The sequence below is a fragment of the Carassius auratus genome, chromosome 2 (assembly GCF_003368295.1).
Source record: "Carassius auratus strain Wakin chromosome 2, ASM336829v1, whole genome shotgun sequence".
Classification (NCBI taxonomy): Eukaryota; Metazoa; Chordata; class Actinopteri; order Cypriniformes; family Cyprinidae; genus Carassius; species Carassius auratus.
The window spans coordinates 25,942,968-26,064,863 of record NC_039244.1 but is presented as its reverse complement, the minus strand read 5'-3'; the positions used below and the strand labels follow the sequence as shown (position 1 = coordinate 26,064,863).

The window sequence follows — 121,896 nt, the reverse complement described above, 5'->3', positions numbered from 1 at the left end:
GTGGAAAAGCGCTATTACTAAACCATATCCACAGAAGTAAACTAATAATAAAAGTAAATAATATAGATGTTTGTACTAGGCCAAGCTATTGTCTAAGCTGATATATTAAATTGAATACATTTTTATTTTTTCAATTTGTACTTTATCATGATTGAAGCAATTAATAGTTTCTCTTTGAGATCATCCTTTCTAAAGCACACTCAATGTTGTGCTGTTCAGGTCACTGTTTAGGTTCAGCTTAGATGATTCAGACATGGCAGCGCTCGCTGAGTTTGCTGCATGATTGGAGACCCAACTCATGTGGAATGAATGACCAGATCCAAGAAAAGCACCTGGTCAGGTGAGCTTGGAAATAACTAGAAGCTCAATGGTTCTAGTTTTCTATCTAAAAAAATATCCAAAATGGTATCATATCTGAACGTAATTATGTATGGGATATTAGCAGGTTTTTGGAGTTGTTGTTTTAACTGAAATGTTCAGCTTCATAATTACTTCACAGGTATTTGGTTTCAAATTAACAACAGAAGACGTGGACTGAAAGTGAATTCAAAATTATCCACCACTTGTCACACGAAAACTTAAACTTAAACCTTATTAAGTCATGTTGAATGACTGTTATTTGTGGAATGGTCTAAATATTAATAGTAACCATGGATAGATTTCAGTCACGTGACTGACTGGAAGACCTGGAAGGTAAAACATCCATAGAACTGCAGCACAAATCTATAAATTTCCCATCCATTTCACAGCCGCAAATATTTAGGTCACCTCTCAAAAGAATATAACAAATGAACGAGAACAAAATGCAAGTTTTGTCCATTTGCAATCCATAATAAGCACCCGCTGCAATATTTCAATCATTAAACAGTGGGACGAACATTATAAAAACACTTAAACTGCCTATGTTTTAATATAATATAAATATATTAAAAACAGTTATTTTAAAAGATCAAATTTAGTAATCACTATATTAATGATGCATAGTTTACAAAGGCAAGCAGATGAGGTTCTGGGTTCATATGCTTGCCTGTACAAAATATACATAATAAGGTGTTTCCTGTATTTCACATATATTTGCATTTTACCACATTAATAAATGCAAACTGCGTAAAAATAACTGGCAGTCACTCTGCCCCCCAGGTGGGTGTTCCTCACATGATGGTGGGTGACATCACATGAAAACTATCAATTAGTAGGGAGAGCAAAGGGACAAAGTTTTGTGTATATATTAACTGCTAGTCAGAGCACTTCTTGTCCTTAAACACTAAGGACAAGGGACAAGTACACTAGTAACAAAACCACAGGTAAACAATCAAGTTGACACTGAAAGGTTCTATCAGTTATGTCATGTTCTCGTTTCCCATACTGATTTGTCTATTATGCCGAAATGTGTCAAATTGTTGGTGCTGTTCTTTAGCAACGTTTATATCTCACACACTCATGTAATGCTCTGGATTTGAGGTTCTCAGAAACCGCACTGTTGGGACTGAAATAAATCTTAAAACACACATCTTTAAAGCAGTGTTACCAATATTGTTTATTCCATCCGTCTCATTTCGAATCATTGTTTACACAAGTTACATTTTCTTTTCAATATCACAGGTTTCTGTTAAATTAGAATTTTTTTTATTAATCTTGCCCTCTAACATTCCGTTTCACCTTCCTCTCTCATTTTAAACAAACAAAAAAAGCAGATTGTATTATACAAAAATGCAAACCAATTTTCACACAGTGAATTCTTTTACAAAGTCATAAAATGGCGTAATAATGGCTACATCCACATTGGAGTAAGATGGTTCTAAACATTCCTTAATGGAGTATAATATATATTTATATATAAAACCTTTCCTTGTTGAAATTGAGCCTGTACCTTAATTTAAGAGATTTTACAAGACAACTTGGAAGTAATCATAAAAAAGCTATTACATTTCCCAAAAAGTTAGGAATAAAAAAAAAAAAAAAGTTAATGACGTTCAAAATGAGTTAATTTGCATTTCATTTAAATGAATTCAACAGGTCTGCTCAAAACAGACACAATCCATTCAGAGCTATGAATATCATCCATTAGAAACAGAGAAAATCACATTATTCTGCAATTTCTCACTCGAGGAAAAATAACCTCGTGCACAAAACTGTAAATGAGCCTTACTGAGTTGTTTCCCATAAGTCGCTATGTGTGGATGGCTGACACTAATTTGTAAAACAAACGAAAAATATCCACGCAGAAGTAATTAGCTCAGTGAGATCACTGATCATTACAGAAAAAAAAAAGTTCTACTGCACCCAAGCAAATGCCAAATATTAAATACAAGCACATTCCCATACAACCCAAAGATTCAAATAAAAGCAGCATCCCTTAAGAATGCTTACATTAGTACAGCTTTGAGCACTGTGTGAAAGCCAAAAAAAAAAAACCTCAGCACACCGAGCGCTGGCTAAACGTTTGCCTGTTCAAGCACCGATTAGCATTGCAAAACAGAACGCTCGTCATGCTAGCCCTTGCGCCTAACAAGAGCAAAATAATCTGATGTTAGCGATGGTGGCGGAGTATGTTAACTCATGATAAATCTTTTTCAGACTCCCAACAGAAATCATATAAAAAGCCTTATGCTTAGCCACGTTCACGTGCCTCGATCGATGAGACGTCAAGATAAGCCGCTGGATTTAAACGTATCCTGCTCAATTTAAACCAGTCTGCAATCGTTTTCTTTTCCCGTTTGAATATAAAAGGGAATTCACTGAGCACATTATAGCCTCCTGGTGTGACGCTCCTCAACTAAGAAATATGTTGAACTAATTTTGATACTTGATCATTGAGCATAATTGCTAATTGGATGGGCGAGGTGGCATAGAACTGAGAAATATCTAGAAACATCATGCCCAGGTCATATAATTATTTTGGGAGGAAATAATGGAATTTCCATAAAAATGTCATAGTAGTATTTAAATTGCATTGACTTTTCTTGAAAAATGTTCCTTTTTTGTCTGTGTAAATGAATACAAAAAAAGTCTAGCAGTTGGTATATATTATTTATACAGATTTAACTAAAAATGTGTCACTTTTTTGTGTAAAGCATACAATATAATATATTGAAGTTATGATAATGAGATAGGCATTCATGAACATTTGGGGCAGAAAGATTTTGGTGCTATAGATTTTTTTCCTTTATATTCCTTGCTGACCTGGACATGATTTTATGAATTTCACTTTAATTCTTGGGCTACAAAGCAGTCTTAAACAACGTGAGAATATGAGAAGCTCTGAATCCAGGAAGAGGCCAGATTCACCAGAAGGTAAGCGAGAAGCTCAGCAAAATCATGAGCTACGCAGCACATCACATATTAGGCAAAGCCTTAACTCCTTCACGAGATCTTCATCAACAGCATGAAATAAAAACACTACGAGAATTCAATTTCCATGTGGAGGAGGAGGAGTGTGATGGACATCATGATAGTAAGGTTGACGTCATCTCTGCGTGTCGGCACAGCTTGTTTTCAATCTCAGCGACATCTCGAAAAGGCTGCGTTCACTCTTTGACAAGCAAGAACATCAGATAATGACCGTGACTACAAGTCATTGTAATAAGAGAAATCACCTATATCACCACGGCTATAACACAAAAACAACAAAAGATTACACGTTAAGACTGAGGTTGCACCCAAAATTGGAGCTGTATATCATAGTTGGTCTCAAGAGACTAGAACAAAATGTCACACGTGAAGAATGTCATCACTATAGGAAGACTTCAGACTTCAAATAATCTTGTTCTCTTCATTTATGGGGCATCGAGTATGTTGTGTAAAAACACTTAAGTCATAGTAGGCTGATGGAGGATAAACTCAACAGGCCTTGATTCGTGAGTCGCGTTTCTGCAGAAATTCATAATCATCTCTGAAGAATTGGTTCCAAACTAATTTCGAGTTTATAAAGAAGACACCCAAGACATTAAATAGCTCATCTATAATGAACATCTGTCTGGATTTTTTTTTTTTTCCCCAGTCAAATCTGTAATGTGTTCTTTTAGCGCTCTGGGGCCTGGCGTTGTCCAAACTACTTGCCTGGTGTACTTCTACGCAGCGGTTTAGTGGCGAGACTCGAATATGCAAACTCGACCAGGAGAGACAAATATGCAACTTCACAGAAGTTAGGGAAAACTGATGAAATTATTTCCTAATAGGCTGTAATCTTACGAAATGACTGTGGCGCTGGGAGAAACAAAACTCATCCCGACCACAGAGCTCTGAAGAACACAAGGGGAAGAAGTGTTGCACCTCTTCTACTAAAAACACACACTCATGGAAAACATGGAAAAAAGTGCTCATTTTTCAAGACATCGTTTGCATTCTATAAAACAGAATGCAGGTGTCACCACACATTTACAAATTCCTTAACAGTTATAGAGCCAAACCAGAAATTAAACAAAACTTGACTGATTATATATATAGATCTTCCCCTTGTGTCATCCAGAGCCCAATCGAAATGCTTCACAGCGATACACTGCCACCATCGTGTGTCATGTGGGGAGACCTGTGTTAACAGTCCATAAAAATGGATTCATAAAAGGTTCTCCATGCTACTTTATACCTGGTGAGTCAGATCATATTCAAGGCCGCAGAGATCCAGGGAGTTGAATATTTCAATTAGCAACTAGCCCCGATGCTAGAAATAATGCGTTCGATTCTCGTTTTGATTCCATCGGTTTGCGATATCTTGTCTATGCTAGCTTTGGGTTGACTGTTCTTTCTTGATATAGAGGGAAAACAACAAAGTAAGCATTATTCAGATGCCCTGGTTTCCAGGCGATGAGAAGTCATTAAAACAAAAAGCTCATTCACAGAACAAAAAGAAAGAAAATTTATATCACGGCAGATACTGCTCATTTTTCTAAATAAAACAGAAGTTTGTGTCGGTGCATACATGTAGCAGCATGCAGGTCTGTGTGTGTGTGTGTTCCTCATATCAGATCAGTCTGAATATTAAAAACACATCTTGTGTCTCTTGAAACTGGTTTGAATTAGTCAAGAGATTAATTTCAAAGCCCTCTGAGAAGGAATATTGACCTCTGGAGAGGTTGTCTCTCTGTGTGGGTGTGTGTGTGTGTGTGTGTGTGTGTACTCTTAAGAGCAAGAGTGAACAACACCATTCTTCTGAAGGTCTGGGCTACTCGATACTTGATCAGCGGAGCAGAGGGTCAGAGAAGATGTCTTATTGGTGAGCGAGAGCATAGATCCACCCATACTACTGGCTGGCTTCATGCCACTGGATCCATTAGACACCTCACTGATGGAGAGAAACGAGAACATTCAGAGACAGGAGTGTATTTGGTGGAAACATTATTCAAACAGAGCACCATGAAAACTGTTTTAGGTCTTTGCTGATGGTAGTCACAGTGTAATAGTGAACAGATGTAGAACAGAGATCTAGGCTCAATCTAGGGCTGCATTTTGATTACTTCATCAAATGTTCTCAATTTTGAGAAACATTTTAGGTTTACATAATTACTACATTATAAGTTTACTTGTAATTAACTTTAAAATGTAAATGTTATTTTAAGTATACAGACTAATAACGAATATTAACCATTATTAGAAAGACTATTTGGGAGATAAATTTAATTAAAATCAGGCTTCAGTTCAGTGAAACTAAATTGAACTATTTTTTTATTTAGTTTTTATTCAGATAATTTAGCTAACTAAAAGTGAATTAATCAACAGCTCTTAAGAATTCAATTGACATTTAAGTTTACATGAATGTACTTAAGTTTATTTTACTTTCAGAGTCTGCGTTTATGTAGACCTGTAGAACTTTTGCTTATAAAAATGTGAGAGGGGAGTGAAATAATAAAATAAATAATTTAACTGGCATTTTTTTTCTGTCTTTTCGAACCTTCTATCTCATTATATTTGAGTTGGCGTGTGTGTTTTGTGTTTCCTGTGATGTCATTTCTGGTAAGGGAGCATAGTAAGTATTTCTGCGCCATAGTTTTTGCAGTGCATTGTAGGATTTTTCATGGAGTATACATTCCAGTTAACTGGAAGGATTTCATGAATGAGAGCCCTTAAATTGGCCGACTCCCTGATCAATGCACTCTCTGTTTCTAGTCAGTCTGAAGGCCTAGGAAGGCTGGTTCAGGTGTGTTTAACCAGGGTTGGAACTAAAGTCAGCAGAACAGTGGCCCTCCAGGAGCAGGTTTGGACACCCCTGGACTAGTGCATGTTTATAGAGAACAACTATGGAAAAGTAGCTTAATAAAATGCAAATCCGTGTTGTGCACTTTCCCCACTTACCCCAATGCTAGAGAAAGTTCTTCCAGCTGGGCTTTATGGTCACTCTGCCCATTCTCAGCGGCCTTCAGCTTGTATTCATGGGCCACCTGGTTCTCCTTCAACCATAGGAACATGTTCAATTAGTCATATGAGAATGTGTGAACACTTGTACAGAAAAATATCCTCACACAGAAAATAAATGGCTATTGGTGACAGTTTGACTCACCATGGCGATTTCACGGGTTCTCTTTTTGATCTCCAGCTCTACGTGATCAAGCTCCAGGCTGAGCTGCTCACTAGACACAGCATCACCTGAAGACCACTTCACTCCAGCCACAGGCTGAGATGCCAGCGCACACACCTGTGTGTGCACGCGAGAGGTTTGTTAATACTACTATAGTATAAGACTATATGAATAAGAATACATGAATATTAGGGCTGTGAATCTTTGGCAAGGCAGCGATTCGATTCGATTACGATTCATAGGTTTTCGATTCGATTCAAGAACGATTTTTGCAAATTTAGAACAATTCAATTCAATTCAATTCACAATTAAATTCGATTCGATTCGATTATAACGATTCGATTCTGCAATCTTTAAGTGCATAGTCAGGGGGCAAATTACAGTAGCATTTATGGTTAGAGTACCATAGGTAAAAAAAAAAAAAAAAAAAAACTTGTGTCCATTGTTAAATGCTAGTTTAATGATGCGACAAGGCATATGTAAAAATGTATGTAAGCCAAGTTAGGGTTAAGAGCTTAAAGAGTATTATGTATAAGCTAACATTTTGTCACACCAGGGGCGTAGCCATAATTTCAGAAGTGAAAGAAATGTCAAATACAATCATTTTATGTATGTAGCCTATATAATAATAATAATAATAATAATTATTATTATTATTTTTTTTACAAGGAATTATCTTCTTTTTTAATTACTTTTAATTAGCTGTAATGAATCAAATACACTGCTGGACAATAATCAATCATTTGTAATCGATATTTTTTTCCTAATGGCAATTTTATGATTGTTTTATATACTAGGCTACATTTACTTAGCAATTATTTAAATTTTCTGCACAGAATAAGGTAGAAAATATACTTTATAGTTTCTGTACTGTAATAAATGTCAATTAGCACTGCATCATTCATAAATTGTTTGTGGTTTTTTTTTTTAGTTTCATCAGTTCATTCTGCTTTTATTCAGTTTAGCTGCAGATATAGCCTGGCACGTCTATGAGAGCGAGATCGCTTCTCTTTCAGTGTGAAAATGTCAGCGAATGATTCTGAGAGAAAACGTGCCAGATGTCTGTTTGCTAATGAAACAAGCGCTACTTTCATGCATCTGATTATCAGATAAATCTCGCGCTCTTATTTCAAGGTCGTTGTTAATGCTGTGGTTCATTTTAAAAGTTTCCTTCGTATATTCGGTTCATCCGTATTGTTTAAAAACATTTTTCATTCAATGGATCTGTGCGTATGATTTAGACACTTACATTTCTGCTCCTTCCATGCAATAAATACAGCTGTCGACAGCTCCGGTAACTCCGTCGGTAAGATGCAGAGAGCCATTGACAGAAAAGTAAAACTGCTTCACGTTAGCATTACTGGCCACGAGTCCTATAGATCACACGTCAGCTGCGTCAGAGACGAACGGAGCGCGAGCGCAATCTGACAGTCGGTAAACAGTGGAGGGCGTGAAGGACAGATAAGAGGCACGATTCATGAACACTCTTCAAGGTCTCCATTAATTTGTGCGTGTAGTAATTTAATGTTTATACATTTTGAAAGTATTGAATCGCTATAGAAATCGCGATTCATTCGATTCTTAGCATTTCGAATCGATTACGGTCCAATATCGGCGATTCACGATTCAAAAATCATGTTTCAAGAATGATGCATATGAATCGACAGGGTTTGTAATCGATGCATCGAGAAAATGAATGAATCATTAAACCCTTAATGAATATAAGGCTGTACGTTGTGAGTCATGAATTTGGATGGAGATTTCATACACACCTCCATGCTGCGGGTCTGCTGACTGATCTGCTGGTTGACTTGCTGGAGCTCAATCTTGAGCTGCTCGCGTTCATGGGCAGACACTGGCAGACTGGCAGAAACACAGAAACAACAAAAAGTTTTGTTTTCTCAAAAATTAAACGATAAAATAAATAAAATAAACTATTATGGGGTATTTTAATTAAATTATATTATTATTGAAAATATCTAGTATTGCCATGATGCATCTTTTCTTGTTCTTCTCTGCAAATGTAAAAGGCAAAGTTCAGTACCGCTCGCTGAAGTGTCCCTGAGAGTTGATGCTCTGGTGCTGAGGGTACGACGCTCCTCCCCATCCACTGTGGTTTCCATATGGATAGTCTGCTGGAGGAGAAAATGATGTTTCCATAACTTTTGAACAATGAAAGTCTACAAGTACGGTTATAGTAGTGAAATATCTGCAAAATTCTGTGGGCAAAATTTTGATTTTTGCATTTCAGATTCTACGTGTGACAATCTTTGGCTTTTGGCCTAAACAAATGGATTTCTTCTGAAGTAACTAGATTTTGCCCATGACATTTGCAGAACACATGTAAATATGACTGCACCTTAAACCAATAGCGCACAATTTAATTAAATCTTCAAAAACTCTTTAAGTGAACCTGAATTAAATCATGATCTCTACTGATCATTCTTGAAGACTGGCATAACACTCCTGCTTTACAGATAGGGTTGGGAAATGATAAGTATTTTTTGTATAAAAATGTGTGTTATGGAGAGACCTTGAAATTGTCTACCATCATGGTTTTCCCTGTTGATGGTGGTGCAAAGTTTTTTTTTTTTTTTTTCTCTTTTTCATTTTATTAATTGTATTTATTTAAACTGTTGTTTCTAAATGATGCATATAATAAGAGTATAAAAGGCAATAGTATTTTTATTTATTTTTTTAATTAGGGGAGAGCGGGAATAGAAGAGATTTAAGATGGCCGCCACTAGAAGTTGGGGGTGGACGGATAAAGAGCTTGGACAAGATTGTAGTACTGTGTAGCATGTGAAACTCCAGCCTAGATGTTGTAGAGGGGAGTTGGTACTGTTCTTAGTAATTGCAGTTCTAGTTTTAGGCTGTTTTATTACAATCTTTGTTTTAAGCTCTTATACCTATTTATTTGCACATTTTGCATACCTGCTCAAAATAAACAGCCCTTTGGACCCCAACTTTGCTATTTATTCTCCTTGTGACTGCTTGGGTCATTATCACACAAATTACCTTTTATTTTTATCTTTGTTTAAATATATTGTGCTCTTTTTCTGTTGACAGTGCTTGAACAAGCGTTATGTTAGCATTATAGTACACTATTATACTTTTTGTTAATGTTTTGAATTAGATTTTATTTGAATGTCCAATTAAAAAGCTAAAGTTTTAGAATTAGTTTTAAGATGTTTATTTAATATTCATAATTTTTTATTTATTAATTTCAGTCATTCCAGTATTCATGAGTTTTTGTTTATTAGTTTGACTTCATTTAGTTTTAGTTATTTCAGTCATTTAGTTTACTTCAACTTATGAGAACCATTGCCTTTGGCAGATAAAATATGGTTGTAGTTTTATTTATGGCTTTTGGTTAAGGATAATATCCCTGGTTTGGCTTTTGCACTTTTACCCAGGGGGGCAGGGTTTCATATTTTATTGAAGCACCCCTGGGCGCCGCCATTGGCTAGTGGACCCCCACCTGCTGTTAGCATTCCATTGACTCCCATTCATTTTGGCGTCACTTTGACAGCAAATAACTCTACATCTGAGGCGTTTAAAGATTCCATTTGTCCATTCATTATTTCTAAAGAAACACGAAAATGTATAAAAGGCCCCATTACCTTGTATCTTATGTTGTGGCCGTGTAGAAGCAGTTTTTGTAAAAATAGCCTAACGATTGCATCATAACCTGCGACTCTCTGTCGCACAGTAGAGAAATTACCGTTTGGACAGGAGAAGCTCGCAGGCAATCTTTTACTGTCTATGAGGCTATCGGGGGGACGTGGAGGCATGAAGTCAAGGGAAAAGCCCATAGATCCAATTGGGTCGCTGTGTCCATTTCTTTTATTGTCTATGCTTTTACCGAGTCAGGCTATACTCAAATACTCAAATAGAATTTCATCAACAAATTGTGAGGAGATTGTTAAATGAATCACTTAAAACAAATCACAAAAGTACTAAAGGTACTAAGAATTGTTAATGGACCCTTTCAGGCAAGCTCCTATCCCTATGTACGACTAAGTATTAGGTATTATAAAGATGTCCAGTCACCTGTCGTGGTCATGTGTTTGGAGCCCGAGGCCTGTGAGGATGCTATGGCCTGTACAGGCCCAGTGGTCTGGTAACCCGTTTTAGAGGTACGTGAAATGGCCCCAAAAGGAGACACTGTGGGCAGAGGACCAAAGGGAATGATGGGATCGTCGTCTTTGGCTTCTGTAGAGCGCCGCTGGGTGTCCAGTGGTGGTTCACGGAGAACTTTCCCCTCTGCATTCTGTTGTAGGACAGTAAAGGAAGGAAACAACAAATAAAACCCCTATTATTGATAGTCTTATTTGATGAATGGAAACACAAAGCATGAGGTAGATCACTTGCCATCATCTCCACAGCACTACTGACATCTTTTGGTTTAGCATCCTTGGAGCCAATGTATGATCCTATGGTGTCACATGACCAGGGGGAATACTGCCCAGTGTAGTCCGGCTCTCGACTTCCAAAGGGTTTAGAGCCATCCTCCAAATACTGCATGCAGTCATTCAGAATTCAAAAATGGAAAAGAGCAATGTTAAGCACTATATTCATGATCCATGAAGGACAGCAGGATGTTGTTCAGGACTCACCTCCCGAGGGTAGTCGTTGGGGAACGGGTGTGTGGGGAGAGTCGGAGATGCAGCGAAGGGGGGAGGAGAGATGACTTTTCTCTCCTCTAGCTGGACAAGCAGCTCTTTGCGTCTGCGATGCAAGTCATCCAGACTGGGCTGAGAGCGGCTGTACGGGTCCTGCTGGGGGAGAACATATTAATCAGATTGGGAGATTTAAACTGATTAACTGACTTGAACTGGTTGAGCTACAAAGTAAAATGGTCTAAATTTACAGCATGTTTCAATATGTTAACATTAGTAAAAATTAACTAACAATGGAAAATAATTCTAAAGTAGGGCTGCTGTATAGATTATTTTGATAATCGATTAAATGGCAGATTTTTTTTTCTTGATTAAATTGTGTAAAAAGCCTTTTTTTTATTTATTTTTTTACAAAACACACTATTCCACATCCTGCCCAATGCTGTCCTTCAAATAAAAGTAACCGAAGTAACTGAATGCTATGTAAACATATTGTATGGTGACTATATCTCCATGCTATACATTATGTTTAAATATACAGTTGAATTCCCTATATTAAAAATGGAAATAATAATGAAGACTGCAAAGAAAAACACAAATTCAGTGTTAACAGATAAGAGAAATGTTCTGCTGGAACACACACACATTACCTCTGAACACAGTAACCTGTTACTCGGTATGCTCAATAAATATCACCCGATATTTAATGTGCATCTTGCACAGATTTACACAAATCTCTAGATGTGTGATTCCACTAGGAGCACCATTTACTACACAAATCCATTGTTTACTGCTGCGCCGAACCACAATCATATTTTGCACAGCATTTATCGTGCATCCCTACCGGTTACAGTCATTTCTTTATTCTGTAAATGTAGGAAATGTTTTTTTTTTCTTCTAAATGTAACATTCAATAACAAATTTACGCTAAATTTACATTATTCACTGAATATTTATGTTCTCTATCTTTACTGTGTTCTGCGTGTGCACGCATCGGCGCTCGTTCAGTGAAGTCTGAAGTTTAACTTTCATGCCAAATAGAAACATTCACCTGAATATGTAACATTTAAAGAAGAGGAGTTTACCATAAAATGCAGTTTATGCACTGAGGTAACATATCTCAAACATTGAACAGCACATGCATCGGTCAAAGCGCCTGACAGGACAAGCAGTATTAAACATTAAAACAATGCATTAGCTTGTTTAAAATATAGCAGTCATGTTTCGGGCAGCTTGGATCATTCATCTTTCCCGCAGCAGCTCATTCGGATTCATCCACTATTTTAAGATGCATTCGTCCATAGAAATGCGTTATTCACTGCTGTCCTTTGGCGTGACTGGTAGAAGTTTTTTATGCACAGTGGGTAGACACGACTAATCGATTATGACATTCGTTGTCTTATTTTCATTATTGTTGTTGCAGCCTGATTTTAAAGCATTTATCAATCCTAGTAATTTCATTAGATGTTAATGTCAGCATTCACTAATCCATCACTAGAATTAAAATGTAAATCTGCTAACATTATTCAAAGCACCTGAGCGCTCAAACACATCCATACATCATATAATAATACGTTACTATATTGTTTTCTTTGAAGCTAAAATAAAAGCTATTAAGAACAAGAATATTAAAATCATGTTCATTAAATAAAACAAAAACATTAAATATAGGCATGCATATCAAGCAAGGGGAACTACTGTGTAGCATGCAAAAACCTCAAGAAGGACAGAACTCACTCCTATGTGGGACCTCATATGGCTGGGGTGCGGTCCAGGAGCATAGTACCCCTCCGGTGGGTATCGGTCTCTGGATGATGCTTCCTGGTGGTGGTACAGAGAACCTGCAGCCCCTGCTGGAGGTGGAGGCATAGCGGCTGGTGGAACATCCAGAGGAACCGGGCTCATCCTGACCAAGTCGTCTCTGGGTGGGGCAAACTGAGGTGGGGGTACGGGATAGTGTCCATGTCTGCGACTATAATGGGATGCTGGTGCATATGTGTGGGCTGAGAAAGGGGGACCAGAGTGGTGGCTTGGATATTGGCGATCTGGGACGTAACCTTGGTAGGGCTCTGGGTAAGGTTGCACTGCAGACTCGCCGGGGGGAGGCGGATTACGGATATAGCGAGGAGGGACATACTGTGGAGGTTGGTATGGGTAGGGGTTGCCTATAAGAACAATGATTATTAGCATTATGACAATAAAACTAATTAAGCAAATCTCTAAATGAATATCCATTATTCATTATGTACATTTTAACGCTGTGATGCCTGAATTCCCTTTTCAGTTTTTAGCATTTTATTGTTTTATCTGTTATACAATTAATAAATCTGCAATTAAACTGAAAACAAATCAAATAGAACAAATTCCCTCAACAAAAATCTACAGCTATTCAGTAACACCAAGCTAAGACAAACATCAACTGATATATTGAAGTTAATTATTTAGTATACACACTTATATCTTCAAGTTTACAAATAAGACTAGCTCATTTTAATTGGTTGGTGGGCAATACCCAGCATTCATCTTTTACTCCCAGTTAGGACACAGTATTAGATGGCATTAAAGAGCTCTGAGAGCAGAAGACTTTCATAACCAGAAACCATCCATATGAGCAAATCCAATCACCTGTTGGGTACTGAGCATCATACTGAGATCCTGAGGGAGGAGGTCTGCCGGGCTCTGGATAGAAAAGCTCTGGCTGCTGTTGTGAATACATCTGTGGCGCACCTCTGGTCATGATTGGCACCTGCTTGGACATGGGTAAGTGCTCCGCCCTGGGGTGAGGCACAAGGTGGGGAGTCAGGGCCAAGCTAGATTTATCCAAACTTAAGAGAGACAAGAGGCAGAAATGAGTCTGTTAAAGCCAAACCTTTTAAGCACTCATCACTCTTGCTGTTCCTCTAGCAGTCAAACCAAATCAGATACTGTAGTTGTAACAGAAAAGCAGGGAACTAGAAGTCAAACTGAGAAACAAAGGCTTACGTGTCGGGTGGTGACCCAGGAGCACTCAGGCTAGTGGCATCCATCTTGGGCTTGAGTAAGAGGTCATATGTGGAGGGGTCTGTGCCTCTGGAGATGAGCTGGGAAAGAGGGGCCCCGTTGGTAAGTGTAGAGGCCTTTCGCCCAGGCTCCAGCGGGACCACCTCCTCAGGCAGCAGGCCAGGGGTGCAGGGCAATCGTGCAGCAAGGCGTTTGTTCATTTTACGGTACCTGCAGAAGCAAACAGGAAATGAGATTCTGAATAGCAAGTTTTTGGTTTAACACTAACAAGATATGCAAGATGTTCCAAGGGAACTCACTTTTCCAGCTCCTCCTGAGAATGGGCGAAGGTGCAGCTAGCTCCTCTGGGACAGCCTCCTTTCTGTTTCATGTCCCTGCACATGTATGTCTTGTATTTGCTGTGCTGTGGAGTTTGCTGTGTGTCGGCACCCTTTTTGCTGTGGTTCTGGATGAAGTCCACTAGTCCATGCACCACCGTCTTTACCGCCACAAGCCCATTCTCCAGCTGCTCCCAGGTAGGAGGAGGAGCATCTGAATAAAGATGTACCGAACAGGTACAGATGTTACGAATACACTCTAGGGGTGGGTGGTATGACCTTAAACCAAAATTTACAGTAGTAGTAATTTCATACAAATGTATTTATTTTCACAGTATATATCAGACACCCTAAAAACATCACAGATATATCCTACATTTTCATATTAGTGTTATTGTTTTATTAGTTAAGAAATTTAATGTTTTCGAAAGATGTCTCATGCTCACCAAAGCTGAATTCGATATAATTCTATATACAGTAAAAACACTAATATTGTGTTATATTGTCATAAAACTCTGCCGCCTTCTGTAAAATGTTTTGACAATTTTACTGTAAAATAGGGGCAGTAGTGGCCTAATGGTTAGAGTCCGACTTGTAACCCAAAGGTCACGGGTTCGAGTCTCAGTGCTGGCAGGAACTGTAGGTGGGAACTGTCCATGTTCAATACCCATGACTGAGGTGCCCTTGAGAAAGGCACCAGAACCCCCAATTGCTCCCCGGGTACCACAGCGAATGGCTGCCCACTGCTAACAACTGGGTAAGTGTTCACGATGGGTGTGTTCACCTCTCACTTGGATGGGTAAAATACAGAGAACAAATTCGGAGTATGGGTTACCTTACTTGTTCATCACGGCACTCACTTTTTACTTTTCAATAAATGTCATTTAATCCTCTGATTGCAAAGCTGAATTTTCAACAGCAATTTCTCCAAATTATTATGTAGAAATCATGAAATTAATGAATTATTTTTTTTTTTATTTAAACATAAATTGTGACCCGTGCTGGCAAAATGAGTCACAATTAGGGCTGGGTGATATATGAAAAAAATATATGTATCTCGATATTGTAATTTGTTTACGTTATTCGATATATATTTCAAAATGTTTGCATTTAAATAATACAAATAAATAATGGGGAGCTATTTGCTGTAGCAAATATATAAATATATATATATAGTGCTGTGTTCAAAAATATCAACACGACGATGTATTGTCACAGAGATTTGACAATACAAATAGAGGTCTGCATTCCCGCGGGAACCGACCACATATTTTGCGCCGCGGGTTTAAATTTCCGACTAAAACATGGTAGCGGTCGGTAACTATGGTGTAATTTGAACAGGAGTGGTCGGTCAGTCAATATCACAATCCTGACGTCCTTTCAGAACAGCATATATTCGCTTTACTTAATCTTAATCTTAAGATTCGACCACCCGGTATAGGTTACAGACTGCCCTGTACTCAGGACCGTTATGCACACATGGACAAGTTTTTTCTGCGTCATGCATTGTATTTGAGGGGTCTGTTTGCACAGCATGTGCATAATGGTCCTCAGGGCAGAATGTACCGGTGGTAAATATACGGCCCTCAAAAAGAACGGCAAAGTGTAGATGCACTGTCCTTGAAGGACGTTCAACTGTGTTGACAGCAAAATACCACGTATTTTGACAATACGAATAAAAATAACAAAAAGGCTTCCATTTTTGTACATTATTTATTTTTTCTCTGCAACATTTTTTCCCCTTCTGTGTTGGCAGCAATATATATATATATGTAGGGAACAGGTGGCGGGAGCGGGACTTAAAAAACAGTCCCGCGCAGACCTCTAAATACTAATATCAATACAGCTGCATGTGCGCAGCAGTGGACAGTGCTTAAATTGAATACAAGAACACAGTTTAAAATTTAGTAGAAAAGTGCAAAGTTTTTAAATGAATAGAGCTTAATATATGGGCAAAAACAAGGTTTAATATGATGGCAAAGGTACAAAATCAGGGTTGCCTTATATAAAGAGATGTTATCCCTTAAACAATGCGCAATACGGAAATTTCTGTTTAGTGTGTTACTTATCTTTGTCAATCTGGCAACCCTGTGTACGCGCTCTCTTTCCAATATAAACACGCTTGCTTTCTGAAAACACCTGTTAGCTTGCAGTTTAGTGTCTATTCTCAGAACATTGTAATTCATCAAGTGTTTATTTACATGAGAGATAGAGAGAGAAAGAAAGAGGCTGTGCACGTGAAGGAGCTCAGTTTTGTTGCATTTCTTTATTAAGAGTGAAGCTGTGGCTTTCAAACAATGATGTTACCAGCTCCTTGTTGAGAAAGATAAAGTAGCTCTTGAGCGATTAAGCTATTTATGGTTTATAAAAATATGCGGGGGCAGTGCTAAAAAGTTTGTTCCTGAATGTCTTATTGCACACAAAGCGTGATCTGTGTGAGTGACTGAGTGCGTAAGATACAGAAGACAGTGCATTAGTTTAGAACTCTTCTTTTTATTTTATTTGTAAAAAGTAGAGAGTGCCTTAATTTGTGCAATGACAACCTACCATCAATGTTAAGATGATTTTTTAACATATATTAATAGGAGTACATTACAATATAAATTTGAATAAATTATAAAAAATATTAATGGGCTTAAAAACAAAATGTTTCAAAAAAAGATGTTTTACTAAATTCTACTGAGGTAAAATTCAGTGCGGCCCTGTATCGTGTCCTCTGTATCATGATACGTATCGCATTGTGACTTTGCTGGTGATACACAGCCCTTTTATATATATCCATCCATCCATCATCTTCCGCTTATCCGGGGCAGGGTCACGGTGGCAACAGTCTAAGCAGAGACGCCCAGACTTCCCTCTCCCTAGACACTTCTTCCAGCTCTTCCGGGAGGACCCCAAAGCGTTCCCAGGCCAGCCGGGAGACATAGTCCCTCCAGCGTGTCCTAGGTCTTCCCCGGGGCCTTCTCTCGGTGAGACGTGCCTGGAACACCTCCCTGGGAAGGCGTCCAGGAGGCATCCGAAATAGATGCCCGAGCCACCTCAGCTGGCTCCTCTCGATGTGGAGGAGCAACGGCTCTACTCTGAGCTCCTCCCGAGTGACCGAGCTTCTCACCCTATCTCTAAGGGAGTGCCCAGCCACCCGACGGAGAAAACTCATTTCGATATATATATATATATATATATATATATATATATATATATATATATATATATATATATATATAGTATAGACCAAAAGTTTGGACACCTCATTCAAAGAGTTTTCTTTATTTTCATGAATATGAAAATTGTAGATTCACGCTGAAGGCATCAAAACTATGAATTAACACATGTGGAATTATATACATAACAAAAGAGGGTGAAACAACTGAAAATATGTCATATTGTAGGTTCTTCAAAGTAGCCACCTTTTGCTTTGATTACTGCTTTGCACACTCTTGGCATTCTCTTGATGAGCTTCAAGAGCTAGTCACCTGAAATGGTCTTCCAACAGTCTTGAAGGAGTTCCCTGAGAGATGCTTAGCACTTGTTGGTCCTTTTGTCTTCTGTCTGCGGTCCAGCTCACCCCTAAACCATCTGGATTGGGTTCAGGTCCGGTGACTGTGGAGGCCAGGTCATCTGGCGCAGCACCCCATTACTCTCCTTATTGGTCAAATAGCCCTTGATGCCTTCAGTGTGACTCAACAATTTTCATAGTCATGAAAATAAAGAAAACTCTTTGAATGAGAAGGTGTGTCCAAACTTTTGGTCTGTACTATATATTTATTTTTTACAGTTTTCATAATATAGACAAAGACATATACACTCTCTCTGTCTATATTATAAAAACTGTTAAAACACAACAGCAATTTAGTTCATTTTAGCATTTAGTGCACATATCACCCAGTCCTATTCACAATGAGCACATTTTCAAAATTAGTTATTGCTATTTACATCAAAATGTAAATAACGTAAAAAAAAAAAAACGCATCGTTTGTTGGAATCAGAAAAAAATAAATGACAGCGCAACAACTGTTTAATATTGATAGAGACAGCAAAATCAATTTTGAGAAAAGGTCTGAAGGTTCCAAAACAATTTCACCATACCATACATTCTCTGGGAATACCTCCAAATTCGGCACACACCAATCTATGGAAAAATATATGTACAACTATTTTTTCCCCTCCAAGATACCTCAATTCACCACACGGGGTGTTTTAACCAATCATCGACACTCGTTATTGCGACTACAGGTGTGAATCTTCACTAGCCTCAGAATTTGATTACGATTCAGAAGGTAATGACTCTATAAACAATTCATTTTACAATATTTTACATCTAAACAGAATCACTCAAGTAAGAAAAACAAATAATCAAATGTAAAATTCACTGCATAGTCTTCAGTGTATTCATTGCAAATAAAGTAGTACAATCAAGAGCACTAGTGTAAAAATATAGATCTAATATAACGTTGCACATCAGATGATTTGAACCAAAAGTTCACTTAAGAATCGTTTGTTTACATGGATATTTGCCAAGACTAATACTGTAATTCTGTGTGTATGTGTATGTCAAGATTTAACGCTGTCATTTTTCACTTGTTTTGCCTGTAGCTCGTAATTAGCCTGTGTGCATTACGAGTCATTTTGTCAGCACTGTCACAAATGTTTTTACTGTCATTACATATTCCGTCATATCACTAAACTTTAATTCGGTTTCTCATATGTTCAGTCATCATCTTAGGTTTGTCTGTCTTAGCAAACCTGGACTGGGGTCGATGTTAGCCAGTAACTCGAGGTGAGGTCTCAGCCGGTTGAGATTGGCAGGGTCACCCGTCCTCTGCAGTGCGATGGTCAGCTCCTGCACACTCTGAGCAAACGATGCTGGGGTCTGCAGCTAAAAAGACAAATAGTATTCCATTTATCCATTATTCTGAGACACAATACCATTTATGCCATTTGAAAGAGTGCATGAAATTCTCCTGCTGCGCAAACAGATGCCAGTTTTACCTTGTCAATGATGGACTGCATGTGAGACTTATGAGACTGGTCTCCATACAGCAGAGAAGACCACTGATCGGGCGCGATGCGGAGCCCTCCCTCCATTGCGATTTGAACAATCTGAGAGTCGTGTTCCCGCCGAAGTGCCTCATACGTGCGGAATTCCTCTTTCAACTGCATTAGCGATGAATCCTCATCTCGCTTAGTAACCTACAACAGAAAAGAGATTCAACTCAAACCTCAGAGCTACAGCTGATAATGTTATTGCGAATAAGCGGTTGAGGTGATGAAAAAGTTAATTTGCACATTAAAAGAATTAATCCCAACAGATCTGAATATGAATTAGAAAACATTTATTATTAAAAAAACTCTCGTAAGATGCCTGTGAAAAGCTCAGATGAGATCAAGTGCATAATAAAGGGAACCTACCTTAAAGCAGGAGGCACGATAGAGGAGCTGAACTACATGTCCAATACTGGTTTTGGAGGCCTGAGGAAATCTTGGTTCCAGTCTCTGGACCACAAAGAGGACCAGAACCTTCCTGGAAAGAGCAGATCCGTCTTCCAAAGCCAACAGCACCAGCTTTAGTGCCTCCTCCTGCATGGCTGTAGATGAAAAAAGCCAACATATAAGACACTAGAACTTCCGCAAGACGATGATCTTTCATGTTGGTGTGAACAGGCTAAGTGTTATCTTACCAGGCCCCAGGAACTGGCAGCCTCTGGCTCTGACCGCAGCCCATAGGTTGGAAGAGAGCTGCTGGGGGTTTTGGTGTTGCAGAATGAGCTCAGTAACAGTTCTTTCACCCAGAGAACGGGCCGCCCGCATTGCCCTGACCCGTCCTTCCTCTTCCACCAGCTGACAGTGCACCAGAGTCACCAGCTTCCTCTGCATGGGGCGGCTCAGCATGCTCTGAGCAGCATTACTCAACCCCACTCCTAGATAAAGCCAAAAATATGCAATCACTTGCACATACCCATCATACTGGCTTAAAGTTGGCATGAGAAGAAAATTCACCCTATTTTTTAATGTATCTATTTAAAATTACAGTGAACAATTAAATCAAAGAAGGTAATTAAAATAAATATATATAAAAAAAGATTGTGAGCCAATTTTATTATTTTTTTAATTGGCATGACCCAATCTTCTAGTGAAATCACAGACTTCTCTCTGGTGACATGTTGTATTTCTTCAATCATTTAGTCCACTGAAACGCCGCCACTTTCTTCCTATTCACCGAAGGATAGAACAAAATCACATCCCTACCTTTTTTTTCTCTCCATTTTGGATAACCTGTGTCACTTAGATGTGCATCACAATATGGAAGAAAAATTCTGTCACAAACTTTCATTACATCACAACTATGTAGAGATCAACGGATAATCAGTTTACCAGTTTTTTCCGATATACAAGTATTGTTCCATTATCGGATATCGATTTTGTAATATAGGATTTACGATATCTTGTGGGCACTTTGAGAATTGCACGCAAGACTGACATAATGGCATTACGGCATTGCATCTTAAAGAGAAACGAGTCAACACGGCGTTTACACAGTTAAAGTAACTTGATTTGTTATAACTGATATGCTTTATTTACCATATCAGTCAATAATGCACAAATAAGCATGATTGATATGCCGTTTAAGCTTGCCATTGAGAAACAAAATGTAAAGAGTTAAATAAGACAGACTTAAATAAGTGCGTGATAAAAACTATGTAACCAGGCATTTCATAATCTAGACAGAGAAAAAATTACTATATCTCTGATAACATGCCAGTTGAGATCAAAAAAAAAAAAAGTTATATAGACCTCACTGTGGTTTATTTACATTTGGTTTAAGACATCCAATTTATTTTTAGATTATATAAAGGAATGACCATAAAAGTTTTTTTTTCTTTTAAAATATAAAATCATTGATGTGTCTGTTGATTCCCCTCTCCGGTTTCGTTTGTTAAAATTGATTTTGTTTTGTTGAATTATATACAGACATGTCAGTTACCTCGTGCACTGCTGAGGGGTTTGAGGTAGAGGGCCAGCTCCTCAACACACTGTCGTGCCTCATCATAATGCTTGGTGTCCTCTGGACACGTAATGAACACCACAGTTTGCTGTTTGGGCACCTGAGAGAAAAAGATATCTTAAATGAAGCACACAGTGATTTGAAAACTGTGGTTATGCTTAGGGCTGTGCTGGTGAGTGCAACAACCGCACCACCACAGTGGCAGGATACCACTGGTGATGGTATGAAATAAATAACTTGTGAGCAACCGCTATAATTATTTAAGTACAAAGCTTTGTTCACAAAATAAATAACAGTTTAGCAACTTGATATCGCGAATATAGAAACATTTGGATTTGTGCTGACTGAAGGGTACATTTGGATTAAGCCATGTCATCTTTGTATTCTGTCTTTCGATTTAGTGACCGGACTTCAAACAAATGGGAAATCACACTACGGTAGACATGGAATCACCCGTTCCTCTTCCTAAACAGTCGCTCACATCTCACTCTTCTTTTTTCCAGGCAATTTTTCATGGCAAAGCAACATTAAACATAAATGTCTCAATTGAGTGGAAGATCGCGCTTTCAAATTTTTGTCAGTTGCTTTGGAATATCGGGAAAAATATGAAGACACCAAAGACTAGAGAGAGGACTGCTTGTTTTTCCCAGCAAATCCAACACAACAAATCCAGACCAAGTATATACAACCTTTTTGGAGAAATGAAATCAAATCTGGCTAAGTATGGTTAAAACTTGAACGATATTTGGAGTTATTCATATTATGTTCTTTGTTCACGGATGACATTGTTTACATTTTTTAGCACTTTGCACAAATAATACTTTAAGTGAAAATCCACAGATGTGCTTTACACAATGGACAATGTACAGGCAAAAAAACACCCAATGTTATTTTGGCAATGGTCTTTAGAGCTAGCATTCTGCATGCTATATATCAGATAAGGAGATGAAGTAGTGTGGAAGAACTACCGTATTTTCCGTACTATATTCATAGTTTATCTGGTCCTGCGAACATTTGAATGTGTTTGCGATTTTGGATTCTTTGATAAATCCAACGAAATAAAGTTTTGTTTTTTTTGCAAGGAATTAATTTTGCAGGAGGAATTTTGTAAAAGTGGGTTTGTTCCAAGAGTGATCCAAAAATCCATTTAATTATGTAGCCAGCGGATGGGGGATGTATCAGATATTAAACTGATAAGAACAGACAAAATATATGTTCAAACATACTGATAAACTAACTTTAAATATAAAAACACTGTATCTAAAACAGCTAGTTCATATATAGTCAGATGCAACTGTCATATCACGCATCCTGTGACAAATTTGTCGCATCTGCGCACAGAAGTTATCAGATTAAATGTTCTGCAATATCAGTCAACGGTGAAAAGCAATAGTAGCTTTCATTTAAAGTCCTTCACTTTAACACTAATATTGGACATAAACGAACACATTAAATATAAAGTATTCAAAACAGGTAAGTTCATATATTTAGAATAAAGTTCAATGAACTGATGCATCAGTCAAACAGCGCTCGGGACCACGCGCCTCATGACGAGCCCAACACACTGCCACAGAAACCAGAATGAGATGCATTCTAACATAACTTTGGCATTAAACTCAGTTAGTGAGGGCTCATTTAAAATATTGCACGGATATAGGCCTTTCGGATTATACTTGTTAAAGTGCAATGAAATACCTTGTATTTGTGGACGATGTACATCTGTTTGTGGACGGAGACTCATTCACCAGCTACAGGCTCTAATCCTTATTGGCGCACGCAGTGTGTGTGTGTGTGCGCATTAGCATGTATGAAATGCAATGTTTAAGTGAAAAAGCTGGGCAGTTTGATAGCAGAATTATAATAGGCCGCCGAATTATAATAAAATGTAAAATGTAATAGCTAGGGGTGTGCACGGATAGTCGAACATTCGAATATTCGTTCTGCTCGAATTATTAGATAAATAAAAATTATATTCGAATTTCGCAAAAAAAAAAAAAAAAAAAAAGTTCACAATAAAACTTAATTTGATCACTTTCTGTGATTCTCCACGGCATATTGGAAGATGTATGCAAGCAAAAATAATTAATGAATGAATAAGGGGCCGATCACATATCACGCCTAAAAACGGGTGGAAAATGTTTAGTCTTTTAGCACACCGTTATTGTGAGTCCCGACAACGTCTGTGCCGTCAGAGCGCGTTTTCTCTGCCTTATTGTTAACAGACTAAGGAGCCGACTTTCCCCCGATCATGTTTACATGCCCGTATTTCTTAACAAGAACATGTAAAACAATAGAAAGAAAAGCAAAAAAGATTTGCACACAGTTTAAAAGTTTCACAGTTAAGTGTAGGCTACGTTCTACAATAGCCTAATTGCTGCTGTCTCATTAAACTTAATTTAAATAAATAAATATTCGAATGAGATATTTGCGTAAAACGCCCATCCCTAGTAATAGCCTACATTAATAGGAGAATGAGCCTAATATCTTCTTGACTATAGACAGAGACATCTGCTATCGTTGATATCTCTGACTTTTGTCAATACACAATACTATCGTCTATTGGCACAACCCTAGAATGGTGATCACACTGACAGAACCCAACCCAAAACAGACAACGGTTGGCCCTTTACCACTAGGTGGTAATGAACTGCCACCATCACAGCCCTAGTAATGCAAGTCTGCTCCTCACCTGACCCCCAACCAGCTGTAGCAGGGCAGAGTTGACAGGCAGCTGCTCGATGTCAGTGTTGATGGCCGTCTGGTCAAAGGGACAAGCTTTGCGGTGTAGCTTGTTGAGGCACATCTTGCAAACGGTGTGGCCACAACCCAAACTGATGGGCCGACGCACCGTTTCCTCGAACGTCTGGGTGCATATGGGGCACAGTAAAAACTCTGTCCATTGTGGAGCTTGTACAGGCATCGTAGCAAAGTTGTTCTACATGTAAACGAGGGTAGGGGGGTTTCTCTTGGGTGTGTGTGCAGGTGTATGTGTGATAGGGTGGGTCATTTAACAAAAAGGGAATAATAGATGAAATAAAAAGAAAGATAGATTCCACTGGAATCAAAACATCTTCTGAACACAGGAGTTCTTATTTAAGTTCACACGTCCCGGTTGATCATCACATGGTGTGAAACCTGAAACCTGGAACAAAAGAGATGCAGTTGAGGATTAATCTGACAAATATGCAAATTAGGAAACTAACTATCTAGCCTATCTTTGGTGGTGGGTTCACATGATGCACATTATTAACACAATTGCACAGTAAAATACAGGAGCCAACTGGCGTAGATCAAGCACGTCTGGTAGCTGTTGCTACCCAAACAAACAAACAAACAGAAAACTAACAAAAACAGTACAGTTGAAACATTTATTATAAGAATAAATGGTTTAAACCCCACTGAGGCAGGGGCATTACTCAATTTCTGAAAAGCATCGAGTTAAGCTGAGCTGATCAGCAAGGAAAGACACTACAGGCAAAACTTTTTGGAGATTAAGGGCTATAAAAACTATTTTTTGTTTTGTTTTTCTGGCTTTTGACAGCATTTTTTGATTTATAGAGTGATACAATTATTCAAAATCCTTTCTTCAAAATCTGTAAACAAAGGGAAACAATAATTTTGAACTATGCTTTATCCAATGGTAATATATAACAATTAGTATATATTTAATTAAATAATAACTAATTAGCATATTTGAACACTTGGGAAAGCTTGTAAAATAAAACATCTGTCTGTGGTGGAAAAATATGGTGGTATTTATTAGTTAATCTTTACTCTAGGTAACGTTACCTGTGGTGTTTTGCCTAACGTAAACTGGCTAATGTGTCGTTCCCCAGCTTATTACTCGTCTGTCAATAAACTCAACTTCATATAGTTCAAGCCATTCTGAATGTATAAGCATTGCATAACCTCATGTGTACATGTTTGATAGCAACATGTTAAAATTAACACTATTTACCCGACGAAAATAATCCAAACTGGTAAAGATTTACACTCTTGTTCTCCACAGTCCATCTCCTTTAGCTATCGAGCTAACACAATGCTGACTGGCTCCTGTCTCCATCTAGACTGAATACACTTATTGCATACATACATTCTATATTTCTTATAATGATTGTAAGTGAAGACAATAAGTTAAACAGTCAATGTTGCACATTTTCTAATGTGTGACATTTAATGAACGCAATGCACAGTATATAGGGCGAAATATCAATTTTGCGGGATCCCGCGATTAGGTTAACGGCGACATCTGAATTGGACCGTAACACTCGATTGTTATCACTGTCAAACCAATGTAGCGGAAACATGACATGTGGGAAAATTAGATGCAAATCCAGAATCACGTAGATTACTGTAAATAGCTGTTTACGCGAAGGCCCGTGTAAACACAGCTTTCAATTCAGCTAACGTTACCTCAGCTGATAAACTACACTGGCTAATTTACCCAATTGCTATTTATTTCAATCGAATTACACGGCTGAAATCCAAATTACTGACAAAGACAACACCAAAAACTGCACATGGCACGAACTACCCACCAATTAAACCCGAAACCTGACGGTTGACGCGAAAAATAGCAGAAGCCAAAGCTACACAAAGCTAGCCGGGCGGCTAGATTAGCCGTTAGCAGCAGTGTGCAGTCCACACCCAGAAACGAACAGATAATGCACGCAAAAACGCGCTATTCTGCAAGCCACACGCGCACAATAACAAATGTACACTCATACACGCATTCTTACTGTGTCTCGGCTATCTTCATCTCTTCTTAAGAAAATGCATGATTATTTCCTCGGTCGCCATGTCGACCGTTATAACGGGTTGCCGAAGTAGTTCGGGAGTTCAACCAGCAGCGGCGACGCTCGAGCTAGAGAAGAAGCGGTATGAGTACCGTGCGCCTCCTCCGGTGCAGGAGCGTTACATCCGTGCTAATGGAGATGCAGAAATGGAAACCTATTTCTGCCACAAATGAAAACGTTTTGGTAAATCATTATTATGACGTAAAGCCAAAATTTTGACATACAAAGACAAAAAATTATGATATGCTCATGTCTCGCATTGAGGGGGGTGGAGCGGGGGATTGGCATCCCTCTGGTGGAAAAAAAAAAAATACAAAGAGCACCCCCCTCCAACCATCGCCTTTTGATTAATAATTTTGTGGTTTATTATGTAAACTTATCGTGCAAATTATGTTAAAATCATACGATAATTCACACAAATTATATAACGGAGATTGCCCGATCAGAACTCTGTAATTTACTGTAACAAGCTGCGCACAAGCTGAAGCAAGTTTCCGTTATTTTTCACGCAAAATGGTTCAAGCCCAACTTTTGATGTCATTTTTAAAAGAAGACAACAGAAAGTATGATTATTTCCTTGAATAGAATTTAAAGACATTCACTGACATAATGTCATTGTGCTGTATGTGTGTGATGGACTGAGAAACAGCTGACTTTTATGATTATTGAGTTGGTCACCGACTCAAAAACACGTCTTGTGAGTCCAAAAGCATTCACTGCGCGATGAAGCACATTAGAATGCAGTTAAAATGCACTTATAATTCAAGCAATGAAAGAAAAAAATCCCCATGTAAGTTTTTATGTTCATTGCACAGCTACTTTTCTAAATAGCAGCACATGTGCGCGCTGCGAGCGTAAATATGCTCATCATTTTATACAACAGTTAGTGTAGAGCAACACAGTGTTTGATTCCTTGAATGAGTGTGTTTTTAAAGAATCAAGTGAGCCAGTGATTCAACGGTCCATTCACGTGTCTCGTCTCTAATTGAATCAGCCGTTTTGAACGAATCATTTTATTTGAATGATTCAATAAATCATTATTTAAACAGGGACTTACTGTCACCTACTGATGGTGTTATTGTCACCTTTATTTCTCAATGACAGTTCTAAACCAGCCAAGATGCAAGCACAAAAATACATTCAGCAAAATATTTAATATTGACAAAAATTCCCCCATTTCCTATTATTAAAAAACAAGCTTATAAATAATAGTTTGATAAGGCTAATTTTTCATTAAATACAATCCTTTTTAGACAAATTTTGTAATCGTTGTGTAAAATTATCTACACTAAAAAGCCATAATTAGAACATAAAAGTTAAATATAACATGAAAGTCAGAATTTTAAAAATAATTGTGACATAAAACGTAATTATTATTAGAGGGAAAGGGCTTTTTTTTATTTAATAAACCATAATTTTTTTCTTGGGGGAAATGTACAGTGGGGGAAATATTTCTTTAACCCCCTGCTGATTTTGTATGTTTGCCCACTTACAAATAAATAAAGAGTCTGTAATTTACATGGTAGGTTTATTTTGATGGATGGAGAGAGAATACCAACCAAAAAATCAAAAAAAAAAAAAAAGAATAAATATAAATAAAATTACGAATAAAAATAAAATTCACATTATATAAAGGTTAGAAATGAATTAGCATTTCAGTGAGTAAAATATTTAATCCCCAAGCAAAACATGACTAAGTATTTGGTGTAGAAACCCTAGTTGGCAAGCACAGAGGAAATCATTTTTTGTTGTTGTTGGTCATCAGGTTTGCACACATCTCAGGAGGGTTTTGATCCACTCCTCTTTACAGATCCTCATTAAATCCTTAAGATTTATTGACTGTCGTTTGGCAACTCTAAGTTTTAGCTCCCTCCACAGATTTTCTATAGGATTGAGGTCTGGAGACTGGCTAGGCCTCTCCATGACCTTAATGTGCTGCTTTTTGAGCCACTTGCTCTGGTGCCTTGGTGGTATGTTTCAGGTCATGACCCATCTTCAATGTTCTGGCTGAAGGAATGAGGTTCTCATCCAAGATTTTACACTACATTTGGCCTTCAATGCAGTGAAGTCATCCTGTACCCTTAGCAGAAAAACAGACCCGGTACAGCTAGGCTCGGTTTGTCGAGACTCCTGTAAAACGTTTTCATTCTGCGTCGCCCTGTCAAGCTCTAGCTGGATCAAGTACTTCCTCAATATACAATGAAAAAGCCACTTTTTCCCCATCCTGGCTGCATATTGAGAATGCCTCATGTAAATCATCTTCCCTGGCGGCTCTTTCATGCCTCCCATATACATTGTCCCCAATGAAATATTCAAATAATATAACTGAATAACAAATTAAATAACAAATCTGAACCCATTTTTTGCGACATTTTATTCTTCATAATACCCCCTGTTATCCCCAATACATTCTAACCCATTGTTTTACCCCACTATTTTAGACCGTGCTTACACCTCTTGGAGAGATCTTGGGTTGGTTTCTATTGCTGACCTTTACATCGATGGAGTTTTGCCTCATTTGAACAGTTGACTTCTCAGTTTAATACCCCCCCCCCCCCCCCCCAAAAAAAAAAACATTTTTTTAGATATTTACAAATTCGAGATTTTGTATGAAAAAAAATGGTCAACTTTCCAAATGCACCTCTCCCTTCAGATTTAGACACCATTCTGGGTGTGGATCTTTCTACTAAAGGGTCCATTTGTAAATTAGTGAATACAATTGTTCATTTGCAGTTTTCCTCTGATAATTTACACCTTGTCTGGTCCCAAGACATCGGTACTGAGATTAACAAGGAGACAGGGGGCAGTCCTGGACAGGGTTTACTCCTCATCCCTCTGTGCACGTCACAGACTCATACGGTGCAAGGTGGTTCCCACTGCTCGAAGACCAAGTTAGCATGCATTATCCGTCTACTGACTCTGAGTGTGACATGTGTCAGTCTGGTTCAGCCACTTTAATTCACATGTTCTGGTCCTGCCCTGTCCAGTCACAGCTTTATTTGGGGTTCTCCTGCCTGGCCATTCTTTGCCTTCTCACTTTTCAGATTTCGTAGCCTTTCTGACTCTTTTAGATAGGCGTTTAATTCTATTGAATTGGAAAAGCACTCAGCCTCCATCTTACAGTCGCTGGCTAAGAGATGTTCTTTATTTTATTAAACTGGAGAAAATTAGGTACTCTCTTCACCGACCTAGCACCATTTTCATCAAGCTTTGGCAACCCCTTTGTGAACATATCAAAACTCTCCAGCTTGACCCTGCTCTTTGTGTGGGATCCCCTTATCTCTCCCCACATCTATCACCAGTCTAGATGTTGATACTAATTTTGTATTGCCTGGCCAGTACACTGCTATGTTTACTGTTACTGTATGTGATTGTAATGTAGCTACTCTAATAATTCTCAGTGCATCTTCATTCTGTAATGTTTTGTGTAATTTCATGGAAATGTGGAAAACACCCCAAAAGTGAACAGTATACTATGCCGTTTCATGCTGTACCATGCAGTGGAAAAGCACCAATAATAAGCATTTCTTTCCCCTCCAAACATGGCGAGTCGAGTTTATGCAAAAGAGCTCAATTTTGGTCACATCTGGTCCACATCACTTTCTGAAAAAAGCCTTATCTGAATCATTTAGATGTTCTTTGGCAAACTATAAACGGGCCTGTAAATGTGCCTTCTGAAGCAGGGGGACCTTGCTGGCTCAGGATTTCAGAAGTCTATTGCAGCATACTGTGTTCCCAGTGTTTTGCTTGGTGACTGTGGTCCCAAATGCCTTAAAATCAATAACAAGCTCCTCCCGTGTAGTTTGGGGCTGATCCCTCACCTTTCTCATGATCATCCTTACCTTATGAAGTGTCTTATACACCTAAAGTGGCAGGATCTGTGTTCCATGTTACACATAACCAATCTGTGAGAGCCAGAATTCTTGCTGGTTGGTAGGGGATCTAATACTTATTTCACTCGCTGAAATACAAATCAATTTCTAACCTTTATATAATTTTATTTTTCTGGATTTTTTATTTTTATTTTTTGGTTGGTATTCTGTCCCTATCCATTAAAAGTTGAAAGTTAACTAATCCTTTAATATTGGATTTGTAAATATTTGTAAAATAATTGTACATATAATGTGACAAGTAATATCTTTATTTTTCACTTTTATGTTCAATTTACATTACAAATCACATAATCAAAATTCTGATCTTTAACAAACTGTCTCAAATGTTCTGTGCTTTTAAGCATTTAAACAGTAAAGTTGAGCATATATGATTTGATAGTACAATCCGTTAGAATAATCGTCACTTTGTTGACATCTTGAGTGGGGAGTAGGGGTCATCAGGTGGGCCCCCTTCTTCCTTGGTGTTTCGGTGATAGGCCCATGACACCTCCAAAGGACTAAGTTGGCCATGAAAAAAAGAACACGTATTCAAGACATAATAAAAGAGATTTCAAATTTAACTCAGTCACCTACCCACCCATCAAATAGTGATGATTTAGAAAATTTACAGAAAGAATTAGACTCTATTTATCAAGAAAAAGCCAGAGGCGCCTTTGTAAGATCTAGAAGGAAATGGATGGAAGAAGGTGAAAGAAACAGCAAATACTTTTTTAGTCTTGAGAAAAGGAATGCAGAAATAAACTTAATAAAAAAATTAAAAATTAACAGTACTGTTACTGAGGACCAAGGCATGATTTCTGAATTTGTCTCGAAATATTACACAGATATTTATTCTTTAGGAGAGGATCAAGACAATGCAATTCTTTTTAAAACAATTATAAGTCCAAAAACATTGTCTTTAGAAAGTAAAACCGAGTGTTCTCAAGACCTTTCTCTAAATGAAATAGAATTTTGTATAAAAGCTCTTAAAAACAACAAATCCCCTGGAAACGATGGGCTTACATCAGAATTTTATAAAGTTTTTATAAATGATATATCTAAATTCCTGTTAGCAGTATATGAAGAGGCCATCGACAAGGAATCCTTACCTACATCACTTAAACAAGGTGTTATCACCTTGATCCCCAAGCATCAAAAAGATATCCTTTTATTAGAAAATTGGCGTCCTATCTCATTATTAAATAATGATTATAAGATAATGGCATCCATTTTTGCAAAACGTATGAAAAATGCATTAAATGAGATTATTGATGAAACTCAGTGTGGATTCATGAAAGGTCGTCACATTTCCTCTAATATTCGTTTAGTTATTGATTTAGTGCAGTATAGTAATTTATTAAATGGAGACCCTTTAATACTTTTTCTCGATTTTAGAAAAGCTTTTGATACTGTAAGCCATACATTTATTTTTGATTCGTTAAAATTCTTTGGTTTTGGACAATATTTCATAAAAAGTGTAAGAACTATGTACTGTGGTAGCAATAGTTCTATTAAACTTGCCAATGGAACATCTCCTAGATTTGAAATAAACCGAGGTATCCGACAGGGTTGTCCAATTTCTGCATTCCTTTTCTTGGTTGTAGCTCAAGTTTTAAGTAATATGATAAATCAACATTCCTTCAAAGGTATTACAGTTAATGAAAGACAAGTCAAAATATCGCAACTTGCTGATGACACAACAGTTTTTCTTAGTGATAGTTCTGAGGTACCTCTGGCTTTGAATATCATTGATAATTTTTCAAAATTCTCTGGATTGAATTTAAATCTATCTAAATGTGAGATCCTACAGCTCAAAAATAACAACTTATCCACTGTATGTAATATTCCTGTTAAGAGCATGGTAAACTATTTGGGTATCAAAATCTCTAAAAATACTGATGCAATGGTCAACTCAAACTTTATACCCGTTATCGAAAAAATGCAAAAGAGGTATAATTCATGGTTGGCAAGAGATCTTTCTATTCAGGGAAGAATTTTATTAAGTAAAGCAGAAGGTCTTTCGAGAGCTGCATACCTCCTGTCTTCACTTAATGCCCCTAAGGTTATATGCTCACAAATGGATAAAATTCTCTTTAATTTCATCTGGAGAAACAAGCCTCATAAAGTTAAAAAAAGTGTTCTTATTAATAAACTATCTGATGGTGGGTTAAATGTTCTTAATTTTACAATTTTCAACCAAATTTTAAAAATCAACTGGCTTAAAAACTTTTTAAAAAATCAGACAAGTATTTTCAACATTGTCCCATATTATTTATTTGAAAAACTTGGGGGTTTAAATTTTTTGCTGCAGTGCCCTTATATAACTGGTAAACTCCCCATTGCCTTGGCCAATTATCACAAACAAGCATTGCTTTACTGGTCACTTTTGTACAAACATAATTTTTCTCCTAGTAGGTGTTTTATTTGGAACAATGGTAATATCACTCATAGTAACAAGTCATTATATATGGAGAATTGGGTTCGGCATAACATATTAATTGTAAACCAGCTTATTGACAATAATGGGCACTTCTACACTTATCCTAATTTTATTACAAGATATGGCTTTTTTGTTAGTGAAAAAGAATTTAACAAAGTAATCAAGGCTATTCCTAATGGCATACTAATTTTAACCAAATCCTCTGATGTAAATATCAATAATACAAGCCAACAAAATCTCCAACTTTTTGTAAATGGTCTCTCTATTTTTGACAAGCGTTTTAATAATAGTTTTATAAGAAACTCCCTTAATGTTGGATCCAGTCCTCCATGTAAATCCAAATGGCTTAAACCTCACTGTATATCTTGGCGCAACATTTGGATGCTGCCATATAAATATGTAATTTCTAATAAAGTAAAAGAAGTACTTTACAAAATTATTCACAGATGTTATCCTGTAAATGCAGTTGTTAGCAGATACATTCATAGTGTTTGTGATAAGTGTACCTTTTGTAATGCATCTGTTGAGGATATTGAACATTTATTCTTCTATTGCCCTTGGTCTATTTCTTTTTGGGTTGACTTTAAAATAGACATAACAAAAAAAAATAAACAAAGTCCTTAATTTAGAACCTCATGATATTTTACTTTGTTATCAAAACCCATCTATTTCTGATAAACATATGTATATTATTAATCTATTAATTATCTTAGCAAAGTATTATATTCATAAGTCAAAAGTATTTCAAAAGAAACCATCATATATTACATTTTGTAACACTGATCTTAAAATATATTTTGAAACCCTTTCTAATATAAGATCACAAAACAAGAAGCTTTTAAAAACAATACAAATTCTAAAGCTTTTCAAATTTATGTAATTGCCCTAATGCAGTTTTTATTTTTTATTTATTTAATTTGTATCTTTTTTTTGTATTCTTATTTGTCTGTTTATATGTAAGTTTAAATTTAATTGTAATTGTTTGTTGTTGCCGCAGTTATTTTGCATGCTTTGAGATGTGCAATGTTTTTCTGTTCACGTTAATCATTTGTGTGATGGAACTGAATAAAAAAAAAAAAAAAAGTATATATTCAAAAAAAAAAAAAAAAAAAAAAAAAAAAAAAAAAAAAAAAACCTCCAAAGGACTCAACAGCGACACCTAGCAGCCGAGGTTGCTCTCTGCTTTTTCTGACCAGATAATGGTCATTGGTACAGTACATGGAAGATCTAAAAGGCCATCCATAGAAGAGGATGGGGGATGGATGCAAAAGCATTGGCCAAGTCCAGGAATAAGATATGCAGATCTCTTCCTACCGTTTTTGCAGTCTGGATTTGTTTGCACATCATACTAGTACTGTATGTTCTAAACATCCTGAGAAGCCTGGTGTACCAGCTTTCTGTATCGACATATCAATCAAGTTGTTCTGTTTCAGGTATGTTGTCATCATTTGAGCAATATTGCTAAAGAAGACCTTTCCTTCAACATTCAAGAGATTGATTTGTTGAAACGGCTAATGTTCAATGCATCCTTTTCCTTTGGCATTAGCACTCCCCCTGCTCTTCAGCATGTTCTTGGGATGGTTAGTTTTTTCAAAGCCACTTTCATTTGCCTCTACATTAATTCTAGTATAGCTGGTATGGCGCTCAGTTTGGACAGAGTGCTGACGCTGCCCTTGCCTTTCTCACAGTTTTCTCAACCTCACTTCACCTTGGAGGGCTGTCATCCAATTGATGTTCTGGCTAAGGAATGGGTGGGATGTCTGGTATAAACTGTAGCAGACCCAAATGGGTCATCAGTGAAAGGAAGTAAGATATTGTATAATATTAAATAATAATGTAATGACAGATTAATGTAATAATGTAAAGACAGATTTTACATATATATATATATATATATATATGAGAGATTTATAAGAATTATAATATAGGGAATTATAACATAATATAAGTTATGAGAGAATTGACATTTTTGGGTGAATTACCTTGACCGACTATGCTGACACTAAACTTTACACAGACAGCAAACCGGGTCTGACACAGTGTGATCCGTTTAGCAAATGTAGTATGCAAAGTAAACATTTTACAGATGAAGAAAATATGAATACTGTGGTCAGTTTACACATGATAGAAATATGCAGAGCAGTATCACAATCGATCAGAAGCATCATTTAAAAGATGTCACTCTCTCCATCTGCTGGTCAGTCTTCATAAATACAACTTTTTGAATACACATTGAGCCATTGTCAACCTATATGGGGACAAACTGTAAATTTTTTAAAGCTTTCTTTTCAGGGCTGGCGTAAGCTCAAATGCCGCTCGATCAGAGCACGATCGTGCTGTCCCCACCTCACATTCACAATTAGGGATCCTTAAGATGCATGTAAACAATTTCTTTTTTAATCTATGAAATTACACTAAAATAAAAGGTCTGACTTGAACAATTATTTTGGACATTTACTACCAAAAGTTTGGAGACAATAAGTTTTATATTGTTTTTGAAAGAAGTCTTTTTATAACTATTAAAAACATTTAAAAAATAATGTAATTTATTCCTGTGATGGCAAAGCTAAATTTTCAGTATCATTATTTCCGTTTTCAGTGTTACATGATCCTCTATTCTGATTTGATGCAGTCATCAGTATTCAAAACAGTTATGCTGCTTAATATTTCTGTGGAAACCATGAAACATTTTAGAATTCTCTGATGAATAGAAGGTTCCGAAAATCAGCATTTATTTGAAATAGAAATCATTTGTATCTTTATAAATGTCAAAAAAAAAAAAAAAAAAAAATTGCACAGGGGCACGAAGGCTGGGGATCCAAGTACAGTGTAATGGTTAAAATAAGTATGATGTCAAACACAATAAGCAGTCCAAGCAATGACAGAGTTCAGGGCTGAGGCAAAACAGGAAGAATATCAAGAACCAGGAAAACAAAAGAACCAGGATAAAATTATCAAAACTACAGCTGTGACAGATTGCAAGACTTTGTGAAGAATGAATGAAAACACCAAGCTTATATAAGCAGAGGTAATGAGCAACAGGTGAAAACAATCAGGCATGAAGTTTCCGGGCAATGGGTGATGGGAAATGCAGTCCAGGATAGAGTGGCAAAAGTGTGGGATAAGGGCACTCCAGCTGGTGATCATGACAATAAGACCTTGGGCCTGTACCATGATGTACCAACATGCACCAGGAACAAGTCTGATTTACAGCCGGCAATGCAAAACAAGCTCCTGCTCCAGTCATACAGGAACCGGACAGCCCTTAACAGAGGGCCCTGTACCCCATACTCCCGGAGCACCCCCCAAAGGAGGCCGCAAGGGACACGGTGGAATGCCATCTCCAGATCCATTAAACACATGTGGACTGGTTGGGCAAACTCCCATGAACCCTCCAGCACCCTGGTGAGGGTCAAAGCTATCCTTCAATTAAAGTCAATTCCACCAAACCATTACTGCTTCCAACAGTACATAAGGAATAAAAGTATTCTGATTCATCGGTTTAATCCAAGACTTCAGTAGAGACACAATTGCCTTATTTGATAAACACACTTATAAACACTGATCAATGAACATACATAGTGCACATCAAATGTAAACAGAAGCTCAACCGTACTTGCCTGACAATTTTATTATTATTGTATTCAATGTGCTCTATTTGGAAAAGGTTTGGAAAAATTATGTATATATTTTTTTTATGTCTTTGAAAGGTGGTTATAATGCTTACAGGCTGCATTTATGTATCGCATTAAAAACAGTAATATTGTGACATTTGTAAATTTTAAAAGAACCTCTATTTAATATATAATAATTTTAATGCAAGACTGGTAAGGTACATATGTGTGTTATTCAATGTTTGTTAATCATAAAAAGTGGTCATGTCTCCTCAGAAAACCTGGATTACAACATGTGATGCATTTTCATTGAGATTTTTCATTTAACTAACTCTGGTATTCCTTCTGTAGGGACGAATACATGTCTCATTTTAAAAGGAGAGACTTGAAGACATCCCTATACAAGCCCTTCTGGTCTTTCCCACACACTACACTGGGGAACTCAAGGAAAGAACCATAGATGTAGAGTCAGCCTGGAATTTGTGAATGATAGTAACACAGCTAAGCATCTGTGCCAATTATTAGCACACTAATGTAAGCTGTGAGGAACACTGTACATGTACAAGAAGACCAGATACAATACAAAATACATATGAAAGTGGCGATTTTGTGTCCACATTTTGACCAAGGATGGTAAAATAGATGCTATAGTTAAGTGAAAATACTCTCAAAATGATGGATTTATTGAATGTGCTTCTTTTTTCCTAAGCCAAACTTAACACGGAGAGGAGTTTGTTTACATGCAGTGTGGTTGAAAATCTGGATCAAATGTTGCTGTTATTATAGGAACCAACCACTAAGAAATTCTAAGCAATTTTTTTATTCATAGATTATTTACTTCTTTTAATGTACATATACAATACAGGTGTCTCTCAAATTAGAATGTCATGGAAAAGTTAATTTTAGTAATTCAACTCAAATTTTGAAACTTGTGTATTAAATCAATTCAATGCACACAGACTGAAGTAGTTTAAGTCTTTGGTTCTTTTAATTGTGATGATTTTGGCTCACATTAAAAAAAAAAAATACACAATTCACCATCTCAACAAATTAGAATACTTCAGAAGACCAATAAAAACGTTGAAAAAAAAAAAAAACCTCAATACTTGGTAGGGCCTCCTTTTGCTTTAATTACTGCCTCAAATCGGCATGCCATGGAGGTGATCAGTTTGTGGCACTGCTGAGGTGGTATGGAAGCCCAGGTTTCTTTGACAGTGGCCTTCACCTCGTCTGCATTGTTTGGTCTCTCGTTTCTCATGTTCCTCTTGACAATACCCCAAAGATTCTCTCTTGGGTTCAGGTCTGGTGAGTCTGCTGGCCAGTCAAGCACACCAACACCATGGTCATTTAACCAACTTTTGGTGCTTCTGGCAGTGTGGGCAAGTGCCAAATCCTGCTGGAAAATAAAATCAGCATCTTCAAAAAGCTGGTCAGCAGAAGGAAGCATTAAGTGCTCCAAGATTTCTTGGTAAACGGGTGCAGTGACTTTGGTTTTCAAAATACACAATGGACCAATGCCAGCAGATGACATTGCATCCCAAATCATCACAGACTGTGGAAACTTAACACTGGACTTCAAGCAACTTGGGCTATGAGCTTCTCCACCCTTCCTCCAGACTCTAGGACCTTGGTTTCCAAACGCAATATAAAACTTGCTATCATCTAAAAAGAAGACTTTGGTCCACTGGGCAACAGTCCAGTTCTTCTCCTTAGCCCAAGTAAAATGCCTCTGACGTGGTCTATGGTTCAGCAAATTGACACGTCTGTGTGTGTTGGCTCTTGATGCCTTGGATCCAGCCTCAGTTCATTCCTTGTGAAGTTCACTCAGATTCTTTCATTGTTTTTGCTTGTCATTCCTCGTAAGGCCGCTGTTCTCTCGGTTGGTTGTGCATCTTTTTCTTCCACACTTTTTCCTTCCAACTTTCTGTTAACATGCTTGGATACAGCACTCTGTGAATAGTCAGCTGATTTGGCAAAGAATGTTTGTGGCTTACCCTCCTTGTGATCAGCAGTCTTCCCCATAATTGTGTAGTATAGTGAATCAAACTGAGAGACCATTTTGAAGGTTCGGGAAACCTTTGCAGGTGTTTTGAGTTGATAAGCTGATTGGCATGTCACCATATTCTAATTTGTTGAGATTTTGTTAAATGTGAGCCAAAGTCCTCACAATTAAAAGAACCAAAGACTTAAACTACTTCATGCTATGTGCATTGAGTTTATTTAATACGCGGGTTTCACAATTCGAGTTGAATTAATGAAATAAATTAACTTTTCCAAGACAATCAGATGATGTATTGAGATGCATCTGTATGTGTAAAATGGCAATAACCTAAAGTGTTGTATTAAATTAGAATGTAGAATTTCAATTAATTGGGTCATAAAGACTAAATGTAAATGCATATTAGAAAAATGTTTGAGGAAAAACACGATGTGTCACAAAATGATGTGTGAAATACACAGCTTGATCAAATTTAATGACTTGTTTTGTGTGCAGTATGTACTTGAGATTTAATATGATGACCTAAAGAAAACTATTATTATTATAGTATTCTCCTATAAAATTAATAAACAACCAAACACAAAATAATTCTTAATCCATTTATTTATTTATTTAAAAGCACTGGAAGGTTTTTTGTTGGAGGCAAACAATGAATCAAATCAAATTATTAGTCAAGTCTCATTCAATAAAATAAGTACAAAAAATTTTTTTTAAAGCCCACCAAAACTAAAGCATGTAATAAATAAAATATAAAATTGCAGAATAATGCAAAACATGAGCAAATGAAAAGAATGCTTAACATTAGGTCATACTCATGGACAGAGGTTTTCAGCATTATGTGTTATCACCTGAGGAGATACATGGAAGTTTCTGTAGTTTGACAAAACCCATAGGTTCACTGTTATGAGACATGTCTGTAGACCGAGACCTCAGGAGATCTCAGTAGACATCTTTTAGTGTGATCACTACACAATCAGTGTATAATCATTTTAGTGTGTCAAAACTGATGGATCTAGATTGTACGCCAAGCAACAAAGCAGTTCTCAATATAAAGTCATCACTCTACATATTCTCAATCTAGCATCATGATTAAAAGCAGCCGTGCTCACACACACACACACAATCTTAGTTCACTTGAGTTTGACCCGCAGAGATCAGATGCCTCGAACACAGCAAATGATGCAGCATTTTTCCCAAAGGAACTATAGAATATGCATTTTCTCCACAATACGATTGCTAAGCTATCCTAAACTAACTAGAAAGCTATGTTTTGCATACTATATAGACATCTACAATACGTAAACCAAAACAAAGCATAAGAAACTAGAATTTCCAGTACATCAAACCAAATACAAAAAATTAATAACTGAAAAAGACCACAAAACACACAAACAGTAGTGAGTGGGGGGAAAAAAAGAAGACTTGATCCAGTGGTTTGTGAGAGTACTAGTTGCAAATGTGTCATGTATAATGGGAGAGATATCAAATGCAAAGTTGAATCAGGACTGCTAAAAGAGGGCATTGTGAAGGAAAAAAAGATGGAATCACAAAGGTCGAGAATCACACACAAAGCCCACCGCAGCCCAACACAGTGTCCCACTGATCGCTCAACAGATCCAGAGACGACTCACTACAGGAAGACGACAAAAAATAAGAAAATCCCAGCCAAACATAAAACATTTAATTAGCTACAGAACAAACACAGTCTTATATACTATTCTGGTTCGGTTTATGTGGTTGAGATCTTATAAGTGGTCATCACGCTTTAGGCTACTGCCAGCAGTTACTTAAAGCACTGAATATTGCAGGATTCGAAAATGGTACAATGAACCATTAAAAACAGCTGTAATTTTGATACCAGACAAACTGCGATCAGATATTTCGTATCCGTTGCACTCCAAATGTCAAGCAAAATACAAACAAAAGTGAAAAGTACACAAAAATCAAGTCCATTTTCCTCTGACTGGTTTAAACACTCAGACGAAGGTGCACATTTAGACGAATGTATTGATTTATTGCGATAGGTCTTTATCCCCTTCCACAGTGTTCGTTCAGTTGAGCACTATGCAGTAGCATGTATACAGTGTAACCCATCACACTAGCAGGCGACAAGCATCGTTCACAATATCAGTAAGACAAAAGTGCAATATTGCATGTGTATTTCTTTAGTTGAGAAGAACGACACCTGACGGCATACCTGTAGAACATATCAGACCGTAAACAATGGTGCAAAACAAGTTAAAGGATTTTAAGGCTTTGAGTTTCCTGATGTGTTTTTTTGTTCTCTGAGATAGTTGTAAGAGGTCCGCAGGCGGCACATATGAACGCGATGCGCAAACATTCGCACACAAGCAGCACTATTCTATTCAAGCGTATACTGTCACCCCTAACATAAGGTGTATTATTATCTAGTAGTTCATATTATAACATCTTTACCATTCAAGCTGCAAGCATAGATATTTATCTACACGTATCCACATTACCATTACACACATTGCTACATGTATCAACATGTCAACATTACATGGACAAACAAAAGAGTTCCTCCAAGCAGAAAATAATAAATGCATGGTCTAATAATATTAATTAAGAAAATAACTACTACTAGGTAAATTAAGATGACAATAACTTAATTTCGGTAGGGAAAGCTATGTGGAAACTGGCATTAGAGGCAGTGCTTCTACCTAAGAAAGAACTCGCTGGCCATTTTGATATGATCGTTGTTTGCGTTCAAGAGTTTCAAGAATCATATTCATTTAAGAATGAATTTGACATCACACCTTAAAAGGTTTAGCTAAGCCAACGAGGTTTAAGAACGCATAAAGTCACTGAACGTGACAAATTCATGAGTAACACACAAATACTTTGTGATAGTTATGAAAATGTATCTGGTTATTGCTTTCTACAGCATGTGTGGACAAGCAAACCCAGAGAGGGTTTGCCATTCTGGCTGTACAAAAAAGACATGAAAAAGGTTGTGTGAAGATTGATGGAACGACTGTAAAAAGACAAAGAACGAGTAAACTTTCCCTTAAACTGTGACGCATTCTTTCGTAGATTCTAAAACATGGCTAACAAGTGATACAACAAGATGGCCAATGGAAAACATTGTGCTACCACTGATGGCCATTTTGTTTGCATGCAAAAATCTATTCCACCCAACCGAAGCAATTTAAGACCAATGTTGCGTTCGCTATCACTTGTCGGCCATGTGATAATTTAATCACGCGACTCAGGAATGTGCTTGAGAGTTTGAGTCTCCTTTGCCCGTTTTGGTCGCCACTGGTTGGGCGAAGGGGTTTAGAGGAAGACATGGTGAAGTTGTTCATTTTTGGCCTGTGGAAGTGAAGACTGAGCTTAAAGGGTCCCCAGCATGCACGGCGATCGAGTCAAGCTGTGGTGGATGACAGAGACAGTGGTCCCGGTGAGGGGGCGTCTACATGGCAGTGCTGGCGTACTCTGAGGACGAAGTGGAAGCGGTGGTGGACTGGGTCGAGGTGGATCCCTGAGCCGAACCTTTGCGGTTGATCATGAAGGGGTGGAAGTTGGGGTGCCGGCGGGCATGTTTGATGAGGTGGTCGCTGCGCATGAAACGCTTGTCACAGAGTGGGCACAGGAAGCGTTTCTCGCCAGTGTGGGTACGCAGGTGTCGGGCCAACTCATCAGAACGGGCAAACTTCTTTTCACAGTCGGGCCAGGTGCACGGAAAGGGCCTCTCACCTAGAAAAAAAAACATGAACAATCCGCAACACATTAGAGAAAATTTTTTATGATATACACAAGCGTACTACTAAAGTCGTCAATGGCTTGGCACCTGCACTATCTACCGTTTTAGATATAAAGCATACTAATTGAAGAACCTCAGACAACTTTACTAGTTTTCCGTAGAGTACTTACCACTGTACAAATATTTCATTAGCATAGTAGCTAGCACAGTAGTTATTACACAATTGCTTTGTGAGTTAACTAGCACTAGTGTTTTTCAATGTACTAGAATGTATACCACTTAGTGTTGTCACCAATATATCTGCTCATAGACTTTGCCTTTAAACACTCCAGTGTGTATTTGTGAAAGCGCTCGGTATAGAGCCTGAAGTGACGAACATTGTAGCCAATCACAGACATATCTTTTCAGCGCGTGAACACAATGGCCAATCAGAGGTATTTAAGAATCCGTTCAACAAAGCTCAAAATGCTAGTGGGAATTGCTGTTATTGTCACAATTTTAATATTTCAGTACTGATGTACTTTTGACAACACTAATACCACTGTACTGGTACACGTAGACTTCTCTTTTCGGTCCACACTGTAAAAAAAAACCTGATGAATGGGGGGTGGGGGCTATCAAACTCTTATGTTGGATGAGAAAATTATTTTATACATTTCAGAAACTGGACAGTACATAGTGCTTAGTATATCATTTAGTATAAGCTCTGTTCCAATTGACAAGGCCACTACGAAGTGTTCATGCTCCCTGAGCACTGGATATCTTTTGAAGTCCACTTTACTTGACAAAAAATGTGTATTTAGAAAACATTTCAGTGCCGTCACACACAGGCGAGCATGAGTTCCGCATATAAGACGTGTTTGAGGTATGACAACATGTACTTCCGTAATAAACACAAATTAACGTAAATTAATGTAATAAGTGTAAATGTATTAATTAAATCTAAATAAGTGGTCATAATCAGTGCTGTCAAATGATTTATTGCATACAACAAATGTTTTTGTTTACATGATATATGCGGTGTATATTTATTATGTATATAATTAAATAATATTTAGAAAATATTTACATGTATATACATTTATATTCTTATACTTTATATTATATATAGAAATATATTTAATATATAAACATAAATTTTTTCTTAAAGGGGGTCACCCCCCCTTTAAGAAAAAATGTATGTTTTTTTAATTAATGCTCGTTTTCACTCAATATCCTGTTAATCTTGAGTACCTATAGAGTACTACTGCATCCTTCATAACTCCAAAAAGTCTTTAGTTTTATTATATTAATAAGAGAAAGATAGTCTGTACCGATTTTTCCCAGAAAAACAAGACCGGCTGGAGGCGTGACGTGTGGGCGGAGCTAAAGAATCACGAGCGCGAGTAGGCTTTTGCGTTTAGAGCATGTGGAAACTGTGACATTACCGTGAGGGGAAAAACCATCATCCAAAACAAACCATGGCTAACAGTCAGATTCAGCCGTTTATTTATGATCCAGAATCAGATCCAGAGGCTGAAGCTGAATGAGAGCAGCAGCAGCAACAACTCGCTCCGAGCGGGCTCGAACCCGGGTCTCCGGCATGGGAGGCGGATGCACTAACAAGAAGGCAGAGATATTTGAAGCAGTTTTACTCACCGCCTGCAGTTCCAACACACGATCGTGACCCATTTTCGTTGGGACTGCATTATTCTTAAGAAATAAACGATACGCAAATCCGTCGTCAAACTGGGCCTTGTTTGTAAAACAAGCATCTTCGAAATGCAGGGAACAAATAAAAACACTTGCTCTGTAAAAATAAACTCCATCCACTGGTCCCTTAATGCTGTTTTTCTTTTGGTAATCTGTGCAGGGTTGTCTTGCCCTGGCAACCAAAAACACACTTCTTTTGTGACATTTCGCGACGCTCTCGCTCTGATCAGTGAATGTCTCTGCTCTGCTATACGGGAGCGTGCGCTCTTCCGACAGAAGTGCCCTAGGAACCATATAAGGAAATTCCATTCCATCTAACGTCACACCCATACTCGAAATTTTTTTTCCAAAACTTGTGACAAACTGGAAGGAGTATTTTGGGAACAGAAATACTCCTTCAAACGTACAACTTAATTTTTGAATCTGTGTCCATGTTTAGCATGGGAATCCAACTCTTTAACAGTGTAAAAAACTCAGTGTGCATGAAATAGCATTTCACCCCCCCCCCCCCTTTAAATATCTACATGTGTTTGTATGTTATATATATATATATATACACACATAATAAAATCGTGCAGCCCTAACACACACATATTATGTAAACAAAAACTTATATTTTGGATGCAATTAATCACAATTAATCATTTGACAGCACTGTTCTACAGTCTGTTGCCATGTTTAATATGAAAATTTAGTTGTTAGTCCTCCAAATAAGTGACTTAAACTGCAATTAATCAACTGGCTGCTAGAGGCTGGCTCCAAAAGGGAGTCAATCCCACAGACTCCCCATGTTAAAATACCCAATTTTACAGCAGAAAAAAAAAATATGTTTACAGTATGATACAAAAAGTGGTTTTGGTGTATATAGCTAATTTTTTCATACCTAACCCTTCATGACAACTGTGAAGGCGGTGATTTTTTTTTTTATAACTCATCGGTTTAGATTATATTAAGCCTTAAAGTTCTGCATAATTAAGGGCGTGGCCACTTGAGTGACAGGTGGATTGCCACTGTAGTTTCAGCAACTAGCCCCACCCACCTCCCAGCCCATTTTCAATTATCCGAGAGTGACGCACGGTTGATGCGCTACCAAATTGGCAACGCCGGCTCTGCCCACTTCAAAAATGTTCTTCAGAAACCTACAGGTGACATCACGTACATGTTTTCTTACAGTGGTTGTTTATGGGCCTTACTTTTTTGTCTATTTTCTTTACTTTTTATTTCTAGCTTTGCAATTCCCACCCACAATTTTTTTTGTTATACAAAAAATTATAAGTCATACCCATCATGTTCCATAAATTGGAATTTTTGATCATGAAATTGTACAGTAATTGTTGATTTTATTTAAGGGGTACGGTAAGGGTTGGGCATTGGTTTTATAGCTATAATTACCATGCACTAGGCGTTTGTTTGACTTTATAATTTATTGCATGTTTCATTAACATTCATTGTTCTGTACTTCAGAGAATTCAAAAGCAATAGAATTTGGGCCTTACAAACATTTTACACATAAAACATAAAATGTACTTGAAAAGACTGAAAGACAATTACATCCACGCTTTTTTCTTTGAAGGGAGACATATCTTGTATTAATATGCATAACCTGTAGAGATGTGGCTTGTTATACTGTGAGACGCAGACAGTACCAGTACTCTTCAGACTGGAATCTCACTTAAGATGGCAGAACAAGTCCTCCTCACAGGGCTCTTATGGCTGAATGGAATGCACCTCTAGTGTTTCATTAGTGTACTAGCCTTTAATCTGTACTGTAGATGACTTATTCTGTGAGTGTAAGAACTACTGCACTAATGTTTATCACTTTAGTTGTCAGTATACTAGCATATCATTAGTACACTGTACTAAAGATTTCTTCGCTAGTGTACTACTTATAACTGTACTACAACCCTTACGAAAATAAACCAAGGTTTTACTAAAAAGAAAAAATAAACATGGTTATAGCCGATTCATTGTAACCACAAATGTTGCTACACCAACTATATAGTTTAATAGCATTTGTAGTCAAACTATGGTTTTACTTAGTTTTAATATGCCAAAAAAAAAAAAAGAAAAGAAAAAAGGTTTATTTTCTTAAGGAAATCTTCTGCACCGTGTCCGTTAAATTCTGTCACCTTTTCTCCACATTAAACTTGAATCCATGAACAAAACCAAATAGTAACAGTCCGTTTGTGAACGGCTCATGAAGAGAGGCCAGGTGCATACTTTAATAGCTCTTTTGGCTTTAGCAAAATAACAGAAAGTGCATTTAAATGGGTTCCTGCGCGCACACGAGCTGTTTTCACATGCAAATATGAGACTCGTCACTATACTATCCTATACTCGGTCCTCCCTCACGAGCTCCTTCCTTTGTTCATAAACTTTCTTTGTTGGGAGGCCACAGTTGGGAGTTTTCCCACTCTTTTGTTAAACTAACGAGTATTACTATCCAGGAATTCACTTTTAATATCTCAATTCAGAGGCGCTAATTGGAATTGACAGGAGCCCCTGACAACAGTCAACAAACATACGGCCAATAATTAAAAGTTACTCTCTAACAAACACAGCCGACTGTTAAAATTCTCCATAATATGCTTATGTAGCAAAGTTTTTTTTTTTTTTTTTTACAACCAATTTATGCGACATGCAGTTTATAAAACGATAATTAGTATTTATAAACGCGCATATATAGATGAATTATAGTAGCTTATGTAGAGTATTTATACTCTATTCATATGTAGAGAGTATTTATACTCTATTCTGTATGTACAGTTATATTCGAGTATGAATACAAATGATATCTGAAGCATTGGCGACCATCCCTTCCCCGCGCGTGCGCTTCAGCTCACCTGTGTGGGTCCTGATGTGCGCCTTCAGGTGGGATGATTTGCCGTACACCCGGTCACACCCGTCGAAGGTACAGGGGTGACGTTTGGTGGGGGACCGGGGGGCGCCCCCTCCTCCCCAAATCTGCTGAGGGGTGTTATTGTACTGTCCCGGGACAGGGGTGGCAGAGGGGGTCATGGTCGGCGTTGGGGTGGTTGAGTCAGACAACGTGGTGTAGCCGCTCTCTCCACACGACGAGTTGCTGCTTTCGGAGTAGGCCGACATGGGACGAAACTTGCCGTGTAGATCGGTGAGGATCTCCGCCACCGTCATCATGTTGGCCCCCTCTAACCGGAGCGTCTCCCGTACCTCCCTGTCCTCGCTCGACCCGTCTGGCTCCACGGCAGGAAGGCCCTGAGGAGGGGCCTGAGCCGCAGCAGACACCGGGGTGGGTCGATGGAGGACGGGGCCGCTGGATATCGACACCAGACACTCGGCGGCCAGATAATCCGAGTAGGCGAACGACATTTTATCGCGACTGCGTTTAATGACAAAGCAAAAGTTATGATGGGGAGCCTCGCTTCCTGAGTGCGTTCGGTTCTTCTCCAAAGACTTTCAACTCGTTGTTTTGTTCTCATCAGCAGCGGCCTCTGCTCTCTATCTACAGAGTAAATACAAGCAAAACAAATTAAATCAACTATTTAAAAAAATATCCAAAAAGAAGTAAAAAAAATAAATAAAAATAATACTCTACCGGCGTGTCTGCATTACAAGCCTCAACGTGGTGTCCTACATTGCCCCTCGTTTCATTGTGTCTGTCTGCTGCTAGAACCGGCAAAGCCCACGCCACGCCCCCGGCAGCGAGTTTGGTAATCCTACTACGAAGAAGGCTTGGCTCATTAATATTAATTACGTGACGCGCTGTTCTCCTAATCGCCTTGACGGATTGGCTGAAGGGCAGACGAGGGTAGGCGTAGTAGGCGGTGCTAAGAAGGTGAAAAAAATATAATCACGACGAGCTCATGAATATTAATCAAGACGCGTGACAGGACGGCCCAGGAAGGTTCTGCTATACTTAATTGATATTCACACTCTAAAGTCGCTAGCATGCACCATGTGGTGAACTGACGCGCATCACGGGCGTGGACCAAAGAGAGACCATTTAATAGTATGCCAAATGGATTCGTGGGGGAAAAAATATAATCGGTGTAACGTTACAGTTTCTTTAGAAACCTTTGTGGAGTGAAATATTTGACTGGAATAAAAAAGATAACAACTCAAATTAATTATTATCAGTTGGTGACGTCATAGCATGTATGAAGAAGTGGAAGGCGGTGTCTTCTTCATTTTGATACTTGTTTGTTATGTTCACAGGAACTTAATCTACAAGACAAGCCAGCTCAGATGGATAACCTAATTGTGCTTATTTCGTGGAATTCAATGTTTGGTCTGTTTCATGTTTTTTGTTTATTTCATTTTCTGTTTACGCCAAAGATAGGGACTGGTCACGACACGCCCCGTTTATGCTGCCCCATTTACACTCATTCATCTTTCATGAAGTGTGCGCATTAATCCTAAAATATAAATACTCAAATGTTCTGCAGTTTCCAAACAACACAACACACACACACATAAACTGGTGCGCAATGAACGTCGCAGTAGATTAGACCAAGGTCATCAATACAGGCTTTAAATCGTTCCTCCAAAGACCAGATGAGGTATTTTACAAAGAGCAACAAGCCATGCATAACACAGCAAGCGCACGCAGTATACAGTCACTGGAGATAAAGTAGGGCAACCTAAAAGCTCCAACAACAGACGCTGTGAATCATAAATGATGGCCTCCACCCCTTTTTTTCTGTCCAACATACTTCTTAAAGGTGCAGTGAAAAAAGGTAGTGCTATGGAGAAATGAAAAGAATAATGGAATATATTAGTGGGTCAGGAAATATAAAGTTACTTTATGAGTATGTAAGGTAAGACACCATGAATACCACACACACACACATACACATACACACATGTTGGGTTCACAATATTAAAAACAATTACAAAACAATATAAAATTATAACATCTAAAACTTAAATTTTTATGTTGAAATTATTTTGTTTCAGAAAAAAGATACTAATTAAAAAAATTCCGTTTGCATTAAGTTGTTAGTTTTATGCCTATGCACCCTTAACTGACCCTTAACTGCACAACTAGCCCAGCAGATGGTGCCAGTAAATTGTACTTCAGAGTGCAGACAGGCCTTTCCTTTCCTTTCCTTTCCTCAAATGTCCTCAATGAACGTGTGTCTTATGTATACACACCATTTAAATTTCTTACTATCGGTCAGGAATTTAATACTGTAAAAGCTGACATATGAAATATTAGTTTCATATATATATAATCATATTTTTTAAATGTTGTTCATTTTATCTTTAGATCATACTCAACAAACTCTTCATGGCTCATATATTGTATGACATAGGACAATATGGAGCTCATACTTGAGTAGGACAATTTTATTCAGAGACCCTAAATGAGCAAAAAGTATGATCTTTACAGTAAAACAGACTAAATATACAGAAAAAACCCAGTAATAAGGACTAAAGATATAAATATTAGTTCCCTATCTGTTAGTCACCACAAGTTATGTCGAACGACATATGGGGTCTCACTTGGGAGGCCAATAATCTCTGAGTTTAACCCTCTGGGGTTCTTCATTTAAGAGTCACACTCAGGACCTTCATGGTCAAAAGTGACCGGACCCCTGAAATCAAATATTTTTTGAATTTTGAGATAATTTTATGGTAATAATTAATATTTATGCAATTATTATGATCTATTTTCCCCATTGAAAAAAGTACAATTGTCATATATATATATATATATATATATATATATATATATATATATATATATAATTTTCATTATTTTTCAATTAATGCTGTATTTCAGGTTAAAATAGAGACTAGGCCTTTAAAATCCATTTTTAAGTGAGATTGGTGCCACATGGTGGGAGTAGTGAGCAATAATTTCATGCAATACCATTGATAACCATTAGATATATGTACAGCTCTCTATAGACATGCTTGTAAATTCCCTAGTTGTTTTTGCACATATTTTGTCCTTTTCTTAGGTTTTTGATTTGAATGTTTATTAAGAGATTCTCAAAGACTACTTTTGTTAAGTTTTTGTTTGTTTGTTTGGTTTAAATGATAATTTGAAGTGCCTGTTTTACTTTAGTCAAACCTGCATTGTATTAGAAAGAGAACAAATGGAAAGCATTTTGTTACCCATTGTTTTAATTCTAATTTAATAAAAATGCAATTCATTCATCATAAAAAATTATAAACATTTTACAATAAACATTTTAATGAAATCTGTTTTTGTACTATTCAGTAAACAGTAACTCATCTTCAAAAGACAACAACATTTATGAACAAAAAACTAAAATAACAGTAAAAGTATTTTAATTATAAAACAGTAAATGGAAAATAGAAAAATACAAATAAATAAGTGTTTTAAATATCATCCTAACTATATTTACATATTATCTGCCTATTTACTTACTAACTGTAATTAGTGTTTGTTGCACATGTCACAGATCACAACTGAGTGTCTCTTGCAAATTGGATGATTGCACATTGATGCTTGTTTTCACATCCCTCGTTTGTGTGTGTGTGAGTTTTCAAGAGAGAGACACAGTTCTCAATGTTCTCTTTCACAGTCTTACCAGTCTCACATCTCTCTCTCTCCCTCTCTCTGAGAGAGTGCGCGCGCACATGCCTGTGTGTTCAAGAGAGAAACACAGTGTGAGACTTTTGCATTTTGGATCCAATGTCTTTTTGATTCATTGATTTTATTCCACATATTCCCAATTTTCCCTGTTACAGTCTCACATCTCTCTCTCTCTCTCTCTCTTTCTCTCTCTCTTTGTGTGTGTGTGTCTATTTTGCAATCTTGATGGCTTACAGTCTCATGCTTTCATGCTTTCATTGCTGTGTGCTTTTTTTCTTATTTTTCCCACCGGGCAACGAAAGTCTCGTCGCAGTAGACGATGTCCGCTTTGGTGGTCTAGGAGTGCCATTTCTGGCTTAACTTAGCAGAGATTAAAGAAGTTGACGAAGTTTGCTTTCTTCATGCTCCCATTTCCCAGGCTGGCCTGTTCGTCAACACTGTAGAGGATTTTGCCCAGCAGTTCTTGGCAGTTCAAAAGCAGACTGAGGCCATTTAGCATATCTGGCCCTGGTATAATTCTCCAGCTGCCACCGTTCTGTCGTGGGTCATGCCTTAGGCAGCCGTGGGCGCCATCCTGCGTCCTTCACTCCAGCTCCGCCCCACGCTGAGACCACATCGTTTTTTTTTTTGTCTTTTCTTTTTGTTCCACCACTGGCTGAAAGAGCAGATTCCATTTCCTCTGCATTGCAAGGCCCGTGGGTTGACAGTGAGAGATGCACTGCTTTCTCACTAGCCTCTTATCGCTAGTGGCTGAGAGGTCACAGTTCACAGAGATGCAACTCCTCTCCATGCATCTCTGGCCAGTCTCTCCAGGGACACAGGTAGGGGTGTGACGGCTCGTATATAACCGTGAGACCGGCGGTTATAGTTGAACACCGTCATTAGAACTCTATAACCGCCAAAACCGTGTCATTAAAATATTTTTTACAAACATTTTTTAGATAGGATCATAAGATGCGCAATATATCGGGAGACATGGTTTTTACCACTTAATGAAGTTTTGTAAATCGTCAGACATGATATTTACCACTTCATAAAATTTTGCTTTGTAGAAAACCTTTCTTAAGAACGAATTTCGTTTTGTACAAATTTTGTCTTAATTTTAATAAATGTTTCATCAACCAATTGCATGTATTTTAATAAATAAAAAGCAAATATAGCAGACAATGATAACCGACATGGAAGCACCAGCGCGCCGCGTTCACTTGAACTCAGGGCCGTGCACAGACCTTTTGAGGGGCATGTGCTGAAACTGAAAAAGTTTCCCTTTTTTATATCAAGATTATTTAGTAAGCCTGCATAAAAGGAATAAATGGTCACATCTTCATGACAAATTCAATTATACAAAATAATAGTCTCAAAAGCTTTAGATTTATTCAAAATTAATAACAACCATAATAATAATATTAGATAATTAGATAATATAGATAAACAGGGTTTTAAGGGCTTCTTTAAACCTAATACAACAGCAACCTTCTGTGAGCCATGTATCTGGCAAAAATGTTATACTGTGGTGGACCAGGGATGTTGGTCTCTTGAAGGTCTCTTATTCACTAAACTTTCCCTAAAATAAGCCAGCAATGAAAAAATAAATAAAAATAGTGTGAAAAGTACAGTTGCAGTGAAAAGCATTTCTGAAGGATCACGTGACACTGAAGAGTACTGAACTGGAGTAAAGATGCTGAAAATTCAGCTTTGATCACAAAAATAAAATCACATTTTAAAATATATTCAAATAGAAAACAGTTATTTAAAATTTTAAAAATATTACACAATATTACTGATTTTGCTGTATTTTGGATCAAATAAATGAACCCTTGGAATAAATCATGAATTACATTCTGCATGATAAAATATAAAGATTTCAGTGATCTTCTGTCATTTTTTTTTTTGTTCCTACTACAAACCATGTTTTACAATATTTTATACAGAGAGTATACAGAGAGTATACCATAACATGATTAGCCTAAATGTTAATAAATTAAGTGTATCAGCAATCATAAATCATAGAAGAAATTTCTTAGAAATATGTTATCTAGGTGAAGAGGATCACTTGCGCTTTGTGTAAGTTCCAGTACGAAACAGCGGGGGGCGCACCTATTATGATTTTCCGATGGTAAAAACAAATTATATGTTGTTGTATTACTTATCAATATATCGTTTTTGACCAGCGAATGTGTGCAAATGTGATTTTTTTTTTCTGTCCGTCATTAAAACGGCGACGGCGCCTGCCGCTGCCGGCATCACATTACATTTTCATCTACAGGTTACAAACTAGTTTTTTTTTAGCTATATAGACGGAGCGCTCAGTTTTTCCTGTGGTAAAATGCATTTGGCCAAATTAGCATTTTATAAAAGATGAAATGCAACTGTATGCACAGGCTGTGTTGGCTATGTATTGGCTATGACTAGATGGCAAATGCTAGCCCTCTCTCTCAGGTGACGTCCCACATGTCTCAGTCAGTGAGTCAGTCAGACAGACATCAAATAAATAAAATATGAGCCTTTATAGACAGTGTTTAGTAGTACTTATTCAAACAACAAGATATTTATTTACCCTTCGCAAAACTGTTCAGCTCAGCTGTTGTCTACTGTGCGGCTGCTGTGGAACTTCAGTTGATTCAATGAATATAGAGGGGGCGGAGTTATCAGCTTACTGACAGCTTGAGGATCCAATAAGATTTCCACAAGCTCGTTTTAAGAACTTTCATTTGGTAAAACAGACAGACAGGCGTAAAAGGTGACCAATAGCATTGATAAAAAAAATAAAATAAAAACACCACCAAAAAAAGGGCACTTCAGAGTGTAAGAGCAAAAAGGGCATGTGCTCTGCACAGGTTGAGCCCTACCTGTGCACGTGCCTGCTTGAACTGCACTGTGAACTAGAGCGCATCTCATTGTAAATGAAACTCAGCGTAGGCCTATGCCTCATACTCTAGCATTAAATATTTTTGCTGCATTTTTTTGCGACTCGCATCAGCAAAGCATTGCATGGCCATAGACCGCAAACTAACAGCGGATGGCGGGCGGGTGCGGCTTTGAAATTTGCTCCAAAAACGTTGGCTCGGATGATGAGTTTTGTGACCGATCTCCTTAATAAATGGAGGTCTGAAATCTCTGCCCCTTTACCGATCAGAGCGCGCGCTGACACGGAGTTAACCCGCTATCTCCAAGAACAACCAATTGACTCTACGGTAGATCCACTAACACATCCCCCCCCCCCCCCCCCGACGGTTATGTTATGAACCGTCACATTTGACTCACGTCATAACCGTCATCACCAATTCTGAAACCGGCACACCCCTAGACACAGGGTGTTTTGCTGCAATGACTCGGAATGTGATGCCTTCTAGGCCACCAAGCACAACTTCCCATCGCTGCTATGTCGATTGTACCTTTGGTGCCACTCGTTCAGAGTTCAGGGGCAATCCATCCTGTTGGCTCATTTGGATGGTTCAACTCGGCAACGCAATTCAGTTCACCAGGCGACCTCCCATGTTCAATGCCATTCTCGAGACTACAGTGGCAGTTCCTGTTGGTGAAGGAAAAAGTCGAGCCAGTCCCTCCAGCCAAGATGAGGAAGGGGTTTTACAGCCCTTCCTTTACGTACCCAAGTTAAGCAGTGGCCTTCAACCTATCCTGGATCTGCAAGTCATGGATCGCCCCATAACAAGCTCCTGTTCAAGATGTTGATGCAGAAATGTATTATCAAATGCATTCAAGGCCAGGATTGGTTTTTAGCGATTGACCTGAAGGATGCATACTTTCATGTCTCGATCCTTCCTCACAACAGACTGTTCCCACGGTTTGCATTTGAGGGTCGGGTATGTTAGTACAAGGTCCTCCCCTTCGGGCTCCACCATGTCCCCGTATGGCTTCACGAAGGTCATAGAGGGCACCCTTGTCCCACTATGAAAAGTTGGCATCATGAGCATCTCGATGACTGGCTCATCATGGCCAGGTGGTGAGAGGAAATGTGGGATCACAAGGATGTTGGGCTTCGGGACCTCCGTCAGTTGGGGCTTCAGGTCAACTGAGGGAAGAGCAAGCTCTCCCCTGTGCAGAAAGTCTCTTATCTCGGTATGTGAGTATGACGGCACATCTCACAAACGAACATGCCCAGTCAATGCTGATCTGCATGAGTTCCAGGCAGGACAGTGGTAACACTGAAACATTTTCAGAGGCTCCTGGGGCATATGGCATCTGCAACCACAGTCATGCCACTCAGATTGCTTCATATGAGACCACTTCAGCACTGGTTACATTCCAGAGTCCTGAACTGGGCATGGCACCACGGTACACATCATTTAACCATAACACAGATGTGTCGCCATCTATTAAGCCCTTGGTCGAACCTTGCTTTTCTACAGGTCGGCGTTCCCGTAGAACAAGTGTCCCGGCATGTGGTTGTCATGAAATGCCTCCAACACGGGCTGGGGCGCTATGTGCAATGGGGAGGCAGGTTCAGAGTCCTGGACCTTACTAGCTCACCCGGACCTGGTTTTTGGAACTCATGCTCCTCATGACAGCTCTCCCTGGTGCATCCCCATGAGATACGACCTCCTCTCTCAGGGACTGGCACAATATGGCACCTAATGCAGACCTAAGTGACCTACTGCCACCAGTGGTAGACACTATCACTCAGGGTAGAGCTCCCTTAAGGAGACAGTCCTGCTTTGAAGTGGAGTCTGTTCTTCTCACCAAGAAGACCCCCGGAAATGCCCGGACAGAATGGTGCTTTCTTTCCTGCAAGAAAAGTTGAGCTTAGGCTTTCACCCTCCACCTTAAAAGTGTATGTTGATGCTATAGCAGCACATCACGATGTAGTGGACGGCCGGTCCCTGGCAAGGCAAGACCTGATCGTTAGTTTCCTGAGGGGAGCTAGAAGGTTGAACCCTCTTCTGACACCCCTAATACCCTCCCGGGATCTCTCTGTTGCCCTGGCTGGACTCCAGAGGCCATCCCTTTGTGCCTATGATTCAGTTGAGATGAAGTTCCTGTCACGGCCAGAATTCAGGAAACACGAAGAGAGATCCAAGTGCGTGTATGACATTTATTGAGGGCGATCCAAAGGGGTAAACAGTCCAGGCAGGGTCAAAAGTGAAAGTGAAAGTGAAAGTGACATTCAGCCAAGTATGGTGACCCATACTCAGAATTCGTGCTCTGCATTTACCATTCTAACCGTTAGGCCACGACTTCCCTGTAAAGTGATCCAGTGTTCCCGCCCAGTTTGACCAATATAACTAGAGTATCCAATAAACAAGAAAACAGACAAAACACAAGGCTAGAGCAAGACTAAATATAGACATTAAACAAGGACTCCGTTACACATACTAAGACCGGGTATGAATACACAGGGAGAGACAAACGCTAATGGGGAATTGACTGAGTGCAATGATTGATAACCAGTGACAGCTGGGTGCAATGATTAGGCAGACAATGTGAGGAATGTGGTTCATAAAGTGACAGACACCTTGGAGAATGAGGACATCTAGTGGATATGCAGGGAACACAAACCAGACACTGTGACAATACCCCCCTCTAGAGCGGCTCCCAGATGCTCCAAGACAAGACTACAAAAACCAGAGACCAGGAGGGAGGCAGACCGGTGGAGGCTCAGGGGGAGGGATGGAGGGCCAGAAAAAAACAAAACATGGGGAACAGACACCAGAAGTGCAAACACAAAACAGGGAGACCAGGAGGGAGGAGGACTGGGGGAGGTCCAGGGGGAGGGACAGAGGGCCAGGCTAACAGAGAGGAACAGGGACAGGAGTGAACACAAAAACAAAAAGCAAAAAACAACAACCATAAAACAGGAGATCAGGGTGTTCAGGAACCCAGGATGACACCGACTGGGCAAAACCCCAGGGTGGAGCAGAATACCACCACAGCCGTGTGGTCAGGAAGGAAGACCCCAGGGCGGAGCAGAAGACCACCACAACCGTGTGGTTGGGATGGACGCCCCCCAGGGTGGAGCAGAAGACCACCACATCCATGTGACTGAAACCAACGCCCCCAAGAGCGGATCAGAAGACCACCACAACCATGTGGTCGGGACGGACGCCCCCCCAGGGTGGGGCAGAAGACCACCACAACCATGTGGTCAGGGCTGAAGCCCCCCAGGGTGGAGCAGAAGACCACCACGTCCATGTGGTGGAGACCGGAGTCCCCCAGGCCGGAGCAGAAGACCACCATATCCATGCGGCTGGACCAACAGGAGGAAAAGTCTGGTTGGGCAAGTCTGAAACAAAAAACCTGCACAAGTTAAGAGTAGCCTCCGTGGCCACAACAGGATCAGTCGGATGCTCATAGAGTTCAACTGAGACCTGACGAGGCTCTGAAAGTCCCGTAGAGGCGAGGAAAGATTCTGGTAGATCAGCCGAGACGTGACCAGGCTCTGGAAGTTCCACAGAGGCATGGAGAGATTCCGGTAATCCAGCCGAGATGAGGAGAGGCACTGGTTATCCCATGGTGTTTATACTGGATTCCAGAAGATCAATGCTGACTTGACTCTGCTCCTGAAGATCATTGGTGGTCTGACTCTGCTCATTAAGATCATTGGTGAATTGCACTTGTTCATGGAGATCATTGGTGACTTGCATTTGTTCATGAAGATCATTGGTGAATTGCACTTGTTCATGGAGATCATTGGTGACTTGCATTTGTTCATGAAGATCATTGGTGACTTGCATATGTTCCTGAAGATCAATGGTGACTTGCATTTGTTCATGAAGATCAATGATGACTTGCCTTTGTTCTTGAAGATCACTGGTGACTTGACTCTGTCCTTGAAGATCACCGGTGACTTGACTCTGTCCCTGAAAATCACCAGTGACTTGATTCTTTCCTTGAAGATCACCAGTGACTTGACTTGACTCAGGAAGGTCAATGGTGACTAGTTCTGACTCTGGTGGGTCAACGGTGACTAGCCCTGACTCTGGAAGGTCATCGGGGACTAGCCCTGACTCTGGAAGGTCATCGGTGACTAGCCCTGACTCTGGAGGGTCCATGAGCACCTGACTCGACTCTGGAGGGTCAACCGGAACCTGACTCAACTCTGGAAAGTCAACAGGCCCCTGCCTTGACTTTGGAGGGTCAACGGGAACCTGACTCGACTCTGGAGGGTCAACGGGAACCTGACTTGACTCTGGAGGGTCAACTGGAACCTGACTCGACTCTGGAGGGTCAACTGGAACCTGACTCAACTCTGGAGGGTCAATGGGAACCTGACTCAACTCTGGAGGGTAAATTGGAACCTGACTTGACTCTGGAGGGTCAACCGGAACCTGACTTGACTCTGGAAGGACAATTGGAAACTGACTCAACTCTGGAGGGTCAACGGGAACCTGACTCGACTCTGGAGGGTTCACGGGAACCTGACTCGACTCTGGAAGGTCAGCTGTGGCTGTCATCCTGTGCAGAGGCGCTGGGCAAGCAGCCATCTTGGGCCATGACTCTGGACGGGCGGCCATCTTGGGCATTGGCGCTGGGTTAGGGGCCATCTTGTGTGGTGGTGCTGGGCTGGCGACCACCTTGTGTTGTGGCGCTGGGCTGTCAGCCATCTTGGGCTGTGGCACTGGCTCAGCGGCCGTGACGTGAGCACTCCTGGGGATCTCTAGGATCTTGTTCAGCATGGAGAAGTAATCCAAAAATGTCTCAGCGGCAATCTTGGGCAGTGGCGCTGGGCTGGCAGCCGCCTTGCCTTGTGGCGTGGGGCTGGCGACTACCTTGTGCTGTGGCACTGGGCTGGCGTCCATTTTGCCTTGTGGTGCTGGCTTTGCAGCCGTCATGGGCAGTGGAACCTGACTCGACTCTGGAGGGTCAACTGGACCCTGACTCGACTCTGGAGGGTTAACCGGAACCTGACTTGACTCTGGAAGGACAACTGGAAACTGACTCAACTCTGAAGGGTCAACGGGAACCTGACTCGACTCTGGAAGGTCAGCCGTGGCTGTCATCCTGTGCAGAGGCGCTTGGCAAGCAGCCATCTTGGGCCATGACTCTGGACGGGCGGCCATCTTGGGCCGTGGGTCTGGACCGGTGGCCATCTTGGGCATTGGCGCTGGGTAAGCGGCCATCTTGTGCGGTGGCACTGGACTAGCAGCCATCCTATACTGCGGTGCTGGGCTGGCGTCCATCTTGCATCCTGACGCTGAGCTGGTGGCCATCTTGTGTTGTGGTGCTGGGCTGGCAACCACCTTGTGCTGTGGCGCTGGGCTGGCGGCCCTCTTGGGCCAGGACTCTGGACGGGCGGCCATCTTGGGCCATGGCAATAAACAAGAAAACAGACAAAACACAAGGCTAGAGCAAGACTACGGATAGACATTAAACAAGGACTCCGTGACACATGAGGACTCTGTGACACTAAGACCGGGTATAAATACACAGGAAGAGACAAATCCTAATGGGGAATTGAGTGCAATGATTGATAACCAGTGACAGCTGGGTGCAATAGCCGCATTTCCACTGTCGGGCCAGTGCGAGCCAGGGCTTAAAGCGGGCCGGGCGGGGCTCATAGCCTCGGGCAAGCAGCACCGAAGCCAGAATAGCGCAGGGTTTCCACAATGGAGCTTGAAGCACCGCTGCACGTCACTAAAACACGTCCTTTACACGTCTCTCAGAACAACGTCATGCAACCTCAAAATTTCACCAACAAAGAGAAGTTATCAGAAAACTAAGAAATAAGTCACTGGAACATGTGCGATGTGCACAGTAGCCGTCATATTTAGAATGAATGATAATATCACTATTTTTTTAAAAGCTCCCGAAAAAAACAAACATTATTAGGCTATATTCCTTTATGATAGGCAACGTGAGAAAAACTCTTGAGACGAGGCTTGTGAAAGATAATATAAGTTACTTAATGAATACACGATTGTGATAGAGAATAAGGCGCTGACGTCTGATTTCTTCAAGCGGTCATATTTTACCATGTTTACTATATGTTTAGCGTGCACATCTTTTTCATCGCTTATAAATATTTCAGCCTTGGTGATTCTATAATACGCATTGGATCAAGTTATTTCAAACACTCGTTGCTGACTGAAAGAGAGTTTTGAGCTCGACTTATTTAAAAAAGTGTTTAATGCTGGTGTTAAAGCGGTTATATTTCTGAAATGATCCTCAGCACAGACTCTCTATTTTTGTAAAAGCTCCCAAACAAAAATCATTATTATATTTTGATGATATGCAACGTGGAGCTAAACTCACAAAACGAGACAACAGATAAAATGTTACTTAATAAATACACAATTGTAATAGAGAATAAGAAGCTGACGTCTGATTTATCCAAGCGTTCATATTTACCATGTTTACTATGGTAACGTTAATGTTTAGCGTGCATAGTCTTTTACATCGCTTCTAAATATTTCTGCCTTGTTTAGTGATTATAATCAACATCGGATCAAGTTATTTCAAACACTTGCTGCTAACTAAGAGTTAGTTTTGAGCTCAACTTATTTTAAAACGTCTTTAATGCTGGTGTTAAAGCTGTTATCTTTTTGAAATGATCCGCGCTGACGCTCTCTAGACACGGAGAAACTCTGCCTTTGTTCATAACCCCTCCTCTAGCCCCAGCTGGCCTGCTTTGGCCCAAGGTTTTCGTGGGGCCAAAAAACCCTGGCCGTTGGCCCCGAGGAAGCCCCGGCGAGGCACAATCAAGCCCCGGAAGTGACAGTGGAAACGCGACTGGCCCTGGCACGCACTAGCACGCCCGGTCTCAGCTCGATAGTGGAAACACGGCTAATGATTAGGCAGAGAACGTGAGAAATGTGGTTCATAAAGTGACAGACACTGTGGGGAAGGAGGACATCTATTGGATACCCAGGGAACACAAACCAGACACTGTGACAGTTCCTGTCTCTGAAGACAGTTCTCCTGATTGCGCTCACTTCCAACAAGAGGGTCGGGGACCTCCAAGCATTTTCAGTAAGTGAGGAGTGCCTTGTGTTCGGGCCGGCCTACCTTCATGTTGTCCTGAGACCCTGGCCTGGGTATGTGCTCATGGTTCCTACCACTCCTTTCCGAGATCAGGTGGTGATCCTGCAAGCACTGCCCTTGTAGGAGGCAGATTCAGGATAGTGGATGCCATCGCCTTAGCATTTTCTCTTAAGCTCAGAGATTGATTGGCCTCCCAAGTTTTGTCATTTGACATAACATCTCTGTTCCCTCCATCAGGGAATGAGGGTTATGTACATAACCAAGACATTGCGACTCTATATCTAACAATAATATGTCTTAGTAAGATGATATTTAAATGCTTGTTTTTTATATTATTATTTGTAATGTGGGGGGAAACATATAATGCAATGCAATACAGTGGGTGCTTCTCAATTCTTATTTGTGTATCCTTGTTTCCTTTTCTTGCTTCCTTTCCTCGTGTCTTTGCTCCACCTCTTCAGGATGCAAGAGAAGGATGCAAGAAAAAGACGTGAGGATGAAGGACTTGAATCAAGTGAAATGATTTATCCTCACTCCCTTCAGCGTTACTTCAAAGTATCATCAGCTGTGATTAAAGGGATCTGCCCTTATGTTGTTAAAGTTTGTTAATTAAGACATTCATAATAAACATTAATAAAGCAAGATGCCCTGTTTGAAATATATGACATGCATGGTTTATCTGAAGTAAAAAGGTAAAATATAAATGAAATTTATTGCAACAGATGTGAAGGGGGAGGAGAATTTATACGTGCATCATGTTAAGTCGATAAAAGACTTCCGCATAGGATACACCTGTGTATCCTCCCTCATCGCTCCTCATGAAGCCTTCTCCCTCCTCGATCCTCACCTCCTCGTGGTGCAATAAGAGAATTGAAATGTCCTTCAAGATGGCTGTGCTCCAGGTCGTTGGATGGAGGAGCGAGGAGACGAGGAGGGATATTGAGAAGCACCCAGTGTTCATTGAGAGATATGTTCTTTAAAAACCTGATGTATCATATTTGATACTTCAATCAGTCCAGTAAGTGTTTATCTTCAAATTATATTAATAATATAGAAGTTATTTTTAAAATCAAAGATTTCACTGCAAAAATACCCATGAATCACAACCTGAAGGTGAAACTTTTTACAAAAGGCCTTTTACTTGCTAAAAAAAGTATAAACTTAAAATGGAAGTGAATGACACTTTTTGGAGGATTTAAAAGTACAAATGTGATGCAATGAATATTATGAAACAAATTACATTAACAAAGCCCCTAGAAAAAGTAGTGCAATGAGCATGTTATGAGAAGGCAGAGGCTCAGTTCAAGATGTCCATCGGTATGCTGCAAGATTTTGTTAGCTGGATGGTCCCCTGGTGGGCATCTGTCCTCTGATTGGTGTCTGAGTGTCCAGTAGGTTTTTACAAAGGCTTAACTCAACATCTATCCATTCACTTATGTGCTTATGCTTGGTAATGGTCTCTCCTATGAAGTGCAGGGCATTACTTTAAATGCAACCACTTATGGCTATGTCTCCAGTCTGTCTAGTGCTCCAAGATCTCTGTCTAATAATGTTGCTCATCTTTTTCAGTGGTAAGTGTTTAATCTCATATTATTTAATATCCCCCCTTGATTATTAGGAGAACATATAGATTTCTAAATATTTTATGAGTAAATGTTTGTTTTGCCACAAAGTTTTGTGTGAGTGTTAACACTTGTAGTTAATGACTGTTTTTAACTTGTTAATGTTTTCTTTGACAAGCTGACTGCCACAAACTGCACCAAGATCAACTTTGCGGGTCTACTTGCCCTGGTAAGAGTATATACATGTTATTATTTATTTATTTGCTATTCATCCAATCACCCAAATAGACGTTTTCTCCAATTTAGCTCATTTCTGGACTCAGCACATATAATTACAGTTTATCTGACTTATGTTTGCAGCTGTGCAGAAAGGGCAAAGGCACACATATAGATACAGTACAACCATAAACAGTGCTTGGAAAGGTCCTTCATCAGGAGGCAGCCAGTTAGCTTTGGACTGTGTTGTTGACATTGATGTCAGACCAGGATGTCCAGAAATTATATTAAAGGTATGTTATGTTCTATGAGTCATTCTATATATGTAATAATTTTGTCATCCATATTGATATACCTCTTCTTCCTTTACAATGCAAAAATTTTCATAGCAAACATAATATAATTACACCATTGAGACAAAAAATGAGGCATTTGATTCAATTTCAATAGCCAGTATTTATATTTAAATATAAAAAAATATATTATTGTATTAATATATGTTTCATTTATTCCGTATTTGTTATATTTATTTGCATGTAGCTAAGGAACATACAAATAAAGCATAGCTCAGCGAAAAGAGAGAATTCGGTGCTACGCTTGAAGAACATAAGGTAATTAAAGTTTCTTTTTGATGTGTTACACTCCTCTAGCATTTTCTGTGTTTGCATCCAATTAATATAAACTAACTGCATAGTCATGTAATCTTATGTCTGGTTCAAAGTGTGAAAATTAAACATGTAGGTACAAACATTTTAAATAACATAATGCTTCCGTTGATGCCACATCAATAAAATCACTCTATTGCTGCATTAGAGTTAGTCTGTGATGAGTGTTAAGAGGTTGAAGGTCCATCTGGTGTTTTGATTTCTCAGAGAGTCATTGGAGAAGAACCCCCTGCGGTTCTGGCTTGAGGGGGGAAAGGTCACAAAGCTCTGCCCACAGGAGGCTGAGCAGGTGTGGACCCTCAACATCAAGAGGTCCATTCTGAGCATGTTCCAGACCTCACACTCGGGACGAGCCAGGGAGACAATCAGAGAGGTGAGAGGGACTGTAACTCACTCTGCATGCTTGTTTGTACAGGCCCACTTTTATAAAAAAAAAAAAAATCATGTTCAATTTTAAAATATACTTGAAGCACTGAGTTTGTAAATTTGTAACAAGTTTACATGGTAATTTTCATAAAACAATGCAATAAACGCTACCATTCAAAAGTTAAGGGTCATTTTAAAGTAATTAATTGATGCAGCAAGAATGCATTCAGGTAATCAAAAGTGACATTTATAATGTTACAAAATAATTCTATTTCAAATAAACTTTAATCAAAGAATTCTAAAAATACAAAAATATTCAAATAAAATTCCACAAAAATATTAAGCAGCATAACTATTTTCAAAACTAATAATAATAATGTTTCTTGAGCCCTAAATCTGCATATTAAATTGATTTCTGAAAGAACTGGAGTGCACAGGAATAAATTACATTTTAGAGTATATTACAATAGAAACCGTTCTTTTCAATTGTACAAATATTTTACAGTATTACTACTGTATTTTTGATCAAATAATGTAGCCTTGGTGAGCATAAGAGACTTTTCACAAAAATTAAAAATCAAGCTGACATCGGATAATGATTTCTCTACAGACTGATGTGTATGGGACATGTATGAGCTCTTATGAGCAGAGGGGACCATCGCTGGTGAAGAGCAGAAACCTCCAGCAGTGCCTCAGTGAGAGAATCGATCAGTTTTGGAAACACTCTGTTCCCCTGAAGGATGGCATGGTGGGCCCCATAGTGTACACCCAACATTCACACAACTGACCCAATGTGAATTGTCTTTAGTTTGAGTTGCTTTTTATTTTGATTAGACGGTGAGTGCCGGGCTCACATGCATCCAGCTCAATGATGGAACAATGCTGAAGAAGGTCAACTGTACAGAAACAGTGTCACTGGTTCCCCTGCCAGGCCTCTTAGAAGTAACAGAAACTAAAACCTTTTCAAGCCTAACTCTCCTGAGAACCCTTGAAGTGATTCCATCAGATTTGGGTAAGACTAAGTTTTTGGTGTTGTCGATCCAGTATGATCATGGCACTCTTTTAATGCTATATTTTGAGTGTAAATATTTATGTTGACTACATTTTTTTTTTTTTTTTTTGATTTCTGAAATGATGATTAAGGTGGTGTGTAATATCTGAATAGATTATCTGGTGAATGCATACAGACCCAAATCAAAAGAGTCTAGTCTCTATATGGCTCTATTATTTTATTAAAATAATGAGCAGTATTTTGTTAAAGTAATTTGTTTATTCACCCGCTATGCAAGAATTTTAGATAGCTTTTTGATTCATTTAGATTTATTTACCGTATTTTTCGGACTATAAGTCGCGCCTCAGTATAAGTAGCATCATCCAAAAATATGTCATGATGAGGAAAAAAACATATATAAGTGGCACTGGACTATAAGTCGCATTTATTTAGAACCAAGAGAAAGCATAACCGTCTACAGCCACGAGAGGGCGCTCTATGTTTACAGTGTAGACTACAGGAGCACTGAGCAGCATAGAGCGCCCTCTCGCGGCTGTAGACGGTAATATTTTCTCTTGGTTAATGTCAAATTAATTTTCATAAATAAGTCGCACCTGACTATAAGTTGCAGGACCAGCCAAACTATGAAAAGAAGTGCCACTTATAGTCCGGAAAATATGGTCATTTGGTAGCCTCTCTTTACATTTATTTAGATTAAGTGTGAAAACTGGATACTTTATTTTAAACTACCCTTTTTATAAAATTACACTAGCATTGAAATGTAAAACTATATAAAACTTATATGTAAAGTGTAATCATCTTCTCTGTCATTTCAGTGCAGAACGCTGGTTACTTGACCAGTATTATGTTTGAGGCTGAAAACCAGATCTCAGGCAGGCATGGTGGACCATCAGTTCAAGAGGTTTCCAATACAGTGAGGAGGTTGTGTGCTCACCTCGCAAATCAGCAACAGGTCAGACGCCAGCTCACAGTATTACAGTGATTCTTTCTTTCAAGATGGTAAGTTTCTCTCACTTTTCTTTATCGCTCTTAGCAATCAGAGCTTCTCCTGAATCTGGTGCTCCAGTTGAGAACCTTGTCGGCCCATCAGTTGAGAGACTTGTGGCATGAGGCCTCCTTCAAATGTCGAGACGACTGGTTGGTCCTTCATCACTTAATTGCATACATTGTAAATAGTGTAATCCTGGAAGATGTCTATTGATGATATATGTGTCATATATGTCATGCTGTAATAAATCCAAGTTACATACTGCTAAAAACAAAACAACAGAAAACTAAAAATCATCTCATTTATTTTTGCTTTGTGACTTTTTTACATTGTGAATGTATGCACATTGTAATTTATGCAATACAGTAATACTGTGACCCATTTTATTTTATTCATTTTAAAGAATTAAATCCAACAGGAATTCAGAAGGGAATGCGAAAAATTAATTATTATAAAAGCAAATATAATTTATTATTATTATTTTTTTTTAATAAGATGGGAGGGAAAATTAATATTTAAATGTTTTTTTGCTCACTTGCAATAGTTTTGCAGTCACCTAAGAAACTTTTGTGATGGAAATAATATAAAGGGGGAGGAAAAACATATTCAGTGCATTGTGAGCGAACTCATTGTTTCTTGGCGGACTAAAAATGTTTTGCAAGAGAACACAAAATGTTTCAAGGGAATGCAAAGTTTCTCAAGGAGCGCAAATGTTTTTGAGAGAATGCAATGTTTTGCAGTGGAACGCAATACATTTGTGAGAGAATCATAACAATCGTAATCATTGACTTTTTTATTCAATTCAATTATACAGCAATTACAATTTATTTTATTTTTTCCTGATGGTAATGTTGATTTTGGTGTCATGGCAGGCAGCCCCTTCTAGATACTCTGTCAGTCTGTGGAACTGAGGATTGCATCCTTGTCACTACAGACCTCATAATCAACAAAGAAGTGGACCAGGAACAAATCCTACTTCTCCTCAAAACTATCAGTTTTGCTCCCCACCCTACTTCATCCATGATTAGCAACCTTAGTGTATGTTTTTGATTTGTTCAGTGACTAAATTGAAATTAATTATAATCCAAAATTGAAAGTTGGCGTGTGACCAAGTTAATATGTGGATTTGCTGGTATTTTCTCCTCCAGGCCTTGCTGCAGATACCTCTTATTCGTCCAAAAGCACTGCTGGTTATGTCTTCACTGGTCCACGGTCTTTGTCAACAGCAACAGGGTCCATGTAACGAAATCCCTGATGTCCAACAGTTGGTCCATGTTCTGAATCAGAGTCTTGATGCAGGATGTGAAGTGGATGATCATTTGCAGATCACAGAGGTACAGTCAGTGCTGGGTAGATTATTACAAAATCATAATCTGTTTGTTACTAATTAAAAATTACATTGTAGTCAGTAATGTAATCAAGACTATTTATTTTAGGTAATGCATTCTGGACTACATTTGGATTATATTTTGATTTCTTTTGACAACTTTTATTTGAACATATATATATATATATAAAAGAGAATAAAATGTATGAGCATTAACCAACATTCAAGTGCGTTGTAAAATGATTGAAATAATAATTCTAAACCTCAGAGGGACTCCAAGTATTAAATATTTTGACTGACAAAAAGTTTGAGAATATCTGCATCACATAAGCAAAAAAAAAAACCTTTTATGCCATTTTTAAAATTGTTTTGGGAATCTCCTACGAGAGGTCAAAAAAACCTTCAAATTTTTCCAATTTACATTTGTCACGACTCGTGATGCAAGGAACGAGGAGAGAGGACCAATTGTGGGTATGATGTTTATTCAGGGTAATCCAAATGGGTAAACAAGCCAGGCAGGGTCAAAACCAGAAGATCCAAAACATAACATAAACAAGACACGAACACAAGGCAAGGCAAGGCAAGGCAAGAATGATGGACATGAATTAACTTTAACATTAAACAAGGACTCCGTAACACAGACTCAGACAGACCGGGTATAAATACACAGAAGGATAATGAGGAAACAGGAGACAGGTGGGGAACAATCAATTACACAACAAGGAGGAAAGTGACCAAATAAGGTAACAGGAAGTGATAAGGTGACAGACACTGTGAGAAAGGGGGACATCTAGTGGAACCCCAGGGAACACAACCCAGACACTGTGACAACATTTTCCAGATTACATGTAATCAGTTATTACCCAGCACTGGGTACAGTCGAAAGATGACAATGACCCCTTAAACTCAGAGAGCGGAGGCATCCTGCAACAACTAAATTAACCCAATATTCAAGGCTCAATACTAATTAAAACACTCACTAACCATCCCTCCTCCATTTCAAAAATCAAAGTTATGGTGCAAAACTAACAGTGGGAGTGAATGGGGACCATTTTTTGTGAGTGAAAGTGAACAAACCAAAAATTAAAATCAACATAATGTCACAAATAATTGAGCTTGACTCATACTGAACCTTAAATATGGCATTAAACTGTTGTGTACCTCTTGTGCAGCTGCTGCATGTGTTGAAAGCAGTGGAAAACGCAGGAGCAGCTGCATCAGATCTCCTCCCCAAACTGAGCCGCTGTGTGCAGAATCAGTCTGTGCCTCTGGAGCTTCGGCTGGCAGCTGTACGAGCATTCAGGAGAATCCCATGCCATCATGACGTCAGTATCACTGAAATAACACATTGACATGCATGTATCTGCTGATACGTTTACATTGATGGGATGTCTATAATGGCATGTCCTATGTTCTTGCATTATGTTCTTTCTTATGTTACCAGAGGACAACTCTTGCTCGGGCATTTCAAAGCCAGCAGGAGAACGTGGAGGTCAGAATTGCAGCATATCAGCAGGTCATGCACTGTCCAAACCAGGAGATTTTCACAATTGTGAAAACAGCTTTAAGCATTGAGAAGTCTAGTCAAGGTATTTAGTTATCAAATATTATTGAATATTAAAGGGGGGGGGGGGGTGAAATGCTTGTTTTCACTCAATATCCTGTTAATCTTGAGTACCTATAGAGTAGTACTGCATCCTTCATAGCTCCAAAAAGTCTTTAGTTGTATTACATTCATAAGAGAAAGATAGTCTGTACCGATTTTTCCCGGAAAAACACGACCGGCTGGAGGCGTGACGTGTGGGCGGAGCTAAAGAATTACGAGCGCCAGTAGGCTTTTGTGTTGAGAGCATGTGGAAACTGTGACATTATCGTGAGTGAAAAACCATCTTCCAAAACGAACCATGGCTTACAGTCAGATTCAGCCATTTATTTATGATCCAGAATCAGATCCAGAGGCTGAAACTGAACGAGAGCAGCAGCAGCAATGACTCGCTCCGAGCGGGGCTCGAACCCAGGTCTCCGGCATGGGAGGGGACGCACTAACAAGGAGGCAGAGATATTTTAAGCAGTTTTACTCACCGCCTGCGGTTCCAACACATGATCGTGACCCTTTTTTGTTGGGATTGCATCATCCTTAAGAAATAAACGATACGCAAATCCGTCGTCAAACTGGGTCTTGTGAACAAGCATCTTCGAAATGCAGGGAACAAACACAAACACTTGCACAACTCCGTTGATGCTCTGTAAAAATAAACTCCATCCACTGGTCCCTTAATGCTGTTTTTTTTTTTTTGGTAATTTGTGCAGGGTTGTCTTGCCCTGGCAACCAAAAACACACTTCTTTTGTGACTTCTCGCGACGCTCTTGCTCTGATCAGTGAATCGCTCTGATCAGTGAAATGTCCCTTATATGGGTCCTAGTGCCCTAGGACCCATATAAGGAAATTCCGCTCCATCTAACGTCACACAGAGCCATACTCGAAAAACACTTTATGAAACTTGTGACAAACCGGAAGGAGTATTTTGGGAACGAAAATACTCCTTCAAACGTACAACTTAATTTTTGAAACTTTGTCCATGTTTAGCAAAAAAACTCAGTATGCATGAAATAGCATTTCACCCCCCCTTTAAGAACTCAAATGTGTTACATTATTTCAACACTGTCAGAGAAAGCTTGAAATTCAAATGCTTTTGATATGGATAGATAAATATTCATGGGTAAATTCTGGTAGAATTACTTTTTTTTGGTGTGTCTCCCAATAAATGGCACATTATTATATATATATATTATTATATATAAACAAAAAAACGAAAACCTGTTTAATGCCAAATCTTCAAAATGGGGTTGAGGTTTGAAAGTCATGCAAAAATGTTCATAAAACTATGGCCTTAAAAATAGCTTAATATAAATATAATGACACAAAAATGTACATAAACGCATTAAGTGCCTGCACTAACGGTGAAACCATGATATTTACATTTTAAATAAAATAAAATTTGTCTAGATAACCTATTTATTTTTTAATAAATTAGCAATACAATTATAGCTATATCAGTAGTTAGTCACACATGGTGCACAAATTGCACCATTTCCTGAGAATGAGCCAAATATGTCCTGCATGGAAGAGGTTGCATATTTCTAACACTCTTCAACTGTAAAATGAGGCACATTTTTATACAATCTCTATGATATCTCTTTAGTCGGGTCATTTGTTTGGAGTCACCTTTTCAATATCCAGAAAACAGAAGATCCACTGAAAAAAGAGCTGATGGAGTCACTGCCAGACGATATCATAAGTAAAGACTTTGAAGCGGAACCGTGGAAATATTCCTCACATATGGACTATACAGTGGACACAGGTACTACACATAATGTAGCAGTAATGCTCTACTTGTAGCACTTTGGTTTTCCCTCATTTTTAACGTGTTGATTGTATGTCTGCTTCAGGAGTGGCTGCTGCTAACATCGAGGGAGCTGTAGTTTTCTCCCCTGAATCTTTTGTTCCACGTTATGCTATGGCAAATCTAACAGTTCACGTCCTAGGCAGAGCATTCAATCTTCTGGAGGTGAAAATCCAATTTGTTCAACATCTGTTTGTATTTTCCACAAAACGAATCTAATTTGACACTATTTACTTACTGTTTACTGTACTGTTGCTAGTCTTAATGTTCATCAGTGAAAACTATTCCAATGAAAATATAAGTTTGTCTTCATAATCTTTCATCATGATGTAAAAACTGTTTAATTTTTAATTTTTTATCATTTTCTGAGTACAACGAGGTGAGGGTTTTCAAACTGTAGCCCAGAAACATGCATATTGCCATGAGGGGTCTGCAGAATTTTTTTTTTTTTTTTTTTTTTTTTTTTATAGTGTTAAAAAGGTAAAATAGAAAATAACTTATAATAATTTAAAAGACCAAATATATTTAAAGATCCAAATATTATTTAAAATTACATATTTGCATAATTTAAAGCAATTATATTTTTCACCATATAAATTATGCTTTAAACAAGGAATATACTGTGTGTATGTATGTATGTATGTATGTATAATTTCCTTTCCTTTCTGTATAATAGCCTTTCCCAATATAATGCCAGTAACTAAAAGTTCAAATCTGGCCTTTTCCTTTATTTAATTTTTCTCATTGAATATTAAGTCAAAAATATATACCATTACATAAGTTAAATAAGTAGTCACTTGTCATGTGAAAAATTGGTTAATGTTAGCCAAAAAACAAAACATAAAGCTAATTAGCTATTTTAGTTTTGAAGCAGCATGTATTTTTGTTCAATGATAGTAATAATTTTAATCGGTTATTTAGATTAGCCTAAGAATGGAAAACCTAGAGCCTGTTCTGAAGAAAATCTTTGAGGAGCATCCTCTAGCATCAGCTGAACAGTCCAGATCTAAGGGTCAAACAGACTCTGTGAGGCATGAACAGAAAGGACCAATCAGAGACGAGGATCCAGAAGGCAGTGATGGCTGTCAGGCCACAGGTTTGACTTCCATCAAGACTAAGGTGAGAATCTTTCAGACTCGGGGTTTGTGTCTCTCATCTGGCTCCAGATCAGGCATGACCAATATCTGTGTTTAAGTTCACAGAGCACAGGAAAAGAGATAGTAGGTTCCGATGTTGGATGAATGTGAAGATGTTTGGCCACGACCTCACCTTTATGACCTGTGATGATGTCCATGCGTATCAGAGAAAGCTGTCACTTAGTACAGCTGGTGTTGTTGTCAAGTTGTTAAAGGTAAGAAATTCTTTCTCAAGCTGTTACTTAAAGGAACATGCTGGGTTAAATACTCTGGTCAACATTTAAGATCAAATTATCACTATTATCTATGACTTTTGCCGCAGTAAACTCCTAATTTGCTGCTCAGTAAAGGCCCCGATATATATTTCAAATGAAATTGAAGAATGAACTGATATGACGTCATTTAGAACAAAATCAGGTGTTTCAAACTGCCGAAATAAACTCAAAACAAACTTCATTTCAGCAGTTCGAAACAGCTGACCAAAGCAAACTTTCTGGAGGAGTTTGTTTGGCTCCTAAACACCTTTGTGTTCCCATTGGTCCGTGGTGGTTACGCAATTGGTGGCTGTGTTCTGAAACTCGACTTGCTTTTTTTTCTTCTATTAATTTCTCATTAAACAGAGGTCAGGCAGAGAGAACAATATCACCAGTGTCCTGACATTTTCATCTTACGAGTCCTACCAAGGTTTACTGTGCATGCGCACTTTAATATTGTGTCCTTTTTCTCATGCCTAACAACAATATTGAATGTGTCTGCATTACTATAAGGGTAGGTTTAAGGTTGGGGTAGGTGTAGCTGATTGTACTACCCACTGTATTAATGGGAGGTAGCAAAATCTGACAGTGTAGGATAAATCGACAGAACACCGGCCTAGACACTAGCAACATGAACACACTGAAGAGTCGAATAGATGAGATGCCACAGATATTTCCAAACCTGTACTGTCGCTTGCAGGGAGACTTTAAAGATTCAGTGAAAGCGTTCAATTCCAAGAAAGAAATTGCAATGATGCTTGGTGTCAAAGACCCGAATTATGCAAAAAAACTACGCGGTGTAAGGGAAACAGGTCATTTTAGCTCAAAGGGGATCATTTAAGATTTTAAAGGGAATTTGAACAGAATCACTGTTTCACGGCTGGTCACGGAGACGCCCTGCGATTCAGTGAACTAGCCGTTTAACATCAAATCTGCGCTGGATACTAATATCCAAACTATAGTGAAACACTATCAATTAGCACAGTAACAAGATCGTCAGTTTAAGACATTAACTTGTAAGCACAAAACACAAGATACTTCTCTTTTCAATATGAATAAGGCTTTATTAGATAAATCTAAGACATATAAACTAATCTAACACATAAACGCACGCACACACACATTCACACAAGTTGTAGGAAGGTCGAAAGTTAAGGAAAGATGAGTTTAAGAGAATGGAAATATGGAATCCCAAGTTTACAGCAATACGTTAAATTGCATAGACATGAACAACCATCAATCACGTAATTAGCGCTCGCATTGAGTTCCTCAATGTGACTAAAATTATACTAGATACACCAGCACAACAAATATCTGGGGATACGTTGCCTTAGTTTCCTGTGAAAGGAACTCCCGTTGAAAGGGGTATCCCGGTGTCGCTGATTGGCTGGAAGTTCAGTAGTGAAGTGACGTCTTGGGAAGCCCGTGGTTGTTGGGCGTTGACTGAAAGTGCAGAGTCGTGTGCGCTGGTTGAAGTTGAACGGGCATCCGAGGTCAGGCGTCGGAGACTCGACGTTACAAAACTTAACTCAGAACACGAAACTCAAACTGAAAAGAAAAGAAATAAAGTTTGACGAGACTAGGTTGTGTTCCTTCTCATTGTGGCATAGTGGCAGCAGGCAGGCACGCTGGAACCGTGCTCAAAGAACAATGATGACTAACCGCATGGCTAGATGCTACAAGCTAAAGCTAGGTAGCAAAGCTAAAAGCTAAGAGCAGGCATGACTGATAGCACAAGCAATGCTAGACTAAAAGCCGACATGGCTAATAGCAGCAGCTAGACTAGAACTAAAAGCAAAAATTTAATCGTATCCAAAGTATTTAAACTTTCCTGTTGGCCACCCCTCAAATGTTGCCTTGACCAATCAGATATGTTCTTGGGGTGGGTATCATAAATCATTTGTTTATCTTACCAAGCATGTGGTTCTTGCCTCACAGGGTCTAATTTTGGACATGATTCCTATAACATGATTATGATATATTTTACAAATAAATGATTGTCAGGACAATATCAAGCAAGAAAATGCGATTATTTCAATACTAGACATGACTAGGTATCCTATAGTTATCAAAAGACATACACAATAAGTGATTATACATGATAGTCAAATGTGTGGGTTACACGTAAATGAATATGGAGTTAAGCAATGGAATGATTCATTCATAAGTCTTTTTTGAGTTCATTCTGGTCCATATATAATGTATAAAAAGGGTTTCTTTGCCATTCTCTGGCAAAGGGACTTTTCTGTGAAGACAAAGGTTTAAAGCCCTTCCCCCTTAGGAATTTCAGTCTGGTTTCACTGGCTGGGGGGGGGGGCGAGTCAATGCAAGTATTTAACTTGATCTCCTGGGTTTACATGTGATGTCCAGCGTTGCATTCCAATCACGAACAATAAATTTGACAATCTCTTCTTCGAATTAAAATTGTCAATAATTGTTCTATTGGTGTTAATGTTGAAAGCTGTTGTGTGAACAAGTTGGTTGGTTGGTTATCTTGCTTGGTTCTTGTGGCACTAGAACTGATTTATGACTTCCTGAGGAATTCAGCTCATGTTTCAATGCACACAGCTCTGATAGACTCTTTGATTTGTCTGATTTGACTCATTTCTGCTACAGCGGAGAAAGTTTTCCAAATGACTATGAGACATTCACACTTCCCATAAATGACTGGTTATGGTTCTTTTGTATTGCAAACATGATACTTGACTCTGAACTACTGCTAATCATTATTCTGTTGTCTATAATATTCTGACCATTAGTGCCCGTCTCACACCTAGAATGCCTATACTTCATTACACTTCAACCATCATTTCATCGTTGTTGTGTTTAGGGGATACGCACAAGCGTTGTGAGTCATGTTTACATTAATCTAAACCCTGCTTCCAGAAGAAAACAAACTTCAGTTTGAAGTATACTGGGACCTTAATGGTTAGGAAGATGACAGAGAAAGCTCTGCCACTCTCCCATACCTAAGAAAGTTTAGGGGTTGGGGTTGGATTAAAAGATCTAAAATATAAATAAGGCATTAATATGTGCCTATAAGTACTAATAATCAGCCAATATGCTAGTAATATACATGATAATAAGTGACTAATGTGGAATTGGTCCCAAAAAATGAAGTGTTACCCTTACCTTTTCAATATTATAGCTACAATATGTGAACAGTACGCATGTAAACATGATTTAAGTTTAAAAAAGAAAAGAAAAAAAGAACACTTAATAACCTGTGTAAAAGTACAACCAATTGTATAACTCCAGCGTTATGAAAATATGTTACCTAAAACCCCTAAGTGACAAAAAATGATTTACAACTCATATTCAACACAAGTTTAAACAAAGTAATAAATGTGACCCTGTATTACAAACCCAGTCTTAAGACGCTGGGGTATGTTTTTAGCAAAATCCAAAAAAACATTGTATGGGTAAAAATTATTATTATTATTATTATTTTTTTTTTATGATTTTCTCAGTATTTAGATTTTTTCTTTCTCCCTCAGATTACAGGTTTTCAAATAGTTGTATCTGGGCCAAATATTGTCCAATCCTAATAAACCATACCATCAATGGAAAGCTTATTACTTTCAGAATACGTATAAATCTCAATGTAAGTGCTTTCATAGAATGATAAACTTCACATTTCTGTTTTTATTTAAATTAATAAACCTGGATGTTCATAAGAGATAATGTGGTATGATGTGGTGAATAACATTATGCCTTAAATGATGTTGAATGAGGTTAGCTTGTAATAAATCCTGAATAATATCAGTATGTCTGTAGTATATCTTGTTGTAAATACTGTAATATTTTAAAGTTCCTTCCTTTTCCCAGGGTCAAGAGGTTAAAATCAGTCACAGGCCTATCGTTCTGGCAGAGGAACTGGTTTTGCCATCTCTCTCTGGATTGCCCATGAGGCTAAGCATCAACATGTCCACTCTGTTCTCCGTCCGAATTAAAGGCATTGCTAACTTTAAGAATTGGTCCCATTTCTCACTGGGTGGCTATGTCAAACCAAAGTATGTTTCATGAAGTTTGGAAAATGGCAGTGTGCTGTCAGGTTGAAGTTATGAAGGCCAGTCATCTCCTGTTTGTCCTTTTGCATAGTGCACTGGTTGCTGTCTCCGTGAGGGCTGGAGTGGATGGAGCATTTGGTCGTGTGGGATTAGAATGGGTCACTCAACTCAAAACCTCCACCAGTTTGGATGGAGCTGTATATCTGCACCATGGACAGAGCCTGAAGGTGGTTCTCAATACTCCAGAAGATGTCATGGATGTACTGACCTTCAGGTATGAACATTTAGTACATATTCTTTTGAATATATATATATATATATATATATATATATATATATATATATATATATATATATATATATATATATATATTATTTATATTTTATATATATATATATATATATATATATATATATATATATATATATATATATATATATATATATATATATATATATATATTATTTATATTTTATATATATATATATATATATATATATATATATATATATATATATATATATATATATATATGTATGTATACTAATGCTGTCAACTCATGATTAATCATGATTAATTGATCTGACATGCATATTTCAACAAAACTGATGTTTATTGCAATTTGAAAAACGTTTGTATTCAAACCCTCATGTGGTGTGACTACAACTCAGAAACAGGATATTATATCATAGAGAAGACTCTAACGAATGTTATGGCAAGTTTTTACTTTTTTTATGACAAAACAAGGTTAGTTTGGTTTGTAAAATGTAATTTTGCATTTGGTGCGACTCCCTTAAAACTTGGATCTACTTATGAATTTAAGAACATGAAAAATTTTTGTTTACTTAAAAAAAAAGGATTAAGATGTGGGTTGCACTTTATTTTATAGTACGTGTACTAACATGTACTTATAGTGTACTTACAGTGTATTTATCTAAGAAAGTTCTGGTAATACAAGCTAACTACATAGGGTAGGGTTATGTTTAGGGGTAGGTTCAGGGTTAATACCTAGTTATTACATAGTTATTGTAATTACTATAATAATAATAATAATAATAATAATAATAATGTACATGACGAACAGGACTGTAAAATAAAGTGCTACCAAGATGTGTACAGTTACAGTACATGTATTTAATGTGTAACAACATGTTATTACTTACATGATGGTTGCACCACAGAACATTTTAGTGTGATTAAATTGTATTCTTAAAAGCTTTTCAAAACCACATGAAACCAAATTTAATATATAAAAAAATCATATTCTTAAAGAGTTTTCGTTTTCTTAATTGTAGACACTTTTATTTGTCTCTGACCTATAAACAGTTGTTTTATCGTCTACCCGAAACAGCTCCAGAATGTACCGTGTGAGTGGGGAAAGTAAAGAGGAGCTCATAGCTACAAGAAATCTCAAGGAGACGAACACTTGCACTCCTAAAGCATGTTAGTGTATTTAAAACAACAAAAGTTCTATGTTTCTTAAAATGTTTCTTTGAGGAAAGAAATATTGGTGTATTTTGTGTATAGGCGTATTTGAATGGTTATTTTGCAGGGTCTAAGATGGTTGGATGGCAGTTATGCTCTGATGTCATTTATCCTTTGACACTGATGGGAAAAGGCTTCCCACCGCTAGACCCCATTCTTTTTACTCTCAGACTCCAAAAACTAGACAAAGGTCTCAACCAGTACCTCTTGGAGGCAGCCTATACCTTGGTACCCCAGGTAGGGAAGACATCTGACATCTGTCCATTCAAGTTAAAAAGGTCAAAATAAACTTCTCATTAAATTGTTCTTTCTGTGTTTCTTGTCCATCTTTGACAGCGTAATTCCTGGATGCCACTGGAAGCCACTCTGCTTCTCTTTCTTGGCACACCACAATCCACTATCCCCAGAGATGTGTCCCTGGATGTCAATCTCAGTCCAAAAAGACTGATTCTGAAAATAACACATCCTCTAAAAACCATTCACATTCAAGGTTTCAAAAACACTTCAAAAATGGATTTCCCAATGAATATTTCAAGGCTGTTTTCAAACTAGCACACAAAACAATCAAAATCAAATTGCTTCTTTGAATGTTTAGGATATTTTCCCATATTTTTTTGTCACAGCACAGCTTGAAGAATTAAACAACCAACATTCAGGCAGAATCGAACTACTGATAGACAACATCCACCATTATTTTATCAAGGTAAGTGAGAAGAATGTTTGCTTTTATCAGTTTGAGAGTCTCATTAAAAGCTGTTATGCTGATTTATTCAAGAAACGTGTCTTAATCAAGAACGTGGTTCATTAAATCTTTCACAATTTTGCCCAAGGGACTACTGGAGACAGTGAATCTTGCTTCAGAGACGAGAGCCCACTTTCATCTTGATGCCAAAGTAGTAGCAGATGGGCATCCATTCTCCCTCTCAGTCAACACCACACATGCTCGCAGCAGGAAGTTCATAATACAGGCCTTACTTAAAAATGTCTTCAATAAGGACGCATCGCTCTCAGGCAAGAATTTGCTAATACATTTTAACGGTTCCATAAGTATTTTTTTCATTCACTTTCTCAATTTTTCCAACCTGTCCTCCAACCAATACGCTCGTATAGGTTGTTTGTCCAAATCTTTGAAATACGATCCATCAAAGCGTATACTACAATTGCGCTCCTATCAGCAAAAGGTCATTTTTATACTGATGTTTTGTACTCTTTTTTTTTTTTGCACTCTGATTTGCATTTTGTGTAGCTAAGTTGGTAGATTATTGTGTTATACCTTGATATGTAATCATGCTATCATGGGTTCGATCCCAGGAAATGGACGTGCACGAAAATGTATATGCTCAATAAATCATAACTTAGCATGATTTCTGTGAGGGTTAGGTTTAGTGGTGGGGTTAGGTGTGGTCATTCGAAACGAATAAGCCACCTACTAAAATATGTAGGAAATACTGTGAGATCGGTGTAAAAAACCCACACATTTCATTTAAATGAACGTGCATTTTGATTGGTAATGACGTTATACGTCATTTCATGACGACAGACGCAACGCGATACTATATAATATACATTATTTTTAGGCCCGCTAGCGGGCGCTTAACTTTAAAACATAAATATAGGTCGTAATAAGGTGCTTGCACAAACTACCTATATGGTCGTTTTTTGTTGAAGGACAGGCTCCAGTTTTCATTCATTAGGGATTTCAAATGATTCGTCAGTGTAGTGTTATTAGATGTAAACCAAACCAACTAGCTCTTAGATGATTCACTGCATTACAAACTTTACATTTGAAGGAATAAAGCATATGATCTGAGCTATTCATCCTACAATGCATTGTAAATGACATAATTTAATTTATTCAACAGTTCTTTCTGGTCCTCACATGTGATTGGATGAGAGCTTTTTTCCTTCTGTATGCTATTCTAGGGATAGTAGAACTCCAACCGTTTAATCGTTTGCAGGATTTTTCATAGCAAGTAATTCCACAAAAAAAATTATAAATAATACTGTTTTTGTCTCATGGAATGTAGTTTTAAGAGTTTTTAGGTGAGAATGTAGTTGTTTAAAATTCAAATAGTGGTTTCTTAATAAAGATAACATTTATTGAAAAAGTAAGTTTTCGAAGATGTGAGCTCTAGGCCATCAGCGGCCATTCAGTGCTGCCTTTGTACCTTTGGCTTAAAATGCCTAGCAACTTTTATGATGGCTGTTGTTCATTAAATACTATTATTCGATAAAAATATTTTACATAATTAATAGTAGTAATTATATAGTAATAGTATTTAGGATTGTTAAACTGCGTGTGTGTTTGATAAGGTGGATTTAGTTACATTATTCCACCATTAAAGAAATACTCCACTTTTTTAAATAGGCTCATTTTCCAGCTCCCTAGAGTTAAACAGTTGATTTTTACCTTTACCTTTTTCCATTCAGCAGATCTCCGGGTCTGGCACTAGCAATTTTAGCTTAGCTTAGCATAGATCATTGAATCTAATTAGACCAAGTTTAGTTTGTGTTAAGTTAGTTCTTTTTCATTCTTCATTTGGGGGTAAAACAAAATTTGAAATATTTGAGCAGCAGTATAAAAGTCATAGCATAATGGTTAAAAAAAAGTCGGAATCGCAATCGAAGGGTTGTGAGTTCGAGTCTCGGGCTGGCAGGAATTGTAGATGGGGGGAGTGCACGTGCAGGGCGCTCTCCACCTTCAATACCACGACTTAGGTGCCCTTGAGCAAGGCATCGAACCCCCAACTGCTCCCCAGGCGCCACAGCATAAATGGCTGCCCACTGCTCTGGGTGTGTGTTCACAGTGTGTGTGTGTGTTCACTACTGTGTGTGTGCACCTTGGATGGGTTAAAAGCAGAGCACGAATTCTGAGTATGGGTCACCATACTTGGCTGAATGTCATGTCACTTTCACTTTCATAATGTTAACGAACATCCTGACTCTGGCCACTCTGATGAAAGCATCGTTTAAAATAATATGTAATCTCTCTCTGTAACAAAATAAACACAACAAAAATAGAGAAAACACCGAGCATAAAAAAAAAAAAAAAAAAAAAGCATTTGTTCATAGCGATATGGGTATTGCGCAAGCTCTGCAATTTAGCACACCCGTCACATCTTGTGTATTTACATGGTACTTTATTTGATATATAGCTTAAAAGCAAGCACCAGTATTAAACATGACAACAATGTCAGTGTCTCATTTAATCAAAACCAAAACTTAATTTGCTATTATAAAGCGGCTCTGCATTCATGTTTTTATCCACGGACATCTCACCTCCAAGCACTGCTACTTGTGTGATATTGCTCAGTTGTCCAGTACAACATAAAATTACTGATATTTATTAAGTGATTACACATCCCCGCATCTTGAAAAAAAAATGACATTTGATGATGCTGAGTTAAAATAAAATCTATACTTTCATCACATACAGTACCAAAAAAAAAAAAAAAAAAGTTTTTCAAGATTTGTATTGTGACTATATTTTAGTTGGCTTCAGTTTCACTATTCAACATAATAAAAATTAAAAAAAGAAGTTGAAAGTTTGTTTCCTACAAAAAAATAAAAAAAAAAATAAAAAAAAAATTGCTTGAAAATGGAGGTTCTGGTTGATAACAAGTTTTTCATCTTAAAACTCATTGTCTCTTTAGACAAAGAGAATGGGTTTTTTTATTTCCAGAACTGTAAAGTTGTGCTAATTGTTATTTCTCTGGAATTTAATTTACTGTGATGTGATTTGCGGTCATCTCTTTATGTTCTGTTTCACTTCACAGTGCAGCTTGAGAAAAGTCTGGATGATACCCAGAGACTTTATTCTATAGATGCCGGGTTTCTTTTGCCTAGTGCTGTCAGCATCAGAGCTCTTGGGTTACTGAAGCAAAGGGGCTCAGAGTGGAGCTCTGCTGTCAGGGTCAGGTACGGTGTACAAGGTACGTGATTTCTACAAATAATGCAACACTTTTAAGACAAAAACAGAACAGACTTTTCATTCACGTATTTATTTTCCAGAGGATTCACAGAACATGCAGGACTGTCACATGACACAGAAGCTCCACAGCGAGTCTGACCCAGTCCAGACGTACCGTATAACAGCAGCTCATGAACTCCATTGCTCCCATTTCATCAACCTAAACCACAAGGTCACATTTATTGTCTAGCTAATAGAAATGAACTCTGGTTTCACAGGTTTAAAAAGTTTTCTCCAATTAATTCTAGTACTGATTCCCTTTTGGTTTCTTGCAATGCAATGCATATAATACAGTTCATGATATCAGATATGGCTACCTTCTGATTAGTGGATTGTTTGCACCAATAGATTCACCTTAAACATGAACGGAGCCCAGTCCACATCCAGTCATCTCTTGATGTGAGCTACGGAAAGCAGTGGAACCAGAGCAGCAACAAACACAGGATCCTCTTCAATCAGTCCCTCAGAAACCAGTCTGAACCCGGGCTCACCAGTTATGCTGTGGAGGTTTGGCTTTACTAAATCATTCTGATTGAATCTCGACTGTGTACATCTAATGTGTTCTCACATATTGTCAGATGTTTAGGTTGTGGTCTTGATTATGATTATGTCCCATAATAATGTATATTGCCTCTTCCAGCTCAGTCTGCGACTTCTAGACAGAGGACTGAATTACAGAACTCAGCTTCTGCACTCTTATTTCAAGAAGCACAAATCTGAGAGCAGCACCCACCTGAAAATCAACTACAACAATCAGATGCCTCTAGTAGCTGGCCTCCACTGGAAGGACGTGCCAACAAAGAGCTCCCTTCAAAAGTGGGAAGGTGTCTAAGTATATATTCCCTTGATGGTCACCAACAGGAATCATTCTTCCATTTGTGAAGATTTATCAAGATTTTAGAGATCTAAACACTATAATGGTACCATTACTATTATATGCCAATAGTACAGATTTTTTTATTTATCATATTGGTCGACGTCAGATTTTTAACTGTGCATGTTCATTTCCTATTTTTCTTTTTCTTTTTTACATGTGCAGACATCTAAAGCTCACTCAAAGTTAATCTAGTTCATCTAAATACTAATATTGAATAAAACTTCTCAATGTAGTATTTTGCCAATCTCTAAATTATTATTCTCAACCAGGGGGCTGGGGGGTCCAATAGGGGGCCTCAGCAGGCTTCCAAGGGAAGTATTTTAATTTAATACAATATTATTAATATATGAAAATATAACACAAAATCAACATAAAAACTTAAATAATTATATTTTCCCCCTCTCAATAATATATATCTATAGAAGAAAATACAAACCCAATTCCAAAAAAGTTGGGACACTGTACAAATTGTGAATAAAAACAGAATGCAATGATGTGGAAGTTTCAAATTTCAATATTTTATTCAGAATACAACATAGATGACATATCAAATGTTTAAACTGAGAAAATGTATAATTTTAAGGAAAAATAAGTTGATTTTAAATTTCATGGCATCAACTCATCTCAAAAAAGTTGGGACAAGGCCATGTTTACCACTGTGTGGCATCCCTATCTTCTTTTTATAACAGTTTGCAAATATCTGGGGACTGAGGAGAGAAGTTGCTCAAGTTTAGGAATAGGAATGTTGTCCCATTTAACCCCATACCATCAGAGATGCAGGTGGTTTCTGAACTGAGCGCTGATAACAACTTGGGTTGTCCTTGTCCTCTTTAGTCCGGATGATGTCCCAGTTTTCAACTTCAAATGTTGGTTTGTCTGACCACAGAACAGTTTTCCACTTTGCCACAGTCCATTTTAAATGAGCCTTGGCCCAGAGAAAACACCTGCACTTCTGGATCATGTTTAGATATGGCTTCTTTTTTGACCTATAGAGTTTTAGCCAGCAACGGCGAATGGCACGGTGGATTGTGTTCACTGACAGTGTTTTCTGTAAGTATTCCTGAGCCCATGTTGTGATTTCCATTACAGTAGCATTCATGTATGTGATGCAGTACCGTCTAAGGGCCTGAAGATCACAGGCATCCAGTATGGTTTTCCGGCCTTGACCCTTACGCACAGAGATTGTTCCAGATTCTCTGAATCTTTGGATGATATTATGCACTGTAGATGATGATAACTTCAAACTCTTTGCAATTTTTCTTTCTGATACTGCTACACTATTTTTCACCTCAGCATTGGGGGAATTGGTGATCCTCTGCCCATCTTGACTTCTGAGAGACACTACCACTCCGAGAGGCTCTTTTTATACCCAATCATGTTGCACATTGACCTAATAAGTTGCAAATTTGTCCTTTTTTACTCACAATTTATACAGTGTCCTAACTTTTTTGGAATCGGGTTTGTACATCCTGAAATATGTGGAATTACATTTTGAAAAAAAAAAAAAAAAATCATGGTAAATCAATATAAATTCTCCCAGTTTCTGTTAATACAGTTTTGAAAAAATACATAATTACAAAACACTATTGAATTTAGTGTCTAACATTTATCAGTTCTTAGCTATAATATAATTCCAATTATCTGCTTATTGATGTCCTGAATTTGATAGCGGTGCATCTCTATAGATTTCTTTGGAAATGGAATGCCATGAGTTTATACAGTTAATGTTAATGTTCTAATTCATGTAAAACTTTGCTTGTCATTCATTATGTCAACAGGGTCATTTAACATGGATACCCCCTGGCTCTATGTGTACATCGCTCAAAAACTAACTCAGCCCCAGCGTGGCATCATGCAGTTCAGCTCGGAGGTCACCACACGGAAACTGGTGAACATGAGAAGTGTTACGCTGGAGGGTTTCTACAAGGATAGGGGCAAAGAACGACAAGGCCGGCTGCACCTTTTCACACCGACTGCCAGTTATATTAAGGTGTGTGTACCTTCTATCACCTCTCACTCAGAGCTTTTGACTATTTCTCTCAGAAATTGTCTTTCTGGAGAAACTTCAGGATAAATGCTACTCTTGGTGTTGTTGAAGGTTGGTGGATGGAACATGCTGGGCAAGCGTGGAGTTAAAGCTTCATGCTCCATCAGCACAGCCTGGACACCAGCTTTGCATGGGCAGATATCTGCAGTCAACGGCAAGCAAGTGAAGACTCTGGAAATAAGTGCAGGCTTTGGCAAGCAGGACCTCAATATTTCTGCTGTTCTCAGTACTCTGGATAAGGTACCAGAAAACGAGTACTAGTCAGAATCGTTACATGTTTGTATGAATGTTTGCCATTCTGGTCTGTATTTCTCTCTCTTTCTATCTCTCTCTCTCTCTCTCTCTCTCTGAACAGAAGCTAAAGAAGAGGCTTCTGATGATGACAATGACTCTGTCAGATGTAAAAAACCCTTATGCAGAGCTACAGATGGAGGGTGCCATAGAAGAGATACGGAAGGAAAAGAAAATTTATCAGAAAAGATGGAAGCTAAACTTCAGGTCTGTCTGGAATATGACAGCAGCAGGAACATATCGCTGACTTTCTCCACAGTGCTGTATTACTCTATACCCATAAGTGTATTTAGTTATGTTTGCTTCTTTCAACAGACCACCATTCAAGTTTTTCCCTCAGAGTCTCATCCTCCAGGAGACATTCACAAGTCATCTACATCAGAAGGTTTATACTTTGGAGTCAAAGGTTCTTGTCAATGGAAATAAAAAGGTCATTCATGTCCTTACTCTGGGTTTCCAGCCACAGCAGCCATATGTGAGTCTGAAATTTATCAACACACTGTGTTGTGATTGTATTCATAAGCTATATTACAGTATATAGACTGTAATGGTAGAGTCACCCAAGTCTTTTATCCAAGCATTAAACTTAAGTCAGTTATGTACTTTGTTCATTTACATTTAATGTAAATGTTAGTGCCATATGCACAATTCTTTAATTTATTTTTACCAGTTCAATAAACAGTGTTTTAAGAGTACACATTTACATTTTAGACACAATATTGGCATTTGCTTTGGTCTATATTTTGCTGTAGCAATGAAAATAATTCTGAAACCAAACCAGAATCAACCGTTCTCCTTCTCCAAGCAAAACACAGTAGTAGTGTTCCTTAACAACATGTTTGAATGGTTGAGTGAGTGATTCAATGACTCACTCATAAATACAAGAACGTTTCTCTTCTGAACATACAGTACTGTTTGAATCAATAAGAAAAAATTGTTGTTGTGTAATGTGGTTAATTTGTTAGGTGTGCTCCTCAATAGTCCAGTCTTTCAGCACTGAGAGAATTCCCCAAGACTCAAAGATCTGTGTTACTGTCCAAAACCAGCAGGTAAATCAGCAGAGATATTTTATGTAACGTATTTTCCGGACTATAAGTCACACTTTTTTTCATAGTTTGGCTGGTCCTTCGACTTATAGTCAGGTGCGACTTATTTATAAAAATTAATTTGACATGAACCAAGAGAAAACATTACCGTCTCCAGGCACGAGAGGGCGCTCTATGCTGCTCAGTGCTCCTGTAGCCTACCAAAGAAAATATAGCCCTCTCATGGCTCTCATGGCTGTAGGGTCCGTGTATCTTTTGGTCATTCGATTTTCTATTTAAAAATAAATAAAGATAAATGAGAAACGATTTGATTTTCGTTTTTTCGTTTTGTTCAAGAAACGGAAAACGAAAATTTAGATGGATTTTTCGTATTTTTGTTTGTGGATAAAAAATGAGATTATGCTTTAATATTTGTTTGAATGTGTGGGCGGCGCTGAAACGCCCCTTTCATCCCTTCTGTACTGCACCGACAAGCGGCGACCGCAAGCTCAGTTCATTTTCACCAGGAGAGAAGCGGCAGACGGCAGAGTTTATTAATCCTGCCAATTCTTTGCTAGTGGTGCTTGCAAGATAAAATAATAATAATAATAATAATTAATTAAATTAATAATAAAATAAAAAAATAATATTATATTTTTCCGGCTGCTGCAGTTATTGACAAAGCAGACTTGACAACTTTATTCATAAAACACCATTTGCATTTTACTTTAGCCTGTGATCTACAACGACATGGAATAAAATATAGGCCTAGTACAAATTTTTTGCCTAATTATTTTATTCTAGGCCATTCATAAAAAAAAAAATAATTAAATGGGAAAAATCCAACCCCACATTTATAATAAAATTTATATTAATATAAGTTAAGTTTTCCCCATAATTAGTCTACTTTAAACGTTTTAATTATAGGCTATAGGCTACTTAGAATTATGAACTGAATTCACGAATTCTGTAGATGACTGTATGAATATAGTGACGGTGTGACATCGTTACAGATAATGAGTTCAGACGGGAAACACTGCACCTCTCGTTGGTTTCATTTGAATTACATAGGCCTAAATATACAATTATTATTATTATTATTCTATTTAAATGGCTTATTTTAAAAGTAAACGTGTCCAGCAAGACATGGTTCGTCTGATGCATGAGCCTGGTTCATTTCTGACGTTTCAGAAAGAAGTTACTGTAGACCGTGATGACAGAAAGCAAATCCTGTTGAGTTTTCATGTTATTTAGGGTGTCTTACGACCCAAACTGATGGAGCTGAAGCTCTTTCCTCTTGTTATCGGGATAGAAGCTGTGGATCGGGATCCCCCGATCGGAGAAGTGCAGCAGACTACACTCTACAAGATAAAGCTTCAGTTGCTGTTGTTTGTATAGCAAATGAAAACGTTAGGCTGTGAGGTTTTTCTTAAATAGGCATAGAATAAAATTAGTAGGCAAAAAATCTGCACATATTTGTCATTGTAGATCTTACAGTAAAATTCTAATGTCATTGAATAAATTAATTTATGTTTGGTCAAAAAAAAATAAAAATAAATAAATAATCTATATATATATATATATATATATATATATAAAAAACTCTGCCGTCTGCCGCTTCTCTCCTGGTGAAAATGAACTGAGCTTGCGGTCGCCGCTTGTCGGTGCAGTACAGAAGGGATGAAAGGGGGCGTTTCAGCGCCGCCCACACATTCAAACAAATATTAAAGCATAATCTCATTTTTTACCCACAAACAAAAATACGAAAAATCCAGCTAAATTTTTGTTTTCCGTTTCTTAAACAAAACGAAAAAACGAAAATCAAACTGTTTCTCATTTATCTTTATTTATTTTTAAATAGAAAATCGAATGACCAAAAGATACACGGACCCTGTAGACGGTAATGTTTTCTCTTAGTTCTTGGTTCTAAATGTTTTTTTCCTCGTCATGACGTATTTGTGGACTGATGCGACTTATACTCGGGTGCGATTTATAGTCCGAAAAATACGGTATCTCAGAACAGTGCAACATTACTCTTAACTATTGTACAGCTAGTGTCATTTCACATCTTTTATATTATCATAATTTTAAAATGAGTTCACATTTTGTCTTTGTTCCTGTCAATGTGCTTTCATAACCTGTCTGTGAAGACTGCTTATGAAATTCAGGGCAGGCTGTGGACTGGAAATGATGAAAAACTTGCAGCCTTTGGTCAAGTAAAAATTCATGACCTGACTACATCTCAGCAAGGTATTACAGTGAAAGCCAACCTGTCCCAGCTGTTTCAGGTAAACAATGATGTACTCTTTAATTTTTTATTTTTACTTGCCTCTGATCTTTGTACTCAAGGAAGCAAGTGCCTAGTAGTTGATGGTACTCTGTTCTAGTTTACCTTCATGTGAAATACCCGTTTACAGTTTGCCTTGGCAGTATACAGTAAACTGCTGTGAAAAAGTGTTTGTGAACTTCTGTCTGAACTTCTGCATTCTTGCATACCTTTACACTGAAGGTCATTGGATCTTTAACCAAAGCATGAATCTATAAAATGACCTTTCATGAACAAAAACACAACAAGATGCATCTTTCATGTATTTATTATTCAAATAGAGAAAAGTAAATTTTCAAACCATTGTTGGGTTGTACCTTTACCATTTTTAAGTAGAATTAAATGAAGAGTCTATTTCAGCTGGATTTCCCGACCTCTGTCCGCCTACATCTCGAGGTGCTCAGGAGTCACAGGAACGACAGCGAGTTTGAATATCATTCAGAGGGGGAAGTTGCCATTGACGACAAGAATTACCATGTAAATGCCCTCAAAAGTGACATTTTGCGAATAGTTCATTGCGTATTTCTAAGTTCTAGGTTCTGTTAATGATATTACAAACTGATATTGTTGTTTTATTATTTGTTTTATGACATTCCAGGCTAATGCAGCAATAACCGTATCCCCCTTTGGAAACATTAGCAGTTCTATCAGCCTGAAGGCAAATGAAAAAAATGCAACACTTCACTTCACTCTAGACAACAAGGTGGCGAAGAGCATTAATACTGTGTGCATCCGTGCTGGCTTTCATCAGACCTTATTCCCAGGGGTCACTTCTGACGGTCGTATTCATTTAGCTGCTAATTCTTCTTCAGAAAGGTAAACTGATAACAGCAGTTCTGTCTTAGAGTGGGATAACATATTCACTGTGCTACATCTTTTTTTCAACATCTATCTTTTTCCTTTTTCTCCAGTGTTTTCTTGCAGTGTACCGTTCAAAAGAAAGAGGAGACGTTTAATGCTCACTTGAGTGGACGTCTACCAGATGATCAAGAGCGGCGACTATCTCTCTCAGCAGATATTTTCAATTCTATACAAGATCTCGCTCCTTTACCTAATTCGGCTAGTTTAGTTGGAGTACTAACCCAGTCAAAGGGTCTAACTGAAGGTAAATCCGAGAGCAATGTGCAGTGTGCAAATTCACTTTTCAGTGAAAAAAGTTTCGGAAAGTTCAATATCTTTCTGCGAGGTCGACTTACAAAATTAAAAACATCAAGTTTATTTATTAATTGCATTACAGAATGGGCTAAGTTCACTATGCAAATGCAACATCTAACTGTTGGTGTTGTTAGTGCTTGCTACTTTGATGTTGTTGTGTGTTTGTGGTGCAGGAGAGATTACTGTAGTAGTGGATGATGCTGTGTATGGGCTGGAAGTGACTCGTCAGCGTGACAGCAAGTCTGGAGAAGATCTTAGTGCCTTGCTATGTCTAGTTGCTATGGAAGAGACACTGTGTGTAAACATCAACAGTCATTTAACACATTGTGGGTGCAGACGTCTTCATACGCAGCTGTCTCACTCTTTCCCTTGGCTTCGTTCTGCAGGTATGTGCAGCAGCAGTACCAGACTCTTGTTATAGCTGTGTGGTGGAGTGTAGTATGTTTCTGTCTCTGTCTGTTGGAGCAGGGCTTCCGCTGAACAGCAGCGCAGGTGTGTATGTGAACTGGAACGGCAGCAGTGTGTGTGCCCAACTGATGCTGCATGCAGAGACAGTCACACTGGATCAGAGCTCTCAACACAGCTCACAAACTACTGGATGCTCTCAGGTCAGAGTATCACCGTCATTCAGTAATCGTGAATCGCTGAAAGAGCTCGCATAGTTCTCAAATCTCAAACACACCAGCTAACACACAAGAACAAATGCAGTATTTGTGCAGTTTCTTTTCTTACTTGTTCCTCTTCTATGTCAGTGAATTGGCTTAACTTCCTGGCTGTATGCAAACAAAGAAGTTGCTGTGTATTAATGAATTCGCCAGATTTGAACTGACGAAAATGAATAATGAGCGAATAATGAGTAATGTGTCATATGAACTGCTTTATGGGGCTTTTATGGTCATTTTATTCTTTTTTTGAGCTTGAGATTTTTATTCTTCTTTCATACTCGCTATTCATCCATTAGTATTTATTAATGTAATAATACATTGAATATGACATTTAATCACTCTAATACTTCTGTGAAACACAAAAGAAGATATTTTGAAGAGTGTTGAAGAAGAATAACACACCTGGATATCACTGAGTTCCATTGTATGGACATTTTTCTAAATATCTTCTTTGGGGTTCTACAGAATGTCAATAAGCAAATAGTTTTGGTGACCATTGACTTCCACTGTATAAAACACATTTTGTCATAACTTTATGATCCGCAAAGAAAGTCATGTAGGTTTGGAACAACAAGTGGGTGAGAAAATTATGACAGAAAATTAATTTTCAGGTGAACTATCCCTTTAATATTTCTCTCACACTGAATACATTTTTATATATATATATATATATATATAAAACGATAGCTGCCTTTATATTTCAGGGAAGGGGATTTTACAGTGGAGTAAATGAATATGCTAGTCCTGAAACCTTTCTAACATCTATATAAGTTGAAGTTTTGTGATCACCTGTGATGCCTACCTTAATCACAGTTAATCGTAGAGTGATAATCACTTATTGAAGAATAAGCAGCATCAGTTTAGTATGCAGTATGTGGAGGCCCCAGAAACCCCTTCTACACTCTGGGTCATTTCCCATGTTGATGAAGGGAAATACCTCTGATTCCACACTCCTCTCCCACGAGCAAAGTAAACTGAAGGCCCAGAGACTTGTTTTTACAGGTGAACTGCACAGAGGGGATCGACACGGGCCACCTGCTGGGCGTCTGCTCTGGGCAAGGCCAGGAAGATTCAATGAAGGTACGTGGGTGAGAACATTTAAGAGCGTTTCCTTCTTTTGAAGAATGGTTCAGTGACCGCTGTGGACATTGGATTGTGTTTGTATCATATGGTGAGACACATCTGAACCTATCCTGGTTTATGTGTAGTTTGGAATCAGAGCCAGTCTTTATAACTCCCAGAGGTCAGCTTTCTCATTTGATCTTCAAGCTCACCAGAATATCTCCAGGTACAGTAGTCTTGTAAGAAATAATAATACATTAAAAAAACAGCACATGTATGAGTAGACTATCCAACTAACTGTTGTCTTTTTTAGCATTGGACTAATGGTGAACATTTCCCACAATATATCTGCTTTGCATACATACCTGCCATTTGAGTTTCACTCAAAATCACAGGTATGACAAAATCATTCTTAATGTTTTTTTTAATTACTGTGGTTTATTTTTTTAAAAGGAATAGTACTCTAAACATTTTAAAGTGGCATTCAGTACTTCTCTGGCTAGCATTTGCATCATTACCCTTCATGTATTTTACACACCGATACTACAATGGTGTTAGTAGACGCTGCACTGCCATCTATATGGTATCTGAGTTTTATGTATATTATACTGATATGGGTGAGTCTAGACAGTAATTAATCTCTCCCCTATTCTGCCAGAAAGAAGTCACTTGTGCGTTGCTGTGCAGAATTTTCTGTCATCAAATCTTTACACGTGTTTATTGTCTTTACTTTGTTTTCTGGCTTCAAATTAACTTGTAATATGTAATCTGTAACATTTCCAAAGTAACCTTCCCAACACTGATACTGAGTGGGGTGACCGGCACAATATATAAATAAAACTCTTTGCATAGGAAACAGTACAGATTTCATTTCACTGGAGTGTGCACAGTTTACTTCTTAATATGAAATAAAACTTAACTTAGCACCGAACTACTAAATACATATTTAAGTATGCTAGATTGTTGTCGTATGACCTTATTATCCACATTATCCACATTTCCCAAAGTGGCTATCAGTTAACATCTCAAATAAATGTTTGTTTTGCATTTTATTCCTTTTTATGTAAAAAATGCCTTACATGTTGTTCCCTTACAGCTGAGCCACACACGCTCTTCAGTTAAAGGTTCTGCAGAACTTCTGGTCGGTGTGAGCGCTTTGGCTTTTGAAGCAGAGATCTCGAGTACAAACTCTGGCTTTAAACAAGTGCTGATGTTCAATCACTCAATACCTCAGGTAGTGGAATTGTCTGTCAGCCCTAATATTATATCTCCTCTAAAGGTACAGTCATGTTTGCCGATTTTCAGCTAAATCCAGTCATTTCAAAAGGAATCCAAACATTCTGGAATTTCGAGTCAGGGGGAAAATTTCCACACACAGATTTCATATCGGGTTCAAATTGGTCACTCAAATACATTTTTTCACGACATTATTGACAACAAACAATGGACCTTTTTGACAACAAAATTTTTTACTCATTTGCAGTGCTGGGTTGTAACTGAATAATACAATCTGGATTACATAATCATATTCCAAAAATGAAGTATCAGACTGCAGTTACATTTTTTACCTATTACAATTACATTACCTTACAAACACATTAAAATGTAAAAATTCACATTATTTCCTATTTACATGTAGTGCACTTTTTTTTGACAGCTGAACCTCATTGACCTAATATGTTTACTTAAAATACACACTGAGAATAACTAATTAACATATTTGCATGTTTATTTTAATCTGATATTAGCACCTTAACAATACATGAAACATGATAATTTTTGTTGTGTTACATTAGATTTTGAATATGTTATTTCTGTACCACTAGCTACACTTGTTGCCCAGGAATCTGGCATTGAGGACACGCTACGGTGGAAAGAGAGGGTCACACACTCTCATGCATCGAGCGCAGTGGGAGAATCAGGATTTAACACAGATCGACTCCTCGGAGGGGGTCACACAGTTACATAGTTATCCAGAACTGTCAGGTGGATATGCCACATTGCTATCGAAGATGAAGTTGCTGATCTGTATCATCATGAACTCCGTATTCTGAAATGCTCACATGTCTCTCTTATTACAGGAAAGAATCAGGGTTGGGGTTTGGATCTTAGGATAGAGAATGACATTCAGAGGAAACTAGGTGATCTGAGTGTCGACTGGATTCTGTTTGGACGCCATGATCAGGTAAAGCCAGACAGAGGTTTTGGGGGGTTCTGTTGTGGTTTGGTCTTGTGTTATTACATTGTCCAGATATAAGTCTCTTGTATGTTGTTTTCAGGTCCGAGTTGAAGGCTCTTGGACTTTGGTGAGCAGAAAAACTGATTCATTAGAACAGAAACAACCCTTTATCTCAACACTGACTCACTTTCACGTACATGCCCTGTCTCACGGATCCGGCCACAGGCACGACAACAACAACCAGGTGCACAGCTGCCATTCTCAAACAATCTCTATAATCTCAAATAATCTCCACACTTTCAAAGAAAATGTTTCTGTTTCTCAAGTATTTTCTCTCTATACAAATCTCATTTTCAATGCATCTCTCCATTTTCAAATACTTGCCACACTCTCTAGGCTGCACTTCCTTTCTTATAATTGTTAAAGGGATAGTTCGCCCAAAAATGAAAATTACCCCGTTACTTACTCACCTTCAAGCCATCCTAGGTGTATAAGATTTTCTTCATTCAGTAAATTACAGTCACTTCCAAGCTTTATAATGGCAGTGAAGAAGGGTCAGATTTTGAAGCCCCAAAAACAGTGCATCCATACATAATGAAAAGTACTCCACATGGGTTCTTTATTAACCCCTGGAGCTATGTGGAGTACTTTTTATGATAAATGGATGCACTGTATTTTGCTTCAAAATCTTTATCATTAAAAGCTTGGAAGACGCAGGATATTTTTTTATATAATGCAGATTGTGTTCGTCTGAAAGACGAAAGTCATATGCACCTAGGATGGCTTGAGGTCGAGTAAATCATGGGGTAGTTTTCATTTTCGGGTGAATCATCCCTTTAAAATGGAATATCTATGTTATACAAGTTTTGTGTTTCTATAGGCCCGTCTTTCTTGGGAGCACGGAAAGCCTGTAAATGTTTCTGTAACAGTGAGCGAGCACTGGCATAATGACTTAAGCAGAGGACAGGCCTGTATCTTTCTCTCACCAGGACAGGTACACCACAGCACAGCACTCACAACTTTCATTTTACGATCACTGTTATGTGACTTACTGATGACAGTGACTTAATTTTGCTATCTAATAATTAGGATAATGTACAGTTATTATCACAAAATTAACCCCTCCAGGGGCATAAAAGGTCTGAGCAGGATCCTGTTCACCCTGTCAAGGTTTATTTTGCAATAATGTCCAGTTGACTTACATAGACTACCGTTAAGGTTTGTAAGATAAGATTTTTATCAACAACATTTATTTGAACTATAAATAATTTGTAACATGATCAATGCATGTGACCTGTGATTTAATACATCCTTGTTAAAAAGCATTATGTATTTTTTTAGACTTCAAACTTTTGAACCATAGTATATATATATATATATATATATATATATATAAATCTACTGTATGCTGTGCCCCAGACAGTATATATCTGCTTTGATTTCTGTATATATGTATCTGTCAGATACAGTCGTTGCTCCCCCTAGTGGAGATGGAGGGATGTGTTGCTGTAGCTCAGGAGGGGAAGGCCTACTCCCAAAACACCGAGCTCAAATGGAAGGACAAGAGGATAACTCAAAGCATGAAATACCAGGTGTGGATTATTTAAGGAAAAGAAATCTTGTTTGTTGCAATGCCTTTATTTAGGATGTTGGGATCTGAGATGGTCTTTCTTTTTGTTGTCTGTTGTTTAGGGAGGAGTAAAAGGAATGCACACACTCCTCGTGGAGGTGGGGGCCCAAAACGTCTCACCGTCTCCATGTCCATCTCACTCTCTTCTGACCCAGATACACACCAACCTGAGGGACCGTCTTGAACACCATGTTCAGATCGGCCTCTGTCCTCCACAGCCTGTAAGACCATACACTAGCCATCATTAAATTACAATAAAATGTGCATAGAACAACTTTAAGGGGTTATGAACTCAGAACAAATCAAACCTCCCTTGATCTTTTGACAGATTAGAGGTCATTGCACTATATAAAAAAAAAACATCCTGTAAGTTTCAGCACTTACAACTTTCTTGTTGGTCTAAAAACACCTTATATTGAAGCCAATCTGCCAAAAACGACAGCTTGTGGAATCTTCCACTTTATGATGTAATAGTAAATGTAACACAGAAGATCAATGCCTACATCTACATCACTGCCTGTTTAGCCCCGCCCACATTTGCACATGTAGTGTAAATAACAAGAGAGGAAAACCCAGTTCGACACCGAAATCAAAATATAATGATGCTCCGAAGACAAGAAGATGCGGTGCAGTGCCAAGCTGTGGAAAAACACAGTCTTTGCATTGCCTTCCTTCTGACTGCTTTGTCTGTTATTACAGATAATTTGATATATACCGAGTATTTATGCATTTTTAACCTAAATCACAGCAGTAGTGGAACCAAGTGAAGGCTTTATTCTAAAGAGTGATCAAAACATGCAGGGTCAAACGCCAGTAAACAGGTATAATCCTAGGCAGACAAAAGAGTAATCCACAAAACAAGCGAAGGTCAGGACAGGCAGCAAACAATCAGAAATTAGGTAAACTGCCCAAGGTCAATAGACAAGGCTAGGCAAGAAAGCAAGAAACTGGGAATTACAGAAAAACACAGGAACTAGGGAATGCAACAGGCTAACAGTACTGAGCAATGGTGTGAGACTGATGGAGGTAACAAAACACAGGTGAATACAATCAGTGATCAAGAGTCCTGGCAAAGGATTATGGGGAATGTAGTTAGAGAGGGAATGACAACAGTCCAGGGTGGAATGCTCTCTGGAGAATCTCAAGGGCATTCCTGCTGTTGAAAGTAACAACCCTTTTAACATTCACAGAAATCACTGTAGAGAGACAGAATTCATCCAAATACAAACATTCAGTGTTCTTTTCATAACACAGCATTTTAAAAATGTATTTTTTAGAAGTGACATTAACATCTGTACATAGTAACATTTTTCCCTGATTAAAAAATGTGCACTTAATTGTATTGCACGTGCACTTCTAGTGTATTTCAAACCAATTACAAGTATATCATTAAAAAAGCTGTACTTGCAGATAATAGAATATTAATAATATAGAAGGCCACATACAAGTGTAATCAAAAAATGCAGTTTGTAATTATGTCAAATTAAACGATTTTGCTTTAAAGAACATTTTAAATCATCATATTTAAATAATATTTTGTCATGCTTTTAAAAAGTGCACATATTTTGACCTTATAAAGAACATGTAAAGTACTTGAGTATTTTGAGTAGCACATGTAGAGTACCAGTATTTCAACTGGGTTATTTGAAGTATTGTTTAAGTACTAAACAGGAACTTCATGATTACAAATGTGTAATTACAAATATATTTAAATATAGCAATAAAAGATACATAAAAGTACATAAAGATGTACCGGCACCTAAGTTCTACTCAAAGGTTTAGTTCAACCAATAATCAAAATTATGTAATTAATAACTCTCATGTCGTTCCAAACCCTTGAGACCTCAGTTTATCTTCAGAACAAATTTTAAGATATTTTAGATTTAGTCCAAGAGCTTTCAGTCCCTCCATTGAAGCTGTGTGCACGGTATACTGTCCATGTCCAGAAAGGTAAGAAAAACCCAGGTGAGCCCAGGTAAACCGAAGGCTTGAATGAAGGGCAATCATCACCGATGACGCCATTACGCCGAGCGTGAAAGAATCGGTGAACCATTTTCTTCAACCGGTTTATTGAATCGAACTGTCCGAAAGAACTACTGGTGATCCGAAAACCGATGCAACCGGTTCTTGACACGTGAATGAGTCATTATCTGGCTTGGCTTGGTGTTCATCTTCAGTTCTCTCTTCACAGCAGTTCAGTCAGTGTACTGTTTGAGTAAATGAATTACTCCGGGATATTGGTTTGTTTGAACTCAGAGGGAGAGTCAGCCACATTAAAAAAGTTAACGGCTTAAGTCATTTGTATTGGAGACGCTAACCGTTTAAAACGACTCAGTTCGATTTGGTGAACTGGTGTCATGCTGTCAGTCTCTGTTTTCCTGGGTGTTCCCTAGTGAGCTCACTTCTCCTTAGGCACTTCACCATAGGCACTATAATTCCTCTCTTTACCTGTTGTTTGTATGGAGTCCTTACCCTTTGTGTGATTTGTTCTCATCTGCCGAGACTTACCCCTGCCTTCTCGTTCCTCCGAGTTTTCCGTTCCGTTTCATCCGGTTTCCTCTTTTGTTTTGTTTTGTTTGTCTCCCTGGACTGTTTATTTTGTATTACCCTTTTTGTTATTAAAATCATACTTTGCAATTGGATCTACCCCTCTCCTTGTGTTTTCCTATACACGATCGTCACAACTGGTTCAAAAAGATCCGGTTACATCAAATGATTCATTCACGAATCAGATATCACAAACTGCTTTGATTTGAACTCTCTCTCACAACAGACACGGAAGACAAGACTATTTTTGGACCAAAATGTATTTTCGATGCTTCAAAAAATTCTATCTGACCCTCTGATGTCACATGGACTACTTTGATGATGTTTTTCTTACCTTTCTGGACATGGACAGTATACTGTACACACAGCTTCAATGGAAGGACTTAGAGCTCTCAGACTAAATCTAAAATATCTTAAACTGTGTTCAGAAGATAAATGGAGGCCTCACGGGTTGGGAACGACATGAAGGTGAGTTATTAATGACATAATTTAGATTATTGGGTGAACTAACCCTTTAAGTGGGTCAAACGCTCTTTAGTTCAAATAATTGTGTTTAATATAAATTTAAACTAATAAATTTTTATTTAATTGTAAATTACATGCAGTTAGCCTGAAAATATTACATTTAGTTTGCATAAGTATTATTTTTTTCCAAGTCACAAGTACTGTTTTTTTTAGGATGCAATTTTTTGATGAATTTCCTTTAAGAAAATGTAAAAATGAAAGTGCTACAGTTAATATATGTTTAGGACTAAATTATTAGGATTCAAAATTGTGGTAGACCACTACAATTATATTAATTCAGTTCAGTTGTAACATTTTTTTTTCTCACAGGGTTTAATTTGGTCTGGATCTCACAGAGTGAACTCAGGCAAGGAGCTGTTGTACACTCACACCCGTGTGTCTGTGTCCGGACACCCTCAGCACAACACCTTCACACTGACGCTCAGAAACATCAGCAGCAGCCAGCGCTCCAACTACTCACTGATCACAGAGGTACTCACACTGCTACTGAACATTTTAAAAGACGATGGAAAATACAAAAACAAATATCTGTTGTTAACAGTGGCTGGTAGGAAACTGGAGTGTGGAATTGGCCTGCAGCTCTCTGTCTTCAGGCAGGAACATGGCAGTCCAGGTTCATGCAAAACTAGACCGCAGTGAGATGCTCTGGCTGCAGGGGGTGCTGGGAAAACGCTGCCTTCGAGCTGCTGCTGGATACGACACTGGTGAGGATGCTAGTTAACCCTAAAAAACTCACATTTCTAGGGTCTTGAAATGATTTGCATGATTACAACCTTGCTGTTGTACACTATCTACTACTTGTGTCTTATATGGCTGATAGTTAAATGATATTTAGGAAGTAAAAAGCCTTTTAGGAAAATTGTAAATGCAGAGATTGTTTCAAAATTATTATTGATGTGAAATCTTTTTTGTTTATAAAGTAAATCTAAGAAAAAAATTTATATTGTAAGTAAGATGAACACTTACTGGATTGAAGCAGTATATGTTTACATGATTATCCAGACATTTTGTTTTCTTTTATAAAAATCGTATTAAAATATGATACATCAGGCTTTTGAAGAGCATTTATCACCACTGTGTTCCATTGGATTTTATGGTTTGCATATAATCATAAAACTTATTATCAGTAAGATTTTCCCCCTTGTTTATGAGCACCATATTGCCACTATATGAGCCATAAAAGCATGATGTATCAAGTGTGTTTATTGAACAAAAACTCATATTTAAACTTTTTTATAAAGATTTTAAGACTATTATTTGAGTATTTATTTATGCCTATGATTTAATATATCAAGCTTTACATGGTTAATTCTGCTGTAACAAAATTATAATTTCTCATATATTTTTATGAATGAGATCTGTATGCCTTTCTACTTGCCGTCAGAAATGTCTGATGAAATCAGAGTGGCGTTATGTTCGGAAGGACATCACAAGTTTACCCTGGAGGCTCAGCGAGGCGGTCGAGGCATTGAGAATGAGACCCTTACTCTTATTTCTGTAGGAGCAGCCAATCAGAGTCTGCTATTTCAAGCTAAGGGATGTAGGGAATGCCTGTGGGCTGCGGAGGTGAGGACAGCAAGGATTTATGAAGTTTCTCGCATAATATAAATCTGCCAGGTACCATGTACATAGTTTTCCATGTCTGGATTGATACCGTATCTTTACAGGCACGGCTCCAGCAGCTGGGGTCCCGGATTAGGAGTAAACTCTTGGACAGAGTTCAGAGACTTCAGCATCTACTGTTAACATTCAGACGACAGGTTTGTTATATCACACAGGCTGTCCTGCCGCATATTTGGACTATGTTAAAGGTTTAGACACTTCAATTATTCACCCTCATGTGGTTCCAAACCTGTATGTGTGTCTGTCTTCTGTGGACCATAAAAGGAGATATTTTGAAGAATGTCTCTGTGAGGTTCAGGTACACTATTCATTATTTTTATTTTTTTATGAGTGGATTAGACATGGGTGTTTACATGGTACAAGTTTACATGGGTGATATAAAAAAGTAACAAAAGTGTCCCTCATGGGTCATTTTGACCCAAATAGGAATTAATGGAATTTATAATAAAAAAAGTGAATTTTTCATTACAATTTATTTTTATTTTTTTTAGATATACAAAATCTGAGACAATCCAGTAAAGATGTATACCCCACACACATGCACAAACTCACACATGGTGCAGATACTCCGATAGAACACATTATAATATGTTTTATTGTTCTTGCTTTGATATATCTGTCTTCTAGGCGGGGGACAGCATGTTCCTGCTGGAGCTGAGTGAGGGGCCGCTGTCTCTGACCCAGCGAGCCGAATCTCTGCTGCTTCAGAGAGCAGGAGCACTGTGGAAAGCATGGACCACCGGCCTGCTCCGACACACGCTCACACACAGCCTACCGCACACGCTCCATGTCCTGCATCTCATATCTCAACAGGTCCAACAAGAGCTCAGGAGTGAGTTTGCCTTAAGTTCTCTATATCACTGATAATTCATTCAGGTTACCGCTGATTTTATTTACAATCACATGCACAGTTCCCTTTGAGCCGTACTGGGTGAATCACAGGAAACACATACCTTTATTTTATAAAATACAGAGCACATGTTAAAATGATTTTCTGTGGCAATGTAAGGTCACAGTATCCGTAATTGAGCTTGACAGCGTCCTAGTGGCATCACTGCATAAGCATCTGTAAAACAGTCGCAATTATGCACCAGCACAACTGTGGTTTCATGTCATCACCTTTCATTTGAAAATGCCTGTCAGTGTGTATTAGTGTTATTGTAGTTTTAACTTTTCCCAGAACCCCTGGCTACTCTAGCTGGAGCGTACCACGATGTGACAGGGGTGCGTTTGGACATGGCGTGGCAGCAAGGAATGCAGCTGTGGACCAGAGAACTGACAGAGCGTTTGCCTGCAATACTTCACCATCCTCAACTGAGGGCGCCGTCGCTGACTGCATTGCATGTTGCCATTTTTGCAATGGACATGGCAAGAAGGATGCATTTCTCTTTTTTCCTGTTGTTACAGGGGGTGTTTATGCGACACCATTTTCAACTAAAAACAGAAAGAAATTAATGCACTAATTTACACGACGACAGCATTTTGGGAGCCTGAAAAAGCTAACTTTTGAAACATGCCAAGTGTAAACTACAAAATGCAAATGGACATCATGCGCATGTATATTACCAGACAATGTCTAATATGGCGAGAAGTTTTACTCTCACTACACTTCCGGCTTCTGAACTGGTTGCAGTTCCACTCTGATTCCATATGAGGGCGCTCACAGGACGAGTGCAAAATGAATGCAGGTCAATGGCGGTATACCCCTCAAAATCCACTCAAGAAATAATTTTTTGTCTAGTAATTTGAATGTTGTATTCGAAAGGAGATGCAAAGAAATTACACATTGCTGGGTGTTAGATTTTTTAGAGTCACTTATTTGCTTTAAAAAGTATTTTCAAATGTCAATGACGTCATAAACATTCACATTCATTAGCAGAATTCTAGCGTGTTATGGGCAGCAACAACTCAACCTGTAAGAAATTGAAAGGACATAAGTACTTGTTCATTCAACTTTTGACCTAGAACCTATGTTGAACTTGCAAAACCTACAATCAGATCTGAAATTTCTCAACAGCAATCGGGTGAAAGGGACAAATTTAGCCGTCTAGCCCCATAGACTCAAATTCATTTTGCACTCATGGCGATCGCCCCTAGTGGAACTCCGGTGATACTGCAACCAAAATTTGGTACAATAGGACTTAATAAGGAGTGGGAAGGCTCTCCGTAGACAGGCTCTGATATTACCTGTTCAGGCTTTAGACATGACCAAGTTTCTTTACAAAGTGACATCGCCAACTACTGGCCAGGCATGCATAACACAGCATTCTTAGTAGTTTTCGTTTTCAGTGAATCATAGTCATGTAAATGTACTCCTGGAATGTTGATTGAGCAGGATAGAGTTATTAAGAGTTTGTATGTCATGTTCTTCAGGTGGGCCAGCAGACCTTTCATTGGATGGAGGCCCGATCAGCTGCCATGCTAGTGGGTATCAGAAGGCAGCTTGCAATAATGTATAAGTTCTCCAAAAGGTATGTAGTAAATCTGCCAGAAACATAGCTGATCGCTGCTTGTTGCATCTGAACACAGCACAGGTGCTGTTCACTGAAAGTGGCCAGTGTGTTTGGGGTGCCAGAGTCTGCACTCACTGTATGTCAACCCCTTGGTTTAGAGTATTAGTAGATTGTTAGGTTAGGATAGAATAAACTGACGTACTTGTGAAGTTATGTATAGTCAGGAAGAATGCCTGTTAGGGGACTTTCAAATTAAAGTGTTTAAAAAAAAAAAATCCTCCTTGAGCCCAGTCATTCTCAACCGAAGCCCTGCATTGTTGACAGCAATATTCAAATGACCCATTACTCTTTTAGATGTTTGAAATAAAAAGGATAAAACCCTGGACCACAAATCAGTCATTAGAGTACTTTTTTCAAAATTGAGATTTATACATCATCTGAAAGCCGAATAAATAAACTTTCCATTGATGTGTGGTTTGTTAGGATAGGACAATATTTGGCCGAGATATAACTATTTGAAAATCTGGAATCTGAGTCTGAAAAATCAAGATATTGAGAAAATCACCTTTAAAGTTGTCCAAATAAAGTTCTCAGCAGTGCATATTACTAATAAAAAAATAAGTTTTGATATTCACAGTAGGAAATTTACAAAATATCCTCACGTAACATTATCTTTACTTAATATCCACATGATTTTTGGCATAAAAGAAATATCTATAACTTTGACCCATACAATTTGTTTTTGGCTATTGCTACAAATATACCCCAGCGACTTAAGAGTAGTTTTGTGATCCATTTTAGTTGCCATAACTATAAAAAATGTAAATCCATTCGAAAAATGCCCAACAAGTTTATTAATTTATTATTTTTTTATTAAAGGGAATCCTGGATAAATGTTAACTTTGTTTAACCATTAAACTTTAACTTTGTTTACCACAAAAGAGACTTATCATGTATATATGTATGTATAAAATATTTAGTTGAAAAATACATTTATAGTGCTATTCATAAACATTACTTGCATGCATCTCTTCTAAAATTAGCATGTTTATAATTTCTTATAAGTTTTGTAATTATTATTTTGGAAGCTTTATTAAAAGGATGGCATTTTTAAAAGAGTAAATAATCATAGTCTTTTATTGTTATTTCTTTAGAAAGAAAAAACCCCCGCATGTTTACATACGTAAACTAGACTCCCCAAACACATGATATTTATGAATTAATTTCATGAAATTTTTTGTCACATGATAACAGACCATCAGAAATACACCATCTACTGATCATAACAATCACTGCACTCCAAAATCTTTTTTTTTTCATTTGGTAAATACCACCTGGATGTTGCAAGCACTGAAGCAATGTTCTGTGGGCGAATGAGACAAAGTTTATCTGTTTACTATATATGCACAGTGGGATGTTTGTTTCAAATTGAGCATACCGACACTAAAACCCCCTCCCCAACTGTGAAGCATATGTCTGGAGAGGGATGTGGAGCTGATCTGATGCCTGAGGTCTCGCCTGCTACAGTCATTGAGGGACCAATGAATTTTATATTGTACAGCACATTGTCGAGACTTGATTTAAAACTCATGTTGTTTGACCACAGTCCAAAACACAGAAGTAAATCAACAACAGAATTCTCAAATTGCGTAAAATAGAATCGCCAAAGCCCTGAGCTCAATTTGATTGCTGGAACAGAATGTTCAAGAAACATCTCAAAAAATACACATCAGCTGAAACGATTGAGCCGTACAACACACCTCAGGCACATAAAATGAAAGATTCTGTCATTATTTACTCAACCTTTTGAGATTTTCTTTCATCTGTACTTTTTATGTGCATTTTTCTCAAATGCAAGGAGACGTGAAAGAGGAATCAACTCTGTATGCGCACACTGCCTGAAACATATCTCTGTGCATGTGCGTGCTTTGAGTGGTTCTTCTTCATTTGAATGTATAAATTGGCAAACTAATCTGCGATTCAAATGCGTGCTGAACTGTGGGGCCTGATCCATACGCATCACTTATCAACTGCGATCTGTTTAACCTCTAATATATATTTACTGTATCTGCGTGACAGATCAGAACAATCTTTCATTTACTAATTGAACATTTAATTTACAGGAAATCATCAAATTGCTACTCCAACAATCGCATACAATGAAAATATTGAATAATTAGAAGATCATTTCTGGTTTTGGTCATGGCCTGGTACTGGGTCGTGACCCGGTGGTTGGGGACCACTGAGATTAAATCATACTCTGTTATGTGGCCCTCAGCACACATACAGTACATCACAAAAGATTTCCATATTCCAAAAACTTTGCAATTTTTGAAATATTGCAATTAAAAAAAAAAAAATAAATAAATAAATAAATAAATAAATAAATATATATATATATATATATATATATATATATATATATATATATATATATATATACATTTGGATCATTTTAGACTGTGTTAAAACTGGTTTTAGAAGTGCTTATACTGTTCTCTTTAGTTTATTATTGACACTGTATTATGCTTTTAACTGAGGACTGAATCCAGTGTTTTCTGAGTCAAAAGTGAACCTTTAAGCTTGCCTACACACACACACACACACACACACACACACACACACTCACGCTATTAAAGGAAACAGTATGCATTAAAAGCTGGGGGAAGACTTTTGAGCAGGATGAAGCTGTGTAAATTTTCATTATTTTGCTACAGAACATGTTTCCAAGCAGACAAGATAAATAAAATCGATCCTGATCTTCAAAATCAAAAAGTGTTCACCCCCCATATCTTAGTACAGCATGGTTTCTCCTTGAGCAGCAGCTTTGAACCTTTTGTTATAGTTTAGTCCCTAGAGTCCCTCAGTTGTCGTTTGAAAAGATGGATCCTAAAAGCAGACAGTCACTGCGGGAAAAGGTTTAGATATACACAAAGATTTTTTTTTCTTATGAACAGTGGGCATTTTAACATTTCAGGACTCATGGAGCAACCTTCAAAAAAAAAAAAAAAAGGTATATATATATATATATATATATATATATATATATATATATATATAAATGAGCAATATCACCAGTGTTGAGGACTTTTGTGTTAATTACAGTAGAATGCAGAAGAAATTTCAACACACTTCAGTAATAAAAAAGACACACAAATGTTTGTCTAGAGTAATTTTTGCTCATTAATATGGTTGAACTGAGTACAGTAACAACAGTACAACAGTACATTACAACACTACTCTCAACATAGGGACAGCAGAGCTGTCAATCAATAAATAGAACAAAAAAAAGTATCTTATATTTTTTGAATAAATTAAAAAGTTTGCCTTACTTTACTAGTAAAAAAGATATCTGTTTACATAACTCAAATTACTTGAGTTACCCCAACACTAAATATTTTACAAACAGTGTCTTGTCGCTATCTAATGGCGGAATAATATAACTAAAAACACCATCATGAACACACACACACAAACCGTTTCTCATTTAAATAGTTTTATTAAAGTGCCCCATTATGGATTTTTGAAAATTACATTTCATGCAGTGTATAACACACCTAAGTGAATGAAAACATCCTGCAACGTTTTAAATCTGGAAGTGCAGCGTGTATAAAGTTATTATATCTCAAAAGAAAGAGTCAACTCTGAATCATTTTAAAACGAATCCCAAGCCGTTTCATGTTGACATGAAACATTAGCATATTACCCGCCCACTTCTTGGTCTTTTGGCGCGGTCTGAATTAAATGCAATTTCATTCTTTGCCACTAGACTTTCAAGATGGCGGCGCCCTGTATGGAAGCGGCTACTCCAGCTCCCAGTAATGATGTGCGTTTTATGTTGAATGTGTTGTCTGATTCATCTCAGTCTCGTACGAGAAAAGTCTACAATAGAAGCCTACTACTTGGACTACGAAACTCAAATTTTTTAAACGATCTTTCCGGAGTTAAGTTTGCTCTGGAACACAAAGTACTCAACGAGCTGGGCATTCTATACCAGCAAGACCCAGAGGATTGCAAAGCACCGGACCCCCCCCCCCGACACTGGCCGATGCTGGAGGCGACATAAGCGGATAGAGAATTCTACCATGAGGCGCAAGCGGTGTGCTAGACCCAACAAGCGAGGCAGTCGAGCGGGCATCAGCGCAAGGCTAAAAGCCAAACCAAACAGACCTGCACCTCCTTCGATTCTGCTTTCCAACGTTCGTTCGCTGGAAAACAAAATGGACTACCTCAGATTGGATCTAATTACACAAAGGATGGTGAAAGATTGCAGCGCTATCCTCCTCACCGAGACATTGCTTAACAGTACTCCCTTTGAAGACAGTACTCCCACACTTTCATAAATATGTGCACTTTGCAACCAGGGGAGAAAACATTCTGGACCAGGTCTATTCCAACATCAAACAGGCATACAGAGCTGTTCCACACCCCCATCTGGGAAACTCGGACCATCTTTCTGTTATGCTAATGCCATCTTACAGGCCACTGTTGGTGAGGAACAAACCATCTGTGAAGCGGATTAGAACTTGGCCAGAGGGGGCTACTTCAACGCTCCAAGACTGTTTTGATTGCACAGATTGGACTGTTTTTAGGAAGGCTGCCACTTCCAACCAGCATGTCAATATAACTGAATACACTGAGTCTGTGACGGGATACATATCCAAATGCATGGGAGATGTGACCCTCATAAAACATATCACCACAAGGGCAAACGACAAGCCATGGTTCACCAGGGAGGTATGTGAGCTCCTAAAAGCACGGAATGCGGCTTTCAAGTCTGGAGACAAAGAGGCCCTCAGAACTGCCAGGGCCAAATTGAACCGAGGCCTGAGAGCAGCAAAGTCTGCCTATGGACAAAAAATCCAGTCACACTTCGCTGATATAAAAGACCCTAGACGCCTATGGCAAGGCATCCAGTCAGTAACGGACTACAGGCCCACACTCTTACAGTGCGAGGACAGCACAGACTTCCTAAACTCGCTCAATTCATTCTTCAGCCGTTTTGAGGAAAACAACAACACCACTCCGACAAAAGCTCTACACTGCTTGGACAATGCAACTCTTCAACTTGACCCTGCCGACGTGCGGAGGATTCTTCAAAAGGTGAACCCCAGGAAGGCTGCTGGTCCTGATAATATACCTGGACGTGTGCTTAGAGACTGTGCTAACTCACTTACAGATGTTCTCACAGATATCTTTAACATCTCTCTGAGCCAAATCATCATACCAGAATGCTTCAAAGCCACTACTATCATACCGCTAACAAAGAAATCACCAGCCACAACACTGAACGACTACCGGCCTATAGCACTCACGCCCATTATGATGAAGTGCTTTGAAAGGCTGGTCAAGGCTTACATAACATCCAGCCTACCTGCCACATTTAATCCTTTCCAGTTTGCATATCATCCCAAGCGCTCCACTGATGATGCCATAGCAACAGCACTTCACCTCAATCTGGCTCATCTGGAGAACAAAAACAGCTGTGTGCGGATGCTGTTCATCGACTTCAGCTCTGCCTTTAATACAGTTATTCCTCAACATCTGGTGAATAAACTCAGTGCTGTAGGCATCAGCACCCCACTTTGCAACTGGCTACTAGACTTTCTCACGAACAGACCACAGACAGTAAGAGTTGGCAAAAACTCTTCACAGACTACCATCATGAACACTGGGGTTCCTCAAGGATGTGTGTTGAGTCCTCTACTGTTTACATTTATGACTCATGACTGTCGTGCCAGATACAACTCAAACCACATCATCAAGTTTGCAGACGACACGACGGTGGTGGGCCTCATCAGCAACGACGACAACTCTGCATACAGAGATGAGGTACACCAACTCATAAATTGGTGTGACACTAACAATTTACATCTAAATGTTAATAAAACAAAGGAAATAACTGTGGACTTTAGGAAAAATCACAGGACACACACACCCCTCACCTTCAATGGTAGCACTGTGGAATCAGTGAAAAGCACCAAGTTCCTGGGGGTGCACATCACTGATGACCTGTCATGGTCTACCAACACCACCTCCCTTGTCAAGAAAGCTCAGCAACGCCTCCATTTCTTACACAGGATGAGAAGAGCCAATCTCCCTCCACTGGCACTCACTACCTTCTATAGGGGTGCCATTGAGAGCATCCTCACCAGCAGTCTCTCAGTTTGGTATGGTAGCTGCTCTGTTGCTGACCGTAAAGCTCTACAGATGGTGGTGAGGTCAGCTGAGAAGATCATCGAATCAGCTCAACCATCCATCCAGGACATATACTCATCCCAATGCCACAAAAGAGCTACCGATATCATAAAAGACTTCACCCACCCCACACACAAACTGTTCACCCTCCTACCATCTGGCAAACGCTACAGCAGTATGCGTTGCAGGACTACCAGATTCAGTAATAGCTTTTTCCCACAAGCCATCAGACTGCACAACTCATTCATGAAATCTGGATTATAACACCCCCCCCCCCCACAACCCCCACACACACAAAGACCTGCGAGACTGTGGAAAAGGCATACTCATTGTTTGCAAAATACTCATATGCACATATGTCAATATCCCATTGCACAGAAATGCATCCCCTTGCACAAGAATGTAACAAGTTTACAAAACGTATTTATCTTCATGCTACTACTTGCACTTTGCCATATTGTACTTTATATTGCACTACAGTAAAATACCTTAATCTGACTATATTCTGAAACTATGTGATAGTCTGGAAACTGTAAGCTCACTGTAGGCCATATGCTATGTTTATTTGACTATTTGCTGAATATCTAGTTGTACTTGTTTAGTGGTGTCCTATGTTTAGTCGTATGTTTAGTTTATGCTTAGTATGTGTCAAATCTTGTTTTAATATTGCACATTGGAGTATGGGAGAAATGCAATTTCAGTCTGCTGCGTAATGTACTGTTGCATGGTTGATTGACAATAAAGTTGACTTGAACTTGAACTAGATGCCGCTTCTGAAGCGGTGAAAATAATGGATTCCTCGGTAACTCTGTAAACAAAGCATCACAAACTCTCCTTTATCAGGCATTACAGGCATGATTAAATGGAAATGAGACCGAACCCAACCTCCCGCTCTCTCTCGTGAGGCCAACAAAGAAGTGACTAAAACTGCAATTCATCGACTGGCCTCTTGAAGCTGGCTGCAAAAGGGAGTCAGTCCCATAGACTCCCCATGTTAAAATGCCCAACTTTACAGCAGGAAAAAACATGTTTACAGCCTGGTGCAAAAAATTATTTTGGTCTAAATAGCTAATTTTGCACTTCATGAGAACTGTGAGGGGGGTGAATTTTTTTATAACTCATCTGTTTAAATTATATTAAGACTTAAAGTTCTGCATAATCGCTCATTGTCAGGTGACGTCACACTCGTGGAACACGAAATGCATTATGGGCATAGCCGCCATTTGTAAGGTATCAATGCTAGTGTGTTCAATTGGGAGGATTGTGTTGGTCTTAAATGTGGTAAATCCTGGCATCTTTATTGAATTTATCTCGGTACGGCCTTTTCTCAATCTTCTTTTGCTTCTCCAGGTTTGCGATTTATATTTACTTATTATCTAGATAGTTATCTAAGTAGTTATTAGTTATTAGTTATTTATTCTATTATTTACTTCTATTCTAGTAATCGTGGTTGTTTCAGTCAATACCGATACTTCAAAAATGGCGCCGCGGTGACGTCACACACAACAAAACCACGTGTCTGACAAAGAGCGATTGAAGGCATGGCCACTTGAGTGACAGGTGGTTTGTCGCTGCTGACACTGCCGTCGCGCTAGGTGGGCGTGGCTTCAACAACTAGCTCCCGCCTTTTTGCCCATTTTTGATTGTTCGGGAGTGTAAAGATGGCGACGGCCCGCTCTGCACACTTTAGGCATCAGAAACACACTTCAGGAGTCTACGGGTCTGACGTCACGGACACTACGTCCATGTTTTTATACAGTCTATGAATGAGACCAATCACTGCAGATTAGCATCACACAAAGGAAGGGTTTAGAAAAATGAATCGTTGAGCGATTTGGGAGTCGTTTAGCAAGTTAGGTTAAAATAAATGCATATTATAAAACAATGAAACTGTTTTTTGACCTTGCATGCATGTTAACCTGTTGTTGGGGACTCCCAAAACCAAAATATGTACCTTTTAGTACCCATAATGGGGGCACTTTAAATACTAATAATAATTATTGCATAAACCAGAATATTTCACAGCTAGAAAAGGCTCTCAGCCAATAAGATTCAAGGACCAGAAATAACTGTTGTATATATGTGTGTATGCACGTAAGTCTAATAATTTACAGAGTTATTGCTAGCTATTTCTATGCATTTTTATAACTCTTTTGATTTGGACTGACGGTAGGAGTGATATGTACAGAATATAATTGCAAACTTTATTCCACAACCGTCTTCAGTGAGGGTGAGGTGATCTTTAGGGTGCCACTTCCTGTGGGCCCCTGGCTGAAGGTGGAGGAGGCAGGTGTAGCTGAAGTTCTTCTGGAGGAGTTTGTCATGAAGCCTCTACTGGCCTTGAATTCTGTGAGCCCTACAGCAGAACTCTACCGGCTGAAGAGGAAGATGATGGACAGTCCAGTTAACTGTGAGTTATTTAATGTTTTAGAGTCTGTCTGCCTCGTGTGCCTTCATGTCTAACACATGTTTTCCAGCTCTAGACCACTAATTGAGTTAATGTAACCCCTGAGATTGTCCTACTATTCATGAGACAGATAAAGTTTAGCCATCTTTTACTCACCCCCCATATCCTTCCAAACGTACATGACATAATGTATATGTTTTGTCCATAATGAAAGTCAGTGGGGACCAGTGTTGTTTGTACCCAACAGTTCTTCTGAGTCCAGCAGAAGAAAGAAATTCATAGAGGTTTGAAACATGAGTAAATGATGACAGGATTTCATGGGAAACAAATAACTATGTCTCCATATGTCTATTTACACACATCTGTGTTTGTACTTTCTTTCCTCTGTCCAGATCAGGCATTTCTAGTGGAAGACATCTATTTGGTGTCATTCGACGGACATCTGTTCAAACTCCCAGCTTCCTGTGACTTCATCCTAGCAGCTGATGTCATCCAGCAATCATTCAGCATTCTACTCAAATCTGACAGGTTCAAACGTCGCTCGCTTCTGGTGCAAATGCAAAACACAAATATTGCAATTCACCCAAATGGAGAGGTACATGTACCTGTTATTATGATGTCTAATATTCGTTTCATAGCGGATTTAGAAACTTAACATGGTGTAATTAAATGGAGTAATACAAAAAAAAAAATGTTGCTTTTAGGTGGAGGTTAATTGCCAGATTGCACACATTCCGTACACTAACCATGAAGTGGCTATCAGAAAAGATGTGAATTTAATTGAGGTGTCCAATGAGAGAGGACTTTGGGTATCATGTGACCCTCATCTAGAGGTTTGTAGTGTGAGCCTAGATGGATGGCTTCATGGTAAGTTCATTAGCGTTGTTTACTTCATTACTTGTTTTTGGCGATAAAATGATGCCTAACATTTAAATGGTGCGTATACAGTCTGTTAGGATTTTTCACGTTTTTGAAAATCTCTAACGCTCACCAAGCGTAAAGTAAAAACAGTAATATTGCAAAATATAATTATAAATAACTGTTGTCTATTTTAATGTTAATGATTGCAAAGTTTTTCATGAACAGAAATTTAGAAATAACTGTGTTTATTTAAAACAAAAATCTTTTTTAAATGTCTTTACAGTATTTATTGATCAATTTAACGCATCCTTGCTGAATAAAAGTATTATTTCTATATAAAAACAAAAATCATGGTGATCCCAAACTTTTGAACAGTATAGTATATTGTAACATACTGTAGTAAATTAATATATAGGATATTATAATAACTGTTGAATATGTTTTAGGTTGTTACTAATTCATGTACATCATTTGCAAATCTTCATGAAAGACAAAAAAAAAATGTTTCCCTTTTTTCAAAAAAAGAAAAGAAAAATTATTTAAATCATATGCTGTAATGATTTGTCTCTGAGCTGGCCGGTAACTATAACTTTTTTAAGTGGTTATAAAAAAAAAGAAAAAAAAAAGAAGTGTCACTGTTCTGATCTATTGTAAATGCTAATATGCTGTAATGTGATGAATTAATGGATTTAATGACATTCAAAACCAGTGCTGCCTACCAAAAGTTCATCTCTCTGAGGTGAATCATTCTAATACGCGTTCTAAGACGTTCTTTTAATAAACTGTTTTTCAGGTGTGTCCACTGGTCTTTTAGGAACCAATGATAATGAGGCAGCTAACGAGCTTCTTCTGCCAGATGGCTCTCACACACAAAGTGTGCTTCAGTTTACTCACAGCTGGCAGGTAATGAGAGAAACCTGTGAGAAACGCACACCTGTTCAGCACATGATATCACAGCACTGTTACATGCACCGTGCATGCTTTTTTAAATGTAACAATGTATCGTAAAACAGAATGTATAAAGACTTAAAGCTATGGTTAGGTCATTCCTACAGCTTGGTGGATTTTATGTCCACATAAAACAATAATGCACATTTTACATAAAAATATTAAACAACTTCCATGCCATCAAATTTTTCAGGCCGTTTTTAAATGTGCTACTTACACTTAAAATTTTTGAGCATGTGTCATTAATATCATGACTTTTCTTGGAGGGAAAGTAACTCCAAGAACAAATTAAGGATTAGTCATAAACGTTGCTTTTTTTTCTAATTTTTTTAATATTCATCTTATAGTGTAAACATAAGATGTCCACCCTATCGTGTCGGTATATACATAGGACTTAACTTTTTTTTTTATCTACTTATTTTGTAAATACGTTTAAATTCTTCCTAAAGTTTTATCTTTTGTTAACATGTTGCTCTTTCCTACCTAGTAATGGGCTTCATTAGCTTAAAACATCCACCCTGTTACACAATGCATTGAGAAAATGCCATGTAACAGGATTGACTAATTTCCTAGGTCATGAAACATTTAAAATAAAATAAAAATATGTATATTTAATTATACTAGCCTGAGCTTGCCCATTGTGTTTTTCTGATATACAGATATTTTTCTCCCTCTGATAAGGCCAAAATAATATTAGATTTTAGATTTTTTTTTTTTTTTTTTAACAAATCTGATCAGACCAAAATCTTTCAAACTTGAATGAGCCAGTCAGCTCATGTCATCGGAACCTGAATTTTCTTTTTAGAATCAAACTTCCTTTCTTCCATCGAACAAAAATGTGAAACTGAAGAATGTTGGCACTGCTCTTTTCCATTATTTAAAGCATTCCGTATAGTGACCAGTGTTGAGCTCCAAAAAAAGGACAAAAGGCAACAAAGAACAGTCAACATTCTTCAAAACAACTCTTTTTGTGCTCCGTGAGAGAGAATAATAATGAGGGTCAATAATAAAGACTGTGTGGATCTAATGTCATATTTCCATCTTCTGTACTGTAGGTGGATTCAGAATGTGTCAGCAGGAAAGCTGAAGTCTGTCAGAATGGCACTGCTGACTCCCTGTCGTGTACATTTCTGTTCTCCTCCACAAATTCTCCTCTGAGCCCCTGTTTCAGAGTGGTAAATACTGTACTCTGTTTTCTCTGACTCAGTGACATGTGCTAACTATTACAAGCCAGTGTATATAAAGATCCCTTTGATTAGATTGATCAAAAGACATCCACTCCTTGGGGGAAAAGGAGAATGAAAGAATGCAATAGTAAACAACACAATGAACTTCAGATGAAGAATTCGTATTTTTATTTTTACGTTGCGTTTATAAGCAGTCATTTTTTCGGATGAAGCATTTTCTGTCTTTTTAGGTGGACCCCGCGCAGTTCATGATGAAGTGTGAAGGACTGGAGTGTGTATGCGATGAGCGTGCAGAGCTTTCCAGACCATCCTTTTGCACACTGGCCTCTGCCTACATCCATCAATGCCATAGAAACTACGTTCCACTGGAGCCGCCAGTGCAGTGCGGTCAGTATTTCTGCAAATGCAGTAAAATCTATAACCGTATTTTAAATAGATTACCACTAGGACTGCACAGTTTGGTAAAAAATAAATAAATAAAAAATACATATTGTGATTTTAATTTGATCAGCATCGTGGCAAGCATTTACCATCTCATACTGCTTTTGCCTGGATATCTGGATTCTTAGTAGGACTGGTGGTTAAAAAACTAAATAAATAAAAAAATAAAAATAAACACAACAAAATCAAAGTGAAACAGCAGGTATCATGTTAAACAGAATATGCAAAAATGATTTTGTGAATTATCAAGTAATGTAATACTTTCCCCACAAACTATTGTATATCAATAGTTACTCTTCACACTTTATAAAAGAGACAAACTCACCCAAAACTGAACCAAAAGAAAAAGAATCCAGTTTTTGTTGCATTCATATTGTATCTGGATCATTTTGGTCAACTGAGTTCACTTTTTATTCACACTGTGTTTGAACTCAGTCCTATTGAATAATACAATACCACGTGAACCATTATTGTTATTATTATTATTATTATTATATACAATAATGTTTATAAATGTGAACCTGAAACAAATGCACCGCTGACTCAAATCAAACCAAACTCATGCCGAGACATTTGTGTGGTGTGAGTAAATATTGGGATCCATTCTGAGATGCTTAAACTGGTAAAAAAAAAAAAAAAAAAATGTGTGATGACATGAGTTCATATTTCGAACTTGTGTTTTAATTTCAGTGTAAGGGTGGTGTCCGGTTTACTCCAGTGAAGACATGAAGCATCAGCTGACCTGAAAATTAACAGAGACCTGTACAAAATCATTACTTTAAGTATCTTTATTAATTATTATTATGCACTATGACAAACTGATTTAAAGAAAAAAAAAAAAATAAATATATATATATATATATATATATATATATATATATATATATATATATATATATATATATATATATATATATATATATATATATATATATGTATATATATATATATATATATATATATATATATATATATATATATATATATATATATATATATATATATATATATATATATATTTGCTGCCTGATTTGCAATATGCAGTATTTTATTTTATACTGATTTTATACTTTATTTTATACTGATTTTTATTTTATTTTATATGATTTTATTTTAACCAAGAACATTGAATCTTTTATTAATTATAGTAAATAAATATTAAAATATTCTAAGTGCATTTGTAAAGTTAGAAATTAATACATCAGTATAATTTAATCTTTTTATTGTTATATATATATATATATATATATATTTATTTTATATATATATATATATATTTTTTTTTTTATACAAATAATCAGCAATTAAATCAAAAGATAAAGCAGTTTGGACACTACACAACTCCACTGTGTTATGGATGTGCATTTAAAAAAGTTGATCTTTATGATCTGCCTATGATAACATATAATAATGAATATCCTCCTGTGTAGGCTTAAATGTGCATTAGCTCTCTACATTGTATTTGATTCCCTCCCAATAAAAGCTTCATAGATCTTTCTGTTTTAATGTGATGGTATCCAAACAGACAGCATGTGGGAGACATTTGGCTTGTGTTCTCCCGTTATTGCTTGAAGCGGGATGCGTGAGAGGTTTTCCAGACATGAAGGATGGTAGATATGTCCCTCTTACTCTGAGTGATGGTCTTGTGAGGATCATATAATATCAGAGCCTTGTCAAGTCACTATAAAAACTCAAATGTGCATGTGGATCACCATAACAGATATTTATGGTCCTCAAGATGATGGATCTGTGGACTAGTTCTGTCATGCACTTTTTTTTAACAAGAGTTCGTAAAAAGTTTATGAAACACCCATAGACGATAAAGTGAATAAGGGTTTTATGGTACCATCCTCCCTTTCGTTGTTGATGTCACAATGGGCCTCTCTCCAAGCCTTTAAAAAATAAAATAAAAATAAAAATAATTCAAGTCCGCTTTTGGTAGTTCTTTTAAACTAAAAAAAACCAAGATCATATACTTTGAACCTACTTTTTGTTTTCAGAGATATACCAAATAAAATTATACTTAAGTGCACCTGGCTTATGCTGATAATAAATTGATTGTATATTACACTGGTATCCAAAATATTTGGACTATATTTGAATTAAAAATTTTGATCACGAAAAGTATGCAATGAAGTATTCTATGTATACTGTACTTTGATTGTAGTTATTATTACTCTTTTGCGAGAATACGTTAACTGGCTTCTTTTAGGTAGTTCTCCAGTTTTATATTCAATTCAATTAAATTTCAATTCAAGTTTATTTGTATGGTGCTTTTTCCGATACAAATCATTGCAAAGCAACTACAGAAAATGAAGTTTCTACAATATTTAGTAGCAGCTTATCAGTGGTGACTGTCAGTTTATGTGCATATGGCAGAAATTTACGGAAAAATAAATTAAAGACATAATCAAACAGACGATGAACACTATTAACAGCAATTATTACATGATGCAATCACACTAATAGCAGAAATTTGGTAGATTTGTATGTTGTTTCAGGGTTAGCATCATTAAATCCCTTTCATTGTTATATACTATCTTGAGAAGACAGATTTGAGAGGCGATGACTTAGAGCAAATGGTTCATGGGTGACCTGGACTTTTTTGTATACAGTGCTAATAATGCACGCAGGAACATATAAACACTTGAATGATTTTATTGACCATTTTACAAAGGGTGTTCTATGGCTTCAATTATCAATGATTACCAGAATATTTAATGTTAAACCTCATCACAAAACATCAAGTCAAATAGCAAAAGCAAGTCTCTGTTTATGTAATAAATAAATAACTGTCATACATCCGCTGGTAGGAATTACTCCAAGTCTACTTAAAATACAGCAAAAATTTATTAAAACATATAGTTAAAGTAAGTATACTTAAAGTACAGAAATGACATAGAAATGGTAAAACATAATTATGTTCACTTACAAGTTTGCGTGATGTGTACAAACTATTAAACTAATAGTTTACTTAGAATATCAGGGTGTGTTTTCATAAGCTAAAATTGGGCTGAGAAGAATATGGCTAGCAAACTAACATTTTACTTCTATTATAGTTCACAGTAAATTTAAAACCTTAAAAGTGAACTAGTTGTGTATTTGAAAATTATGCTTTAATAATCTAAAACTGGGCCAATCTAGACCCAATAAGTAAATAGTATGCTTACTACTAGTAAATTTATATTAGCATACTTACAACATAAATTATACTTGACTTTAAGTTTGATAAAACTAACTAGAAGTGTACTTTTTTTTTGTGAGTTCTTATTTCTTTTGCTAAAACAGTTTTTTTTTTTTTTTTGCATTTTTCTCAAAATGCTTAAATATCGTCCCATAAAATCTCTTATTGTGCACAACACAACAGAACCATCTGATATTCCAGAGTTGTATTTGTTTCCTCGTAACTTGTAATGAATCAAGCTCTGCTTAAATAGTATGCAAGGGAGATTTACTATTTAGTCTTGGCACCAATCCAAACTGCAGATGCTTTTTACAGCTTAAAGGAATATTTCAGCCAAAAAAATAAAGAATAGCTGAAAATTCTCTCATCCCCAGGCCTTATAAGATGTAGATGAGTTTGTTTCTTCATTGGAATAGACCAAATCACCAAATCAAAAAAAAATCACCAAATATGAGTCCATAATCGATAATAATGTTTCCTCCATTAAAAAAGTCAATCTCCTGTTGTCCTCTCACATCAAAATCACATCTCATCATTAGTGAGCAATTGATGTAATGTAAAAATCATCTACATAATATGGCAGTGTAAATTTAAACAAATTTACATTTGTTTTCTTCGAGCAGTGTTTAACTCCTTTTCGCGGACGCAATGAGTTTTTGGAAGTGCAAGGAGCCGTGTACCAGGTACATCACGAAGGAAGACTCTCATGACAGGTGCGTAGTATGTCTTGGTTTACATTACGCACAGGCGGCGCTTAGCGGCCTTTCTTCCTGTCCCCATTGTGATGGCCTGCGGCTCAGAGTACTGCGCTCGAGGGTGGAAGTATTTTCCGATGTCACCCCCATGTGTAAAACTCCCGCCATGTCACCTCTGGGACTGCCGAGGCACCGCACGAGGCGACAGCTTGGGGTGACACGTGCGACATGGATTTCGAGAACAGCGCAGCGCTGGAATATTCTCTACATCGCTCGCTCTCCCCTGCAGAGTAAAAGTTATATTGAGCCTGTCGTCTTCTCTAATGAGGATTTACAGCCCACACCGGAGGCATGTAGCGCCATTTCCTTCGGTTGTGGACACTATGATGACAACGTTTTATCCACCGCGGCCTCGGGGTCTGAGGACTTCGTGGCCGACACTAGCTCTCTCCCTCCTAGCGGACAGGAGAGGCGTGTTTCCCCCTCGTACAGTGAGCTGTTGGACGTGGTTTCTCACGTGGTGGGTAAATTGGGGCTGGATTGGGAGGTTGAGGCCCAGTCCCAAACTTCCTCTAAGCTGGACGACCGTTTTCTAAACAGTCTGACACCTACACAGCCCCGAAGGCCTTTACCTTTTTTCCCGGACCTCCACCAGGAGGTTTCGAGGTCCTGGAAACAGCCGTTTTCGGCACGGCTTACGAATGCTGCGGCTGCGGATTTCGCCACTGTTTCCGATATGGCGAACCATGGCTACACAGTGGTGCCTCCGGTGGAAGAGACTCTCGCCGAACACCTCGTGCCTAATTTGGCCGCGGCATGGAAGTCTTGCCCCCTTCTTCCTTCTAAGGCGTGTCGAGTCACGTCCAGCCTAGTGGGGAAATACTACATGGCTGCTAGCCAGGCGGCTGCTTCGCTCCACTCTATGGCGGTCCTTCAGGCCTACCAAGTGGAGCTATTGAAGGAACTAGACGAAGGGGAGGGTATCACAGTGAGCGATGAGGCAGTGAAAGAATTGCTAAGAGCAACGGATTTGGCGCTACGTGCTACCAAACATACTGCTCGAGCAGTGGGCCGTTCCATGGCCGGTTTGATTACGGTTGAGCACCACCTCTGGCTTAATCTCACCGATATCAAGGAAAAGGACAAATCTTTCCTCATGGATGCCCCTGTTTCCAAGGATGGTTTGTTCAGAGAGGCTGTCACTTCAGTAGTGGAAAAATTCAGGGCAGCGAAACAGCAATTAGCTGCGTTCCGTCAGCTGATTCCCTGCAGACCCAGGGAGGTTGAACGCCGGCAAGCGCCCGCGCGTTCTCACTCAACCTCCTCTCACCGCCAGCGAGCAGCCTCTCGGGAGGAGCCTTCACCTACAGCGCCCCCTCGCAAGGATTGGGGCCCTAAGGTTTTTCCACCGGCTCACCAACGTCAGCGCAAGAGATTAAATCTGAGTTCGACGGCAAATGCCTCTCGTTCTCGGGCACCGAATAGCAGCTCCTGATGTTCTCGCTGCTTGCCAGGGACTATGCCCTCCACTAGAGAGCGCTGTTGGACTGCTTTCGCGCATCCAACACTCTCATTGCAGTCCCCATGCTCAAACATTGACTGTCTCGCAGCAAACAGCGCCTCGAGCAGCATTGGATCGAGCTGTAATGCCAAACGTTCCCTCAGACACTCTGCGCAATCCAGCTTCCAGAATTCGAGGGGCGATTCAAGGGTCCTGCACAGATGACCCGTTTATGACGGCTCGCACAGCCACCGCTTTTTCGCTAGCGGCAGAGCCCGATGTTCAATCTGTTGGCCTAATTCCTGCCGTGGACACGTTTCAATGTTATACACAACGGGAAACAACGGCTCTTATGCATACACTTCCCCTGTGCACGAACGCCACAGGCTTTTCATGCCTGGATGTTTTAACGTGTATGACAGCGTTGCAGGAAGCGGACATTTTGAGACTGCTAGTATTGTTTCGGGCCACGTGGGAATGCTTGCCCGACATTTCTCAATGGGTGTTACGCACAATTTGTCACGGATACACCATTCAGTTTTTAAAAGGCCCGCCTCCTTTCCGCGGAATTCTTTCCACGGGGGTGAAACTAATGGAAATAGCGGTGCTGCGACAGGAGATGTCAACTCTGCTGAGCAAAGGGGCTATAGAAGAAGTACACCCCTCTCAGATGGAGGCAGGGTTTTACAGCCGTTATTTTGTGGTAATAACGCACAAATTTCCAGAAAAGTGTTTCAATCCCCTCTCAACGGATAACCTTTCTGGGAATAGAATTGGACTCTTGCGCTGTGACAGCGAAGCTTTCTCTCTTGCGCTCTCAGTCAATTGCGTCATGCGTGCGGCACTTCAAAGCGGGTCGCACAGTGACAGCGAGATTGTGCCTCAGACTTTTAGGTCTAATGGCAGCGGCATTCCCCGTAATTCGTCTGGGATAACTTCTCATGTGCCCTTTTCAGTGGTGGACGAAAAGACAAAATATTTCACCCCATTGTCCTCCGCATCGGACGATTTCGGTGAAACGGCGGTGTGTGATGTCGTTAAAACTATGGATGTCAACCGAATTTCTCCTGACCGGGGTTCGGCTGGGGATTTGTGCTTTCCGAGAGACTGTCATGACAGATGTGTCTTTGACCGGTTGGGGAGCTGTTTGTCAAGGGCGCCCAGCCCACGGAGTGTGGACAGCGGCACAATGCAGCTGGCACATAAACAGGTTGGAATTACTGGCAGTTTTTCTGGCTCTCCAGTATTTCTTGAATCTGCTGATCGGCCGCCATGTGCTGCTCAGATCAGACAACACAGTGGTTGTGTCATACCTGAATCATCAGGGAGGATTACGCTCTCGCCCCCTGTGCAGGCTGGCGAGACATGTTCTTATTTGGTCTCAGAACAAATTTCTGTCGATCCGAGCTGTTCATGTCCCCGGACGTTTGAACTTCGCAGCGGATTTGCTATCCAGACAGGTTCTGGAACAAGGGGAATGGAGATTACACCCCCAGACGGTGAATCTCTTATGGCAAATTTTTGGAGAAGTGAGAGTGGATTTATTTGCGTTGAACATGACTACGCATTGCCCTCTTTGGTTCTCCCTATGCCCCCCATCGCCCCTGGGCTTGGATGCGTTAGCTCACAGCTGGCCCAGGACCAGTTTGTATGCTTTTCCCCCGATTTGTTTGATCCCAGCGGTATTATCCAGAATATGGCTGGACAGAGTGGAACAGCTGCTGCTGGTGGCTCCGCGGTGGCACACGCAGCCGTGGTTTGCGGACCTGATCAGTCTGCTAGCGGGCTCTCCATGGGAGATTCCCCTCAGACAGGATTTACTATCACAAGCACAGGGACTGATTTGGCACCCGAGGCCGATGGAAACTGTGGGCGTGGCCTCTGAGCGGAGTGCGTTAGTATGTCCCGGTCTTTCGGTTGAAACCACTGAGACTATACTGAATTCTAGAGCAGCTTCTACGAGATGCTTATATGCTTTCAAGTGGAGATTGTTTACAACCTGGTGTGAAAATCGTAATGTGGATCCAGTTTACTGCCCAGTGGCTTCAGTGCTGGAGTTCATTCAGGACCGTTTTTCTGATGGTGTGACACCAGCCACTCTAAAGGTTTACGTGGCAGCCATTTCAGCTTACCACGAATATATAGATGGTGCCTCAGTGGGCCGTCATCCACTGGTTTCTCGTTTCATACAGGGTGCACAACGGCTGAGGCCTTTCCGCCCCGTGCAAGTTCCTTCATGGGATTTATCCATTGTGTTGCAGGGTAATCAAGGCATCTGTTTGAGCCCTTGTAAACTGTACCGGATAAAATCGTGACTCTGAAGACACTTCTTCTTATGGCTTTATCCTCCCTCAAGAGAGTTGGGGATTTACAGGCTCTCTCTGTCTCACCCTCGTGCATGGAATTTGCACCGGGCTCTGTGAAAGTGCTGTTGCGACCGAGGCCTAATTATGTTCCTAAGGTTGCATCTAATCCTTTTTGCTTACAACAAGTGGTCCTGGAGGCTTTACCCCCTGCTGTCTTTGCCCTGTGAGAGCTTTAACCCTTTAGGCGCCAGAGGTTTTAATTTCAAAAGGCTATATCTTAAAATTTATAAAAGATAGAGACTTTCTGTAAATTATAAAAATATTAAGGATGACCCAATGTTTATGAAGGGATTTTATTTTCCTATCTAATTTGCATATTATGACGTCATATGGAGGTGGTCATCTTGAATTATAGAAGTTTCATGAAAAGTCACATGTTTAAATGATAAAATGCAGCAGTTCTTTCCCCAAAAAAATGTCCCTCACCTTCTGTGTGCTATATTGCACAATACTGAATGGTCAGGTAAATAGTAAGTAGTAAACAAACTGTGTAAATCTTTACTAATAAATGATAGAAACAAAACAAATGCATGTAGCGGTTGGGATTTTCTATTTACTACAAGCAGCAGGCACTCTGATTCCATGTATGGAGCACATATATATTATTCATATGACACACAAACACAAGTAGACAAGACCTGTTTAGTTCAAAAGCTATGCCCCGTGTCACATTGCCTCTGCTTCTGCGATGAGCAGCGCGGCCAGATCTGCCTCGCGCACGCGCCGAGTGTGCACAGCTCGGACTACTGTCAGTGTCATTACGACTCCCCACCTTGCTTCCTAACTGTCCTATGAATACTTCAACCTTGTCTAACATACCCAGTGGCATTAGACAAAGTCTCCACTACAATACTGGCGCCGCGATTGCGCGGTAAAAATCTCCTGCCTCGTCCCCGCAACAATAACCCACCTGCTAATTTCGCGATGAACACTCTGACCCAAGCAAACATTGTTCACACCTCTGATATTTCGCAAAGGACCATTTACATTGGACCGTTTGTGCTTGGTGTAGGGCTATACTTTCACTTTCAGTATAACCGTTCTGAATGCAGATATTCCCCTTCAGAATCAGTGTCCACGAATAGAAGTCCCAACACCTCATTGCGGCTTTATTGAAGCTTTATTGATGCCATTAGATAATAATAATAATAATGATAATAATAATAAACTAATGCCAATACTCGCTGACGTTGACAATATTGGTCTGATAAAATGGCTCACACAAGCT

At 38.4% G+C, this 121,896-nt stretch overlaps 3 protein-coding genes across 8 annotated transcripts; 1 reads left to right on the top strand and 2 right to left on the bottom strand.

Annotated features, from left to right (window-relative positions):
- Nucleotides 1-1,512: 1,512 nt before the first annotated feature.
- LOC113038307 (roquin-1-like) lies at nucleotides 1,513-26,345 on the bottom strand. Of its 6 annotated transcripts, none has more exons than XM_026195655.1 (19): nucleotides 26,193-26,345; nucleotides 24,143-24,595; nucleotides 21,433-21,553; nucleotides 20,129-20,368; nucleotides 19,860-20,035; nucleotides 19,440-19,640; nucleotides 19,194-19,326; nucleotides 14,433-14,664; nucleotides 14,116-14,343; nucleotides 13,759-13,958; nucleotides 12,871-13,298; nucleotides 11,131-11,292; nucleotides 10,886-11,032; nucleotides 10,565-10,784; nucleotides 8,556-8,643; nucleotides 8,284-8,374; nucleotides 6,494-6,628; nucleotides 6,289-6,383; nucleotides 1,513-5,281 (listed from the first exon to the last, which is right to left on the bottom strand). In XM_026195655.1, the coding sequence occupies exons 2-19, from the start codon at nucleotides 24,371-24,373 to the stop codon at nucleotides 5,119-5,121; spliced, it is 3,291 nt and encodes a 1,096-aa protein (XP_026051440.1). In that variant the 5' UTR covers nucleotides 24,374-24,595; nucleotides 26,193-26,345; the 3' UTR covers nucleotides 1,513-5,118. The 6 variants fall into 6 exon arrangements, with proteins under 6 accessions (XP_026051440.1, XP_026051442.1, XP_026051419.1 ...); XM_026195657.1 differs by having other exon boundaries at nucleotides 8,556-8,646; nucleotides 13,759-13,907; XM_026195634.1 differs by having other exon boundaries at nucleotides 8,556-8,646; nucleotides 26,181-26,344.
- Nucleotides 26,346-38,759: 12,414 nt separating this feature from the next.
- On the bottom strand, nucleotides 38,760-47,286 carry LOC113038486 (Krueppel-like factor 9). Its single transcript, XM_026195937.1, has 3 exons — nucleotides 47,168-47,286; nucleotides 46,437-47,074; nucleotides 38,760-41,894 (listed from the first exon to the last, which is right to left on the bottom strand). The coding sequence occupies exons 2-3, from the start codon at nucleotides 46,939-46,941 to the stop codon at nucleotides 41,611-41,613; spliced, it is 789 nt and encodes a 262-aa protein (XP_026051722.1). The 5' UTR covers nucleotides 46,942-47,074; nucleotides 47,168-47,286; the 3' UTR covers nucleotides 38,760-41,610.
- A 14,213-nt stretch (nucleotides 47,287-61,499) lies between these two features.
- LOC113038298 (uncharacterized) lies at nucleotides 61,500-113,755 on the top strand. The gene is made up of 63 exons (XM_026195614.1): nucleotides 61,500-61,650; nucleotides 61,820-61,870; nucleotides 62,002-62,150; nucleotides 62,398-62,468; nucleotides 62,730-62,895; nucleotides 63,499-63,636; nucleotides 63,723-63,900; nucleotides 64,716-64,852; nucleotides 64,934-65,037; nucleotides 65,761-65,926; nucleotides 66,037-66,222; nucleotides 67,388-67,540; nucleotides 67,660-67,804; nucleotides 69,419-69,577; nucleotides 69,666-69,784; nucleotides 70,541-70,738; nucleotides 70,815-70,970; nucleotides 74,838-75,022; nucleotides 75,111-75,293; nucleotides 76,372-76,463; nucleotides 76,573-76,742; nucleotides 76,842-76,995; nucleotides 77,129-77,208; nucleotides 77,336-77,516; nucleotides 80,282-80,437; nucleotides 80,517-80,647; nucleotides 80,824-80,982; nucleotides 81,116-81,299; nucleotides 83,131-83,342; nucleotides 83,451-83,639; nucleotides 83,755-83,897; nucleotides 84,006-84,165; nucleotides 84,656-84,739; nucleotides 86,866-87,003; nucleotides 87,402-87,518; nucleotides 87,640-87,857; nucleotides 87,953-88,146; nucleotides 88,370-88,582; nucleotides 88,665-88,804; nucleotides 89,864-89,941; nucleotides 90,070-90,149; nucleotides 90,237-90,318; nucleotides 91,020-91,157; nucleotides 91,750-91,909; nucleotides 92,005-92,108; nucleotides 92,203-92,346; nucleotides 92,983-93,096; nucleotides 93,566-93,694; nucleotides 93,795-93,953; nucleotides 97,114-97,275; nucleotides 97,346-97,508; nucleotides 98,189-98,370; nucleotides 98,472-98,564; nucleotides 99,055-99,259; nucleotides 99,608-99,795; nucleotides 100,801-100,898; nucleotides 109,304-109,488; nucleotides 109,878-110,080; nucleotides 110,190-110,352; nucleotides 111,140-111,249; nucleotides 112,350-112,469; nucleotides 112,712-112,868; nucleotides 113,613-113,755. The coding sequence occupies exons 1-63, from the start codon at nucleotides 61,569-61,571 to the stop codon at nucleotides 113,615-113,617; spliced, it is 9,063 nt and encodes a 3,020-aa protein (XP_026051399.1). The 5' UTR covers nucleotides 61,500-61,568; the 3' UTR covers nucleotides 113,618-113,755.
- The last annotated feature ends 8,141 nt before the right edge of the window (nucleotides 113,756-121,896 follow it).

Coding starts and splice junctions, on each gene's coding strand:
- LOC113038307 (XM_026195634.1), bottom strand. CDS start 24,373: ATGCCTGTACAAGCTCCACAATGGACAGAGTTTTTACTGTGCCCCATA. Junction 19,641..19,859: donor ATCGTGCCTCCTGCTTTAAG/GTAGGTTCCCTT, acceptor TTTCTGTTGTAG/GTTACTAAGCGAGATGAGGA. Junction 5,282..6,288: donor GAACTTTCTCTAGCATTGGG/GTAAGTGGGGAA, acceptor TCTCTCCATCAG/TGAGGTGTCTAATGGATCCA.
- LOC113038486 (XM_026195937.1), bottom strand. CDS start 46,941: ATGTCGTTCGCCTACTCGGATTATCTGGCCGCCGAGTGTCTGGTGTCG. Junction 41,895..46,436: donor GCACATCAGGACCCACACAG/GTGAGCTGAAGC, acceptor TTTTTTTTCTAG/GTGAGAGGCCCTTTCCGTGC.
- LOC113038298 (XM_026195614.1), top strand. CDS start 61,569: ATGCAACCACTTATGGCTATGTCTCCAGTCTGTCTAGTGCTCCAAGAT. Junction 91,910..92,004: donor TAGTTATCCAGAACTGTCAG/GTGGATATGCCA, acceptor CTCTTATTACAG/GAAAGAATCAGGGTTGGGGT. Junction 98,565..99,054: donor TGTTAACATTCAGACGACAG/GTTTGTTATATC, acceptor TCTGTCTTCTAG/GCGGGGGACAGCATGTTCCT.